Below are 144,179 nucleotides of genomic sequence, written 5' to 3'. Positions count from 1 at the left end.
CCTGCGCTCTGGTGATACAGAGAACGCAGGCGGAAAAGGCAGAGAGGCGGAACTGGTCCTCTGGGTTTTGTTTCGGGACAAGGCCAAGAATGACTCGGGTGGGCACATAAAGAAGGGAGGCTGCCTCAAGAGACGCGCTGTGCAGGCTGAGCTTTTGACGGGGCTGATGCGGAGGCGTTGGGAGTGGGGGAGATGGACAGCGGATTTGGAGATCAGCCGCAGTGATGTGGGAGATCCTGAGGACGGCTCAGTGAGGAAGAAGAGATTTTTAAGGTGATTTGTCGTGCATTAAGAACTACCTCCCTTCCCCACCTTTAGTGGTTTCTTGAGGAACTAAAGCTCAGAATGACTTTCGATTGCTTTTGTGCGGGGAGGAGAGACGAGAGAGACCGCTGTTTCCTTGAAATCAGCATCACGCACAGACTTGGCCACATGGGCCCCCAGTTATATGCTGATTACACATTCGATGCATGTATGTTCTGTCGATGCAAAATAACCAATAACCATTCTATAGGTAAGAGAAATAAGGTGAGTTACTTGAGCCAAGTGAGGATTATAACCTGGGAAGGGCTTTTCCAGAAAGGAAGAAAGTGTTCCGGAGAAGCATGGTTTTCAATAGTCATATCTTTTTAGAATAAAGAACATACATTAAACATGCCCAGGATACATATTCATCAAAGTTTCAAGGAGGTATTCAGTTGCAAATTAGCAGGTCAACATGACCCTGATGTCAGGAAGGGACTAATCCGGGTGTTACCAATAGGGCATTACCAATAGGGTGTAGGAGAGGAAGTGTGCATTCTTATCTTAAGAGAGTGTATTCTTTACTTCAATAGTTAAAACAGATGTACAATGTATGTTTGATAGGCCATAAGTCAGGCTTCTTTAGTTCAAGCCGAATCAATTTGAACCCCAGTAGTTACCACATATACCTCAATATGTGAGAATCTCTTGACAGTCTTCCACACTGAAGAGCAGTGGTGATAAAGACAGACAGGGAGCTATAGTCTCAGACCTTTTTTTTCCTGTACTATTTAGAGCAAACATCTCCAATGAAGCAAAGAAGAAAAACCAAATCTCTGTCAGTTTCTTTATCTGGACTATGTGTCTTTCCAAGACACCTGGAAATCTTTGGTCCAAGGTGCATGACTGTTGATGCGCCTGTGGGTGGGGGTGGGAGTTGGTTAGTCAGCCTGAGGCTGTGGGACATGTGCCAGTGCTCCCACCCGTCTCAGGCACTGGAGTGTAGTGGTTAGGAGCACAGGTTCTCCATCAAGACTCCCTGGGTCCCGGTTCCGGCGCGGCAACTGCTTTCCTAGACGACCTGGGCTGTTCACATCTCGTCTTTGTGCCTCCAGTTCTTTATCTGTCAGGTGGGGATAAAAATAGAACCATTCCCTTAGAGTCAGGAGTCGGTGTCAGGATTAAATGAGTGAAGAGGGGACGTCAGCCCAGTGACCGCCATATTGTAAATGCTCACTAAGTGTTAGTTAGAGCTGGGAAGGAGAACTATTTCCTGAAAGGGACAGGCTTGGGGCCTTAGTAAATATCTGTAGCTTGACCTTCCCGATCAACCCAGAGGCCACCTGCACCTGTCCCGTGGGCTGACTGCACCCCTCCGTCGGGGAGCTCCTCTGTTGGGTCCAATGCGTGTCTGAGTTGGGGGTTATGAGGGGCCTGGCTCCATGTCCCCAAGCTGACCCTGGTGCACTCTGACTCTTCTCCACCTCCTGGAGCAGCCCTCCACGTGCCCCTCATTTGGAGGTGGGGAAGAGAGGATGCTGGCAGACAGTTCCAGGCAGCGGTGGTCTTTGTCCCCTTCACAGAGCCTCTGGAAGCAATGGAGACACATCACCAATGTCCACTCAGACCCCGTGTAAGTGCTCCACCATGTGGGCCAGGGCGGCTGCGTCCTGCTCAGGCCCTGCAGTTGCCCACATGCCCTGCTCCGACCTGGCCAGCAGCTCCCCCCTCGTTCCTCAGGAGATTGGGCTCCAACTTCTGGCTGCTCTTTCCATGGGGCTCAAAAGCCCCAGTTACCTCCCTGTGGCTTCCCTGTTGCTTCTCACCACACCCAAAGCTCCACCGCCTTAGTGAGTCCTGCACCTACATTGTGTGATGTTGCTTTGGGACCAGGAAAATGACCCAATAATGAGCCCAATGATAGCTTACAAATGGGTACAGAACACAGCATTGTTGTAACATTTTAAAATATTTGGGATATTTCTGGACCTACTTCTTGGTCATGTCTTTTATAGCCATTTCCTCCCTTGAGTTCCTCCTGCCTCTTTCTAATGTGAAGGGTCAGTTCTCTGCCCAGCCCCAGGTTCTCACCGTCTAGACAGCACCCTGGCCAGTGGGGTGCGCTCACCCCGGGAGAGGCCGAGATGAGTCACTGCAGTGTGGTCAGAGATGCTCTAATTTGACTTCTACTTGTTTTTATCTCAGTTTTTAACTTCTGTTTTTGCGTGTGTTTTAGATTTTACATAACAGTGCAGTAATAACTGTTTACGTTTATAAATAAATGCACAGCTCTTGGGGTGCATGCTCGAACATGGAGGTGCACAATGTTAGAGGTTTGGTGACCTCGGTCCTGGCCCAGAGGTCCTGTCCGTCATTCTCCGATCTGCCTCCAGGTGGTTTTTCCTGCTTCGTCAGCCCCCAGAGCAGATCTCCTTCCAGCCAGAGTGGTTTCACCACCTCTAAGGGTGAGAAGGACCTGGCACCAACCCAGCATCAGAAAGGACCTGGAGGCTCAGGGCTGAGCTGGCATTAACCCTCTGGTTGCTGGAATGGGAAGGTCATCAGGTTCCCGTGGATGGAGGGGGCAGTCCAGTGTCAGTGTCAGGGATGCACTTGGGTGACTTGGGGCAGCTGCTGGTTACAACTAGTCGGGAACTATTTCAGAACGTTAGCAGCCAGCCGTACTGAGCATCAGCTTCCCCTGCAGGCACACCCTTCCTTCCAACAGGTGGTTCACTTTTCAATCAGCTGCACCTTCGCAAGACTCTCGGTCCTTGCTTATACTGTTCCCTGAGGGTGAAGTGCTCTTCCAACCTTTCTCTACCTATTAAAATTCCACTCATCCTTCAAGATCTAGTTCAGATTCTCCCTCCTCAGAGAAAACCCTCTGGCACTCCCAGTGAGAACTAAATACTCCTTCCTTTGCTCACACTGCAGTCTCTTACTTAACACTTACTGTGTCGCATCCGTATGATGGTTAGCTCTTGCCCTCTCTCTCTCTCCCCTCAACCCTGAAGAAACACTGTAAACTCCTTGAGAGGAGAAACTACTGTATTTCCACAAACCTAAGATGTAAACCAATGCCATGGATTAAAAAAATGTATTATTTCACATACCTCTAAGAAAGAAAAGAACCTGTCGGTAGACTCCAGATTGTAAGACAGGCTCTGATTTCACATATGCTGAAATTTAAAAAGAAATAAAGCGCTACTTAAAATTAATGAAATGTGGTGCCCAGTTTGTATATGCGTTATGGTGTCTAGAACAGTGTTTTGCATGCAGTACGTGTTCAGGAAACATTTTTGTGTGCTTTGTTGGAAGTAGGGGAGGAGAGCAGGGGCCAGAGGAAGGTGAAAGTGAGGATGGAGGGAGCAAAGACTCAGCTGAAATTTATGAAGCCCTCCTCAAGCGTCAGATGTGTCTGCTCCCTGTGGTTCAGGAGACGAGGTTGGGGCTAAGGGCCCAGTGATCCCCATCAGAGTTCCAGCTCTGAGATGGCCTGATGTCGCTAGAAAGTCACTTAATCCCTCTGAGACTCCCCATATTGAATGATGACAACAAGTTAGTAAAAACTAATATCTACCGAGTGCTAACTACATACCCGGACTTTTATTAACATATTTTCTTTTTTTTTGGTAAGGAAGATCAGCCCTGGGCTAACGTCTGATGCCAATCCTCCTCTTTTTGCTGAGGCAGATTAACCCTGGGCTAACATCCGTGCCCATCTTCCTCTACTTTATATGGGACGCCGCCACAGCATGGCTCGACCAGCCATGTGTCAGTGCGCGCCCGGGATCTGAATCGGTGAACCCCGGGCCACCGCAGCGGAGCGCGAGCACTTAACCGCTTGAGCCACCGGGCCGGCCCCAACATATTTTCTTAAAAAATGGAAAACCAGTGTCACTGGCCCTTTTTATTTTAAGAAGGATAATGGGAGGGGCAGCCACAGGTCACGTGACCTTGGACAGGCCACTTCCTCCATTTCATAGCTAAGGAAACAGGATCACAAAAGTTAATCACAGGTACCTGGTCTACATTACAGGTGTTTTATGAAGACAAAATACAAGACCAAATGTCAAAGAGCTTTGAAAACCGCAGAGCCAGACAAATGTGAGAGGTTATTATGGGCAAACAATGACATTACAGATTTTAAAGTGCTCAGTGCCCTCAAGAACAAGGATCCTCTTTCAATCCAATGTATCACCATAATAGAGACAGAGTCCCCGATCCCAAGACATAAATTTGCCCCAATGGAAGCCTTCAGAGAACATCAGAGTCATAACTCATTAATAGAAAAGCATCCTAAAAGTCTCTACAGCTTCCAGGAACCTAAAGGAACGGGTTTTAGGTCTTGGAGAATTGGAATCATTGAGAAATATAAAGAGCCAGTAGAGGTTCTGGTAGTCCTACAATTTTAGGTCTCTGCACAGCTAATAAACTGAAGAAGAGAGGGTTTTTTAACTGGTCCCATTTTCCCATTTCTCTTTATTCTAGTTAGAAAATTGTCCCTATCCTTCTCCAAATCAGAATAGCCCCGAGTTTACAGAATGGGCTTCCCTGTCTCCATTTGATGGCTCGAGAATACCACCATAATACTCTTCATTTCCCCTTTCAATAGTATCTTGTGACTCTGGAAAAATAATTTGCTTGCAATATCTAATATGTAAAAGTTAGGCAATCTGATGTCTTTAGAGCTTAATATCAGACAAATTATAGAAGTATGAGGAAGACTCAAGGAATTGGAGATTATGGTTTCATTAGTGGTTATTTAGAGCAGTGGGTCTCAAACTATAGGGAGCATCAGGATCACGGGACCACTTGTTAAAACACAGACCACTGGGCCCCATCCCCAGAGCAGTTGCTTCAGTAGGACTGGAGTGGATACCAGAATCTGCATTTCTGATAACTTCCCAAGTGCTGCTGGTGCTGCTGGTCCTGGGACCCCACTTTGAGAACCACTGACTTAAACAAAGGTTATTGGAAGAGCCAAGAAAGACAAACCACTGAAGCCTCCTCTTCTGTTTTTCTTGGGATGCCCGTTGTTATGATGGTGAAGGGACTGGGGTTAGGAAGAGACTGGGGAAGACACTGTAATACTGGACAGGGTGATGGGTCTCACTGTGAAATCTTTGCCAAAGTTTCTTTAAGTCAAGCTGTATACTTGCCCTGGCAGTCTCCTTCAGTGAGCTAGAAATCGTGAGATCTAAGGTCCTTCTCGTAAGACCAGGCTCTGTCTGTCTCCCTGGGGTCCCAAAGGGACTTTCCCTGACAGGACTCAACAGGGCCAAGGCTCCAGGGGGAATTCACCAGTACCAGTAACTATGACAGTGTCCACACAATCATGCAAATGCTAAGGGGTTCATGAAAAAGGAGATTATATTATCCCATCTGGTGGTACCCAGCCCCTTGTGCATATTGACTGCTGGATAAACATTTTATATATATATACATAAATTTTAAATAGCCCATAGAAGATCAATGAGACATTTTTATTAATGCAATATAGTTCAGATTTGGAAATACTGGTAACACCCTCTGCTTACCCATTCCTAAAGCAGCCATTGTCGTTCAAGCAAACCAGTCCTACTCCCATTACCAAACCTAACTGGACCAAAGGAAGGTGCCAGATTAGGAGCCACACGGAATCGAGAGGGAGATGAACCATCTACTCCCCCGCTTGGGGAGGCTGAAGGAGAGGAAAGAAAGTAAATGGACGGTGTGAGACCTCGAGTAGACGCCCTCTCCTCCCGGGGCTTCATTTCTTCCTCTGCAAAGCCAGGGTGCTAACTCTCGTTAGTTCAGGAGCCCTCTGGCTCTGACTGCCACAAACACAGTGACTTTCTGTTCTTGCACATGCCACTACGTGTCCCCTTTCCTCTGTGCTATGCTAGGAACCTGCCCGATCATCAGATTTGAGTTGGGGGGTGTTGGATGCTCAGAAGGACTGAGAACAGCCCCTAGGAAACCAAGGCCAACTTCAGACTGTACGGTCAGACTCAAATGGCAAGGAGCTGAAACAATGTGACATTGTGGAGTTTAAAAACACGCATTTTTAAGAGCCTGGGCTTACTGAGTCAGCGATCTGGAACATTCTCAAGAGACTAAAAATATCCCAAGACTGGACTGAATTTTAAACTATGCTTTAAAAAACTTTCTGTGTGAAAACAATTGGGCATTTCTTCTTTAAAACAGTTAGGCATTTTCTTCATTTAGATTTTCACTCCTGGAAATAATAAGAAATATAGAAAGGGTTCAAGCTTCAGACAGGGGGTTGAACGTCATGGCCCAAAGGGCCATCCAGTCCTAAGATTCTATCCAGAAGACTAAGATTCATGACTTGAAATCTCTCAAATAATTTACACTATCACAGCAAAGAGGTAAAATGCTCTCTCTGTTCCTCATGACTGATGGTCGGAGGATTCTCTTTCACAGCATCAATTAGCAGCACAAAGGGCTCTTTTCAACCAGGAGTTAGCATCTGCCAAAAGCTTCGTTCTTGGTGTTGCCTGTCTTCCCCCAGCGAGAGAGGAGCAGGAGATTTGTACACATCTGAAACAGGTCAGATGTACACGTGTATACCACCACCCCCTCCTCCCGCGCAGCCCTTCCCTAATTCACACTAAATACATTTGGGGACACAGGAAAGGCAGAAGTTGATGGTACTGGAAACTGAAACAGATAAATCTCTGCCTGAATCTCAGCATGAGACAGAGGAGCTGGAATGAGAAAGTGCTTCTGTGATTTTCTCAAGTGTGCTCTGAATCCAGGGGCAGAGAGTGAGGGAGACCCAGAGACCCAGGGTCTGTCACCAACCAGAAACCCGCAGTCGCTGCTCCCAGCCGAGAGAACTTTCCTCTCAGCACTCATGGGGGCAGCCCCTGACCGTGGGCTTAGTGCTTAGGAGCAGAGGTTGGACCCTAAAGGTGAATAGACCATCAATCACCGGCAAACACCGCCTTTAAAGCTAGGAGAATCTTCTCTCAGGTTGGAGTAGGTTGTTCATCCCTCCCATCTTCCAGTCAGCTGGGGCTGCCACAACAAAATACCACGGACTGGGTGGCTTAAACAATAGAAACTTATGTTCTCACAGTTCTGGAGACAGGAAGTCCAAGATCAAGGTGCCGGTAAAGTCAGTTTCCGGTGAGGGCTCTCTTCCTGGCTTGCAGATGGTTGTCTGCTTGCTGTGTCCTCATACAGTAGAGAGAGAGAGACAGGCAGACAGGCAGAGAAGATAAGCCCTCTGGTGTCTCTTCTTTGTAAGGGAACTAATCCCATCATGAGGGCCCTACTCTTAGAACCTCATATAAGCCTGATTTTCTCCCAAAAGCCCTATTTCCATATGATTTCACATTGGGGGTTAGGGCTTCACCATATGAATTTTGGGGGGACACAATTCAGTCCGTAGTACATCCATGTAACATCCATTTATGGAGCACCTGTTACATGCCAGACCTGGCTGGGTGCCGGGGCTATGGAAATTAATAAGACATAGATCCTGACCTGAAGGAGCTCCTAGTCAGTAGCAGCACGAGGGCAGACAGATGATTGCAATTCAGTGCAGGAGTTATGATAACAGAGGTACGCAGGGAGTGCTGTGGGAGCAAAGAGAGCCTGAGAGCATCAGAGAAGGCTTCTGAAAGATGTGCATCTAAGCTGAGTCTTTCTTTTTCTTCATTTTACTGGATTTTTTATTATAAAATTTATAATTGTGCCCAGTATAACAAGTAGAATAATATGAAAGTTTATTTTGAAAAAAAAGTATCAATCTTCCCCACTCTGCCCACAGCCCCACCCTGCTAATATAATCAAGGTTGACAATTTGTTCTGGGCCTTTGCTCACTTTTTTCTGTGCTCTTAACAAATAGATATGCACATGTATGGAACACACTGCCTATTTTTTTAATTTTGTAATAAAGATGCAATTATTCTGTGCACATCACTCTGTGCCTTGCCTTTCTCGGTTAACTCTGTGCCACAGCCTTCCCTCTACAGTGAAGCACCTCGGTCAGACTCGCTCTCTCTAATGAACTGCACCCAGAGTAGCCATGTGCCTTCTAGCAGATCTTCATAGCATTAAAGCATCAATGCATTTTCTTTATTTATTCATATTTCTCATTCAATTTTATTTCACTTAGTGATCTCACTCTTCTCAGATGAGTGATCAAAATCTTGACAGAATGACAGATAGCTATCCCTGACTGAATAGACTTTAGGAGACATAAGAAGAATGTTAGAAGTCTGGCTGCTTGACAGGCTCAGAAGTGCACACGATTCTGAATTCACACCTTTCATGGTCAACGCTGTCCATTAACAAGGTGATTTTCACACCCCAGCTGAAATCTGGGAAAACATACCTGAGCATTTGGTGTGGACAGGAGAAGATGGCAGGTTACCAACCAGAGGCTGCAAGCCCTCTCAGCCAGTCCCTTCCCCAAGCAGGTGGCTCACAGCAGGGCAGAGCAGGCTGGGCGCCCGGGGTCCAGGCATGTCTGCAGTGCTGTCTGTCTGGTGTGGCTAACCTGTCTGGATAGGGAGGTGAGGGGCACTCAGCGTGTGGGCTCTGCCCACAGCAGTCGATGTAACAGGCCAGTCCACGTGTTGAAGCTGCCACTGTCCACAGTGGTCTGTCCACAGTGGTCTGTCCGAGGCAGTTAGGGATAGACCTTACATTTTATTTCTCCTGGAGCTCATTACAGGCTTAGATAAAGTCTTCTGCTTTGGCTGGGTGTGGCTACCAGGCTCCCCTCGCTGTTGCTGGAACATGAATCCCATCCCCGCTGGCAGTGTTCCTCCAGCCTGGCCCGGGGCCACACATCCAGGAAGTGGTCAACTTGACCCAGGCTGCCTGTTCTTGGCAAGCTCGCTAGACTACCTCATCCCAGTCTTCACTGTGCCAGTATGACTGTCCGAGTGACGGCAGGGGCCGTGGAGGTTGGGAGACCCTTGGCCATAGGCATGGATGGCCTGAGGGTGTGAAAGTCTGGAGGAGTCCATGGAGGTTGATGAGGGTTATTAGGACACCATGACTACTACAGTTGTGCACTAGCCAAATAACAACAGTTTCGGTCAATGAGGGACCACATATATGATAGTGGTCCCATAAGATTAGTACCATATAGTCTAGGTGTGTGGTAGGCTATACCGCCTAGGTCTGTGTAAGTACACTCTATGATGTTTGCACAATGACAAAATCGCCTAACACCATATTTCTCAGAATGTATCCCCGTCATTAAGCAACATGTGACTGTACTGTTCTTGTTCACGTTTGTAATCATCAAACTGAGGCTTAGAGCCATTGAGTGACTTGTCCAAGATGGTGGACAGAGCCAGTAAACCTGGAGACAAGACTCAGCCCCAGATGGTCTGACTCCAAAACCTGTGCCTTTAACCACCATGCTCTCTATCCATAAAAAGGGCAGAGGTGTTTTTCTCCACATTTCAGCTGGGCGTGGTTTTCACAAGACAGAAATTCCATGTTCACAAGAAAACCATATCTGTGATGTACATGTCGACAAGGCCAGTGACAAGTAAGGAGGGACACTGTAAAATAACTGCATAGGTTTCTAAACATTGATTTACTTGATCTTGAAAAATGAATCTTAGGATTTCTGTAACATGTAACAGGAAACACATCACTTCTCGATTTAGTCCCGGATGTTACGATGTTTGTAAGATCTGTACAGGTGTCTGAGGATTTCTTTACTCCCTTAAAGAACTTTATGGACTCTCAAGCATTTATTACTTTTGAGAATGACAAAAAGGCCAAAATGTATGTAATGGAAGACAGAGAACATGAAGGAAAGAGGAAAAAATTGGAAATCAGGAGCACAAATTCCAGTCAATGGGGAAATAGACGAGCTGACATCAATACGGCAGAGGGTAACGCAGGCAATTTCAGGTAAAACCGAAAGAGTCCCACACTGTAAACTACTGGGGTCAAAGATGAAACACATGAAATAACACACGAAATGCCGTCGTGTTGGGAGGGGTTCACTCCACTCCGCATGTAAGACTTCTACTGGGTTACAAGGGCCGCTTCCTGGAAATACACCTGCAAGAAAAAGCTGCAGAGAACAAATACCAGAGCGCAACCAAGCCGTGGGAGCCCCGAAGGGAGCCGGGCTCTCGCATGGATCAGACAGCCTCTGCTGTCTCTACACACGGCCGCAGCGGACCCTGCTCGCGCCCCACTCCAGCCCCCGGCCCCCAATCCCCTCAGATACTTTTTACTGTGTAGGTGCATCCTGTCCTCCCGCTTCACTGGGCGTTTTCCTTCCAACAGCCCACAACTGCAGCTCTTTTTTGGAGGGCTGCGCTTGGGCTCCGGGATAAGCCAGAACAGCGGGAATCTCCATCCCCCACGGTGGGCGTTGCCCTTAGCCAATGATTGATGGCTGGGAGGGAAGAAAACTCAGCTCTCTTGCTCCCAAAGACAAACTCAAAACTTACAAAGGCCTAACTTACACTCCTCTTGCGGAATCAGGCTGAAGTTACCCCCATGGGACTTAGCCTCAAGTCACACCCTCTCCCGCCCTGCCTCTCCCGCCCCTCTACAGGTCTCCCCTGGAACCAGGAATGAGTCGCTTGCACAGAATCCTCATCTCAGCGTCTGCTCCTGGGGACCCGACCCATGACAAACACCCAGGTGAACGAAACACCGCGCCAGGCACTGTGGGGATTTGCCACCCAGAGTAACCTCCTCTCTACACTCAGGAAGCATATGAGGCTCCTTAGGAGGCGGAGACGTGAGCTGCATTAGACATGACTTTTACACTGAAATGTCGCCAAAGTCATTTGGATTCAGAGAAGCGCGAGAATGGAGTCTTTTTTAGATTGTTTTTCTTTGTGGAAAACCAGAATCTAGGAAGTCCAGGTAATAAAAGACAAGTCTCCGAACACCACACCAAGGAGTTGAGACCGTAATTATCCTAAAACCCAACTTTCATCACACACACACCCCTTGATATTGGGGTCTCTTATTGTCTCCAGGTGGATTGTGGACATGAGCTAGACGAATTACAGGCACAGTGAGGCTCAGGGCCGCCCACAGTAGGGCGCTGGTGCAGAGGTGACGGCAAGAACGGAGAAGAAATACTAGTGACCGATGTGAAGGAAACCCAAGGGGTTTAGTAACTGATGTGAGATGGGAGGTGGGGGAGATGCTCAGCGGACGAGTTTGCTTGGGCTTGCCATAAAACAGTACCAGGGACTGGGTGACTTTAACAAGAGAAATTTATTTCCCCACAGTCTGGAGGCTAGAAGTCCAAGATCAAGATGTCAGCAGTTGGTTTCTTCTAAGGCTTCTTTCCCTGGCTTGTAAACAGCCGCCTTCCATCTGTCTACACGGTCTTCCCTCTGAGCGTGTCTGTGTCCTAATCTCCTCATAAGGACACCAGGCATCGGATTAGGGCCCGCCCTAATGCCCTCATTTTACCATATCCACCTCTTTAAAGGGCCTATCTCCAAACACAGTCACATTCTGAGGTGCTGGGGGTTAAGACTGCAATATAGGAATTGGGGGGGCGGCGCACAATTTAGTCCCTAACAGTTAGCAATAGGACAATGAGTTTGGTTCCAGAAAGACTGAGCTTGAAGTGATGTTTACATATCCAGCAGGCTGTAGCAGGTCTGGACAAAAGTGCGGGAGCGCGGCCACGGTTGCACGCGACCGGGAGAGGCTCCCGGCCTGCCGGACTCGGGCGGGCGACTCGGCGCGGGTAGCGCAGCGCGCAGGCGCGGCCTCGCGCCCCAGTGCGCGGGCTCGGAACCTAGATTGCGTCCGCTCGCCGAGCGCTTGACCCAGCCTGGTGAGTCAGTTCACGCCCCGCAAACTCAAAGGAGGCCGCTCTGTAAATAGAGCGCTGCCTGTTTAATAATTTACCCGCGGAGATTCCTGGGAGCGTAATGAGTGCCCGTCATTACAGGACACGCCCTCCTGTGCACTATTGGGATTTCTCGCCCTTTGCCCATCGCTCTGCGCGGATCATAAGCTTTCTGTGGCCCCGGGACGGTGTCCTGCTCGATGTCACAGCCCCGTTCATTCATTCCTGAATGCATCTTACTGATGTTTGTGTCCTCCCAGCGTCTAACACAGTTTCTTGCAAAGAGCAGGCGGCCAAGAAGTATGTGTCGATGGTCATGCAGGGGAGACGGGCCCCTAAGAGGCGAGCGGTACAGCAGTGAAGAGCACGGGCTCTGGGTCAGACTTCCTGGGTCTGAATCCCGTCTCTACCAAGAACTGGCAGTGTGACCCTGAGTGGAATCAACTGCTCTGTGCCTCAGTTTCCTCATCTTGTCAAATGAGAGTGATATTTACAATACCTACCTCTTAGAGTTGTTATGAGCGTTAAATGAATTAGATATATTAATGTAATTAATTTTATAATTTAAAATTAATATGTGTAATATATAAATATATTAAATGAATATAATATATATGCCAGCGCCTGGCACATGGTAAGCATTATATAAGTGCTGGTGATTTTTAATATCCACTATGTGCTTGACACAATGCCTAGGTTGTCTCATTAAATCTCCCAACACGTATTTGAGGTGCATATTGCCATCCCTACTTGAAGAGGAGGAAGCCACAGGCCGGCTGCGGCTCAACTGGTAAGTGGCAGAGACAGACCGTGAGCCCAGAGCTGTCTCCTGCCCCTTCTCTTTCTACCACACCACAAATTAGGCTGAAGATAACCCTCAGCCAAGAAGAATGTCCCTGGCACTCACAGAGGGCCCCACAGGCGCTAGGAGTCAGAAGGTGGGGTTCTACCCAAAAACAAGAGGTTCAGAGATGTGATCATGTCCCAACTTCTGCCCTATATGGTTGTAGCCCTGTACACTGTATCAACATCACATTCAAGCTCAGAGGCTTTTTCATTTACATCATCCAGGAGGCATTCCTAGCATTCAGTGCCCCCAAAATGTCCCCCTTGGTGCTCAGCCAAACCGTCAGCGGGCCGGCAGTGCCCACCTAGCTCCTGCGTCTGGGCAGCAGATGACAGTGGGCTCCCCAGCAGCTGGTCCAAAACATAGATCTTGACCAGAATAGGTTGTTACTGCACCTTAGAGAATCCTAAGCATTCCTTCAGCCCCAGGAAGGCAGATGGTTAAACTGTCAGCACTAATTCTAATTAATTAGAAGCGATTGTCTAGAATCCGTGTTTCCCTCAGCATTTCATGGCTAAGACTGAGCTCAGTGGAGAAGAGCTCCATGGTTGGCTAGTGATGTCTGCCAGGGGTACAAGAGGGAGAGTAGCACAGGAGCCGCATGTTCGCCAACCCTTCTTCAGGCCAACCCACCACACATTCACTCAGGTGTTGGGGAAGCACCTGGGATCCCCATGATTTATTACAGGGGACGTGAAACCATGGGTATGACACAGTCCCTGCCTTCAAGAAAAGGCACACAGAGGTGAGAAATCAAATAAAAATATAAATACAAGTGATGTGTGGGGGAAATTGCTCTATTTAAAACCCTATGTGCTCTATCTTTTTTATGGGGTGGGGTCTTCAAGGACTCTTAGTTTTCTCAACCTGCTTTAAAAGCACAGTCAGATGGTGTCATCTGCCTCTTCTAGAGGCCAAGCTATGAAAACCAAGCCATAAAAACTTTGAGAATGGCCCGGATGGCGTTGAGCTAAGTCGCTGGCCCACTGCGGGAATACCTTTGGCCGTAACTCGGCATGCTGTTCAGTCCCTTCAGCAGCCCGCAGGGCACGGCGGCCACTCGCCTGATCAACCACAGTGGCTAGAAAGTGTTTCCTTGGGCTTAGCCAAAAGCCTCTTCCTCTCATCTCCATCCAACCATCCTAATTCTGTCTTTCCGGGCCATACAGAACATGACGGGCCCTGCTCAACATGACAGTCTCTCTAAGCTCTGAAGACAGTTTGCAGGGTCCCCCTGAGTCTTTTCTACTCCCAGTTAAATGGCCCCAGGTCTTCCACTGTTTTCCAGATGACCCAGTTTCAGATCACCTAACTTACCCTGGGCTGGCTTCTCGGGATCATCTTTGATCTCCTCAACTTAGGGAGGCTGCTAGACTCTCTTGATCCCATTGCCAGAAATTGCCTCCAGGCAGAAAGTCAGGGCGATTATAAGGCTCGCATCATTTATTTCCCTTTTCTCAGGCACCACAGTCATGCACAGCCTGTTGTCCAATGCCTGAAAAAAAGTTATTTTATGTATCTTGTCCAGCTTTCTAATTGTTTACTATGGGGGGTTAAATCCAGGCCTTGTTACCACATCATGAGTAGAAGTGGAAGTCCCCACAGCATATATTTTTTCCCTACACATTTATCATTTTGAAAGTTATTTCTTATCCTTTGTAGAGGCCTGTCCAATTTAGCATCTCACCAGCGATGCGTCAGAATGCCTGGTCCAGGAGTTCTGCAAAGACTCCTTTATGTCGGAATCTCTGTCTGTGTATTACCAGGCACTTGCACGTATATTATCATTTAATCCTCACAATTCTGTGAGGTAGGTATTACCATCCCCATTTTTCAGATGAGGAAAACAGGCTTAAAGAGATTCGCAAGGTTGAAAATGATCTGGCCCCACATCCAACAAGGTAGGCCTAAATACTTAGAGGGTGAGACCAAGTAAAGATGCAGAGCTCTTGCCTCCAAGTCTCAACCTCCTAAACACACACATAATATTACAGTTTAAATGGAAAAATGACTTCACCTGAGCAAAAGAGCTATCTAAAACTCCAGCCTGATCATGTTTCACTCCCATGTTTCATAACTGGGCAAAACGGACAACTCTCTTAAAAAAGTATAAAGAATCAAACAGACTCAAGAAAAATAGGCTGAACAGACTAACAACAATAAAAGTAATTAAATCAGGAATTTAAAACACACACACTCTCCCACACATCACCATGCCTAGAGTTTGACAAGTAGGGTCTACCAAACACTCAAGAAACAGATAATCCACATTTTGCACAAATTGTTCCAGAGGAAAGATAAAAGAAGAAATACGCCCAAACTGATGTTATGAGGCTAATATAACCTTGATACCTTCTCACAGAGAAAACACTAGGCTCAAGCAGTTGGTCCAGTGACATGACCAATCATTAATGAAACAGTATTTCCAATGTTACACAAAGACGTCTATAATATAGGGAAAGAGGGAATGCCTGCCAACTCACTTTACAAGACAATCATACCCTTGATTTCAAAACTCGACAGGACAGTTTGAAAAAGAAGAATTTCAGATCAATCTCACTCATAAACATAGATGAAAAAATTTCTTTAAAATATAAAAGCAGGGGCCGGCCCCACAGCATGGCGGTTAAGTGCACACGCTCCGCTACTGGCGGCCCGGGTTCGGATCCCAGGCGCACACTGAGGCACCGATTGTCAGGCCATGCTGTGGCGGCATCCCGTGTAAAGTGGAGGAAGATGGGCACAGATGATAGCCCAGGGCCAGTCTTCTTCAGCAAAAAGAGGAGGATTGGCAGATGTTAACTCAGGGCTGATCTTCCTCACAAAAATAAATAAATAAATAAAAAATAAAGTAAAATATATAGGCAAACCCAATCCAGCTATATATGAAAGTGGTAAAGCGTCATGAACACATTACATTTTTCCTGTAAATGTAAGGTTAGTTCAGCATTAGAAAATTACTTCATATAATTCACCACTATAAGAGAAAAACAAAATGACCTTCACAATAAATGCAGAAGAGATGTTTGATAACATTCATCACCCACTCCTGACACAATCTCTCAGCAAGCTAGGAATAGATAGGAACTTTCTTATCTCGATAAACAGTATCCACAAAAATCCTACAGCAAATATCATGTTTAATGGTAAAATGTTGAAAGCATTTCTTTTAATATTAGGAACAAACAGGGTGCTTGCTATCACCACATCTTTATAACATTATACTGGAGTTCCCAGCCAGTGTAGTAAGGCATAAATAAATAAATAAGATAAAAATTGGAAATGAAAAAACAAATTTGTCTTTATTTGCAGTTTGTATGATTGTCTACATAAAAATTCCAAAGTATCTACACAAAAACCCTACAGTATGTAAACTTAAAACAAACATTTAGAAAATGTGATTGTAAAGGATAACATTGATGATAGCAACAAAAATTTAAAAGTACCTAACAATAAAGCTATCAAACATATAAAAGTTCTCTATAGAGAACATTATACAAACTTTATTAAAAAATTCAAGGAATGAAGAGATACACAATGTTCATAGATCAGAAGATTCAATATTGCAAAGATGGGAATTCTCCAAATTGGTATGTAGTTTCAGTAAAGTTCTAATGAAAATCTCAAAAGGATTTTTGTACTAAACAAGTTGATTCTAAAATTTATCAGAAGAAGGCAAAAAAAAAAAAAAGCACATAGTACTCCTAAAGAATAAGGACCAGTTTGAGGGAATGTTCCTTACAAGATTAATAATTATTGTATATAAATTTATATTAACTAAGTTAGTGTGGTATTGGTACAGGGATATTTAAATGAAAAATGGACATGAAAACAGGGCCCAGAAACAGACACTCATACATACAGAAACTTAATTTATGACAGAGTTGGTATTGGAGATCAATGTGGAAAGGATGGACATTTCAATAATTGGTTATCTACATTGAAAATAAAAAGAAATTAAATCTTATGTTAGTCAGCCATGTTGCTGCGATGGTGCTATATAACAAACATCCCCCAAAACCTCAGTGGCTGACAACAAACAACATTTATTTCTTGCACACAGGTCTATAAGTCAGCTATGGCCTATATCAGTCAGACTCAGGTCTGCTCCACATGTCTCTCATTCTCTGAGCCAGGCTGAAGGAGCAGTGGCTACTTGGGACACGCACTTCTCACGTTGCAAGTAAGGAATCCAAGAGGATCCGCCAAGCCACACAGCACACTCGAAATCTCTTCTTGGATGGGGCATACCTTGTATCTGCTCACGTTCCATTCACAAAGCAAGTCACATGGCTAAGTTCAAAGACGGTGGGAAAGTGGAGGATATTCGGCTACAATGAGACAGGGTGAGGGCAGGAAGAATTATGAGCAAATAAGACAATTTACTACAGATCCCTACCTCACACCACACAAAAGAGTTCATCTTAAAGGCTTAAAGACATAAATGTAAAAGACAAAGTTGTGAAACTTTCAGAATATGTTTATAGCCTCAGGGTAGAAAGGGATTCCTAAATATGGCACATAAAAAAGAAACTATAAAAAAATTGACAATTCCAACATTAAAATTAAAAACTTCTGTTCATCAGAATTTCAAAGTGAGAAAAACATTTGCAACATACATCAATGGCAAAGGATTAGTATCCAGAATATATAAAGCACCCTTCCAAATAAATAAGAAAAATAGACCTGTGCATATGGCAAGCTTGGTATTTGACAGAAGTGGCATTACAAATCAGTGAGAAAAATCTGAATTATTTGGTACAAGGTGCTGAGACAATTAGCTGTCTATATGGGGAAAGATAAAACGAGATCCCTACCTCACACTATACCCCAAAATAAATTCTGGGTTATTTAAAAAGCTAAATATGAAAAGCAACAATTTATCACTTTAAAAGAAAATATGGGGTATCATTATGCACTACTTAAGGAAAGGAGTGTTTTAAACGAATACGGAAAAGTCAAGTCATAAAAGGAAAGGTTGGTAAATTTGACTACATTAAAAAAAAATTTGTGTAAGTCAAAAAACACCCTAAACAAAGTTATAGACTAGAAGAAGATATTTTCAACATATGTCACAGACAAAGGATAAATATCCAGAATATTTAAAAGATGGCCTATACGCACCACAAAACATTGCTGCAAACCTGACACATCTGGGGAACAACCAGATGTCTCCTGTGGTTGTAGCACAGAGTGGGGTGTGTGTGTATGTGTGTGTGTGCACGCACCTGCATGCTATTCTCCACACGTTTGCACAAGTAATTCCTGTGACTTAGAATGCCCTTTCCCTCTTCCTGGAGTTGGAAAAGACTTCATGAAAATTAGTATTGCCTACATTTATGCTTCTCTGGTTCATTTTACATCCTCTATTAGACAAGCTTTAAAATATTACAATTCATTGTGATTAGTATTATATTAGTCTGCTTGGGCTGCTTGGACTGGCTGACTTAAACCACAGAAATTTATTTACCACAGTTCTGGAGGCTGGAAGTCCAAGATCAAAGTGCCAGCCAATTCAGTTTCTGATGAGAGCTGTCTCCTTGGCTTGCAGTTGGCCATCTTCTCTCTGTGTCCTCACATGGCCTTTCCTGGGTGTGTGCATGTGCAGAGAAAGATCGCTCTCTTTCTGTTTTCACAAGGCCATCTAACCTAGCAGATTAGGACCCTTCCCTTATGACTTCATTTAACCTTAATTACCTCCTAAAAGCCCTTTCTCCAAATACAGTCCCATTGGTGGTGAGAGCTTCATCATGTGAATTTGGAGGGGGACCCCATTCAGTCCTGGCAAGTATTCTACCTCCCCCACTCCTGTTTTATTGAACATGTCTTTGAAATCTGTACAGTCTTTGAGCATCTGCCACAAATCCACCTTTGTCCTAGGGATTAGGGTGTCAGGATGAGTGTTGGGTTGTTGCCAGTCTATTTCCACAGGTAAATCTAAGGAAGGGGGTGAAAGACAGGATTCTAGGAGGCAGCATGATGTGATCCCAGAGAGAGGAGAGAAGAAAGGATGGGCAAGTGTTCCAAGATGTATTTAAACTCTCATCAAGTAGGCTAGGAGACCTTTCTCTTTGAGGTGGAGGGAGGTATGAAATCAGATGCTCAAGAAGTCTCCCCAAGGGAGTGCATTTTTAGCCTAATTTTTGGTAGATGCTTCCACCTTCTGGGTGGTGTCCAGCACCCTGCCTCTCTGTATTTTCTCAGAAGGGGCTGCTGGGCCTCAGAAGGATGCTCACAAGGCTAGTCTTTCAGTGGCCATAAGTGCCCATAGATCCTCAGTTATTCACTCCTACCTAACCTTGGCAGGGTTTTTGTTTTTTTTTCGCCTGAGGAAGATTGGCCCTGAGCTAACATCTGTGCCTATCTTCCTCTATTTTGTATGTGGGTCACTGCTACAGCATGGCTTGATGAGTAGTGCAGGTCTGCACCCGGGATCCAAACCTGTGAATCCTGGGCTGCCGAAGCGGAGCACACCAAACTTAACCACTACACCACCGGGCTGGCCCCACCTTGGCAGGTTTTGCTGCTTGAAAACCTTTGTGCCTTCGTCCCAAGAGACAGAGTTGGAAACAGCATCAGGAGCTGGCAACAGGTGCCCGCAGAAACCTAAAACAGAGACAGCATACGCACAGTGTCCTACAGGTACCCCCGCCCAGTCCTTGGTGGTGGCAGCCCTGCCCACCGCCCCAGCTGCCAATGACATCGGTTGCTTCACCTCCATCTCCTGCTGCTCCTTCCAAGGGCCCCAAAGAAAGTAATGTGTGATTCGAGAACACTGAGAGTCTGCAGCCAAGCCCAGGTCGACAGTTGAAAACAGGATGCGTATGTTCACATTCGCCTGGGTGTTAGAGGGTGGGAACACACTCAGTAAACGCTTACTGAGTGCCCCCGGGTGCCCGGCCCTGGGCTTCACTGGGAAGATAAAGCTCACCATGAAAGATGGGCTCCCTGCTGTCATAGCATTTACAGACAATAGGATGAGTGTGATGTCCTATTGTGTGATGTTCATGTGTCAACTTGGCTAGGCTGTAGTACTTATTTAACCAAACACTAACCTAGGTATTACTGTGAGGGTATTCTGTAGACATGGTTAACATCTTCAGTCTGTTGACTTTAAGTAAAAGAGATTAACCTCCGTAAGTCGAGTGAGTCTCGTCCAGCTAGTTAAAAGGCCTTAAGAGCAAAACTGCGAGTTCCCTGGAGAAGAAGAAAGTCAGCCTCGAGACCGCAGCATGAGCTCCTGCCCGAGAGTTCCAGCCGGCTGGCCTGCCCTACAGATTTTTGACTTGCCAGCTCCCACAATCGCATGAGCCAATTGCTTGAAGTAAATCTCTTTGTGTGTGTGTGTATATGCATACTAGATGTACATATATATATATATAAAGAGATTTATTTAAAGGAATATATCCTACTGATATATAAATATAGAGGTAGGGATAGAGACATATATTTCTCTCTCCTACTGGTTCTGTTTCTCTGGAGGACCCTAACTGATACAAGGAGACTCACGCATGCACAAGAAATTGCTAGGCAATGTCCTGGCACTATGACTGGGGAAGCCCCGAATGTGGTACTTCACACGCATGCACAAGGAATTGCTAGGCAGTGTCCTAGCACTATGACTCGGGAAGCCTCGCACGTGGTACTTCACAGTGTAAGCCCAAGTCAGACTCTTCAGGTCTGAATCTTGGATCCAGCATGTACTAGAGGCACCATGACCTTGGGTCAGTTGCTACATTCTCTAAGCCTCAGTTTCCTCATCTGTAAAATGGAGATAGTGTCTCGCTCATAGAGTTATTGCAAGGGGTCAAAGAGGTTAAGTATCTTGCCCAAAAACACACAGAGCTGGTAAGTATGTAGCCAGGATTTAAACTCAGGTCTGCCTACCTCCAGTGTGTGTACCCTTAACCCTCTGCCATGTCACCTCACTCCTTGGGAATTACACTTCACCTGTTTGTTCTTTAACAGACACTTTTGCCGTCGACAGACCATGTGGTGTTACAGCTTCAACTCTGCTCTGCAGAGATGCCTCTTACCTTTGTACCTGTGGCCCAATCCCAAGGCAGAATTCCAGGTTTCCATTGCATTATGGTACTTGGAGGTGACCGTTGGCTTCAAACCCAACATATCTTAAATTCAAGCTCATCATCTTCCCCTGCCATTGATAAGTCCTGGTTTCACTTTTCTCTAGTTGTATGACCCTGGGAGAGCCACTGACCCTCTAATCTTCAGAGTTCTCATTTGTTTAATGGTGGGAGGAGGGGTGGTGGTGTTTGACGATAAGAGGATGGCAGACCCATACCACGTATAGTTCCTATGTCTCTTTGTGTCTGCATACCCGTCTCCGTGTCTGGTACACTGTAGGCACTAAATATATTACTGTACTTATTCATTTAGCATCTATTCATTAATCAGCACTGATTTTAATTGCACAACAGGAAACATGGATTTACTCCTAACTCACTATTTGCAGGCTAATTTCCAGGAAAATCATCATTTCCCATTAAACCAAGGTAATAAGGAACTACAGTAGGGCTGTTTCATTTACATTTTATGGTGGTGTATTGCCATCTAGTGGACAATGCACAAGTTAAAAGCAAAAAGAGGAAACGCACAGGCAGAGAAAGGCAACATCCTAGGAGAAATGTTTACAGTATGAAGACTGATCCATAGCATTGCTGGATTTCAACAACTATCTGAAAAGCATAAATAACAGGACGTGTTTTAAATATAAAATAAGTTATAAATGAACACTATAGCAAATGCCCAGTTCATGATCTGTGATCTCTAACCCATTCTAAGCAAAATAAAAAATAAGAGAACCAGCATTCTTTCCTTTAACTGACTGCTTGGCTCCGTTGGATTCTTCCACATCATATATTGGATGGGGATCTGAATTAAAGAGAAGCCACTCAACCAGGGGTTATATTTCCTGACTGCTCTACCTTTAACTAGCTGAGCAACTCTGTTTTCGTTTCGGAATAAGTTACCATTCTTGAGTGCTTACCATGTGCCTGAGACTATGCTGAATATTTTACATGGATTATCTCATTTAATCCTTAGGAGTCCCTTTTCTCCCTAAAAGGGTAGGTAATCTTACTTATGACTCTCAGCTTAACTGCCTCATCTGTAAAAATGGGACAATTGGCTTCTTCAAAGTCAAAACCAGGACGTAGAACTGGATCCACAACCCAGGTCTGCCTGAATGGAACACAAGCTCTTCACGATTACATTTACATACAACACCTCCTGCATTCCAAGAATGTTGTGAGGATGAAACAAGTCATGGAAAACACTTTTTGGAGAAAGCACAATGTTTGAATGCTTATATAACAGAATGTTAACACCATGAATAGGTGTAAAATGTTTTCTATTCTATGGACAGCCATTCACTTTATGAAAGTATTCAGTAAGGATTACTTGTTCTCAGTAGTGATGTCCCCTTTTTCATTCCTAATTTTAGTAATTTTAATCTTCTTTTTTTCCTAGTCAGTTCCTTCCTTCCGTTTACTTTGGGTTTACTTTGGTCTTCTTTTTCTGGTTTCCTAAGGTGAAAGATTAGACTATTGATTTGAGATCTCTCTTGGTTTCTTTTTTAAGACTACTTTTTTAGAGTAGTTTTAGATTCACAGCAAAATTGAGAGGAAAGTACAAAGATTTCTCATATACTCCCTGCCCTACACGTGCATGGCCTTCCCCATCATCAACATTCCCCACCACAGTGGTACATTTGTTATAATTGTTGAACCTACACTGACACATCATAATCACCCAAAGTCTATAGTTTACCTTAGGGTTCACTCTTGGTGTTGTACATTCTGTGGGTTTGGACATGTATCCATCATTACAGTATCATACAGAATATTTTCACTGTCCTAAAAATCTTCTGTGATCTGCCTATTCATCCTTCCCCCCTACTCCAACACCTAGCAACCCCTGATCTTTTTACTGTCTCCATTGTTTTGCCTTTTCCCAAATGTCATATAGTTGGAATCATACAGTATATAGCTTTTTCAGATTGGCTTCTTTCACTGAATAATATGCATTTAAGTTTCCTCCATGTCTTTTCATGGCTTGATAGCTCATTTCTTTTTAGTGCTGAATAATATTCTATTGTCTGGATGTACCACAGTTTAATTATTCATTCACCTGCTAAAGGACATCTTGGTTGCTTCCAGTTTGGGGCAATTGTGAATAAAGCTGCTGTAAACATCCATGTGCAGGTTTTTGTGTGGAACTCAGTGGACCTCAGTTTCATTTCATTTGGATAATACAAAAGAGCGCAGTTGCTGGATCATATAGTAAGAGTATGTTCAGTTTTGTGAGAAACCACCAAACTGTCTTCCAAAGTGGCTGTACCATTCTGCATTCCCACCTGCAATGAATGAGAGTTTTGTTTTTTAATATAGGGGTTTGTAGTTATAAATTTCCCTCTAACCACTGTTATGGCTGCATCCCATAAGTTTTGGAATGTTTCATTTTCATTAATCTCAAAGTATTTTTTAATTTTCCTTGTGATTTCTTCTTTGACCCATTGGTTACTTTACAATGTGTTGTTTTATTTCCACGTAGTTGTGAATTTCCCAAATTTCCTTCTGTTGTTGATTTCTAATATAATTCTATTATGGTCAAAGAACATATTTTGTGTGCTTTTAATCCTTTTAGATTTATTGAGGATTGTTTTATGGCCTAACATATGGTCTTTCCTTGAGAATGTTCCGTGTGCACTTGAGTAGAATGTGTATTCTGCTGTTCTCGGGTGGAGTGGTTTCTAGATGTCTGTTACATCTAGCCAGTTTAGAGTGTTGTTGAATCCTCTATTTCCTTGCGGTTCTGCTTAGTTCGTCTATTCACTATTAAAAGTAGGATATTGAAGTCTCCAGCTACTATTGTTAGATTTCTTTACCACATCACCTTTCAGTAGCAAAGCAATTTAGTTTTTCATTCTAAATAACAGTTACTGTTATTGAGTGCTTACCATGTGCCTGGAACTATGCTGAATATTTTACATGGATTATCTCACTTAATCATAAAAAAATTATTAATAGTGAATCATTAGTAATAATAATTATTGAATTGTCTATTTTTCCCTTCAGTTCTCTCAGCTTTTGCTTCATGCATTTTGGGGCTCTGTTGTCGAGTGCATAAATGTTTATAACTGTTATGTATTCCTGATGGATTGACCCTTTTATCAATATGTAATGTCCTTCTTTGTCTCTTGTAAGAATTTTTTTTGTCTTAAAGTCTATTTTGAATATGTCATCTTACAGCTTTCTAATCTCATGGGGTTTTTTTTCTTTTTTGGTGAGGAAGATCAGCTCTGTGCTGACATCTGCCAATCCTCCTCTTTTTTTGGCTGAGGAAGACTGGCCCTGGGCTACCATCCGTGCCCATCTTCCTCCACTTCATATGGGATGCCGCCACAGCATGGCTTGCCAAGCGGTGCGTCGGTACGCGCCCGAGATCTGAACTGGTGAACCCCGGGCCGCTGCAGCAGACCACACACACTTAACCGCTTGCGCCACCGGGCCAGCCCCTAATCTCATGGTTTTTAACGAGAAGCAAGCTTTTAATCTTACTGAGCACCCTTTCTATGTGATGGGTTGTTTCCTCTTGCTATTTTCAATATTCTCTCTCTGTCATTGGCTTTTGACAGTTTGACTATGATGTGTTCAGATGTGGATCTCTTTGAGTTTATCCTACTTAGAATTTGTTGAGCTTCTTGGATGTATAGATCAATGATTTTTTTTGGTTTTTTTTTTCAAGTCTTTCATCACATTTGGGAAGTTTCCAGTCATTAATTTTTCAAATATTCTTTCTGCTCCTTTCTCTCATCTCCTTCTTCCTTCCTCCTTCTCCTTCTCCCATAATACGTATGTTAATATGTCTGATGATGTCCCACAGGTCGTTTAGGCTGTGTTCACTCTTCTTCATCCTTTTGTCTTCCTGCTCCTCCAACTAGTAACTACAATTGTCCCATTTTCAAGTTTTCTGCTTCTTTCATCTGACTGCTCCAATCTGTTGAACTCCTCTAGTGAATTTTTCATGTCAGCTATTGTACTTTTCAGTTCCAAAATTTCTATTTGGTTCTTTTTTATAATTTTTATCTCTTTACTGATATTCTCATTTTGTTCATAAATAATTTCCCTAATTTATTTTAGTTCTTTGTCCATGGTTTACTTTAGCTCTTTGAACATATTTAAGACAGCTGATTTAAAGTCTAGGCTTTAAATGTCTGGGCTTTCTCAGGGATGATTTCTGTTGATATTTTTTTTCCTCTGTAAGAGCCATATGTTCTTGTTTCTTTGCATGTCATAATTTTTTTGTTGAAAATTGGACAATTTAAATAATATAAGGTGGCAACTCTGGAAATCAGGCTTGTTGCCCTCTCCCTTTAAGTTTTGTCATTGTTGTTGTTGCAGGCTTTTTTAGTGACTTTCCTGAACTAATTGTGTGAAGTCTGTATTCTTTGTGATGTGTAGCCACTGAAATCTCTACTCAGTTATCCTAGTCTTCAGATCATAATAAAATAGGGATTTCCTTAAGTACCTGAAACAATAAGTCTCCCACCCTCTGCTGAGGAGCTCATGTGTATTGTGGCACATCTTCAACACTCCAGTGTTTTAAATTCTTCCTAAGCCTTTATTTCCTGTTTGTGCAGAGCCTCAGGATTATCCAGGGCTGAGCAATTAGGGCCTTTTCAGGTCTTTTCTGGGCATGCAACTCCTGCACATGCATGTGGCTTTCTACATGTTGGGGAATATGTTGGGGCTTTTCAAAGCCTCCTATGGACATCTCACTCCCCATATTTTTCTTTTAAGTTTGTTGACCAGTCTTGTTTGCCCCAACTGGTATCACCTCCTCAGACAACTGTGCTATTCAAACAATTGCCACTGACTATTCCCAACAAAGAACCTGGGGATAGGGCTTTTCTCATTGAGTCAGATTAAATAAAGATAAGCCCTGTGATTGGAACTTTTCTAGGGAGTTGCCAGACAGATCAACTAGTGACAATTCTCTGAGGATGGGGCTTCTTGAATACCTCCAAGCCTATTTGGGAGAAGTCCACACTATTCCAATGGCTGATAGACTGCTGGTTTTCACAGCTACTGTGGTTCAAGGTTGCTGTTTTTCAAGGCTACCACAGAATTGAGGGGGTGGGGTGGAATCAGAACAAGTTAAAACACCACAAAGCTTATCGTTCTCAAAGAGATCCAACTATTATTCTTGAATATATGTTCCTCAGACTGTTACAATCCTTTGGTTAATTTCTGGAGTTTGAAAAAGTTGATTTTGACAATTTCTGCCAGTCTTCTTATTGCTTTTATGGAGGATCAGATTTTTAGAGATCCTTACTCCACTGTTCTCAAAATGCTTCTCCAGGATTTCTTTTAATAGAAAGTGGGATACATAGGATTTCTCTTAAATTAATGCAAGCAGCATATATTGAATTCACTTAGGATATTAGACATTCCACCTATGGTATACCATCCAAATGAGAAAATCGTTTAGCTTCTCAAATTTCATAGTAGAATGTCAGCACTGGTTTCCAAAGTCTATGGCATCCCCCTTCAGTAAGCAACAGATGGACAGACAATATAACATCTCAGCCACATTTTTTTAAATCAATAGAATGTCTAACTGTAATATAAAGGAGAAATAAAAGGAAGTGACTTATGGTAATATGTAATTCAATATGAAATTAAATGACCACAACTACTGACGACACAATAAAGGAGTCAGAAGCTGGCATGTGTACGTGTAATCGCTGTGAATGTGGCCACTACAAATGCAGACTAACATAGCTGCAGCAATTTCGACTTGCAATTTGAATGCCAGGAGCAATGTTGTCACTGGTGACAGGAGTTTTCAAAATGATGAACAATCTTGGTAAAGTACTGAACAAAGATTACCACCTTCCCTCACTCGGGAGTTGCAATTTTAGATAAGTCAAGTATTGCAAATCTGCAACCAAAGAAATGTAAAATTCAGTTTTAAATGTAAAATGGACTTAAAGTCTAGGCTCAGATAATTATTGTCAATGTTCACCGGCTAGAGACCATGAGGAACCTACCTGTGCTTGAAGCAAGTTGGGTTTATCAGCATTTTTTGCACGAGAGGGACCACACACCATGAGCTGTCTCAGTGTGAGGGTGTTAGGTAGGGCTTATTATAGGATTTGGGCCTACGTTCGGTGATTTCAAGAAGGGTTCCATGAGCCATAGTTTTACTCTGGATTGGGTGCTTTCAGAAAGTAGAGCAATTTATGAGAGGATATCTTAGTAATTTTCATTTAGGAGGTAGGAAGTAGAATGGTCTAAAGCGGTACTTAGTAAAGCAGCAGTAGTCACTCATGTGAGCCAGGAGAGCGGGCTGTTCGGTCGTTTTTCGTGGTTTGCACAGCATTGTTTCTATGCTCCAACCTGAGAACAGAGTGTCCTTATTTTTGTCTTGCTCCCTGATGGTCACAGAGTAGCCTTGTCAGATGCTGGTGTTGTATAAAATTGTTTATGTCCAACAGGAGAACACCACAGCCTAGCTGTTAGGGCCAGGTCAGCTTCCAGCTGACAGCTGTCAGGGGTTGCTTTCCTTTCTCACTATAAACAGGATTTTCATGTATATGATTATTCGTGAGATATACGGAAATTACTTGAGATGCAGGACAATTTTCAGTTGTACAGAACTGTCCTACGCTCTACAAGCACCTGGCATCCCTAGGCTCTACCCACTAAAATAACCAATTGTTGTGTTAACCAACGCCTCCCTCCCCAAATTACAAAAACACCCTCCCTTGGGGGTGGCCCCAACCCCATGAGAACCATTGCTCTGAATGTTCTAAATCCACCACCTGAATCACATTAAAGTAAGGATACATACTTAAGAGTACATCAGCCTACGCCCTCACAGAACTATTTCACCAAGTTGTGCTTCAATGGTTTTCCATCAAAAGTTGGCAGAAAAAAACTGTCCAGATCAAAAGCTATTTATTTATTGTGAAAATGACGCTGAGCGTTACCCCCAGTGGCCAGTGTCCTCTACACAGAGCTCCACGTGGGAAGCGTGTGGTCGGCTGCTAGCTGCCTACCCAATATCTCCTTCCCCTTTTTTCCTCCACTAACAAAAATCTCACTTTTATTCAAGGCAGCAATGTGCCTACCTGCATACCTGCTTTCCCAGACTCCTTACACCTAGGGGACACCCTTTTGGCTAATGAGATATAAGTAAAAACAGAAGTCTCCTGTGATTTCTGAGAAAGCTTTTGCTTTTCTGATAAAAGGAAACAGATACAACTGGAGCCTCCATTCTTCCTTCCTTAAAAATAGATGAGTTGGGGCTGGCCCAGTGGTGTAGCACTTATGTTCGTGTGCTCCACTTCGGTGGCCCAGGGTTTGCGGGTTTGGATCCTGGGCATGGACCTACACACCACTCATCAAGCCATGCTGTGACGGCGTCCCACATACAAAACAGAGGCAGACTGGCATAGATGTTAGCTCAGAGACAATCTTCCTCAAGCAAAAAGAGGAAGATTGGCAACGGATGTTAGCTCAGGGCCAATCTTCCTCACCAAAAACAAAGATGAGTCATCTTCAGCTGAGACAGTCATCTTGTGACCCTGAGGCAACGAGCATGGAGACAAAAACCAGCTTTCTGAGGAATTGTTTAGCAGCTGCATCAATACCAGCAGCTGCCAACTTCTTTCAGACTTCCATTGTAGAAAAACACACAAACCCTTTTTTTGTAAGCCACTATTATTTGCAGGATTTTCTGTTACTTGCAGTTGGACAAATTACTACAGAGGAAATTAACAGAACAGATAAATGACGGAATAAAAATTGGAGGTTTATGTTAAGCCTTTAATATTACAACCAATTGGACAAAAACCAGTACTCAAACTACATGTGGAGGAGGGTTTCATAGCAGGAAGTCAACAGCTAATATATAAAGTTGATAAGCAAAGAAACACTGTAAGTACAGTAAGCATATTACTTAGAGGTATAGGGGTAAAAAAACCACAAGAGAAAAACTGAAACAGCTGAAGATACTTGCTTCTGGGGAGCAGAACTGAGAGTGGGATAAGACTTGCATTTCTCTGTAGCACTTCTGTACTACTTGATTTTCTGACCACGAGCGTTTTAATTATTTTTTATTAATTGTAATGGGGAAATGTTATATATGAAATTACTTTTTTTTCTTGGCACCAAATTATAACCTCTTCAGGAAATGATATGCTTCCTCCTTTCTTAACAACAATATAAAGGTTTTAAAGAGTGCTTCCTGCTTCTCACAAGAATTAGATATTATTTCAATTTTATTTTTAATTGAAATGTTTACTTAACGTACAATTTGAGAATGTGTTCTTCAAAACCAAGAATAGACTTTGGCTTCACTTTCCTGGCAGTGGTTTGCAAACAGTGGCTCAGGAGGCTCCTTGGAAATTGGTAGTTAGGGCTGAGTGGGTGATTCCAGAACCTTTTTGAAAATCATTTGCCCTACAGCAAGTTAGCACAGCTGAATTTGACCTGCAAACATATTTTGTTGGGCTTCGCATGTTTTTGTTTTTGTTTTTTCCCTTTTACATTTAATTTACAAGCACTAAAAGATCAAATTTTATATAAACATCCAGAGTCTTCCATTTCACTTGAAAAAATTGAAAATCCTAGCAACACAGGGACCACATTCCTGAGTAGCAACAAATAGCTGGAAATGAGAAGCTTCTGGTCCCTTTAATGGGGTGTGGCCTCTCCTAGTTGACAGTTTTCACCTGGTCAACTTCACCTGTCCAGTCCCACCACAATTGGCAACACTGCACTAGGGACAAGGAATCCAATTTCTTTCCTTGCAAAAGCAAAAACATGGAGCAGTGGAAAAGTTACTGAATTCGGACCTAAAAGCTTTCTGAGTGTTACTTATTGGTTGTGCCACTGTATTAGTCAGAATAGGCTATTAAGTCACATTATGGAAACAAATTAACCAGGAAATCAAGTAGCTTAACACACCAGAAATTTATTTCTCACTTAGGCTATATGTCCAACAGCAGGAGGTAGGGAGATCGTGCTCTAAGAAAGTAACCCAGGGACCCAGGCTGGCTGAGGCACCACCATTCTGAGGACGGCTGGTCGCCACAGAAGGGGAAGAAAGATTAGAGAATCTCACAGCAGTTTCACCTTCTTCCCTCAGAAATGACACTGGTCACTTTCACTCACATTCATTGGCCATAACTAATCACATGGCCTCAATTAATTAAGGGAGCTGGGAAATGCAGAACAAACGGAATATTTGGTTAGCATTACTGTTTCTACTACATGCAACCTTCAGTAAATTATTTTACTTATCTCATTCTTACTTAGGCATCTGTAACATGAGGCTATTAATGGTCTTTCCTCCCTCTCGAGGTTATGGGGAGAATCAAATGAGATAATAACATATATCAAAGAACTTCGATGAGCTCTCGAGTTATATACATTTGAAAAGATCATAGTACCTATGCTATGGTGGAATGAACATGCCATCACCTCTACACACACACACCCTTGCCAATTCACTTCAGAGGTGTGGGTGAAAGAACAGGTAGTACTCTGGGGGCTGTAGAATGGGACACTGCTTTCATTTTAAGTGCACCATTCAGTCAATTCACCTGTATTCAAAGCTGAACCCAGGGAAGATAAAAGGGAAAACAACACTTCCCACCCCCAGTCTCTTTCAAGTAATTGTTCAGTCTTGATGAAATGTTTAAAGTACGTGTGACAGATCTTATTTTCCAAAGATGGCTGCAACAGTATCTCCCATCCCACACAAGCTTTTTATAATGTAATCTTAATAGTCCTCTCATCAAGCAGTGGGATCTATGTACCCTCCCCTTGAACTCAGGGGGACTTTGGTGACTGCTTCAACCAACAGCAGAGGTGACATTATGTGAATTCCAAGACTAGTCATAAAAACACACTTTTCTTGCTCTCTAGGGAAGCCTGCTTAGAACCCAGCTGCCAGGTTGTAAAGCAGCCCAAATGAGCCTACACACAGACACTACGCAGAGGTCACAAATGCAGGTGTTCAACAACAACCTAGCCGAGGTCCCAGCTAACAGCCAACATCAATCTCCAGACCTATGGCTGAAGAAACCCCCAGATCTTTTCTGCCCCCAGCCAGCATGTGAAGTCTGGCCTTCAAATCTTCTCAGTTGAGCCCCAGACACTTAACAGAAAAAAGCTGTCCCTACTGGGCTCCACACAAATTCCTGTCCCACAGCATGTGCAAGCACAATAAAATGACTGTTTTACACTGCTAAGTTTTGGGGTGAATTTTTATGCAGCAATATCATCTGGAACAGCTGGACTCATTATCACCTATAATATTAGCTTAATTATTACATAAAAATGGCGAATATGTATTTACTGAATTATTACATCTCAAATACTATATTAATGGAAACAATTAATGGGGAATGTTACTGTATTATAACGTACTATATTGTTAAGAATTCAGTTAAGGCTAAAAGGAACAGAAAAGCCAAAACAATGACACTTAAACAAGACAGAAGCCTGCTTCTCACTTAAAAATTCGGCGGCCAGTTCAGGGCTGCTATCCCATCAGAGGGAACTCTACCTTAATTCTCTGCTATTCACAAAACAATGCTTCCACCCCGTAGTCCAAGACGGCTGTCCAAACTCCATCTCTACATTTCAGCTAGCAGGAGGAAAAAGGGCATGCAGGTAGAAAATCTGGGAAAAGCTTTGTCGCCATGTCCCAGCTAGTAAGTGGGAAACATGCAGAAGAGAAAAATGGATATCAGGAGATAAGTGGTAGATCCTGCCATATGCATATTCCAAAATTCCCAAATATGCCACATGCATATTTGGTTAGGATCGCAGGTTCAAATAACAACATAGTTACCTCAAGAACTACACCAGTGTTCCCTGTTAGACTTTCAACTCTAAACATGCAGGTTAGATCTTTCAGATTAAATAAAAACATGTTTTTATGCAGCATCGACTTTCCTCACCAGATGAGTATAAGTAAAATGGCAAAAAAGCACTTAATAAATTAATGACTTAATAAATTAATGATTCTTAGGAAAAGACATTTAGAGACAAAAACTTTCTCTAAAAACAGTAATGTACCCTGATGGGTCTTCCTCTAATCTGTTTCCTCGGGCAAGTCACTCAATAACCTGAAGCTCCATTTCATCATCTGTAAATGGGCATCACACATAACAGGTTTGTCGTGAGGATCAAACGAGATTACACGTGTCAAAGTGCTCGTAAACAGTAGAGTTTTATACAAAGATAGTTATGCACCTTCAAAACTATCACTCCAAGAAAGACATTTATTCCATTAAACATCTTTTTAAAAATTTTAACAATGTATAAATACATTCACAAAATAATCTGTTGATTCAAAGACTCCAACAAAGTTTACAGTATACAGTAGTTCCTCCTTATCCAAGGTTTCACTTTTCACAGTTTCAGTTACCCACAGTCAACTGCAGTCAGAAAATATTAAATGGAAAATTCCAGAAATAAACATTTCGTTAAGTTTTAAATTACGTGCCATTCTGAGTAGCATGATGGAATCTTGCACCATCCCGCTCCATATCGTCTGGGACGTGAATCATCCCTCTGTCCAGCGTATCCACACTGTATATACTACTCACCTGTTAGCCACTTAGGAGCCCTCTCAGTTATCAGGTCGACTATCACGGTATCACAGTGTTTGTATTCAAGTAACCCTTATTTTACTTAATGGCCCAAAAGCACAAGTGTAGTGATGCTGGCAATTCACATATGCCCAAGAGAAGCTGTAAAGTGTTTCCTTTAAATGAAAAGGTAAAAGTTCTCAACTTAATAAGGAAAGAAAAAAAATCGTATGCTGAGGTTGCTAAGACCTACAGTAAGAATGAATCTTCTATCCGTGAAATTGTGAAGAAGGAAAAAGAAATTCATTTTAGTTTTGCTGTCACACCTCAAATATGTATATGTAGGAAAAAACATAGTACATATAGGGTTCGGTACTATCTGTGATTTCAGGCATTCACTGGGGGTCTTGAAACATATCCCCCAAGGATAAGGGGGGACTACTGTACCTACAACAGAATTTACACGCCTACAATAGTTTGTAGATTGTTACATATATTGCTTTAGGAAATACCATTAATACAAATGCATGATTTACAATACCCCCATTATAGTAAGAAAAAATAGATTCATAAAATAAAATGTCTTTTAGGCACTTACCATAGTGAGAAATGATTATTCTCACTATGACATAAGAATCATACTCTTAGTGGTAAAAGATAGATTTCATTAAGCCAAGGACCACTGAAGAGCCTCCAGGAAGTGCCAAGGTAAAATCTGGCTATCTTTTCCACAAAATAAATAAAACAGCAGCAACCCCTAGGTATCCCTTAAACATAAACTATAAAAATTCCATTTATATTAACTGGGCCTTAAGTACATGATTTGTTACAAATAAAAATAAACAAAATTTTAGAAACTAGTTAATGCCACTGGCCCAGATTTGGTTTTTACCTGCCTGTGAATGCCTAGGATAACAAGTTTCATCATGAAGTATATATTACATTGTAAAATTAACAATTATTTCTAACTGATACATGAGTCAAAGTGCTCACTCTTAACATGGAAGCTAAACTTTCTTCGGAAAATAATCTACCAAGGGGCCGGCCCCGTGGCGTAGCAGTTAAGTGCACGCGCTCCGCTGCTGGCGGCCCGGGATTCGGATCCTGGGCGCGCACCGATGCACCACTTGTCAGGCCATGCTGTGGCAGAGTCCCACATAAAGTGGAGGAAGATGGGCCCGGATGTTAGCTCAAGGCCAGTCTTCCCCAGCAAAAAAGAGGAGGATGGGCATGGATGTTAGCTCAGGGCTGATCTTACACACACATACACACACAAAAATAATAATGAAAATAATCTACGGAAATAATATGTAAGTACATCGAGTTTTGACATAAACTAAGAACATCCTTCTGTGTTCTATGGATCAAAATGCAAAGGTCTCCATTACACAGGTACATGAACACAAATATTTTTTTTAATTTGGGATATGTGGATATTACACGACTATATGCATACATACAAGTATACCATGAACTAAATTCTGACAATGCTTCTAGCAACACCATACTTTCAAGCCCCAAATGCTAGAAAGAAAATAAAAACTTAATACGAAAACTACTTTTCCTTTTTTTAAGTAAATTTTAAAATGGAAAAACAAACCCAACACTCCTCTTTGCAACATGTACTGAGTTCTACAAGGTTCAGAATCAAGAATCTCTTCAGTTGTTCCCCAGTGGAACAGAACACATGAGCTTTCTCTCGTTCTCTTCAGGAAGTCTGATCATCTCCAGTGTTCTGCAAAAAAGAAAGAGCTCCTTAATATTAAAAGCTATGACTTCAAAGCACTAGGCCTAGAAAAACATTTTATATTTGTAAGCAGAGCCAACTACTACATTACCTTACATTCAATGGCCCAATTATGTTAAAAATGATAGACATGCTAGAGAAGCAAATCAATGGATCCCCTGAGATGTCCAGCAAGTCAGTCTCATTCTAGCAGCACATCACCAGGTGCCATGTAAGCCTACTAACCCCACCCACGTTATGTCAGGCTCCAGGTTCAATTTTACCTGTATTCATTGTCCCTCCCCACTTTTCAGAAACACTGAAAATCTTAAGGAAAAAAAACCTATTAAGCACACATTGGACAAGTACTATAAGGTGGACCATAGCAAAGCCATATTGGGACCATGCAAAAATCCCTCAGGAGAAGAATCACGTCCCTACAATATTTGTTTTCTCTACTTCTTATCTTTTATACAAGAGAAACTATAGTACAATGGAAAGAACAATGAATTTCAAGAGAGGAGAGCTGGGTTAAGCCTCAGCTTTATACCACTTACTAGCTGTATATTCTTGAGAAGTCACTTAACCCCGCAGGACTTTAGTTATCTAAATGTCATCCTTGGACCAGCAGCATCACTATCACTGGGGAACTTGTTAGACATGCAAATTATGAGACCCTGTCCTAGACCAAGTGAAAAAGGAACTCTGGGGGTGGAACTCAGCAACCTGTGTTTTAACCCTCTAGATGATTCTCATGCAGGTTCAAGTTTGAGAACCACTGTCCCAAATAACATTACTTGCCCAACCTACTGCACTAAACAAATGTGAGGTACCACTCATACAAAGAGCTACTCAATTTTCCCAAGAGACTTAACCAATACTATTTACCTATGAATACTACTTATCCCACTGAAAACCCTGATTTAAATCTTCATATTGGGGAACCCCAGTAAACTGTGTATGTTCTAACAACAAAAAAAAATCTGAGCACCATAAAATGATCTTTAATGATACAGTCTTATATTTCTACTTGTTATTACTATAAACCCTAAAACCATATAATATACGTTCTTCAAAACTGTTCATTTAGAGCCATCAGAATTAAGCAACTGAACTTAGGGTAATTTTTTTTTAAATAAGGTATTATCAATGATAGTTTATCCTGCCGGTTTTAAAATAATTTCAGGAGACTGACAATACATTTCTAGAATGTCCTAAAAGCCTCCAAAGAGTAATTAAAATAACTTTATCATCATGATCTCATACTTAAATAAGTGCCTTAAAAAACATTTTTTTAAATATTTCATAAAAATTAAACTCTATAAGAATTATAACTCATTACATTAGTCACTGACCACATCAAAATTACCCTCATATCCAGAAAACACTTACTTGTTTTAAAAACTGTTTTCCAAGATAAGATGTAGCCATGCTGGTTAAATTCTTTCTGCTGCCCACTTTGCACCTGATGTAGCCATACAGGTTGGCACCTTGTAGCACCACACCCATGATAACCACTGCCTGGGAAAGGGAAAAATAATCAATGCTTACTGGCCTAAAATTGACTGACTATTCTCTATGCCATAACTGAGATAAGGCAGACTGTCACGGGAAAGAGAAGAAAACGAAGCTCTGCAAAGCAGGGGCTGTGCCAATGAAACTCCTCAACTTGCCAGAACAGACCTATCCAATATCCATGCTCTGCACAAGGCACACTACGTCATCCACCCAACAAATATTTATTAAACACATATGCTATATGCCAGGCACCATGCCAGACCCTGTGGATGCAATGTGGGGACCATTCTCTCTCTAATATTTTCCATAGGTCTACGAGTAAAGATAAAAAAAGTAAATGAGACTCAGAAGAGACTCAAATGTTAATTATTCCTTTAAGAATTACAAAAAAGAATGGTCAAGAGATAAATCAAGTTCAATAAACTGAGAGCATGCAGAGGTGAATCTCTGTTCTATGCTAATATGTGTGTGACAACTGGCTTCTGGGAAAGAAAACCAGTGCCTCGAGGCAGGAATCAACAGGTTTTTGCCTTCTGTGATGAGGGGGATGGAGGAGAATGGAGAGGGATGGAAAGAGAGGGAGATGGAAGGAGATGGAGGGGGAGGAGGGGGATGGAGAGGGAAGGAGTACTGCGAGGAAATGCACTTTGGCAAAACTGTTTCTTCCTTGTGGCCCCATCAGGGATCCTATAGGTGACCCTACTAAGATCATTAAGGATTGAGAATAAGAAACTCAAGCTTATTCTTTAAATATTATGGAAGAAAAGTTAATTAGCACAACATGAGGAGATCCCATGGTTAAATATTCTAGAATAGGGGTTAGCAAAGTTTTTCTGTAAAGGGCCAGATAATAGTTTAGGTTTTGTAGGCCATACAGTTTCTGTTGCAAATATTCAATTCTGCCAGTCTAGCCCAAAAGCAGCCACAAACAATACGTAAATGAATAGGCAAGGCTGTGTTCCAATAAAAATTTACAAAAACAAGTGTTGGGCTGGATTTGGCATGCAGGCCACAGTGTGCTAACCCTCTGTTCTAGAACAAACAACTCATCAACCCATCTGCTATTAAAGGGATTACCCGGGAAACATCTTTACATCTGTAAAAAGCTAAACAGTATCTTTTCCCAATTCAGACTCACTCTCCTTAACCCTTAACAAGCTGTACAGCTGATTTTAAGCAAGTACAGGATTTAAATGCTTAATTAAGGAAAAAATTCAAATTCCTGGTAAAAGAAGTAGAGTTGTGCTTTCTGTTCCAAACTCATGCTTCACAGAAATAAACACATTAGAATTACATAAGGTTGCTAGTTACCTAAATAAACATGATCCTGTATTTTTATTTAAATAAATCTCCTTCAACTTCCCATCCTGCTCAAATTGGGGCCCTCTTGGTATGTATGCCCCAACATGCCAAGGGCACCTGAATTCATAGACTGAGCATGGATCCTGCTGAGGCATCACTGTTATTCAATGGTAACAAATTTTAAAATGTATTTATACGTTAAAACAAGCAGATTTCTGGTTTGAAGATGGTGTAGTGAAGCCAGACATCAAGATTTCCCTCAAGATATAAATAACAAATCGGTTTTTTTTTTTTTTTTGTGAGGAAGATCAGCGCTGAGCTAACATCCATGCTAATCCTCCTCTTTTTGCTGAGGAAGACTGGCTCTGAGCTAACATCTATTGCCAATCCTCCTCCTTTTTTTCCCCAAAGCCTCAGTAGATAGTTGTATATCATAGTTGCACATCCTTCTAGTTGCTGTATGTGGGACGTGGCCTCAGCATGGCCAGAGAAGCGGTGTGTCGGTGCACGCCCGGGATCCGAACCCGGGCGGCCAGCAGCGGAGCGCGCGCACTTAACGGCTAAGCCACGGGGCCGGCCCCCAAATCGTTTTTTTTTTAAAAAACAGGCAAATAAACTGAGACCGATCATAAAAAAGGGCTGATGGTCAGAGAAAGAGCCAGTTTGGTGCTGCTCTACACAGCTCCTAACTCTCCAACGAATCTCTAAGGGAAATGTCACTAATAATCACCACCCTCAACTTAAGATGCAGAAGGCCAGAGGATATAGACAGCTCTAAGAAAAAAATTCAGCAACAGACATGAGAGCAGAAGTGCCTCCCAACCAACAACGACCCAGAAGAGGCAGGAAAATCCCAGCAGCTTGCCAAGTTGACGCCTCCCTGGTGGGGAGAAGGAAGAGGGGAAGCACAGAAGGATGAGCATCAAGCCGATCACCTTAAGAGGAAGAGGCTCATGGAGAGCCAGGGAGATGCCCCGTACCCACCCTGTGTCTTAACATAGGAGCCCAAACTACCTTTCACATGACCTTTCCCTGCTCTGTTTTAGGGAAGTGGAAATACTGCTAGAGAAAGACTGGGCTGACTCTCCCAGATGGATGCTAAGGCTCCGGGGCCTCACAAACGTTCTAAAGGAGAAGGGCAGAACCAGAACAGAGCATACGCCTAACGCGGAAACAGGAATGCCAGGCAAAACCCAAGCAAGCCAGCCAAGGTGGCCTTCTCCTCCTCACACCTGGGCCTTCAGGCCAGCAAAGACAGCATTCAATCTAGCTCACTGCAGAGCCCAGATGTCCAGACAACATGGGAAAACAGTCCAGGAGAATTCACCCACACTAAACCAGCGTAACGAGAAGGCCTGGACAGAGCTGCCACTGTAAGCAGGAGCAATGGAGAGGGAAAAGAGGGAAAGCATCTATGCCAAACTACAGCAAAAAACAAAAACAAGGAAGGAACACGATGCAAAAGACAGGTGAAAAATCTATTCTGAAAGAAATATAGCTCACCAAAATAAAAGCATTCCTGGGAATACTTCACCATACGGAAGAACCTAAAGATAAGAATTCAAAGAGCATGAAGGTAAGATAAGACAACAGAAGGAGATGAAAATGGAGCAGGCAGAGCTAAAGAAGTACACAGAGAAGCCCTTGCTGACCATGCAGTCTAAAGAAACCCACTGCTCTCTCCCTTGCACTCGCCACTCTGTTACCTCATGTCATTATCTTTCTAACATCCCCCACCCTCTTATTTACTGTCTGTCTCCACTCTGCTCCACTGGAACGTGAGCTCTATCAGAGCAGTTACATTGTTTACCTGGCCCCAACTGGTCCTCAATGCCTAGAACAGCTCTGGAATGTGGCAAACTCTTAAAAACATTTGCTGAGTGAATAAGTAGAAAGGACAAAGATGAGAGATCAAAGCAATTAAAGATGGTAGATAAGAAAAGATAAAAATGATCCATCACAGAAATAACTGGTACCTCAGAATAAGAGAAGACAAAAAATAGAACATAAATCAATTTAAAGACTGAGAAGACCCCATTTTCCTGATTCAAAGCAAAACCTGTGCCTCCATATTAGAGGGGCACAGTTTCCAGAAAAGTCAATATAGAAAGATCAAAAAAAAAAAGACACTCTGGTTATGATATTTTAAAACTTCAAGAATAAAGAAAAAAATTCTTTGTCCAGGCAAAAAAATTATTCACTCACTCACATGGAAGTTAAGGAAGTCTGGCCTTAGATTTCTCCGAAATATTCAACATAAGAAAATGATGAAGCAGTATCTTCTAAATGCTGAGACAAAGAAGCTGTGACCCTAAAATGTTAACCCTGCCAAGTCACCATTCAAGAATAAAGCCAAGGAGCTTGGAATCAGTAATCAAAAAACTCGCAACAAACTAAATCCGGGACCAGACAGCTTCACTGGTGAATTCTATCAAATATTCAAAGAAAATTTAGTATCTCTTTCTCAAACCCTTCCAAAATATTGAAGAGCAGGGAATGATCTCAAACTCATTTTATGAGACCAGCATTACCCTGATCCCAAAACCAGACAAGGACACCACAACAAAAGAAAATTACAGGTCAATATCCCTGATGAACACAGATGCAAAATTCCTCAACAAAATATTAGCAGACCAAATTCAACAATACATTAAAAGGATCATACACCATGATTAAGTGGGATTTATTCCAGGGATGCAAGGACGTTTCAACATCTACAAATCCATCAGCATGATTCACCATATTAACAAAATGAAGGATAAAAATCATCTCAATAGATGCAGAAAAAGCATTTGACAAAATTCAACATCCATTTATGATAACAACTCTCAAGGAAGTGGGTAAAGACAGAACATACCTCAACATAATAAACACCATATATGACAAGCCCACAGCTAATATCATACTCAACGGCAAAAAGCTGCAAGTTTTTCCCTTAAGATCAGGAACAAGACCAGATGCCCACGCTTGCCACTTTTATTCAACATAGTATTGGAAGCCCTAGCCAGAGCAATTAGGCAGGAAAAAGAAATAAAAGGCATCCAAATTGGAAAGGAAGAAGTAAAACTGTCACTATTTGCAGACAACATGACTTTATATACAGAAAACCTTTTTTAAGGGTTTTTTAAGGTCTGACTCCAACAGGGCCAGCCCGGTGGCATAGCAGTTAAGTTTGCATGTTCCGCTTCAGCAGCCTGGGGTTTGCCGGTTCGGATCCTGGGTGCGGACCTACTCACTGCTCATCAAGCCATGCTGAGGCAGCATCCCATGTAGAAGAGCTACAACTCTACAACTATGATACACAACTATGTACTAGGGCTTTGGGGAGAAAAAAGAAAAAGAGGAAGATTGGCAACAATGTTAGCGTGGGGCCAATCTTCCTCAAAAAAAAAGAAAAAGATTCCAACAAAAAACCGTTAGAACTAATAAACGAATTCAGTAAAGTTGCAGGGTACAAAATCAACATACAAAAACCTGTTGTGCTTTTATATACTAACAATGAACTATTAGAAAGAGAAATTAAGAAAACAATCCCAATTGCATCAACAAGAATAAAATACCCAGGAATAAATTTAACCAAGGAGGTGAAAGACCTGTACACTGAAAACTAAGACAACAATGAAAGAAATTGAAGATGACACAAATAAATGGAAAGATATTCCGTGCTCATGGAATGGAAGAATACTGTAAAAACGTCCATTTTTACATTGTAAAAATGTCCATATTACCCAAAGCAAACTACAAATTCAATCAATTCCTATCAAAATTCCAATGACATTTTTCACAAAAATAGGACAAGCAATCCTAAAATTTGTATAGAAAACAAAAGATCCTGAAAAGCCAAAGCAATCTTGAGAAAGAAGAACAAAGCTAGAGGCATCACACTCCCAGATTTCAAACTACATTACAAAGCTTTACTAATCAAACAGTGTAGTATAAGCATAAAAATAGACACATAGATCAATGGAACAGAATAGAAAGCCCAGAAATAAACCCATATATATATGGCCAATTAATTTATGACAAAGGGGGAAAGAATATATAATGGGGAAAGGACAGTCTTTTCAATAAGTGGTACTGGGAAAACTGGACAGCCACATGCAAAACCATGAAATTGGACCTCTATCTTACACCAAACACAAAAGTTAACTCAAAATGGATTAAAGACTCGAATGTAAGACCTGAAACCATAAAACTCCTAGAAGAGAACATAAGCGGTAAGCTCATTGACATCGCACTTGGCGGTATTTTTTTGGATCTGACTCCAAAGGCAATGGCAACAAAAGCAAAAATAAACACCTAGAACTACATCAAACCAAAAAGCTTCTGCACAGCAATGGAAACCATCAACAAAATGAATAGCCAACCTACTGAATGGGAGAAGATATTTGAAAATCATATATCCGATAAGGGATTAATATCCAAAATATATAAAGAACTCATAAAACTCAATAGCAAAAAAACAAATGATCTGATTAAAAAATGGGCAGAGGATCTAAATAGACATTTTTCCAAAGAAGACATACAGACGGCCAACAGGCACATGAAAAGATGCTCAACATCACTAATCATCAGGGAAATGCAAATCAAAACCACAATGAGATATCACTTCACGCCCGTCAGAATGGCTATTACCAAAAGGACAAGAACTAAGTGTTGAGGATGTGGAGAAAAGGGAACTCTCATGCACTGTTGGGGATGTAAACTGGTACAGCCACTATGGAAAATAGTATGGAGGTTTCTCAAAAAAAATTAAAAATAGAACTACCATATTTTCCAGCAATTCCACTTCTGGGTATTTATCCAAAGAAAACAAAAACACTAATTTCAAAAGATATATGCACCCCTATGTTCATTGCAGCATTATTTACAAGAGCCAAGATATGAAAACAGCCTAAGTGTCCATCGCTGGATGAATGGACAAAGATGTGGTATATGTATGCACATACATTCATACATACACAATAGAATATTACTGAGCAATAAAAAAGAATGAAATCTTGCCATCTGCAACAACATGGATGGACTGTGAGGGTATTACGCTAAGCGAAATAAGTCAGACAGAGAGAGACAAATACTGTATGATTTCACTTATATGTAGAATCTAAAAAAACAAAACAAACGAACAAACAAAACAAAACTCACAGATACCGAAAACAGATTGGTGGTTGCTAGAAGGTAAAAGGACTGGGAGTTGGGGAAATGAGTGAAGAGGATCAAGAGGTACAAACTTCTAGTTATAAAATAAATAAGTCACATAAAAAGTCATGTAATATACAGCCCGGTGACTATAGTCAATAATATTGTATCGCAAATTTGACGGTTGCTAAGACAGTAAATCTTAAAAGTGCTCACTGCAAGAAAAAAAGAAATTGTATAACTTTGTATGGTGACAGACAGTAACTAGACTTATTGTGGTGATCATTTTGCAGTGTATACAAATATCAAATCATTATGTTGTACACCCGAAACTAACGTAATGTTGTATGTCAATTATACTTCAATTAAAAAAAAAAGAATAAAGTCAATAGGCTTGTATTCTTAAACATGACCGAGCCAAAGGAAAATAACACCAATAAGTTTTTTGAAAAAAATCAGCCAGCAATAAAATTTAGCCAACCAGGGGGCAAAAGGAGAAGTTGGAATAAAAGGAGTGATCAATGTATTTAAAAATAGATGAAAGACTGAAAACTAGTAAGAAATATCATTTCAAAAAGTAATTGTTATAAACCTTGACAACAAAAATAACACTGGAACAAACAAAATTAAGGCAATAGAAAGGGAAGAAACAAAGGAGGGAATATAAGAGTGTTTATTTCATTCCCTTTCTAAACAGAGTCTGTAAGTCAATCAAGAGGTTTAAGCACATTATTTAAAATAACTAAAATAAGACTATAACCAACAAAAATCCAAAGGTGGAAGCAGGGAGGAAAGGTGGGAGAGAGTATGAGTGTTAATTTTACCATCTTTCACAGCAGGAAATCAATAGATGTTAAATACATTTCCTAATTCATGAAAGAGGGTATGATACAAATGTAATAAAGGTAACTACTAGAAAAATTAAAAGTAGAAAATAAACCTTTCAAATCCCAAAAGGGAAAGTATTTATATGTGTGCACACACAAAGAAAAAGAGAACCTATACAGCAAAACAGAGACAAGGAAATACTAAAAGTAGGAAGAAAAACATAATTAAGGCCAAAATATATCTGATATCTATAAATATTAAGTGAGAAACTCAACTATTAAAAGAACAAGACTCACAGTTTGGGCCAAGTGACCCAAAGATGGTAGCAACAATATCTCCTGTTCCACATGCTCTTCTAGAACCTTCTTACCTCCTGATCAAGCTGTAGAGCCTAATTCTCACTCCCTTGAAAAATGTAGCAAAAGTGATGCTGTGATTTCTGAGGCTAAGTTGTTGCTATGGGCTGAACTGTGTCCCTCCTCAAAATTCATATGCTTAAGTTCTAACCCAAGTACCCCAGAACGTGACTGTATTTGGAGACAGGGTCTTTAAGAGGTAATTAAGGTAAAATGAGGTCACTGGGGTGGGCCCTAATCCAATGACTGGTGTCCTCATAAGGAGAGGAGATTAGGACACAGACATGTACAGAGGGAAGACCATGTGAAGACACAGGGAGAAGGCAGCCATCTACAAGCCAAGGAGAGAGGTCTCAGGAGAAATCAACCCTGCCAGGACCTTGATCTGAGACTTCCAAGTTCCAGAATTGTGAGAAAATAAATTTTTGTGGTTTAAGCCACCCAGGCTGTGACACTTTGTTATGGCAGCCCTAGCAAACTAATACAGTTATAAAAAGTTATTCAGCTTGTGAGCTGCAACACTCTCAGTTGGAGCTGTGACCCTCCAAGTAAGCAGTCTAACTGCCATGAGGCCACCAGGATGTGAGTAAGCCCATACCAGCAATGTGGAGAGACCACGTGGGAGGCCAGGGGACCTCATGCAGAGGAGATGCCTTCCCAGCCCCAGCCACTCCAGTTACTGTTTGACTGCAGCTACCTCCCAGACAAGTCCTTTCCAAGCTCATGAACCAGAGAAACGGTGAGAGATCATAAAATGACTGTCGATATTTTAAGGCACTAAGTTTTGGGAAGATTTACTATAAGAAAGATAAGCTGAACAGGTCATCAACCAATATTTTCAGAAAAGACCACTCTGTTAGTTCCAAACTAAGCTAAACATGTTTGTTTGGATAGTGAACATCTTTATCCAACAAAATAATAATATGATACATATGGTAATCTCTGTACAAGGTGGACTATATCAAAATTCTGCTAGGCACTTCGAGAACTGGTGAAATGAGGTCTTTAACAAAACTCTGCTCTCCAGTACTTAGAGAGAGGTAGAGATGGGGACCAGAACTTGAAATACACGATGAAGCTGTCTATTCAAGATAATGTTAATACAGATGGTAGTTTATTATGATTACCTATCAGCTATCCTAATGGATTATTCAATAGTTCTACGCTGATACTCACCAACCACTTCACCCTGAAGGAGAAGAGAGCACTAAAGGCAAATATCACCCACAGCACTGGACAGGCAATGAGTCCTAACCAAAAGATCCTTGATTCAGCCTCGGAAATAGCTTTACTCTCTTGAGGGGATGCCTACAAAAGAATATGAATTTAATAACCAATGTCTTGTGATATTTATCAGTAAAAAGTTTATCATTTTTAATGAAAAACACCTTACCTTCAAATTCAAATAAATTAATACAGACAACCCAAGTTCTAAGTTAGAACACCCCCTCCCCAAAAAATAGTTAGTAGATCTACTACTATTGTAATTTTAGAATACAGTTTTAATAAATTTTGTTTCAAATCAATAATTTTGCATTTTCAGGGCAAATGGACAGTTTGTCATGACCAAAGACAGTAAGGGTGGTCTTTGATAGGCTTCTATTCAATTCTTCTTGTGCTGATACTGCTTACTCATAAGGAAGCTTTGAATGATACCTTTTAGGTAAGAGTCAAGGAAATCAAAGCTATAGTCATCCTGGAAACTAAATGGTCAAGTCAAGGTCCGGAGGAAAAAATGGAATCAAGAGATTCTGGACAATGACCACAACATCTTAGCAATATCCAGGAATTTAAAAGGCTGGTGAGTTGTTTCCAAGGTAAATTTTATAATACAAAGGAATATGGGCTCACTGAGTACAATGCTGCTTTCTGAGAAGTACTTGCCAAGGCCCTTCCAAGCAGAAGGGAAGCAATTTAACTGGTACCGGCTCCAAGAATTTTGCCCTCTGGCTCCCAAACTGATTTCCACTGGGAAAGTGAATGTTCACTATAGAGAGAAGCAGGCTAACCCAAAACTGACCAGGACCCCCTAGGGCTCCTGAAGGCACAGTTTAAAGAATAGACTACTCTGATCAACACAGATTTTCTATCCAGCTGCAATCCTTCTCTTCCTTTTCCCTGCCCACGAATGGAAGAAGACCATGGGAGCAAGGACAGAGCAAGCTACTGGAGGCAGTTATATCAGGCAAGGCAACACAAAGCTGAGGCCATCAGAAAGAGATCCTTTATCAGCAGCCCCTGACAGGCCGCTTAGCATACTATATAAACTCCGAGCCAAAGCCCTCTCTCATTGGATTCTCTCCTATACACACCTTGTTTCTGGTCTGAACTAGACAGAAAAATGCAGTAAGTTTTAGAAGGCCATCTGGTTTACCGCTGACATACCAAGTGATTTGGGACAGTACTTTTGATCCTAAATACTTCATCCTTAAATACTCAAATGTAATCTACACATAATCTATTGAATGACACTCAAAAAAAGGGCAATTTACCTTCCTGGACTCAAAGACCCAGTGGCTTTTTCCATCTTCATCAATATGATTCCACCAACGCAGGCCAACCATTAGTCTACCTGTGACATTCTGGTAAATATTAATATAAACACACACATTTTAAAAACATTATTTAAAGATCTACCATAAGGTCATATCTTAGTGTAACATTTTACAAACAAAAAATCAATAGCTTTACCTCCATAATATCCAGTTAAAGACAACTATGTACCAGGCCTGGACAAAAGATTAAATAAAATGGCAATGGCAGGACAGCAGAGGTGGAGGTGACAGGGTAAGCATATCCATAACATTACCCTTCCCTCTTCCCTCATGAACTCTTGTCCTTTCTTCAACTCCCTAATGTGATCCTAAACTCCTTACTCTTTAGCTACCGGGACTCACTTTTTCCTATAAATCCTGACTAGAGCTACATATATTTTTAACTCTATATCTCTAAAAATGGTTGTTATGGACTGAATGTTTGTGTCCCCCGAAAATTCATATGTTGAAACTCTACCCCCCCACCACGTGATGGTATTAGGAGTTGGGGCCTTTGGTAGGTGATTAGGATTAGATGAGGTCATGATGGTAGAGCCCTCCTGAATGGGATTAGCGTCCTTATAAGAGTCAAGAGAGAGCTTTCAACCTCTCTCTGCTGTCTACTCTGTGAGGATACAAAAGAGGTTGGCAGTGGGGAACCCAGAAGAGGGCCCTCACCAGAAGCTGACAATGCTGGCACCCTGATCTTGGATTTCCAGCCTCCAGAACTTGGGAAATAAATTCCTACTGTTTATGGTATTCTGTTATAGCAGCCCAAAATGACTAAGACCACCGTTACAGGCGCTGGTCTTCATTCAGTACCTCAAATGAAACAGCTCTTTTCCTCTAACCAAGGTAACAAATTACTTTGATAGCTCTCCTAATGTTCATTTACTCAACAAATATTTATTGAGCACCTACTATGTGCTGGTAATAAAATGGTGACTAACATATCATCCTTGTCCTCATGGAGCTTCAAGTGTTGTGGGGAAGAGAGCTGGTCAACCAATGCACACATGCACCATCAGCAACCGTGGTAAGTGCTATGAGGGAGAAGCACGGGATGCCTTAGGAGTCTAACAGGGAAATATGATCTAGTCTGGGAGTGGGAAAACGTCTCCCTGAGGAATCAACACTTGGAATAAAACTGAAAGGATAAACAGGAGTCGATAATGCAGGGGGAGTTTTAATTAGCGGTGTCCACTAATATATTCAGGGGTTCCGTGAACCTGGATGGGAAAAAAATTATATCTTTATTGTCACTAACTTTTGGTTGAAAATTACGTTCTTTAAATTATGAATGCAGACAACACACCACAGTAGAATTAACAACACCTGTGACTTTGTCACAATAAAAACCACAAATATTTCTCATACTATACTATACTTGTTACAGAGATCACAAAATACTATTTATGCTCATCACTGCTTTCAAAGTAATTAGACCTGCTGTGATAATTTAATGCATTACTAAAGAAGTACATATTACTAAAATCAGAAATTTGTCTTTTTAATATGTTTTCATTATATTTCAATATAAGTGACCTCCCTTGTAATCTTATGTATTTTCTTTTATGTGTTTAAAAATATTATCCATAGCTTTACAAGACTGTGAAACGAGTCCACGGCACGAAAAAGATCAGGAATCCCTGGGTTAAGGTGATGTGGGAATGAGAAGAACATTCCAGGTGGAATAGTAGGCCCTAAGGAAGAATGTAAACTCTATAGATTTACGGGTGATTAACTGGATATGAGATAGGAAGAAAGCAACTCATATATTTCTTGTTTGCTCAAGTAAAAAAATATTGATTCCAGGCCCTGTGAAAGGGAACACTGATGATGGCAGAGCAGCATTTTGAGGCTGGAAGATGAAAAGTAGTATTTTACACATGTTGAATTTGAGGTGCCTCCAAGATAACCAAGTAAAAATGTCAAGAAGACAGATGGACAGGTCTGGAGCTATGCGAACAAACCTGGACTGGGGATATAGATCTGGGAGTCAGCCTGGCTTAGAGATGAGCAATTGAATAAGAAGCATAGACGACACTGCTCAGGAAAGGAATACAGAAGGAGAAGAAAAGGAGGAGCCTTGAAGACCAAAATTCATTTTACAGAAATGCTAACAGTTAAAGGCTAAGTAAAAGAGAAGAGCTGGCAATGAAGACTGAAAACAGCCAGAGGTCTATTTTATTGGCATTTTCAAATAACAATTTTTAGAATATTTTCAAACTCCTCCACTTTTCCATTCTTTACTTTCTGCTTTTATCATTATTAATTTTCCTAATTTCTCTCAAGCTTATTATTTTTTTTGAAACTTCTGGACCTCTAATAATAAAAGCCTTTAGTCTATTGTTTTTCCTCTGAATTCAGCTTTAGACACATTCTAAAAGTTTCAATGTAGATGATCACTATAATTAAGATGTAAATAATCTATATTCACAGTTTTTGTTTCCTTCTTAAGCCAACATATTTAGCCGGTTGCTTTTTTAAAAAATTCCAATTTTGACAATCATTCTTTATTAATTTCTAGTTTTGTTGCATTAAATATCTAGTGATATTTAATCAATTTTTGTAAATGTTCCACAGGAACTGAACAAGAAGGTATTATCCTTGTACATACAAAGTTTCAAACGCTGCTATTAAATTGACTTTGTTATTTCATTCAGATCCTTTAGACCTTATTTACTTTTGTCACTTTGATCTGTCAAAGACAGTGGTTTATTAGATTCGTATCACAGTAATGTTCCTTCCATCTTCTCCTAGTGTTTCTCATAGCTTTTCACTACACATAGTTTGATGTAATGTCACTCTGTGAATGATCCTCACTGTGATTCATAAAATGACCTTTTTGTTCCTTTGAATGCCATCTCACTCTCATCTCTATTTTGTCTGATAATATTATTATAATGCCAAGTTTCTTTTTCTTGGAATTGTATGATGTTATCTTTGCCTTCTTTTACTTTTCCCAATGTCATGATTTTAGTTAGATCTTTTTGGTTGGACTTTTGACTTTTGACCCAATTTTAGAATTCTTACCTTTAAAAGCAGAGTTTAATCAAATTACATTTACTGTTATAACTAATTTGCTACTACTTGCATCACCTTGCACTAGGCCTTGTGACACTTGCTTTCTTTTCCTCCTCTTGCTCTGTGAAGTATGTTTTAGTTGCTCTCATCTTCTCCAATGTTGTAGAAGACACACAACTTGTTTAAATTTTACTAATAGTTACCATTAAAATTTTAAAACCATTATTTAACCTTTTTTACTCTATTTGTCAGAGTAAAGAATAAAACAAAAAGCCTCACAGAGGCTATAACACTAAAAACTTTTTATTTTTTAAATAATTTTATCTCTTTTTTAAATTATATCTCTTCTTTTGACAACTAAAATGAGATTTATAATAATTATGACACATCTCTGTCCTAACTAGGTTCAGAACGCTGCCTACTCCCTTTCCCAAGTCCATTTAATAATTTCCCCATTCTTGACTTCTTAATTTTGCTTCATATCTCAATTGTTTGAATATCTATAAGTAATTTTGCCACAGATAAAAGGGTGACACTTTTTAAGCCCTTGTTTTAGGGAAAACTAAAAACAGCTTATCAGAAAATATACTTTTTGGCCACATGTTTTAAAACCCTTAACTCAGAAGGATTTAAGTATTGCACTTTAAGAGTTTGGAAATTACCAGGAAGAATTGACTGAAGGCTATGCTCTATTTGGCTAAAAAGAAATTATATGAACAAGAAGAAGAAACATTCCTCAAAACAAAATTGTGCTCAGGATACAGTAAACACTTTAGAGTACAAAGCAACAGAAGAAAATCAAAGAACTACAAGCCAAAGATGACTGTACAAAAGAAAAGCCTAAAGAAAACAGACCTTTGTAATCTTCATTCTCAGCATTTTGTGGCCTGTGGAAACCAGCCACCACCAAGCCAACCATTTCTGATATCTGTAAGAATTAAAAGATCTAAAAATGGCTGGGTTGGTGGGTATGAACAAACTTGTAACATCTTACTAGTTTTTGAATCAATATATACATCTCTGAAATTCCAAAATTAGCTTCTGCTTTTTTTTTTGCCTTTGATTATTCCCCCCACCATTTAACTGTGAAAATTTCTAAACACACAGGAAAATCAAGTTTACAACGAACACCCATATACCTACCACCTAGAGACTACATTTAATATTTTACTGTAGTTATTTTATCACATGCCCATCTATGTACCTATCTATCTATCCATCCATCTCTCTACTCATCACTACCTTTGAATTTAAAACCATATCTCAACACTCCTGTCTATCCCCTACAACAGGGTTTCTTAGCCTCGGTACGATTTACACTTTGAGCCTGATCATTCTTTGTTGTGGGGCTGTCTTGTGCATTGCAGGGTGTTTAGTAGCATTCCTGGCCTCCACCCACTAGATGCCCCCACCCCAGCTGTGACAACCAAAAATTGGTCCTGGTTGAGAAACACTGCCCTAGGGTACACATAGGAACCGTTGCAAATGGTGGGTATTCCTTAAGTATTTGTGCACAAACTATCCTAGGGTCTTATCTAGAAATCATACACGGCATAGCTGGAGGTGACCCCGAAGCAAAATCAGTGGTATGGATTAGAAGCAGCATGCAGGGTCTGCAGCTGCTAGTCACATTTTATTGGTTTGTTTGTCTGTTTAATTGTAAAGCTGATGTAGGTTGACATAAGGCACAGACAAGTCAGTAGTGTAGTAACCAGTAACATGTGATCTGATATACCTGGCACTTGAACACAGATGAGGCCTGAGGTAACTGAAAAGATAAACACCAATCCAAAATGCTAAGTGTCATTTTTTTTTTTTTTACTGTTTATATGTCATTCAATCTCATCATATTAAATATAATTTTAAAATAAAAACAGTCAAACCTACCTTGACTGCCCAAAAGTCACATGACAACAACAAGATAATTGTCACCATACAGGCAATAAAGCTGCTGCTGAACAATTCACAGAGAAGGTAGACTACAATTGCACTGACTCGAAAGAATAAATGGAAAAATGATGCCACCGGGTGTCTGAAAACCAAAACACAATAAAAGAAATGCAATTACACTCTACTACAGGTACTGCAGATGTAGATGAAAAATGTTTCAGCCACAACATAACCATGCAGAGTTTTGTCAAAATAAAAGAGATGACTTGAGGAAGAAGCAAAGCGCCAACCTCTCTTTTTCGTAAGTCCCATTATTTGACTAGGCCCTGTTGTCACAGAAAATACACTATGTAAACATGACTTTAGCACCTCATTGAAAATAAACTTTCACAGCATATATAACAAGAAACTTCATCTAACTTGGAGAAATAAGGAAACTATACTCTGAGGACTGAATCCTATTTTAAAATGTCCAAAAATCAGGCCAAAAGAATTTCTAGGCCCTCAGAAATCACTGCAGGCATTAAGACAAAGTAACCATCAGGTAGATTTGTTGGTTTTTTAACAGCTTTATTTAGCTATAATCCACATACCATACAATTCACCTATTTAAAGTGTATAATTCAATGGTTTTTGGTATATTCACAGAATTGTGCAACCATCAGCACAATCAATGTTAGAACTTTTTCATTACCCCCAAAAGAAACCCTGTACCCATCGGCTCCCCTGTACCCAGTCACTCCCCATTTACCCCCAACCCCACCCCTCTCCAGCCCTAGGCAACCACTAATGTACTTTTTGTCTCTATAGAATTGCCTATTCTGGACATTTCACATAAATGAAGTCATACAATATGTGGTCTTTTGTGACCAGCATCTCTCACTTAGTGTAATGTTTTCAAGGTTTAGGTAGAATTTGATTTCATTATGTGAATTTCTTTAGAGAGAACTAAATTTGGAATAGAAACACTGTTGGCTTGTATTTTCATATTAGTTTATACAAAAGATGCAACTCCAAAATTTGCACAATAAATCAAAATGTAATCTATCTACAGAAACTATCTAAAGAAATGGTGCATTCTTGGTAAACAGTAGTTAGAATTAAAAACACCAGTGTTCACATAATTGGATTTGTGTGCAGATTTGAAAACTCAGTGTTGAATAAAATTCCATAGGCTAGTTATTCCCAAAGAAAATCTGAAACGTCATCTTTGTCTCAGACTAAAGATCAGACTAGCAATACACAATATTCACAAGCACATCACAACCAGTCTGCCTGGAATCCCATCGCTAGCACCAGTCTATGGACAGAACACCACTGGACAAACACAACTCTTAAAACTTATTCTCATACCTGATTTTGGATTTTTTTGGTCTATTTGCTGTCTCCTCTTCTGCATCAAACAGTGAAACATCTTCAATGTCATCATTACTGTCCTAAAAAGAAAATTAAGTATCCATGAAGTAAAATGAAATTCAACATTTGCATTCCTACTACATGCAAGGCAACACACTAGTCAAAATGGAAGACAAAATTAAGATGTGGTCACAGCCATCTGGAATTCACAACCTAGGGAAAGGGCATGTGCAGTTCCTTCACCCCCACCCCAATCAGCTGGCAAAAACCCCAGGTGGTAATCCAAGCATCTGCTGTCTCCACCCCCACCCAAGCCGCTGAGCCTGCGAGAGACCACTGGTGTGCAGACAATGCTCCTGCCACTCACAGAGAACACAGAGGCTATGGAGGATAAACTCAATGTTTTTGGCCCCTTCACAAAATCACCTGACAGCATCCTTGTTTCCCTGATCCCTCCTCATAACTCTCTTTTTATCCAAGGCTAAACCAACTCTTTGTACTTGGAATTCCTTCTTTTTCTGCCTCCTTGGGGGCTCGTTCCATCAATTTTCCCTTTTATTTACACCTTCCTGTATCTTCAAATCTTTCTGTTGGATCTTTCTAATCAGCATATAAACTTCTTCAGGTGTCCTTTATGAGCACAAAAAAGATACTTTAAAACCTCTAATTCTGAATCTCCCCTTTCTATCTTCTACTTCCCTTCTCATAGCGTTCCTTCCTTTCACAACCTTAGGCTTCTAAGAGTGGTTCACACCTCAACTCACTGCACATCACCTTCAGCCTCAACCACAGCAAACAACGCATCTACTCTGGATAGCTTCACTAGCGCCAGCCACTCCCCACTCATCTGCCTTTACCTCCGGTCTCACTCCTGCTCTACTCCAGCCCCTCACTACCCACAGAGGAATCTTCCTAACATGCAAATCATACCATGTCACTCCTTGCCCAAATTTCAATGGTGCCCCTACATGTACAGGACAAAACTTAACTCCTTCTCACGAAGCATAGGAGACCTCGTGATCTGATCCCCCTACTTATCTTCTGACACTCCCTCCCACTGGGCACTGCAGCAATACTGTTACTACACATTCTCTGAAATCACTATGGTCTCTCCCCTCTTCCTGCCTTGCACATGTGTTCTCTACCCAGAAAGCTCTTTTCCCTTCCCCATTGCCTACACAGCTCACCATCAGGCAAACACCAAATCATCTTTAAAATTTCAGCTCAAATACTAAAATAGCTCAGAAACTTTCCCTGAAATCCCCAGGCACACCATTTCCCATGTTCCCACAGCACTTGGACAAATCTCCATTTGAACAATCATCTCAGGATATTCTTCCTGCAAGTCTACTCCTCCTCTCTCCATCTAGACTCTGGTGGAGAAGACTACTGGTGGACAAGGTCTGTCACTGCAGTGTCATAAGGCCTAGCATCTAGAGAGCGCCAGGTCAGGCAGTACAGTATTTGTGGAAGGCATGAGTGAACAAACAAAGGAGACAATCACCCATAAAACACAGCAGACTGTGATCAGTGCCAGGAGAAACATAAATGCAAATGGGAGCACAGGGAAGGAAGAGGCTCTGGAGAAGCTTCCTGAAGGAGCGTTTATCAGCTGGGCCTTGAGAGAGCAAGTAGGCCTCCTGCTCACTCTAGCCCCTTGACTAGGTATATTTTCAAAGACACAGACGTAGGAAGACACAAAGTATGTATAGGGAATGGCCAAGAAGCCCACATAGTAAGTGAAGGGTGAGAGAAGTGGGGTAGGAGCTAGCTAGAGAGGCAAAATGGATGCAGATCTACAAAGACCAGTGGTTCTCAATCTTGGCTATAGGCTGGATACTTTAAAAAAAAAAACTAGGGTACTTTAAAAAAAAACAAACCCGATACCTGGGTCCCACCTCGAAGTTCAGATGTAATTGGTCTGGGGTGTGGCCTGGGCATCTGGATTTTTTAAAACTCCCCAGATGATAATAACGTGCAGCCAAGACTGAGATCAACTGTATAATGCTACGGAATAAAAAGCTAAGACCTTCCACTCTTGATCTCAATAGTCCAATCTCTATCCAGCAGCCAGGGTGACCTTTTCACATCAGATATATCATTCCCTTACTTACAACAGCACTCTGACTGAAAAACAGGCTCCTAATCATGACAGATCACCATCTGGTCTTCAGGCCACTCCCCCTTCATTAACTGCGGTAGGCTGAATAATGCCTTCTCTCACTCTTGCCAAAGAAGTCCAGGTTCCAAGCCCTGGGAACCGTGAATATGTAAATTTACTTGGCAAAAAGAATTGTGCCGAAGTGATTAAATCAAGGATCCTGAGATGGGGAGACTATTCTGGATTATCCACGTGGCCCCAATGATGTAATCACAACAGTCCTTATAAGACGAACACAGGAGGGTCAGATCAGAGAAGGTGATGAGACAATGAAAGTAGGAATCAGAGAGAGAGAAATTAGAAGATGTTATGCTGCTGGCTTTGAAGATGAAGGCAGGTACTATGAACCAGGAATCCAGGCAGCCTTTGGAAGCTAGAAAAGGCAAGGACATAGATTCTCCCCTAGGGCCTCCAGAAGGTACACAGCTCAGCCAACACCTTGATTTTAGCCCCTTAAGACTCATTTTGTACTTCTGACCACCAGCACTTTTAGATAATAAATTTGTATTAAGCCACTAAATTTATCATAATTTGCTACAACAGCAATAGGAAACCTATACAGTAGCTAAGCCCCTGACAGACTGGCCTTCTTTTTAGTTCCTTAAATATGTCAAACTTGCGCCCCACTGCATCCTTCTGCACTTGTGGCTCATTCTATCTAGAACACTCTTTTCTCTTACCCTGCTCTTTGCCAGACCGGCTTCTTCTCATTCATTAATACTGAGTGCCTACTATGTGCCAGGTGCTGTTTTAAGTGCTACAGCCAGAAACAAGAAAAAAGACAAACAGCTCTGCACTCTTGGAGTTGCACTTACTAAAACGGAGAAGACTGTGGGCAAAAGAGATTTTGGGGTGAAATCAGGAGTTTGGCTTTAGACATACAAGTTCAAGATGCTAGTATTCAGAACTTTAAAAAAAAATGTGAGTGGGGGGAACCATTAGAGTGTTCTGAGCATAGGACTGACACATTCTGACTCATGTGTTAAAAGGAAAATTCTGGCGAATGTATTAAGAATCTGGGGGAAAGGGAGAAAGACAAAGGCACAAAGCTGGGAGACTGGTCAGGAGGCTAATGCAATAAAGGAGCCAAGAAATAACGGCTTGGTCTAAGGTGGATGCAGTGGAGGTGGTGAAAAGTAGCCAGATTCCAAACACATCTTAAGGTAGAACTGACAGGATTTGCTGACGGGTTGAGTGTGGGGGTAAGAGAAAAGGAGTCAAGGAAGATTCCAAAGTTTCTGTCCTGAGCAGCTAAAAGCATGAAGATGTCAAAGACAGACTCGAGGCACTCCAATATTTAGAGGGCAGGAAATTGAGACGGAATAAGCAGTGGGGGCTAAAAGAAGTGCTAAGGAGTCAGAGCCGAACCAGGAGAGGGCGCTGTCCTGGAAGCCAAGTGAGGACAGTGTTTCCAGGAGGAGGATCCGATCAACTGTGTCAAATGCTGCTCACAAGCAAGATGATAACCAAAAAGTGGCCACTGTATTTCTAACAAGTCATCAGTGACCTCAATATCAGCAGTTTCAGCATGGCAGGGGGAAGGAGGGAGACAGCCCGACTAGAACGGATACAGGTAGAAGAATTAAGAGACAAGCATAGACAAGCCTTTTAAGGAGCAAAGAATGGCATGATAGCTGAAAGGGCATGTGGAACGGAGTTTTTATTTAAGACAGGAGAAATTAAAGCACGCTGATATGCTGATGTGAACAACCTTTTAAAGAGAAAAATACACAGTGATGCAGAAGAGAGCAGGGAGAACTGCTGGACCAATGCCTTCCAGCAGGCAAGAGGGGATGGAAACCAGAGCGCAAGCAGAGGGCACAGCGTTAGAATGGGGCACAGACCGTCCGTCACAGTCAAAGAAAGGCAGAGCATACGGGAGACGACGGGCAAAGACGCAGCCGGGAGGGGGTGTGGAAATCCTCTTCTGGTGGCTTCCATTTTCTCAGTGAAACCAGAAGCAAGGAAGAGACGCTGAAGGTTTGAGAAGGGACTTCGCAGCGGCCTGGGAGGGGAGAGCGAGGGGACTGTGGCAATGCACGGACGACCGCCGCGCCGCAGCAGGCTCGCCTGAGGCTCACGGCCGCGCCTTCGAGCGGGACGTCAGCATGCGGGGCGTCCTTCTCCAGCCTGGGTGCGGGTCCCGAGGGCCGAACTGAACCATCCCCGGGTTTCCCGCTCCACGCATCTCAGAGCGGTCTTTTCTGACCATAAACCCTCAGCCTGTCCTGCTCTGAGCTACCCGCTATCTGGAAACGTCTTTAGTGATGTAACTCAGTCTCCCCGCCCGACCCCTCGACGAGCCCCCAGCCCCTAGCACCGTCCGGCTCAGCCGGCAGTCCAGGCAGGACACCTGTCTGGAGCGCTCACAGTGATCCCTCCATGAGAAAAAGCACCCACGACGATCTAAGCGCAAGGGCACTACAAACTAACAAGTCCGTGTAAATAGGAAGAGATTACTCTTCTCACGAATCCCGGGTCGTAAACTTGTGGACTGCCACTAACTCTAAGGGCGCAGATGTGACCATCGAAGCGGACCAGCCGTGACCCACCATCACTGTCTGACCCGGAACTGGAGCGCAAGGCCCCGGCGGCGTCTCCGATCAGCGCCCCAGGACTCAGGCTGCCCCCCGGCCTCGCCCGCCCGCCCGCGAGAGGCTGAGGGAGGCGACCGCCCGCCACTCCACACACCACGGCGTCTCCGCAGCCGCGCACGGCAGCCACCCAGCGCCCGCGCCGCTGACGACGCGCTCCTCACACCCCTGCTCCGCGCCGCCCGGACAACTGCCCGCGGCCCTCCGCCCCCACCCCGCTCCTCCTCGGGCTCGCGCGGCGGGCTGGGGCTCCAACACAACGACCCCCAGACGCTGAACTCGTGCCCTCGGACCGTGCAGACCGCACCAGCAGCCCCCGCCCCCCTCTCACCTGCTGCAACATGGCGGCCCTGCGCCGGCCCCACTTCCGGAGCCACGTCGGCTCGGCAGCGCCGGGCGGGGACTGGAACTGCCGCGGCACGGTTACCACAAGCCCGGAGGAGCCAACGTTCAAGCCGCACCCCGGCCCCACTTCCGCTTCCAGACCCTCGGGGGAGGAGCAACTGCAGGGACAGGGCGAGCTGTGGGCGGGGCGAGAAATAGGGACCGGGCGGGGGCGCGAGACTCGGGGCGGGGCGAGAAGTGCAGACCGGGCGGGGGCGAGGGCGGGGCGAGAGAGTGGGCGGGACGACCCGGGAGCTCCCGGGCGAGGAGCGCGGACTCGGGGCGCGCGGGGAGCGGGAGGTCCGGTCCAAGGAGAAGGGAAAAAACGAGCTGGGAATGGAAGTGTGTGCAGCAGTTGGCTTTAGGGAGAAACCTTCGTGGTTTGTCACGTGAAGATGTTGCTGTCTATGAGGTGTCATTCCCGTCATGTCCTGAGGGCGGGGAGGGGTCTTTATTGTTGCATAGTTTCATGTTGTTCGAATGTTCTACAAAGACATGTATTCCTGTACAGTATTACACTTTTGTACCTTAAATTTTAGAAGCAATTGAAAAAAATGCACTCCTGCGAAAGGGTAAAAAGTTACTAAGAATAACAAGGCAGGAGGACTCTACAGTAAACAATGGAGGGTTTTATTATGGGAGGAAAATAGACGCCAGGAAAACAGAAACAGGAGGGTTCGGAGCGCGGACCCTGGAGTTTGAGCGCCTGGGTTTGAGATCCGCTCTTCCGGTTACAATTTTCTGACTAACCTCTGTGTACGTCTTTCCTCAATCGTAAGGTGGGGATGATAGTGGTATCCGTGCAGGGTATCTCGTAAATAGGAGATGTTATTCTTATACTGTTTGAAGTTTAGCTGCTAATAGTGTGATCTTGCCCGGAATGAAGGACCTGCAATTCAGGGGCTTTATGTCATGTTTGAAACTGTGATTATAACAATATCCTCCAACCGACATCAAACTGCTGTTGCCCAGATAGGGCTGTTGGAAGATTCATGAAATAATATGTATTAGCACATTTCTTTGAGGGAATTCTTTCCATTAAAATCACAATTTTTACAAGGTTATTTGCTAGTGCTACTTTAAACCTAATATCCTAATAATGGGGAAAAACTTCTCAAAGGAGAGAAAGCTTGGCAAACAATTCTATTTCTGCACTTGGAGGTGAAAAGCAGAGGCTGTGAACAGGTGGCCTGTGCATCTAGTCTGCCCATGCCATGTTTTTCGTGGCCCACCCAGTGTGTACGTTGTGGGGTTTGTTTTTTTGTTGTTTTTGTTTTGCATTCTATTTGAATTCATTACCATCCTATGGCCGTGCTGAGCGACTGAGTAGGATCTCTTCTGTTTGGATGGGGCTTGAGCCCCCCAGTGGGCCATAGCTCCCATGGTGGGCTGCACTCTTCTAAATTACATGCCTGGTCGCTGACACCAGCCTCAGAAGGTTTAAGTGGAAACCTCAACACACTCAGTATTAGTGGCCTTCTTTGTAGAAAGGATGAATATGATTCTCTTCCGTAGAAGTTAGCCCTGAGAAGGAAAAGCACACATAACGTTCTCAAATGCAGTAGGTCTACCCCATTGAGGGCTTCTCCTTTTAGGTTCGTAATTGAACTCACTGAGCCTCATCAGGCTTCCATGTGACAATACCAGGGACCTTCAATGCATTCATTATTCTGATATAATCCCGTCAGTTCATCTGCTAAGAAGAAATGATGGCACTGAATTGGTAATGGTGAGTGGTATTTAATTTCCGGTGATCACTTTCCCATCCCCCATCAACGAAACTGGGCTTCCATATGCCTCATTGAATGGTTTTCAGTGGGAATACAGATGCCAATCTCTCCCAGCCTCCCTCTGTTTTCTTACTGTGATAAATATCGATTCTTTGGCTTATAGGAAGATAATTATGAGTCCTCACATTAAGTGCCTGGGGACAGTCAAAAATCAAAACCAAAAAAAAACAGAGGCCAAACACCAACATCCACTTGGTATTCTGTTTATCGTAAGACATTGTAATTTCCTAAGGCTGGTTCAGATAAATATGTTTTGTCCAAGTTCAGGGGCTGCTATTTTCCCTTGCTTCATGAAATTATCTATAGGCAGGCCTTTGATCTTCCTGATCCATGCAGCCTTGCTGGCTTTTTCTAGATTGACCACTCCAGTGGGCTTTCCGACCTGATACTCCTTCATCTTGGCTTCCCTGTGCTCTTTCTCCTCCCTCGCAGTCAACAACTTGAACTCAGTGTTCACTTTAAAGGGATTGAGGGTTGTGTGGAAGCGAAGCCGTCTTGACAGGCTGAGTTGTCACGCCCACTGGCGAAGCCAGCACGTGATTTGGTTTAATGACGTGCATACTAGTTAAGGGGCCAAAGCTGCGCGCTGTCCCATCAATTGAACTGGTCCCTTGGTCTTCACCCTTCAGGGTGCCAGAGAATCTGGAACGGATAATCGTGGGCTGGGGTATGGTGGACTGGACTCTGGGACTGTGCAAAGATTTCTTCAAATTGGGCTGCAGTTTCTGGATTTCAAGGGGAACATTAGTTCGTTTCACATCTATGGGAGGATTGCTGCATCTCAACCGATCAACTGCATGTTGGACTGATTTTCCTTTGAAACTCAGGACCTTCCTTGGGTGTGAAGTTGCAGGCCCCCAGGCATCCGTGACTGGGGTTTGGGGCCTGCGGGGATAGGCAAACTCCGCTGAATTATGGGCTTGCTGCAGGGCGTTAACGGTCAGGAGGAACAAGTCAGGCGACATAGGGATCTGCCAGGACATTTTCTTTGGGCAATTGGTCAAGTCTCCAGGAGTTTTCAGTTGTCCTCGTTTTTGTACTTCCTCCACATCATCTGGTTTTTCAAAAAGAGAAAACAAAAATGAATCAGTGTCCGGTGAAAATCATTAAGTACTTATGCATGAAAGTTAAATCCACTCTAACTGCTATGCAAACTAAGGTCTTTGTTTCACAGTGGGCATGGCACCATCATGTGAGTAAAAATCCTCTATGAGACCAGAAATTATGACATAGTTAACACAGCAAGTTTTTAACAAACATGATAGTACTTGTGTTTAAGTGTGTATTATCATTAACCTCTAGTTATGCATATTTTGGAAGAACATGTGTAATCCCTCTGCTCCACATGTTTTTGAAACTTCCCTGGGGGAGTGACCTTCACACCTCATTTATGATTCACACAAAATAGGCCTTATACATTTATACAATAATCGTATCACAAAGTTTGATCTCTACCTTATTAATCAAATTTGACTCCAAATGATCTTTGGATGTTTCCCAAAATCAAAACTGCTCTCAAAAAATATGTCACCCCTGGGAAATGGAAAATGGCACATGACCAAAAGGCAGTTCCTGAGCAGGAGTTCCCAAATGTTTGCAACATAGCAGCAGGTCCAAAAGCCACTGAGAAGGACCAGAGATTCATTCTGGCATACTACAGTATGGTCAAGACCTCCCAGGTGGTTAGCAACCTTGAGTTAACAAGGATGTCTTCATAGGCGAGCAAATCTATTATATCTCCCTCATCTGGGCTTTTCAATCCCTACAACACCTCACAGATACACTGAAACCATTATCCCCATTTTACAAAAAGAATAACTGAGTCATGAAAAGTAGAAGTCGTTTGTCTAGTCTGACCTAGTAAAAGTAAAAGTATGCACCCCAAACTACACTAATCTATAACCAGCAAAGAAAATGCAATGGTGGGTTAAGGATAAATTTTCTTTGACCAAATAGGTTTTATCCCAAGATATCTGTATATAGGCATACTAGGATGGAATGAAACTCCAAATTTCTGCCTGACCTTTACTTTGTTAATTAAAGAATGTTTGATTAAAGCATATAAAACTGAATGAAATTAAGATTTAAAAATCTTCCCCACTCTCCTTCCAATCCCAGAATAAACCACTCTACACATATGTGTGTGTGTAGGACAAAACAGTTTTTCTCCTTTTGTAGAAAGGAATTGTGATGAGCTCATTGTTCATTAACTTGTCTTTTTTCGTATAATAATATATTGTGGATCTCTTTCCAAGTTAATATATGTGGATCCTCATCATACAATTTTTAGCTGTTGTATAATATTACATAGTATAGGTTTTTCATTATCTACTTAGTCATTGCCCACTGATGGCCATTCAGTTTATTAGTGATCAACCTTGAAGAAATGCAAATACCATTTTTACTTATCATATGAGCAAGTGCAAAATGATGGCTAACACCCAGTGTTGGCGCTGGTGCAGTGGGAGCCCTCACGTATTGTTGGCGGGAGTGTAACTTGATAAATCATTTTTTAAGGACAACCATGCAACATCTTTCTAGTTTTTAAATAGTTATCCTTTGGCTCAGCAACACTAGTCCTAGGACTTGACCCTGCAGGTATGCCTATATGGGTACACAGACATAGATATATACAAGGATGCCCACTGTTAGGATAGCCCTCACAAAACTTAGTTGCTTTACCCTCACCTTGAAGCTGGTCTCTGCAGGCAGTTTAATTCATAAAAACACTATTTTATTAGCCAAAAATATTTGAAAGGCATTAGAGTATCTCAAAAACCACAAAGGGACATCTCATTCGTGATGTCCAGTAACTCTTCTTAAAAGCCCCTTCCCCCTGTCTCTCCCTGATCTCCTTATTTCCCATGCTTAGCACCTGCTCCCAAATCTACCTTCTCCCTCATGAAATCCCCTACACCGCCCTCTGAGACCAGCTCCGATAGCCTCTTCTCTCTTTTGCTGTGCCCGTTACCCAGGCTGATGACACAACAGTCCAAGAAGTGAGGAGGCTGAATGGCAGGGAAGGGAGGCAGGCTGTGAGCCCAAAACTGGACACTCAGCTCTGAGAAAGGTTCTTGCTCTGTGGCCTCAAGTTAGCAAGGGGACAATTAAGGAAAACCAATCACTCTTAGGAGAAGCTGCGCATTTTATCCATTCTGAATTCTCAAAGATAAGCAAAGTTATTGACTTTCTGAAAAACTAAACTGAGCAAAGAGAGAGATGGGAGGAGGGGGGTTGGATCTTGCCACTGACTCAGAATAAAGTATCACCGTTCATCTTACCTCCTGTGAGAGATTTTTCTTCCAAAGTCTCTTGCCCACTATCCATGCCATGTGCTTCCTTAGAAACAGGACTTGTTCTCTTCTTGCCCTCTCTTCTAGCTAGTTTTGGCTTTCCTTGACTTTGAGATGCCTCTGTTAACACTGCTGAATTAAGATTGAGGAGGAAACTGTAGTAATTATATAATTCAATTAGGTCTGCATAACAGGGGCATAACTGATAATTCAACCGATTTTCATGCAAACCATCACTTTATTGTTTGTTGTTGTGTGAAACTAGGTAGTCACCTGGAACCTAAGGTCCAGATCACTTCCTGACTCCTTCCCACTCACCTTTCCTACTGACTGTCAAGCTTTTACGCATTATCTAAAACTACGGTCCTCTCTCCTCAAGAGATAGCTGACCATTTGTAGTGTAACACACTTGGAGGTGATCCGTTGATGTTCTCTATAGATCTGTGGATCCAATTTCACATGCCAAATACAGAGCAAGTAAAAGCAAGGAGTCTGACTACTCTAGCCCACACATAATTTATTCTTTGTGTGTCGTAAATGGCATGAGCCATGCTACACACCCCCATCTACATGCACACACACACACACACGTATGTACCTGCTTTATAACTAATATTTTCCAGGTACACACATTATCAATCAGTGGTCTAGAGAGAATACATTCTGCATAGAACATTTTTACACAGTGTAATAAGATCTTGTCTCTGTCCTAAGGAAATAATTATGTACTTATATGTTTGGATTGGGGGTATGGGAGAAGGGTGTTGGTTGCTTGTTTTTTGTTTTAATGGCAAGTATTAAGGGCTAGTGTTATCTACTGTACAGAGATTCTGATACGTTTGAAAACTTAGGCCTTGAAAATCAGGAGATTCCCTTGAGCTGGCTAACAACTTGGTGAATTGAAAAGAATGGCTCCCCCCTTCTTTAAAAGTTGGGATTTATGTCATCAAGAAACCATTGGCCAAAATATCCCTCAAGGAAACTAGTCCTGGCACCCCCTCCCCTGCTCCGCTGGGTACCCCTGAGACTGCCTGGGATTCAGCTCTCCTACCTGTAGGGAACCTGGCTGCCCTCAGGAGAACGCGGGACCTGTGAGGTTTACTCATCGGGGACTCCTGGGCCACGATGTGTTTACTGGGCACGGAGTCCCTCCAGCCGTAAACCTGAGCGTTAGACCTGGAGAGGACGCCTGTGAGGCCACATTCTTCCCTGTCCTCCTCTTTATTCTTGGTCTTCTTTTGTTTGGCCTGTTCCAGGGAGTACTGCCACTTTATATTCTCAAACTGGAACAGGAGAACATTGCTCTCCATGTTGATCACCATCCTGCAACCGAAACAAGATTGCCCACAAGAGGAGCGCGGAGGCCATCACCACCCGCCTCCAAACATGCATTTCAACCACTGCCCTGTCCAATCCTGAGGCCAAGGGAACAGTGCCCGGGAAACGACTGTACAAACAAGGCAGCATAGGTTGTTGGAGGGTCTAGAGCAGCGAAAGGTGGCAGGCCATGCAGCAGGGGTCATCAGCTCTGTAGCTCTTTTCTATAAAAATTACATGTGAGCAGAGCACAAATGTTCTGATTACTTAGCTTCTCAGGTTAAAACATTTGTAAATGAATTTCCATTCCTGGAGTGCGTGCCAAGTACCTAGGGTGCCCAAGGCAGAAGGCTTAGGTACTCTGCACGTACATGTCTTGAAATTCCCTCTTTTTCTAAAGCACAGCATCCAAAGCCATGTTTCTGTTGCTGAGAGGGGGATGAGGAAAACTCTTTAATGAGGAGGACTTCCCTCCCTCGCTGACCGTCCTAGCTCCACCATTCCAGGGTCTCTGTGCATGCTCGACATTTAGACAGAACATTTGTACTTTATAAAGCAGGAGATTTCCATCTTCCCTCATCCCCACTTTAATGCCCTAGTAGAAAAAGAGTTCTGAACCTGGGGCCCCCCAACACTACCTCCCACTCATTGGTTTCTGTCATTCACAGTGTTCACAGAGCACGCTGCTTTCCCCCTCTGCTCCTAGATCTCCTATAACCATAGACAAGACATGGAAATACTATGCGTAGGTTCTTTTCTGCTCCAAAAGGCTGCAATTTTAAGGCCTTCACCGTCAGCGTGAACTCTGTAAAAAGGACTTGTTTTGGTTGAAAACACTGCAATGGAATTTGGGGAATCATTCCAATTAGAAATCTCTTTCAGGTTTATTTTTACTCAAGCCAAAAGGAAATCGTCTCTCTTTGGATGTCACGAATGAGAAAAGGTCAAAGGTGATTTTCTTTTTTACAGCAGTATTATTTAGTAACTGTAAAGTGTTAGTTTATTGAGACTTATTACCTACCTTCCCCCTTTAAGATGGTAAACAGTATTAAAGTTTCATTAAAAGGAAGACAATATGGTTCAGGGAGATTAACTGATGTCTCAAGGGAGCCTGTGGTCGAATTTAAAAGTTAATTCTATTTGGGTAATTTTACATACTGTGTCACCCTGAACCTAGCATATAACAAACACGGTACTATATACAATTAGTTTGGTCATGGTTCTGGCTTCTCTAAATGCACCTGCTCGGTGCTGTCCCACTGGACACTGGACCCCCTGCTGCTGCCATCCCCCACCCTCCTGTGAGTCTCTTTGCCTCAGAAGTGGGGCACCAGAGACAGCTGCTGGAGCTCTCACACAACAGCGTGTATGATCAGGGAGCAAGCGGGGACTGCACATTTGCAGAGCTGTAGTCCTGGCAGCAGAGCCAAATTGCACCCGTTGCATGATTTTCCCAGACGTCCAAAACAAGTGAGTAATGTGATGCCTGATTGCTAAGGTTTGTGCAAAGTCCAGTTAGCCCCCCTAAGACTATTACTCCACTATAGCCAAAATGGGAGAGCACTGTCTACTCTCTCCTACTGCCAGCAAATCCAGGGCTGGTGTCCCAGAGGAGAAAAAAATCATCCAAGCAGAATTGCTCACAGCTCTGACCTCCACACCTACCGCGCACCTGTTGCCCTTAATAAAGAAGGACAGCACAGGATCACCTCTGCCATTGGCCTTCATCACCTTCAGACAGGTCCCATTTAGGAAATTGTAAATGCGGATCTTGCCATCTGCACAGGCACTGATGACCCGGAGGAAGAGAAGGGCCACGTGGAGCACCTCCCTGGAAGGGAACAGAGCAATAGGCAGTACCCAACTTCTAGTAAACTGCTTGGGTTTGTTTGTAGTTTGAGATATTTTGTGTATGGTTGGGAGGCAGTGGTCACAACTGTCCTTGAAGTGATGTTTGCTATCATCTTATAATTCTGGATGTAAACCATTAACCCTCAAGATATGGCTGTACTCTCTCCTCCCATTCTCCAGTTATTTTTCCTGCAACTTGGTCACAGTGCCACCAGGTGGCAAAACACAAAGGCTTATGTCACAGATATTTTTTTGATCTGATATATAGATGATCATGCTCTTCTCTTACAATTTGATTCCTAGCTACTGATTTCTACAAAACTCATGCTGAGATTTATTTAATGTTTTGATTCCTTTCCAAATAGTATTATTATATAAAGAAAGAAAAAAAAACAGAAGGGGAAGGAATAAAAAAAACAGAAGGGAAAATTATCATCTTCATATGAAGCAAAAACCTGGTATTTGAGCAGTTTCTTTTAGATCTTAAATTAGTGGCTTTCATTCTTTCAGTGAAATATCCTGAAGGAAATTGTACCCAAGGATGAGATTTTTGAGTTCCCCTTCATGATGACCAACAGGAAAAGAGAGGGGATCAGGAGAAGACTCAGATAGATGCCCCCAACAAAATCCTTTCTACAATTGCTGGGTCCAAGTTGGACTCCAGATATGTGGAGTATTTGATTCTGAGAAGTGTAATGACTTCATTCTCATTAATGATACTGAAAAGTTGATTTGATGCCACCAATTTGTTAGATCTTATCTGCAAAGCAAGTCTGTTGATCCTTGCCATCTCTGCCCATCCAAGTCCATTCATGGCCTAGCTCATATGCTACCTTCTCCATAAAACCATCCCTGATCTCCACCTCCCCTCCCCCCACACACATGTACGCAAACTCCAGGTCTACTGTCAGATTCTCTTGGATACAACCCATGTCTTATTCATCTTTGCATGCCCAGCACCTTGCACAGGGTCTAGCCCATAGTAGGGCCTCAGTAAATATCTGTTGAAAAAGTGAGTGTCTGCTCATGTTGCGGAGTATGATCATTGCTGTAGTGTGTTAAAAAAATGACATCCACCCCATACCATTTAGCCTTAGCCTTGGTCAGATCCCAGGGCCAAATTAAGACTTTTCAAGGCCCCAACCACTAGCAAAACAGGAATAACAAAGACCTTAAAAGGCAGGAGCATCCTAACAAGTTCAAAGAACAGCAAAGAGGCCAATGTGGCTTGAATCCCTCCTCATGAGATAGATAGATAGAAAGATCAATCGATTGATTGCTCTATCTAAAGTGTAAAATAAGTATAAGAAAGTCCAAAAAAGTTCTAATTTTTTTCCAAGATGGAAATATGTAACTCCATTGGTTCCCTGAGAGCATCGTAGTCCACCTATAGGGGAATCCAGCACTGGGAGAGATGTCTTGTGATAGAAGTGTTTGTCTCTTTCTATGCCTCTTTTGATCTTGCTGGGCTGGGCCTGCATTCCTGTGACATTTGATAGTTCAGTCTATGCCATTACAGCCTAATGATTAAAAGCACAGGCTTTGGGATCAGAAAATCTGAGATCAAAACCTGATTCTACCACTTACTGGCTGTATAACCTTGAGAAAGTAACTTAACCTCTCAGCCTTCAGTTTTCTCTTTTATGAAAATGGGATAGTGATTTCTGCCTCAGAGGAGTGCTGTCAGGATTAAATAAATAAAGGTATTTTTTAAAAAACAGCCCAGTACTTGACACAATAGTGGTTATTATGATCCTGGCGTAGCCCAGTCTCCTTTTAGATGTTATCTCTGCTCTAGAAATAAATCATGTGTCTCCTTCTTTGTTCCTTCTTAATCAAAAGACACTGCAAAAAGTGATGTCAGTGATAACGGTGGAGGAAAGAACTCCAAAATTCTGCCCTTCCATAAAAGTAATGAAAAAACTGGCCAAAACTGTCAGAATCAACTTTTTTGGAACTCTGGAAAATAATCAAAGGCTTGTAGCAACCCAGGGAGCACTTAGACAAGAAAAAATGGCTTAGCCTCAGTGAGAACAGTGAACTTTGTGGCATTTTAACTTGCCTTAGTCCAATTCCTAACTCCCCAGCCCAGTGGTAGCCATGAAAACAACAGCCCACATTCCTGGTACATGAGGAAACAGAACAGACCTCATTCAAAATGAATTATTTGACCTGTCTGGTGGCTTCCTGGAGTACTGGCTCAAAAAACTGGTCTGTATTTCATCCTACTAGGAACTCACCTAGTGCTACAGCGGCTACCTGGGGGGCATTTGTTGTAAATATTTATAAGCAAATGTTTTAGTCACTGCTGCCTAAGGCAATAGATATCTGTTGGGGCAAACAATACATTAACCGAAAAGCTTTGGAGGAAAAGCTAGGAAATTAAATGTCCATAAGGACTTTGAAAAGCTCAGACATATTCCTGCAACTCTGTATGGCCACATACAGGGCTGTGCACATGCCTGGGAAAGACCTGAAAAAGTCCTAAGTTCTCACTCTTGGCTGACTTTGATGTTCTGCACAAGCATAAAGTGAAAGCCAAGGCAGAGTTGTAAACTGCCTGGCTGAGCATTTAAGGCTTCCCTCAACAGGCACACAGAGTGTGTTGGCAAAGAATCAGAGATATTTTATTTCCAGGTGTTCAAGTAAATCTCTTTCCTGTCATTAGCACACCACCAAGGCAATAGAACAGAGATTTCAGTGGCCAGACAAGACAAAGAATACAGACTTACTAAACAAACAAACAATAAAAACTACCACAAGCAACTACAAAACAAACTCTTGGTGGGGGGGGAGAACTTGATTTCCAGAGTTGTCATATTAAAATATATTCAAAATGTCCACTTTTCAATAAAAAATTATAAAGCATAAAAAGATACTAGAGAGTATGGCCCATATACAGGGAAAAAGGTAATCAATAGAAACTGTCCCCAAGGAAGCCCAATGGTTGGACTTTCTAGACAAAGACTTTAACTCATCTATTTTAAATATGTTCAAATAACTAAGGGAAACAATGCCTACAAAATTAAAGGAAAATATGAAGACAGTGACTCACCAAATAGAGAATATCAATAAAGAGTTAGAAATTATAAAAAGATCCAAATAGAAACTCTGGAGTTGACAACTACGATAACTGAAATGAAAATTCACTAGAGGGGCTCAACAGCAGATTCAAGCAGGCAGAAGACGCAAAGTACTTGAAGAGAGGTCAATTGAGATTATCCAGTCTGAAGAACAGAAAGGAAAAAGAATGAAGAAAAATAAACAGAGCCTTGGAAATCTGTTTGACATTATCAAACATCAACATATGAATAATAGGAGTCCCAGAAAGAGAGAAGAGAAAGGGGCAGAAAGAATATTTGAATAAATAATGGCCAAAAGCTTTCCTAATATGATGAAAAAAATTAATCAACACTTCCAAGAAATTCAGTAAACTCAAAGAGAAACTCAAAGAGATCCATACTTAGACATCTCATGATCTAAATGTAAAAAGACAAAGAGAATATTGAAAGCAGCAAGAGAGAAGCAGCTCATCACATAAAAAGGATCCTTAATAGGATTAATAACTGATTTCTCATCAAAAACTATGGAGGCCAGAAGGCAACTGAATGACATATTCAAAGTGCTGAAAAGAAAAAAATACCTATAAACCAAGTTATTAATCAAAACCATCTTCAAAAATGGAGAAATTAAGATATTCCCAAATAAACAAAAACTGAGAGTTCATCACTGGCCGACTTACCTTACAAGAAATGCTGTATAGAGTCCTTCGGGTTGAAATGAAAGGACACTAGACAGTAATTCAAATCCACATGAAGAAATAAAGAGGATCAGTAAAGGTAACTACCTAGGTAAATATAAAAGACAGTATAAATGTATTTTTTGTTTATAACTCTTTTTTTCTATCTCATTTAAAAGGAAACTGCATAAAGCAATAATTACAAGTATACGATGATGGATATACAGGATATAAAGATTTAATTTGTGACAATAAGAGTATAAAGGAGGGGGAGAAGGAGTTGTATAGGAGGAAAGTTTGTATACTATTGAAATTAAGTTGATATTAATGTGAACTAGAATTTTATAAATTAAGATGTTAATTGTAATCCCCAGGGCAACCACTAAGAAAATAACTCAAAAAAATATAGTAAAAAAAAAAGCAGGACGAAGGAAATAAAATGGCACACTAGAAAATATTCATTTAACACAGAAGAAGGCCATAATAGAATCATTTAGAAACCAAAAAAAAAACCATAAATCTATAGAAAACAAATAGCAAAATAGTAGAGTACATCCTTTTTACATTAAATGTAAATGGATTAAACTCTTCAATTAAAAAAGCAAAGATTGGAAGAAAAGATAAAAGCAGCATGATCCAACTATATACTATCTACAAGAGACTCACTTTAGATTCAAAAAAACCAATAGGCTGGAAGTAAAAGATACTCCATACCAAAGGAGAGCTGGAGTAGCTATGCTAATAACACGCAAAATAGACTTTTAGACAAAATTGTTAATAGGAACAAAAAAGAACATTATATAATGATAAAAGGGTGAATTCATCAAGAAGATATAACAGTTATGAATGCATATGCACCTAACAACAGAGCCCTAAAATACATGAGGCAAAACTCACAGAATTAAAGAAATAAATAGATAACTCAACAATCGTAGATGGAGACTTCAATACCACACTTTAAGTAACAGATAGAACACTAGACAGAATATCAGCAAGGAAATAGAAGACATGAACAACATTATAAACTAATTAGACCTAGTGACAAATACAGAACATTCCACCAAATAGCAAGAGAGTACACATTAATCTCAAGAGTTTAAGGAACACTCTCCAGGACAGACCTTATGTTAGGCCACAAAACAAGTCTCAGTAAATTTTGAAAGACTGAAATCATACAAAAATATGTCCTACAACCACAATGGAATTAAATTAGAAATGAATAATAGAAGGAAATTTGGAAAACTCATAAATATGTGGAAATTAAACAACATGCTCTTAAATAACCACTGGGTCAAGGAAGAATTCAGAAGGGAAATTTGAAAATACTTTGAGATGAATGAAAATAAAAGCACAACATATCAAAACTTTTGGGATGCAACTAAAGCACTGCTCAGAGGGAAATTTATAGCAATAGATGCCTACATTTCTCCAATCAATAACCTAACCTTTCACCTTAAGAAACTAGAAAAGAGGGGCCGGCCCGGTGGCGCAAGCGGTTAAGTGCACACCCTCTGCTGCGGTGGCCCAGGGTTCACTGGTTCAGATCCCGGGTGTGCACCAATGCACCACTTGTCAGGCCATGCTGTGGCGGCGTCCCATATAAAGTGGAAGAAGATGGGCATGGATGTTAGCCCAGGGCCAGTCTTCCTCAGCAAAAAGAGGAGGATTGGCAGATGTTAGCTCAGGGCTGATCTTCCTCACACACACACACAAAAAAGAAACTGGAAAAGAAAGATCAAACTAAACTCAAACCAAGGAGAAGGAAGTAAAATAAAGCTTGGAACAGAAATCAAGGAAATAGAGAACTGAAAAACAATAAAGAAAAATCAATGAAACCAAAAGTTGGTTCTTCGAAAAGATCAGCAAACCTTTAGCTAGATAACCAACAAATATTTACTTAGACTGACCAAGAAAATAAGAGAGAAAACTGAAATTACTAAAATCAGAAATAAAACAGAGGACATTACTATTGACTGATGGAAATGTTCTGTAATTAGATAGTGGTGATAGTTGCACAACATTATGAATATAATAAAAACCATTGAATTGTACACTATAAAATGGTACATTTTATGTTATGTAAATTATATCTTAATTTAAAAATTGCAAAAAATATTATTATAATACTAGCTGTGAAAGAGACAGTAAAGATTTTAAAAAGAAAAAGAGACTATAGAGTACAGAAGCTTTTCTAAGGATCATCATTCCTGTCAGCCCTACTTTGCATCCTCTAATTTCATCCTTCATATCCATTCTCTCTCACACTAGATACAGAATCTTAATTTTGGATGAAAAAATGTTGGATCAAGAGAACAAACAGGAGACCTCTTTCTTCAGTCCTTTTTCCACTGAAGGACAGATAGCAACTATATCTGTTTTTTCACCTATGTCATATTCAAAAGATGGGTATCAGTCCAATCATTAGACTCTCCAGAAAGACAATCTGTCAAATTAGTCCTCATCCATCAATTAATTAGAAATATTTATTGAGCACTTACATATACACAGCACTACACGTGAGTGGGAAGAGGACCCCTACAAACAAGAACATTGACCATGTGTTCCATATGTCTGTGGATTTGCTGTAACTGTGCAAGGTATCAAGAACCAATATGAATGGTACATTGTGGCTGTCATTCAATGGGACTGAGAATGGTCTGAGAAGGTCTCATAGCTAAGGTGGAATGGGAGGCTCGTGGATTGATGGAATGGTTACCGAACTGCTGTGTTTGCTGGGAACAAACTATTTTCCAACATCTAAACCGAATCCTACTGAATCATGCTTGGAAGTTTTTGAAAACATAGAGTTACAGGGGCCAGCCCGGTGGCATTGTGGTTAGTTTGTGCACTTCACTTTGGTGGCCCGGGGTTCGCGGGTTCTGGTCCCAGGCGCGGACTTACACACTGCTCATCAAGCCATGCTGTGGTGGTGTCCCATAGACAAAATAAAGTAAGATTGGCACAGATGTTAGCTCGGGGACAATCTTCCTCAAGCACAAAGAGGAAGATTGGCAACAGATGTTAGCTCAGGGCCAATCTTCCTCACACACACACACAAAAACATATAGTTATACAATTTTCAGGTGACATCATAAAGTTTGACTCCCTCCTTGAGGTCAAGGTTTGATAATCCAGATGACAAGGTAAGAGGCTTACTGATAATCATCTAAGGGTTGGATAAATCACTTGAACACAGGCCCTTCCCAGCACCCACTGGTCAATAATGCAGTCATACACCACAGAGAACATACACATATATACCCAAATCCCCTTCCACCTCCCACAGAGCCAGTGTGCCTGCTCAAGAGGTTCCTATGAGAGTAGAAGGAAATCTAGGACCATATTTTACTAAACAACTATCCCCTGATGGATTCCTTGAAAGATCTATTTACTCTTTTAATCAATTAAGATAGCACTTAGTTTCCTGGAATTTTTTGTAAATGCACTCAGGGGAAGAATCATTATTCATGTAGTACAGGAATGGCATAGAGCAGCCTGTAAAGCCCACGGTGATGGCAGAACCATTAACTAGCCACAATACTCTTTCCAAATAAGCCCAGTTGAGACCTTAGACTACTTCTCTATTGGCTCCAAACAGCCACCACCACTCAATTGGGATTGGAATTGTAAAATGAAATTCCAGTATTTGCTGTCCTGGAATAGAATCCAGCCCTACAGACTTGTAAGTAAGCTCCCTATTTAAGCCCTTAGTTATTTTTAAACCTTTGGCACTTAGATAATTTTAAGCTTTTGTGAACATAAGCTTCTTAGGGTAAAGAACAATTCCAAGAATTTAAGTTTACTGGAATTGGCATCATTTGGGACAGTTCTGCCAATATTCATAAGGTTGGTAGGTAACAGATATAAATGTATACATGTGTCATAAGTATAACACTTCAATAACTTCTCAAAATCCACACCTAGTATTGTTATTTATTGAGAGGAACAAGTGAGGGTGAGAGAGGGAATGGCAAAGCGGGAGGGGTGGGAAGCAGGTGGAAGTGGAGGAAAGCAGAAATGGGGGAGGAGCAGAGGGGACAAAATATCAGCAGAGAGCGGAAGGGACCGATCTGCCAAAAATCAGTCTAGGCTCTGACAGGAAAAGGAGATTGGTCAGTCAGGGCTTTCCTGGCACCTACTTTGGATGCTTGAAGGCCATGAGGCATCGCTCGTACTTTCCCACCATACTCCAGGCCATGACCAGGCCGTCAGTACTTCCCGAGAGGAGGTGCCACTGGTCAAAGCACAGACACTTCACGGCTCCCTCATGGCCACTGAGAGTCTGTGAGAAAAGATGCCTCTGATTTCAGCCTGTCTTCAACTCAGATTGTGACTCCTCCAAGGGTCCGTGCTGGAGGCTTCTTTAGATGAATCCCAAAGCCACACTCCACCAATCCATCCATGACTACACTCACTCGGTATTTACCTGAGCTGACTGTACTTTTGCTCTAAAAAGGCCAGTGGAGTCCATGCCTCCCTCTCTCCAGAACTCTCTCCCCAGTTAAGGAGAATGTGATCAGGGAGAGACTTTGCTCCTGGTGGGTCTGTGGCAGGGGCAGGCCCATCTTCCTGGAGTACCAGAGGGGACAGAATTCACCATCCTCTGCTGCCACAAGGTGAAGGGTCAGGTATTCCATCCCCAGCTCCTTCCTCAGACCCAGAGGGCACCTGGGACATCCCTGTGCCTGCAACTGCTGGTTAAACCACAGTGACAACAAGATCAGTAGGAAAAAATCCACCAGCCAGGCCAAGAGCTTCTCACTGTGATCCTATGTTCCTGGTACAAATGATATGTCACCACCACCCACTAGGACCAGGGAGTTTCAAATCCAGTAAGAATATTTTGTGTGTGTGAACATTCAATCACTTTCAAGACAGCCAATGTTCTCTTCTTATCAGAGAGTAAAAAGAAAAACAACTGTGGCTTTGTTCATTCCCTTACCCCAGGTCAGAATCAGCGTAGAATGTTCTGGAAGAGGAAAAGGTACTTTGCCTATGCTGCTGTTGAAAGACCCTGAGCCTACATATCGTGTGGAGTCAGAATGCAGCCTTCTGCCACCACCCCCATGACAGTGTGGCTCACATGGGCCCTGACCCTCCACTGACTCAGAATGGCCCCTTTTTGAGGAGGCCTTCCCCTTCAAGTCTTCAGGACCACTCTTTTGGTGACTGTAACTCGATTGCTCCAGGGTGGTCTGGGTAGCTACATGGGGTGAGACCATCAGTCTCCTCCAATTCGTCACCACCAGTGCCCCATTCCCCCCACGGCCCACAGCCCTCTCACCTTTACCAGCTGGGCCATGACAATGTGCCACACTTTGACTATCCCTCGCTCACAGCTGCTCACGATGTAGGTGTCGTTGATCCTGATGGCCAAGATGGGGTCTTTGTGTTTAAATGTCTTCAGGCATTTCCCTGTCTCTACATCCCACTCTGCAAGGGAGAGGGAGAGAGAGGAAGAGGACAGGGATGAAGGAGGGTGACACTGGTGTTCCCCATCCCATCACAGGATCTAAGACTAGCCAAGCACATCAAGTCAGACCCTAAAAGGCCTTTGCCTGGCCCAGCACCCCCACAGGCTCACCAACAGCTCCATGTACCTGCAACACAGAACTCCCTGATCACAGGCCTTTGCGAGGGCCAGCAATGCGTAGACCTTGGCTCTGACTCTGGTACTTAGCCTTGGGGTCCGAGTGCTGGACAATTCATCTCCAATAAGCCTCCTCCTCAAGCCTGAAAAATGCTTGCTATTGAGTAGATTTCAGGAAAAACGTGGCATATGTTTAATGCCGTCATTTCTCCCAGATGCTGTTTTCCTGACCCACACCTTCTATCCCCCAAAGAAAAGAAAGCTGCCTATCGTCATTTACATTTTAAATATTTCTGAATCTGACTTTGGGATTTTACTAGTTGAGAGGTTGTCACAGCTGGGGGCAGGCTTAATGCTGTTTCTACGTAGACGGCGCTAGAGCAACTGCCTAGCGTACTGTGAGTGTTGAGATATGATAGTAGATGGGTGGGTGGGAGAACAGAGCTTAAAGGAGGAAACTGAAAGTGAGCGTGGCGTATTCAGGGATGAGAACGTTCAAGTTGGCTTCATCAGCCCTCAAAGTACCTTCTTCCTCGGGCAACAGAAGGTGAAACCTAAGACAAAACAATAACCACAGCTGATTCCTACATTAACTCACTAACACTTACAGTGAGCCAGCCACCATTCAAAGCGCTTGACATGTATTAACTCATCTTCACAAGAGAGGTGCTATTATTATTCCCCACTACACAGATGAGGAAACTGAGGCATAGGGAGGTTTGGTAACCTGCTCAAGATCACACAGGCGGTGAGAGGAGTGAGCTGGGATTTGAAAACAGAGAGTCTGGATCCAGAGGCCATGCTCTTAACCATTTACACTAGGTTAACCCTAATATGTAAGTATGCTTTTCTTCACTTTTTTTTTACACATATATATTGGTCCTTTTATTAAATTAGAAATGGGAAAATTGCAAGGTGAATTAAAAGACTCATTGGTAAGGTTCCCTGGTTTAAAGAATTTAAAAAGTTGGGGGTTACCTTTCAGGTCTCTAATTGTCTCCTTTTTTCATTCTGTGTTGGTAACCCAGGCTGGTGGCTGCAGCCAGGATTAGGGTAAAATGAGAGATCTTTTTTTCATTGTATATTTTGTGCATTAATTTTGACTTTCTAAATATTGCGTTAAAAGGTCTATATTTTGAGCTTTTTGGTGCCCCCTGAAATTTTACACTGGAGGTGAGGGCCTAACTCCCCTCGCCCTAGTTCCAGCACTGCCAGTGGCCCACAAGACTCTCTCAGCTGGGTTGGAGGCATTGTCTGCCCTTCCATCTTCAAAGCCTCATCTTTTCATCCTTTCTGCTCCACTCCTCAAAGGAATCATGGCAATGAGACTTTCAGTCAGGTGGAGGAGGGCAAAGAGGGAGGGAGTAAGATTTCTTAAGCAGGTCTGAGTGTTTGCGTTGGACCACTCCATTGTCCCTGTCCCACATTTTCCTCCACCTGCCCCTAACATGCTGTGGTTCCCCGGGTCCCTTGCTTCTCTTTTCTTTTCACTCTTCCCCCTGCTTTGCAGGGGAAATCTCATCCACACCTGGGGCTTCTACCTTTCATTACAATTGATAACCACCAAATCAACATATCGGGAGCCCCAGACCGGTATAGCCACACCTCCCTCCGCCTCCTGCAGTCCTCACCTGGACGTCCTCAGGAATCCCAGACTCAGTGTACTAGCTTTCTATTGCGCTGTAACAAATTACCACAAGCTTAGTGGCTGAAACCAACACAAATGCATTGTCTTACAGAAGTTCAACATGACCCCACAAGGCTAAAATCAAGAGTCAGCAGGGCTGTGTTCATTTATGGAGGCTCTGGGAGGAATCCATTTCTTTGCCTTTTCTACCTTCTAGGAGTCACCCACATTCCTTGGCTCACGACCCCCTTCCTCTATCTCCAAAGCCAGCAACGTTACATCTCTCTGACCATTCTTCCATAATCACGTCTCCCTTTGATCACAGAGAAGAAAATTTTTCTGTGTTTAAGGATCCATGTAATTACCCATGGGCCCACACTGATAACCCAGAATAATCTTCCCATTTTAAGGTCCTTAACTTAATCACATCTGCAAAGTCCCTTTGTCACACAAGATAAAATAGTCACAGGTTCCAGGGATTATTACATGAACATCTTTGGTGGGCCATTATTCTGCCCACCACACTCACCGGGTCCAAAATTAAAGGCATCATCTCCTCCTCCATTCCCCACCCTACCCTCCTCTTCCCCGTAATCCCTATTTCCATTAATGGCACTTCCGTATACCCATTGGCCTGAGTTAAAAAGTCTGGCCACATCATCTGCCCTTCAACCTTTCTCACTTTTCATGTCCAATTGGTGGTGAAGCCCTGCCACTTCTGCCTCTAGAAATCTCCCTTCAGTCTGGGCCAGCTCATGTAAACTCACATCCATTTGAGTTTCTTCATACTTGCCTATTCTCAGATATTCTGAAGACACCACAGCAATTCTCCAGTGTCTTAACTTGTCCCCTGTCTCCACACAATCACTCCTCCCCAAATCCTTCTTCCACACTGTCACTAGAGTTATCTTTCTCAAATACACATTTGATCATGTGAATCTTCAGTTTAAAATGCATTTATAGCCTCCCATATCCTATAGGATAAAGTTCAATTTTCTACCGTGATGCAGAGGCCCTTGATAATCTGGCCCCAAACAAATTTACCAGCCTTATCTTCAACACCACATGCTGCAGTCCAGCCACACCTAGCAATGGGAAATTCCCTGAATACACCATTTTCTTGGACTGTCTGTGAATTTGCCTGTGCTGTTCCATCTGCTTAGAATGCCCTACACTCTCCCTCTGCCGGTAGAACTACTCATCCTCAAGAGCACACTCAAATAGCATTCTATCTGCAGTGCTTTCCTTCTTACTCTTATTTCTATGGTCCCTTAGAACTCCACATGTTGGTTAGGAGCACAAGATTTAGAGCCAGACAGCCCTGGATTCAAATTCCCACTCCACCCCTTAGCAGCTTTGATTTGGGACAAGCTGTTTTTCTCTCTGAGTTTTGTATTCCTCATCTGCGTCCAACTCATAGAGTTCTTGTGAGGGTTAAATAAGATAATATATGCAAAGCACCATCACAGTGCCTGTCACCAAGTTAGTACTCAACAAATGGCAGCTGTTCTCATTCACATATTTATTATATCCCCCATCATATGTTTGTATATCTATCTCCATTAGGAGACTACGAGCCTCTTGAAAAAATAAAAAGGCATATCGAAAGGGCCAAGTCATATTCAGTTTTTTCCTTAGCATCTAGCACAGTGTCTAGTTTATTGTAGGTTTTCAACAAATTGTTGTTGAATGGATGGGTCAATAGATATACGGATGGAAGGATGAATAAAAGAATAAATGACTGCCTATAGAAATAAGTAAAACAAGAATTGTGGCAACCTATGGATTTGGGGAAACTTCTTAGAAAATTTAAGGCACTTCTTTCTCACCTTTCACCTGGCAATCTCTTGCTCCAGATACCAGCATCTTCTTATGTAAATCCATGCAAGTGATTGTCCCCTGGTGGCCACTGAAGATTCGTATGCAAGCCCCACTTTTCAGATCCCAGTATCTGCAGGAATCAAGCCAAAAAAGATTTTTTGAAATTTTCTGAGGGCCCAAGGGATCATACTGCATAGAGTTCCTTTAGGTCAACAGGTAGTTGGAAGGCAGAAGACTTTCATGGTTAAGCTTAGTCAGAGGCCTGGAATTGAACCGCAGTTGCAGCACCAATTAGGTGTAACTTTGAGAAAGTTACTTAATTTCTGTGTAAATTTCATTTTCTCATTGATAAAATGGAAATCATAAAAATGGTAGTTACTTCATAGAGTTTTTGTGAAGAACTAAATACCATAAGCAGCAACTGTCAACCAGGGGTGACTTCCAGCCCCCGGGGGACATTTGACAATGTCTGGAGACACTTTTGGTTATCACAAGTCGGGAGGGAGGTGCTACTGGTATCCAGTCCATACAGTCTGAGTTTACTGCTAAACGTCCTACAATGCACAGCCCCCACATGAAGAATTTTCTAGCCCCAAATGTCAATAGTGCTGAGGTTGAGAAACTCTGCACAAAGGCATGTAACATTAGAACAGTGACCAACATGTAGAAAATACTTGATAAATGTTAGTTGGTGGAAGGGTCCCTGAAATTATCCCCAGGCTCAGAATCCATGGCACTAATTCAATGGTAGAGCTGATCTTCAAACAAGAACAACAGAATAATTTACCACAGCCACTTAGATCCCAAATATTTTATGTAGATTCCTAAAGCATAGCTAAGAGATATATGGGAACATATATGAGTCACACTGTTTATTAATAAGCCAACTTGCCTGAGGTCTCTCAATTCTCATTGATACCGACTTCCACTTCAGCCAGATTGCTTTCGTGACAGTGCAAAGTGTGATGTTAAGATGGTGGGCTCTGGAGCCAGGCTGCTTGAGGTCTGATCCCAAGTCCATCACTTACTAGCTGTGTGATCTTGGATAAGTTGCTGAACCACTCTGTCCCTCAGATTCCTCATCTATAAATTGGGGATAATAATGGTACTTTCCTCATAGAGTTATTATGAGACTTGATACATAATAAACAATTAATAAATGTTTCTTTTGTTTTTCTTTGGATGTGTTAAGCTTTTTCTTCTAATATTCCCAAAGGTCCTATAGCCTTATCTGTTTGTTAGAGCCTACTATGCATCCACAGTGCATTTAATGATGTCCCAGTGGTCTGAAAAAAGCATGGTTTGAATTTCTGTTTCTAGAAACATGGCCGACTATGTGTCTAGGTTGTTTTTCTTAATTTATGCAGAAAAGTTATTTGATAAACACTTTCAGAAAAATAAGAATAGAAAGAACTTCCTTGATTTAGTAAACTTATAAACTTATAAACTTATTAAGCATTATGCTTAATGGAGAATCTATAGATGTACTTCCTTCAAAAAGGGGAACAAGGTAAAGATGCCTACTCTCACTGCTACTGCTTAGCTGGAAGGCCTAGGCAAAGTTAGAATGGAAGAAAAAGAAAAAAGTAGGATAAGTATTAGAAAAGAAGATGATATGTTGTCATTATTTCCATTTGTTAAGATCATCTACACAGAAAAACCAAATCAACACACATACAGTTAGAACTAATAAGAGAGGTTAGCAAGGTTGCTAGATACGAGATCAACCTACAAAAATCAATACCATTTCTCTATACCAGCAACAACCAATTGGAAAATATAGACGAAAATAAGATACCATTTACAATAGCAATAAAATTATAAAGTTTATAGGTATTAAATAAGAATAGACAAGACTTTTATAAAGAAAATTTTAAAGCTCTAAGAAAGAACAAAGAAATGAATTGTTGCCCAAATTATTCTGTGAATTCAATGCAACCCCAATCAAAAGTCTAGTTAGATTTTTTTAAAGCTGATAAACTTACTCTAAAAACTCAAAAAATATATACCATAGCTGTTACATAAAAAGGAAAATGAAGAGTAGAACTTGCCCCACCATCATATATTAAAACATTCTCCAAATGCATAACTAAAAATAAGACAAATCAATAATTTTAAAAACAGGGTGGTTCCAATCAAAATCCCAGCAAGTTATTTTGTAGATGTTGACAAACTTATTTTCTAGTTTATATGGAGAGTCATAAGACCCAGAATCACCAACACAATATTGCAGGAGGGGAACAAAGTTGGAGGAGTGACACTACCCAACTTCAAGACTTACTATAAGGCTACTGTAATTAAGATAGTGTGGTATTTGTGAAAAAACAGACAAATAGATGAATGGAACAGAATAGAGAGCCCAGAAATAGACCCACATAAATATAGTCAACTGATTGCAAAGGGAATACAATGGAGCAAAGCTAGTCTTTTCAACAAATGGTGCTGGAATAACCGAACATCCACATGCAAAAAAATGAATTTAGACACAGACCTTACACCCTTCATAAAAATTAACTCAAAATGGATCATAGACTTAAATATAAAACACAAAACTATAATACTCCTAGAAGATAACATAGGAGAAAACTAGATGACCTTGGGTATGGCATGAGCCATGAAAGAAATAATTGATAGGCTGGACTTCATTAAAATTAAAAATGTCTGCTCTGCAAAAGACAATGTCAAGAAAACGAGAAGACAAGGCACAGACTGGAAGAAAATATTTGCAAAATGCACATCTTATAAAGGACTGTAACCCAAATTATACAAAGAACATACAAAACTCAACAATAAGAAAACAAACAACCCAATTAAAAAATGGACCAAAGATCTTAACAGACACCTCATCAAAGAAGATATGCAGATGGAAAATAAGCATATGAAAAAATGTTCCACATCATAGGTCATCAGGGAAATGCAAATTTAAAACAATAATGAGATACCACTACACACCTATTAGAAGAGCCAAAATCCAAAATACTGACAACACCAAATGCTGGTGAGGATGTGGAGCGACAGGTACATTCATTCATGGTGGGAATGCAAAATGGTACAGCCATGCTGGAAGACAGTTGGTGGTTTCTTACAAAACTAAACATACTTTTACCATAAGATCCAGCAATCGTGCTCCTTGGTATTTACCCAAAGGAGCTGAAAACTTACGTCCACACAAAAACCTGCAAACAGATGTTTATAGTAGTTTTATTCATAATCACCAAAACTTAGAAGCAATCAAGATGTCCTTCAGTAGATGAATGAATAAACAAACTGTGTACCTCCAGACAATGGAATATTATTCAGGATGAAAAAGAAATACGATATCAAGCCATGAAGAGACATGGAGGAACCTTGAATGCATGTTACTCAGTGAAAGAAGCCAATCTGAAAAGGCTATATACTGTATGATTCCAACTATATCACATTCAGGAAAAGGCAAAACTGTGGAAACAGTAAAAAGATTAGTGGTTGCTAGATGTTGGGGTAGGGAGGAAGGATGAATAGACAGAGCACAGAGAATTTTTTAGGACTGTGAAAATACATCGTATGATACTGTAATGATAGATATGTGTCATTATATATTTATCCAAATTCATAGAATGTACAACACCAAGAGTGAACCCTAAGGTAAACTATGGACTTTGGGTGATTATGCTGTGTCCATGTAGGTTCATCAGTGGTAATAAATGTCCCACTCTGGTGGGGGATGTCGATACTGGGGGAAGCTGTGGGGGGGGGGCAGGGAATATGTGGGAAATCTCAGTACTTTCCTTTCAATTCTGCTGTGAACCGAAAACTCCTCAATAAAAATTGTCTTTTTCTTTAAAAAAAAGAAAAAAGTGGTTTTGATGCAAGAACAGAAGAACAAGCCAATGGTCTAGAATAGACAGCTCACAGAGACATTCTCACATATATATGGGAAATTACCATGTGATAAAGAAGACACTACAAATCATTGGGGGAAATGGCAGGTTATTTAATAGTTGCCATGGGGGAAACTGCTCACTTTATTTAAAAATAAATAGATAAAATGGAAACTCTACCTAATACCACATACAAAGTTGGACTGCAAGTAGATTAAAGAACTGAATGCAAAAGGTAAAACTATAACAGAAGAAAATATTTAAAAATACCTTTGTGGGGCCGGCCTGGTGGCGCAAGCGGTTAAGTGCGTGCGCTCCGCTGCGGTGGCCGAGGGTTCGCTGGTTCGGATCCCGGGTGCGCACCAATGCACTGCTTGTCGAGCCATGCTGTGGCGGCGTCCCACATAAAGTAGGGGAAGATGAGCATGGATGTCAGCTCAGGGCCAGTCTTCCTCAGGAAAAAGAGGAGGATTGGCATTGGATGTTAACTCTGGGCTGATCTTCCTCACAAAAAAAAAAAAAAATACCTTTGTGACCTAGAGGGGGGAAGAATCACAGACACGAAGCCCCCCTAAAAATTGATTAATGGATACATTTTATTCATCAATATTAAGAATTTTTATTCAACAAAGGACACTATGAACAAAGTTAATAGATTGATGAAAGCATAGGAGATGACATTTGCAATTTTAAAACTGACAAGGGACTAATATGTAGAAGAAAACATATGGAAGTGCAAATTAATAAGAAAATTAGAGTAGCCCCAATAGAAAAATGAGCAAAGAGTATAATCAGGCAATTTACAAAAGAGGAAGCCCCAAAAGTTAATAAACAAATGTATTAGTAACCAGAGTAATATAAATGGAAATGATTGTACGTACAAGTATCCATCTGGCAAAAATTTGAAAGCTGGATGACGCCCAATATTGGTAGGGAAATAGAGATACAGGAGCCCTGCTGGTGAGAGTGTAGACCCATATGGTCATTCTGGACTTCAATCTGGTACTTCTTAGTCAAATTAGGGACTGCCTACCCTATGTCTTGGCAAGTCCACTCCTGGGTACATATCCCTGAGAAATCTCACAATGTCCATGAAGGGACAAAGATACTCAGTGCAGCATTATTTGGAGGCAAGGTAGTGTCCATCACTGGGACAGCAAGCAGGTAAAATGTATATGCAGAACTCAGAGTAAAACTACACAACAGTTAAAAACAACTGATTAGATGATAACATGGATGAATCTTTGAAACATAGGGTGAGGTGCAAAAGTCAGATACCAAGAGAGGTTTAAAATAATACCACGGGTGAGAATTATAAATACATGTACAAAATATATCAATACACGTTTTAAGAGAACACACATAAAAAAAGATACACATTAAGAAAGATTTGGGGGCTGGCCTGGTGGCGTAGCAGTTAAGTGCGTGCGCTCCACTGCAGCAGCCCAGCATTCACAGGTTCGGATCCCGGCGCGCACCAACTCACCACTTGTCAAGCCATGCTGTGGCGGCATCCCATATAAAGTAGAGGAAGATGGGCACGGATGTTAGCCCAGGGCCAATCTTCCTCCGCAAAAAGAGGAGGATTGACAACAGATGTTAGATCAGGGCTAATCTTCCTCACAAAAAAAAAAAAAAGAAAGAAAGAAAGAAAGATTTGATGGTAGGCCGTGGGGGAAGAGAATAGGAGTGAAGAATGGAGATAAAAAAGAATTAACAAATAAATAAATAAAACAAGAATGGAGCCTTGTACGAACCAATAATAATAACATGACGTGAACAGAGAAGTATAATTAACTCAATCCTCTGCACCTGAGGTCTGAAAAAGAATTTAAACAAATCTCCTCACCCACCCCCTGAAAAAGAGATTTAGATGGAAGTGTGAAAGTCCAAGAATAGCCAAAACATCTGAAGAAGAACAAAATGGGGGGACTTGCACTACCAGATACAGAGACTTTAAATACCAAAAAAAGTAATTAAGACAGTGTGGTATTGACCAACAGTAGTCAAACAGACAAACGACATAGAATAGAGAGTCCAGAGATAGAAATATATGGATTCTCGTCTTATGACAAAGCAAGTAGTGCAGAGCGGTGGAGAAAGGACAGTCTCTTCCATAAATGGTACTTAGATAATTGGATATCCAAATGCAGAGAGAAAAAAAAGGAATTGGACTCTCACCTCATATGATAACAAAAATCAGTTTCAGGTAGATTTAAGACCTAAAGATGAAAGGCAAGGCTATTATTAAAAAAAAAAAACCTTTAAAAAAGACACTATAGGAGAATGTCTTTATGACTTTAAGGTAGGGAAGGATTTCTTAAACATGTCAAATCAACAAAGTTGACTACATTAATGTTAAAATTATCTGTTCACCAAAGGACACCACAGACAGTGAAAACATGAGTCTTAAAATCTAAGAAGAGGGCCGGCCCTGTGGCTTAGTGGTTGAGTGCGCGCACTCCGCTGCTGGCGGCCCGGGTTCGGATCCCGGGCGCGCACCGACGCACCGCTTCTCCGGCCATGCTGAGGCCGCGTCCCACATACAGCAACTAGAAGGATGTGCAGCTATGACATACAACTATCTACTGGGGCTTTGGGGGGAAAATAAATAAATAAATAAAAGACCCAATTTTAAAAAATAAATAAATAAATAAAAATAAAATCTAAGAAGAAATTTGCAGCACAAAAATAAACAGAGAATCAGAATCCAGAAAATATAAAGAACTCCTATGAATCAATAAGAAAAGGATAAGTAAACCAACAGAAAAATAAGCCAAATAAACAGAAACTGAACACGAATTTCAGAGAAGAGGAAGCACAAATGGCTCCAAAACATACTGTGATGGCTAATTTTATGTGTCAACTTGGAGGGTGTTTTTGGACGAGGTTAAACTTTAAATCGGTGAACTGTGAGTAAGGCAGGTTGCCCTCCATAATGTGGATGGGCCTCACCCAATCAGCTGAAGGCCTGAATAGAACAGAAAGACCAGCTTCCCCTAGCAAGAGGGAATTCTCCAGCAGACTGCCTGCAGACTTCGTCTCCTGGATCTCCAGCCTGCTGGCCCAGGCTGCAGATTTTAAACTTTCGGGGTTCCATAATCACATGAGTCAATTCCTTCTAATAAATCTCTTTATATACATGTATATAAGAAGGGATCTTCTCAGACCCTGCCAGTGGGAGTGTAACTTAATACAACCACCTTGAAAAACAATTTAGTACTCCTAACTAGAAATTCCACTACTAAGAATATACCTTAAAAAAAAACTCAGGCCCTATAGTCAACAATACTGTGCCATATATTTGAAAGTTGCTAAGAGAGTAGATCTTAAAAGTTCTCATCACAAGAAAAAAAAATTTTGTAACTATGTGTGGTGATGGACATAACTAAACTTATTGTGGTAATCATTTTGCAATATATACATATATCAAATCATTATGTTGTACACCTAAAACTAATAGATTATATGTTGATTATATCTTGATAAAATTTTTTTTTAAAAAACTCATGCACATGGGCACCAGGAAACACATCTAAGAACATCTATGGCAGCACTTTTGAAAGAATAAAAGACTACAAACAATGCAAATATCCATCTACAGAAGAATAAATGAATGAGTTATGATATAGTCATCCAATAAAATACAATATCTCAGTGAAAATAAATTAATTATTGCTATCTACATCATATGTGTGAATCTCAAAATCATAGTTCAGTGCAAGAATCAAGTACAGATGAATTTTTAAAATATAATTCCATTTATGTTAAGTTCAAAAATGGACAAAAGTAATCAATATATTTGGAGATATATAAATAGGTATCAAAATTATAAAGAAATCTATGAAGAAATACAAGGGAATAATTAGTATAAAATTTAGGATAAGATTACCTCTGGTTGGTAGGAAGGAAGAAGCAAAAAGGAAAGGCACGCAGTGGGATTTGGGGAATGGTCATGTTCTATTTCTCTGCCACAGTAATGAGCACATGGGTGTTTATTATATTGTTTACAAATATACGTATACATACATTGTCAAACACTATTTTGCTTCTACATCGGATTTCGCACCCACAAAAAACTACTATCCCATGAAGGAATCTATAAAAAGAAATATAAATTACGCCTTCACCTAAGAACTCTAAGAAAGATACTTTCTGATTCACAGTCTTCAACTAGAAAACAGATCTGAGAATTGTTATAAATCTATGTCATTCAGAGTTTAAACAATATACAAATTCTTGGTTTTTACCTTGCCAAAAAGAAGAAAATGTTGTGGGTTATTCTAGAAGTCAGTATCATTTAGGGTAACTTTTCAATAAACACAAAAAGGAAAAAGCGTGTGTGCTTCTTCCACAAGCTGACTTTAGGCCCTGGGTGGGGACTACAACTTCCTTGGACCACTCACCTGATGCTCAGGTCATAACTCCCGCTCAGAAGAAAGTTTTCCTCCTCACACAAGAAGAGGGCTCGGACACTGCCAGCATGGCCTCGGAATTCAACAGGCATCTCCTTCATTTGTCTGAGGTCCAGAAGCCGGATCTTCCGATTGAATGACACAGCTACCAAATCTCCCCCTGAATAGTGAATCACTCTGTTTCTGTCCCACCTGAGTTGCAGGGGGAAAAGGATGATCCATGAAAGGAGAGTTAGTGTCCTTCCTGAAACTCACTGAGCACAGTGGCTCTCACCTGCAGCAATGGTATAATGGAAAATTCAGGGCCTTCCAACAAGGGATGTAGCAGAAGGCAAGGTCTAGTACTAATGGGCCCTGATGAATCCCTACCTCATACCATAACAAAAATCCATTTCAGGTAGATTTAAAACCTAAAGATAAAAGGCAAAATTATAAAGAAAAAAATCTGCTAATGTATGATAAATCCCCAAGAGAGAATAGAGTATGCAGGATTTCCCAAACTTATTTGACGGTGGAAATCTTTTTTCATGGAAAACCTCAGAGGAACACAGTTGGGATGCCCTATACCCACTGCATATCCCTCTTTTCTTCTTTTTTTCTTAACCAATATCCTATGAGCGTATATTAGATTAAGTCCTGGGCTAATAGGTTCCACGGCATATACAAAGATGAATAAGATATGGGACAAGCCCTCAATGAGCTTGTAGTCCAAGAGAACAGGGTGAGTTGAATTAATTTTCCAATCATAAGATTATTAGCAAGTAGATAAAATATGAGCAGGATGACCAAACAATTTATTGTCCAAACTGAGACATTTTTTATTGTGAAAGGGGACACTGTAATTCATTACTTGAGGACCACAGAGGAAAGCAGGATTGTTTCAGTCAACAGTCACTCTAACTAGGAATAGCAACTCTTGGTCTTTTTGTGCTCGTTCCATTTTCGTCATATCTAGAGTTCAACCAGTCATCTTCTCTTTTAAAGAGCACTTATCACCAGACTATCCATAAAAACTCGACTTTGCCTTTCCCCTTTCTGCTCTGTCTTCCCCCTACTGACTGGTTAAGATGCAATTTGATAGTAAGATTCACGGCCAAAAATAAAATAGAGAAGACCTTCACAAACCCCTGTGAGTAAAGAGTGAAGTCCCAAAGTTTGGCAGGAAATTGATTATTAAAGGATCTTCTTACGGCATATCCAAATGATGTCACACTATGCAGTTATCATGAATACCCTTTTCATATTTAACATGGAAAGATATCCACAGAACTTTGCTGGAGTGGGTTACAGAAATATGTGTAGATTGACCCCATTCCTACTTCAAATATGTATTTATACATGCAAAGGAAAAAATTCTAGGACAGACATCAATATTAACAGCAGTTATATCTAGGTGACAAGATTATAGGAGATCTTTGCTTTTCTCTATACATTTTCTGGCATTTGGTAGATTTTTTCCCAATAAGCATACATTACTTCTAAAATTAGAATAAAACAATAAAGATATTTCAAAACATCAACAATAGGCTGTTGGTCAGTGTACCCAAAATTTATAAGGGGAATGTGTCCTCCACCCACTGCTGAGAACTCTGCAAAAATCAAGCACCTATTCTCCAAATGGGATATCGTGTTAGTTTGGGGCTGGAGTTTGAGGTGAGGAAGAATTGCCTTGCCAACTGAACATGAGTCTTGGGAATCCTAAGACACCAGTGCGGGCAATTCAAGAGCCCCTGAAGACCTGGATTCTCACCCCGGTACCTACGTGTCAGAGAGAATGCGGATATTGTAAGTCCCACAGAAGACATTTCTCTCCTCCATCAGGACCTGCTGGGTCTCCTGGTTCTGGTATGCGGCCCACAGGTTGTAGTCACTCTAACAAAGGAACACATGGAGTCAAAGTACAGTGGCAACTTTACCCAGGGTCCCAGACAGGCATCCTCTAGAGTCTCCCCTGGCAAGGGCGCGAGGGCCCGTGGATTCCTTTTCAGGCTGTGGCTGCTGCTACGTGGTGATGGGGAGAGGCAAACGAGCAGGCACTAAACTAATCCATGAGTTAGAAAATATTGAGTCAAGGGTCCTAATTCTTCTTCTACCTCTTTTTATTTTCTACGTGTTCTGATTCCATGAACTTTCGAAGTTGCTGATAGCACAACTTTCCCAAAAATGAGTTCACAAAGGGTATGCTCACAAAATAAAGTCACAGGTGCCCGTTGACCGACCATTTCATGGAAGCCAGGGTTTCACATTTATACTGCGTATTCTTGACAGTACAAAGCATGCTCATGGGAACTCAAGCCATGTGTGAAATTACTGTTATACACTCTATCATTTATGCTTCAAAGTTTTCATACATCTGCAACCTTAATTTGTTCTTACAGCTGCCTCACAAAGTACATCATTTGCCCCACAAAGTATTCTCATCATTTTACAGATGAGGTATCTGAGCCTCAGAGAGGGGGCATCAGTTTCATCCAGTTCCAGCAGGGGTGCTTCTCTTTCTTTTCCAATTGTTCCTTTCCTCATTCCTTCTTTCTTTTCTTCCTTCCTTCCTCCGTCCCTCCCTCCCTCCTTCCCCACCTCTCTCCCTTCATCCCCCACTTTCTGAACAGCCATGGCTGTTAGCATGCCAGGCATGCTAAATTCAGGCATAGATGACTCAACTTGACACCCAGTTCCACTCTTCCTCCTAGCCATACTCTCCACCCTCAAATAGCAGGAATACCAATGACCCTAGCAGGAAACCAGAAAACAGGGTGGGTTTATCATGAAAGCAAAGAAGACCATAGCATTATGTTTGCATCTGGGAGTCCTCTGTGGGACATCGCTTCTTAAGTCTCCTTCCAAACCTTAGCCTTCTCTTCCACGCCTGTAGACTCTTCCTCAGGATGCCTGCTTTCCTCAGCTCACTCTCCTTCTTAATCTTTAAGCAAGTAGTGATATCCATCTAGAAGTCTCTCCCCAGAAAAATCTGTCAACCTGCTTCCCTTCCAGTGTCCAAGCAGCTTTGATATCCTGCCTTGAATTAAATGAGGCCTTCTTGGCTTCTCACGGCCCAGGATGGAATTCCTTGGCTCTTGCTCATCAACTAAGTTTTGAAAGCCTAGAAGCCACATGGCGGAGTCAGTGGGAGGACAAAGACCTGGGTTCAAATCCCAGCTCTGCCACTGACCAGCTGTCAGACCTTGGGCAAGTTTCTAACTTCATAGTCTTCATTTCCATACCCATAAACTGGGAGCAATGACATCTACCCAACTATAGTGCAGATCAGGTAAATGACGTAGACAAAGCTCTTGGCACAGTGGCCGGCACATTGTTGAGCTGATTGGAGAGTACCCATTGAGATCACCACCCCTCAGACGCACTCACCTCCACGTTTTCCTAGCAGACCCCTTGACTGCTCAGTCTCGCTGCTTCACTTGTTCTCTTCTGGTCTCCATACTGCTTTACCTGTTTCTCTCTTGTCTTAACTTACACATTTCTAAAATATGAAACACTGTCCGGGTAGCCCTTTTTTGTCAGGCGATTACTAGCTACATCACCTAAGGAAGAAGCGTGTTGGTCTTGTTATACTTAACAGAGTGACAGGCTTTGAAAAAGCGGGTCAGCGTTCAACTTGTATCTCTGTCACTCCACTGGCTGGGAGACCTGAAACTCTCTGTGCCTCAGTTTCTTCCTCTATAACATGAGTGAATGGGCCAACTCAAAAATTAAAATGGGCAGGTCAAATGAGGTCCACAAATGTGATTTCTTTGGCCCACATAGTTTCTAAAAATTCTTTTAATTTAAGAAAAGCATTTAAGAAAAGCAAGAGATGTCGCATGGTAATTCAGATTTCTATCTTCTCTTGAAAGCTCAGATGGTCTGGGAAGTTGAGGTCCACAGTCTCCCATGGCAATAATTAGCTGCAGCTGAGTAGCAACTGGCCCCTTCAGATGGGGAGTGAACTCTCGTACTCATCACGGTCCATTGTCCTTTACTGCTCACACCTCCTGCCTCCCTCATTTGTGTGACCTGTCTGACCTCTACAGACACATAAACTAGATGGTTTCTCTGGACGCTTCTGTTTCTCAGATTCTAATTTATACTGCACAGTTTCCTTTGGGGAAGCTTCAGTCTGACCGCCCCTTGTTAAGTATCCTTTTTGGGCCCATTGACTAGATTTCAAAATAGAAGGCCCTTGAACAGAGAGGCGGGGGCAGGAATCTAATGGTTTTAGGAATTACCACCATTCCTAGACAGGCAGAACATAGAGCTCAGAGTCTTCCATCTGCTCTTCTCTTTTATTGCCCAAGATTTGGTAGGGACGTCTAAGGTTAAGTGACTCTCCCCTTCCATCCTAGAACCAGAATGAATCTGGAAGTGAGAGATGAGACAGTTCAATTCATTCTGGACTCTGGAAATTCTGGACCAGCCCTGGCTCTCCCCTCATGTCCTTCCTCTTCCTGAGCTGCAGACACTCACAGCCCCTAGATGCATGGATTGACAGGTGTCAAGGAAAATCCCAGCTATCACTGACATTGCTCCTGGCTCTGAGCTCTCCACTAGATGACTTGGTGCCATAGATATAGGACATGGCCATGGGATTTGAAGCAAGGAAGAACCCTGAGAGGACAACCAAATCAATCTACTCAATGAGGAATTTAAGGCTTAAAGAAAGGAAGTGACTTGCTTTGACTTGCTTAAGGACACCCAGCTCAGAACTCTGGTCTCCCTTAGGGGATGTCGGCTCCCATATCCTATATCCATATGCTATATCCTATATCCTCTTGTTTTCTATATCCTCATGTGAGGGCTGAGTCTAGACCTCAGCCTTCAATAGCCAATAAGAATGTGACACTGACAGTTACTTGCCCCGATGCCATCAGAACCCACCTTCGTTATCAGTTTCCATTTCTGATTTTTCATACGCATGTGCTTTCCATCATCTGCCACTTTAGGAACCGGGACAAAAAGCTTGTTGGCGTAATTAGGATCTATTCCCCTTGTGTAGGACCCCTGGGGAAAAAAATAACAGAAAATGGCTACTCTTGGTTCCTACTCTCCCAGAGGAGGGGAAAATCTAGTGCTTGGCAAGATCTGAAAGATGGGTGAGCTCTGGCTAAGGAAGGCCTAGGCCTGGCCAGTTAGGCCGGTAGTGTGTGCCGACTGGTTCAAGGAGGATACGGAATACCAGACCCCTGGAGCAAGACCAGCGAGAGATGGTTAGCAGCTGCCAGCTTTCCAGAGTATGGCCTCCTTCACAATGCCTGCTGCTTCTCATCTGTGTCACCTGTCTGCTGGGAAAAGCCAAGCCACCAAGAACCCATAATTTAGGGTTAGGGTGTAGGCAAGAAACAGAAGTAGAAATGCCAGAGATGGTTACTATTGGGGGGAAATTACATTTTAACCTAAAAACATACTTTGTGGCCTTGTAAACATCTGTGTACCATACGAGACTGAGCCAGAAACATACTCATGGCTTTCTTATTGCAGAGGCTACAGTACAGCTCTCTGGGAAAAAATTCCCTGCTTGGTGAGATTTCGGAAAGGCTCTGCCTCCCTCTTCCTGAGAGGTTTCTATACATGTTGTCCCTGCTGGATGCACTGACAAGGGAGAGTAAGTGACAGTGGGTGATTAACGAGGAGTTCAGACAAAAAGGAAATGACTGCTGAAGCCTACACAGCAGCAAATGTGGAGCAGGAGGCCAGCTAAGGGTCTGCCGAGCAGACGGAAAGGCTCATGGTGAGGCCTCAACACGGAAGTGAGGCTGGTCTCCAGGTGGTCCCCTCCCAGACAGGAAATACCTGCAAGATGGCAATCTGGTTCTGAATGAATGTGTGCGTCGACAGGTCCATCTTGACCTGCTGTACCAGTGCGGCCCAGTGCTGGCTCACAGAGGCACACCTGTTCAGGGTGTTTTTATCCAGCATACCTGAAAAAAGGAGATGGACTTGGAAACCTCCAAACAGGGCCACAACGGGAGGTCTCTTAAGAAATCCCCCAGTCCAGCCCAGCATACTTAGAGTATACTTGGAGAGGTGGATGGGCAGGAGACGGATGAAGTCCCGGTATTTGCTGACCCCAGAAGACAGGCATCTGACAGCATCCAGGTCAACCAACAGATCGGAGGGGGCGCACCCTGCGTTGGGCATGTCTGCTTTTCTAGAAAACAGCCTATTCATCTCGGAAATACACTGGAGCGAACTATTCCATTCTCCTTCTAGAGCAAAGCCAGAAAAAGTTTCATGGTCGGGTTGTCTCTGTGCTAAGTCCAGACCAGGAGAAAGTCCTCACCAAAAGCTCTCCCCAAAAATAGAGCTCATCAGAGTCTACCCTTAGGCCACGTGGTTTTTGTCATTTCTTCTGCCAAAATGAAAGTAGAACCTCCCAAACCAAACATACAAGTACTTTTCAGCCTTCCCAGCTCAAAGAGATGTCTATAGTATCAAAGCCTGCCCTGCTTGGGGGAAATGGCATTGTGTCTGGAACTTCTTTTAAATACTACAACAAGAAAAACTTTTACACAATTTTTTGAAGGGGGAATGAATGAAATAGATTGGTAAATGTTGATAATTATTGAAGTTGGGTGATATTTATGTGGGTGGTTATTATAATGTTCTATCTTTTGAAATATAGAAATTTTTGAAATTTGAAATTTTCCATATAAAAAATGTTTTAGAATCTATCCTTTGTGTTTCCTGTAATTATTTCACATTTATGTCTTGCTTCAAAAACCAACTTAAGAAGGCCTTGAGTTCAGGCCCAAATTTCCCACTGCTTTTGTTTCCTTCTAAAGACTGACTCCAATGCTGCAAAAGTAGCCGCTGTTAAGTCAAATCCTAGAGGTGCCCACCGTGCCAGAGGTCAGGGCCCAGACCAGGGATTGTGGCCTGGGGCAGAGGGGGATTTCAAAGGGCACTGTTGATAGTTTCCTCCCTGATCTCTATTTTCAGGTGTCTCTCAGAGGCACCACGGTGGAGAGGTGGAAACACGGACTTTAGGGTCATACTGACTGATTTTAATCCTTGCTTCTTCCCCACCAGATGTGGGATTAAATGGGAGAATAAATTTCAGAGAACCCAACACACACTGTAGGTGCCAAATGAATGTTAGTTCCCCAGATCCGCCATCCTCGGAGGCTGTTGCCCTGCCAGCCCCTCCAACTCCATTTCCAATCTCTTACCTTTTGGCTTTCTTGCTACGAGCTGACTTACCAGTATTAGATGTGTCCCGCACCATATTTTCAGGCAAGTTTTCTTTTCCTGAAGCTTTGGACAAAGGGAAGGATATGTGCCTGGCTCTGATTCCCCGGTAGACACGCGAGGTCTTAGATCGGGGGTTGGAGTCTTTCTCAGGGAACAAAAATACATTGTTGGAGTCTTGATTGAGCCCTGGAAAACAAAAGACCAAGACAAGATTGCTCTGTAAGCAGGTGGGTGGAGGAGAAAGAGGTAGAGAGAAACGGTTTCATTTCTACTTGCTTCTTTAAATCTACACAAAATGGACCAGGCCGGTTATGTCTGTTTTTGTTTGGGGACTCCGAGTTTCTACACAAAGATCGCAGACAGCCCCCTGTTAGGTTTTGCCAGCCCACTTACAATGCAAAATTTATCAGAGCTTTATATACAAGGAGAGAGAGAGCGCAATGGGCAGGAGCCGGAAGAGAGACTGCTTCTCTGAAGCCCTTGCTTAATTGTCTTCAGCGATATGAATAACTGCCCTGAGTCAAATTAGAAAATTTAACTTTTTAAGAAAGAAGCTCCCCTAGGAAGAGGGGGAGGTCGCCACAAGCTGTACCTGGACTTACACATCTCCAGTATAGTTGGCTGATTCCTAGAGTGGGTGATGGAAGCCTGAGAAAAAGACTACAGAACACTGCGTGTGCACGTACATGCCGCGCCCACCGTAGTCTCCCGCCCCTGTTGAGGGGGTAGCACTACACAGTGGGAGATGCTCAGGGGGAGGCCTGCTCAGGAGAGGTCACATTGCTGGGTGACCTAGGCCAAGTCACTCCAATTCCCTGAATTGTGGCTGCCTTACTATAAAATTAAAGAGTTGGACTGGTTGCTCTCTGATCTAATTTACAGGATTCTCTGATTTTTTCCACCACTTCTTCATTCCAGAATATCGTTCTTTTACTTTCCTGACCCACCAAAGAAATCAAGTGGCATATATCAGGATCTACTGCCCCTAGGTCATCTAGCTTTAAAATTCTTTTGGATTCTATTAGCCTAAAATAGGACCACAAATCAAGTCTCAGGGACATTAGGAATTCCCCACCTTCAAGAGCTCCAACTCAAACTCATCCACCTGCCCGCTCCCTCCCAGCCCTCTCCCACCCCTCACTAACACTGTGCTTCCCCACACTGGACCTTCCACACCAGGACCCCTCTGTCATCTCCAGTCTCTTGCCACCCTTCTGGTTTCTTTTGCTTCTCTGATCCAGCTGGCAAAACACTTCCAAGATCTTCTCACCGACATCCTAGACCCATGGCTCTCAAAGTGAGGTCCCCAGACCAGCAACATCAGCATCAGCTGGGAACCTGTTAGAAATGCAGAATCTCAAGCCCACCTCAGACCTGCTGAGTCAGGAGCTCAGGAGGAGGACCCCAGCCCTCTGGGTTTTAATAAGCCCTCCTGGTGGTTCAGATACAATTGAAGTTTCAGAACTACCGCCCTAGCCCTATTCAACCCTTTCACTGTCTCCAGCCTTGGATAAACTCCAGTTCAAGGTTGGATTTTATGTACAAGCAAGGAATATGATGGAATGAGTGAAAAAAAAAGCCCTAAGTTCCAACCTCTTGGCATGGTTTCTGTGCAGTGCAAGCTGAAAGGTAAAACAATTCCATGGCTTCCCCTTACATCCCTCCCAAACCCAGTCCAATCTGCAACCCACGAATGTAGGAACCACACTAGCATTAAGATGCCCGGATCATTTCTGGGCCTAAGGGATGCAGAAATCCATTTTAAATGCCTGACAGTTAAAAGTTTTGCGCTACTTCTTTCTGCATTTGTGGTTTTATAATTTTCTAGAAGGAAGTCACATTCAGCAATTTCTCCTTTGGTAAACGGGATGAGGTGTCAGGACAAAGAACACTATCCTGCATTCTGGAAAATCCCCCTCTACTTAAGCTTGTCCATACCACTGGTTCCTTTACAGGCCCCTGAAGTCTGGCTTCCTGATCTTGGGGGGCCCTCTGCTCTCTACCTGTAGCCTTGTTTACCTGAGATGTTGCTCTGCTTTCTCAGAACCAGGGCCCTGAGGACATCAGCCGCGGTGAGCAGTAACTTGGGGTTACACATCTGAAGCAGCAAAAGTGTGTAATTTGCCTTAGTCCGGTGGGTGCTGTTCCTAAACCAGTACAAAATCTCCCTCATCTTCTGTTCTGCTGTTCTATCCAACATTTGTTTCAAGGAGGACTTCACGATTTTTCCCTCCTCCTTGCTGAGGTTGATCCGGCACCTGTTATAGATGAAATCCTTCCCCTGTGTGGCCTGAAGGATATTTTGAAAATAGTGTAACAAATATAAGCTATCCAACTGATCAAGGGTGCTAACTAGAAACCTCCGCTGGGATATCTCGCCGACCCTTTGGAACCACTCTTTGGTAGAGAGGATTTTCCAAGCCAAGATACACGTTTCACACTTCTGGCACATGGGGACAAAATCACTTCCCCTCTCACAACGAAAATAGGGGGCGTTCTTGAGCCTGATTCCAGGTTTTCCATGATCCTGAGACGCCCAGCTCATTTTATCCTTGTCTGTCGTCAACTCCACCAAACTCCAGAGGAGCAAAAACTGATGAATATCCCAACTGAGCCTTTTCTATTAGAAACATCTCCCGAGGAAAAAGTAAACCGTCGCAATGAATAGAAAGCTTATCTCTCCCAGAAACTGCCGGTAGAAGTCTGACTTTTTGAACTGACCTTCTAGGAAACATGGCTTTACCGTAAATCTCCTAAACCTAGCACTGCTAACGTGGAGGCGGTTGCTGTATATTCTGAAAGAGCTGGTCATCTCATTTGTAGAACAACAAGAATAGTGTTAGGTAAATTTAAGTAATATATGGGCCCCTTCTAAAGGAAAAAAAAATGTTGTGAAGCCTGATGTTGAGCTTCAATTGTTGTCGTCATTAACGACTTTCAGTTTTCACGAACATATAATTAGATGTAAACTTCTCATGCTTATAGCTTTTTGGTTATAAGGTGGCTATCCCAATGATCCTGAATATGTTTATATTGGTTTTCTTAACTCATCATAAAAGTAAAGACACAAATGTTTAATATAAATTTATTTAACTGCTTCAGAATGCTAACCAGAAACCTCTGCAGGAAACTACTCCTTAGTGGAAAAAATTTCACTAGGCCTGAGAATATATTTGGGGACTTCCAACCTCCATCACATGCCCACCCATGTGTGGGAGGCAGTACGCTTAGCAGTGAAGAGTGTGGGGTCGGGGTCAGACTCCTGGGTTTGGACCCCGGCCCAGCTGCTTACTAGCTCTGTGGACACAGGCACATTGCTTAGTCCTCTACGCTTCAGTGTCCTCATCTGTAAAATGGAGACATAGTTCCTATTTCATAGAGTCGTTGTGGGGATTAAATGAGATATTTTATGCAAAACACTTAGAAGATTGCCTGGCACATATTTAGCCCTGAATAAATGCTAACCGTTGCCCTATTGTTGTCATCATCACAATTGTCATTAGGATCATTGTTCTGGGTGGCCAAACAACGTCCACTACAATGTTTATATGTGTATACTTACATACACCGAGATGCATATAAAAAAATAATGAAGGGTGTATGCGCATAGTTTTTAAAAGAAAAATGACATGAAAATGACTTACCTATTTCACGAGGTCTTTACCAGTTAGCCCTGGCTTATGGCCCATTCAGGAGTAATGACTTGGGCCATGAGAGCCAAGCCTGTGAGTGCATAAGGCCCCTAGGGGTCCCAACCAGAAGCCTTCTGCTGCCGGTTATGGCCAGAAAGAGACAGGGGCTCACTGGGCTTCTCCAACAGTTTTAATGGCGAAATCCTGTTTGCAAATCACATCTTCTGTAAAATCTCGTTATGTAACATAGACAAAAGTGATATTATATTAATACAAATTTTTAAGTTCAAAACTTTGCTTGCTAGCAAGGCAATTATTGAGAACAATGGGGCTATTCTGATGAAGACAAAACCTTTAAACCTGAAGTTAAAGATGACATATATTGTCTTATATCAGCTTCAAAATCCACAAAATTTAAATTAGCAGCTGCTCCAGGAACCTAGAGTGCACAAAAAACAGTTTGAAAAATCACTATTATGTGCTGACATATTCAGGATGATCGTCTGCAAATAATTCTCAAAAGGCTCCACCAAAAAAATACACACACACACACAAAACACACATATACTGTGTGTCTGTATATATATACAGACAGAGAGAGAAAGAGCAAATGTAACAAAAAGTTAATCATCGGTGAATGTGGGTAAAGAGTATCTGAGTGTTCATTGTTCTATTCTTTCAGCTTTTCATAGGTTTGAAATTTTTCAAAATAACTCATAAGGATATACCGCTAAGTTGGAAAAAATTATTGTAAAAGACTACTTCCTAACAATAGCCACCCAGCTTGCCACTGCAGCCAAAATGCCCTTGGAAATGTCGGGTAGCCCCAAAAAGAGTTTCGAAGGCACGCTGAGACAATTCTACATCAGACAAGATGAGGTTCAAACATTGATTCTGGTACTTAGGAGCTGTATGATCTTGAGTAAGCTCCCCGGCCTCTGAGCCTCGGTGTCTCCACCTCACGGAGGAGGATTGTTGAGATGAAGGCAGGTAATAAAAATTATAGCTACCTTCTAGGATTAGACCACACGTGTGAGACCAGTTGTCACTGCTATTGTTGTTGTTGTTGCCCTAGATTAAACCAAAAGGTTTGTAGTACCGTGAACGCTTCTAGTGCCCACGTCTGGAGACCTAGCACAGTTAGAGAAAGGAGCTAGAAACCGTCGCTGGGGTTGGTCAGCAATGGCAGTCTCCCACAAGGGTCAGGTGGGGACGGGAATCAGGCTGGGAAGGAGAGCAGTTGTAACAGCTTGGCCTCCTCTATCTGAAGAGCTTTCTAGAGTAGCATCTAATCAGGAAGGCCAGACAAAGGCTGGTGGTCAGGAGGAGGGAGGCCCAAAGTGCTTGCGTATCTAAGTGGGGACACATTACCCCCAGAAGTGCTACCAACTAAAAGTAGCTTGTTTTTAAAGGTCCAAATAAATTAGGATTTTAATCTGTGAGACTGACACCCATCAAGGAAGCAGTTTTACTCACCCAACTCAGCCTTTATTCCCCACTTGAGGGCGGACTGTGGCCCAGTGGAGGGGCACAGACTTGGGAGTCAGAGACTAGCTGGAATCCCATCGCTGTTTCTAACTAGCAATGTGGCCTTGGACAAGCTACTCAAGCCTCTCTGAACCCCCATTTCCTTATCTACAGAAGACACATGATAATCCCTACCCTGCAGGGTGTCATAGTGTGATGATTATGTTAATTAACGTGGGTGAGTATGGTAGTTAATTCTGCGGCCTCTCCATTCCATTCACCACTACTGCATGCAAATGCGTGTGCGCACACACACAGCATCTCACTCGGCTCAGGCAGGGAAGTTGGAGCCATTTGGGATCTGGTGTCGGAGTTCAGAAAGTGGCCTTGGAGGAGGGCAGGACGAGATGACCAGATGGGATAAGCCAGTGGTGGGGAAGTGGCGCTGGTGGTAGCCGAAGAGGAGGGAGGGCAAATGGGTCCCATGAGAGCAAGACCCAGGAGAGGAAAACATTTCTCCAAGGAAGGCTCTGGGGCTGAGGAGTACATCTGGAGCTTCTCAGATATCCAGGCCACCAGCAGCCTGAAGGCTTCACGCCGCTCCCCGAGCTTTCCTTTCTGCCCTGTATTATCCTGTTTCGTTCATGATTCTGATTCAACCCTCTTCCCATACCGCCCCCAATCTCCACGTCCTTTTCCCGCCCTCCCACACGGTACAGAGAACCCCAGAAGGGGCGGCTGCTGCTTCACCCCCACCCGGCCCTGCTGTCCCGCCTGACGTGGCACCTGAGGTTTGGCTGGTTCCCACCATAGCCACCTGCCCTGGCTCAGCCAGCAGGAGGTCAGGAAAGGGCTCAGCTTCTGGAGCAGGAGGGTGTGGAAAGAAGCGGGCTCTGCTGCAGAGCAGGCACCTGCCCCTGGATAAGGCACCTGCCGCTCTCGGTCTGCTCCCCTTCTGTAAAATGACGATCATAATTCCACCTAGCTCACAGGTGGCTGTTGGGGCCAAATGAATGGATGTATTTGAAAAGGCATTTTATAACGTGTGAAGAGCTGTACAAGTATTGCTATCATTAGGGAAAGTGGGAAAACTGTCATGTTTTATCCATCACCTTCCCATCATGTGGAATTACACTTGTTGGCAAAGTTAAATGAGAAAAGTCTTTGTTCACGAGAAATCCATGAGTTTCCAGGTTGCCAGTTTGCTCTTTGGCTTTAAAAGTAGCAGATGGGGAAGCAAGGGCATTGGCTAGAAATGCTTTATTCTCCAGAAGGGGGAGAACCAGGAGAGCACAGAAAAATTCTAAACCTAGCTGAAACAGCTGAATCCCCAAGGAGACAGAATACTCCTGTGGTGGCCAAAACATCTTCCTGCTTGTACTAACACTCGCAGGCACTTGCTATTGGTAGTTGAAGAACAGATCAGGTTAAAGAGAACAGATAGGTGTCAACCAGCCATTCTCAAACCTCAGTGTGCGTCAGAATCCCCTGGAGGCCTTGTTAAGGCAGGTCATTGGGCCTGCCCCCAGAGTTTCTGATTCAAGAGGCCTAGGCTTAGGCCTGGGAATCTGCATTACTGATGAGCGGCGCTGTTGCTGCTGCTCAGGAAAGCACACTTCCAGAACGCCGACGACGTAAGCCGTGCTCTTGTCTCACCATCTGTGAACATAACTCCATTTTAGAAATAAACACGAATATTTAACTCTTTCAAAACTTATTATTTAGTGTCCTTGACCAAGTAACTTAACCCCTCTGAGCCGCCAGTTTTTCATCTTTGTTCCATGAACTAGGGAAACTACTGTCCATCCCACAGGACTGCAAAGATGAAATGAGACAAGAAATGGTACTCAAAATGCTAAAGCCCTTTCTACTTCTCATCAATCTTAAAAAATGTAAGCTTTAGAGAGGAACCCGAGGACCTCAGCTAATTTGGCAGCCAGAGGGGGATTTGAAGACAGAGAGAGGACCCAGAACCGCCAATACGTCTGACCAGCTGAATGCTAGTCTACGTTCTTATTCGTGCTCAGGGAGTTACCAGAGATAGTGAAGACTTCTGTGTGACTGTTGTCTGGTTTATTTTTAGATAGGTCCTAAAAATTCTGCTACAGTAGCTCTAGTAGCTTTTTGTAGTCTCTAACTATGCATTTATCATTGATGAACACATGATGTGTTAAGGGTGCAAAAAGTGATCACCGATGTTCTGTGAATAAGAAGAGGCCCAGGTTTCAGGGCTGGATGCACTCGGAGAGACACATGGGGAGTGTCGTGCGCCCCACTTTATGGATGGGGAAAATGAGGCCCAGAATCATCAAGTGAGATAGCCACATACCACTGGTAGAATGCCCACATTGAAGGCTGCAGTGATGGAAAGCAGAGTGACAAACAGTACGTTCCAGGGACGCGGGACTCGGTGGTCTGGGGTGAAGCTGGATATTCACTTCCCTGAGGTGGGGAGCAAGAAGCCCTGAGTCCTAGAGGCCAGCTTGAGAAGCAGGTTAAGAACAGCATAAGTCGAAGAAATGAGAAAGGAAAGAGAAAAGAGAGAGAGAGAGGGTGGTAGAAGAGAAGGTGGAGACAAAATGAGAAAAAAGAAGAAGAGAAATGTCCTCCCCGCAGCTGTGTCCCCATCCCTCCAAATGCGACACAGAATGGGATCCCGGCCCTGACCCGTTTAGCCGTGGCTACCGAGGTAAGCACAGAATTTATTTGACAATAAGAAAAAGGAAAACTAAATTGAAGGAAAGATGAGAATGATGAAATGCACAAAATTGCTGAATGGAAACACCAGTCGCTCAAGAGTAAGCAAAATTACTAATAAGCAGACCTCATACTTTTTGGGTTATTGTTCCACTCTAAATTTATTTAACCAACTAATATAACAAATAAGCTGGTTGCACAGAACCAGGCATCCTAGTCTTCCCCCAGAGAAAGCTGGGTAAAACAGACCAGGAGCCCGCCTCCGCGTGGACTGCTGCACCCAGGACTGCTACGGCAATCCCCACCTCCCACCACACCTGCCACCCTACCTGGGCTCCTCTGGGGCCTGCCTGTACTTCCAGCAGGGAAGGCCCATATGCCAGGGCAGGCTTAGCAACCTGATACACAAGTCCAGCACACTGCCTTAGTATCACAGCACAAAGCCTGTAGCATCCCGGGGGAAATAAAATTTCATTTCAAAGTGAAGCTTTAAACTGACTGAACTGAAGACGGAGAAGAAGGAGGAGTGGGAGGAAGAGGGGAGGGGCTGAGAGGCATGGCTGGGACAGAAGAAAGGATGACAAGAGTTTTTATGTGAGCTTCTGGAGAGCACATTATAATTTGAAAAGGCTGAGAACACTGAATTGCTATTAGCTCCAAGCGGCTGAGATAGTATAAGGGGTTAATTACAGTTGGACTGCACAGCTTGGTAGGGTTCTTGAAGATTATATTTTTTGTATGAGAGACACACGCATATATATACACACATACCTCTTTTCAGGTAATCATCAGGGTTGCCACATAAGTTATTAATTTGGAGGAAAAGATTTTAACCTCAAATGACCGAGCACTGCTATGCCGACCCTCAGTCTTTGTTAGATGAGCTGTTCCACCTCTTCTATTCCACTACCTGGCCTCCTTCCCTTGGGGGAAGGAGGATGGAATTTTCTCAACAAGACTACAGAGCAAACCAGAAATAGTGATAAAGACTGAGCATATCCCAGCAAAGCCTGGTTGTCCAGTCACTCCACCTGAGCCATACACAGTGTATGTCCTGCATGTGGACATCAGATACGGTACAGGGAGCCTCCCTGCAAGGGCCTCCTGCCCCCCTACGATGTCTCATCACGGGTGTGGAGGGAGCTAGAAGAACCTGGAAATGTGCACACTACCTTTCCTTCCAGCTTCTGTCTGAGGCTAATGGGGCTGGTGTGGGAGCCCCTGGAGTGAGGGCAACGGGTAGTAGAGATGAGGAGCAATGGGGAGGAGGTCAGTCAATGACACATACAGAACTGTCACTGAAGGTGGCCCGAGAAAATGTTCAATTAGAAGCAGGGCACCAAGACGTGGAAAAGATGAATGCATTCCATATATGGCCTTGTGGGGAGAGAGGGAGAATCCCCCTCTGCCCTTTTCCTTAAGGTTCTTATGGCTGGCCAAATAATCAATAAGACAGGTTAGCAGGAGAAAATAATACTAAGTTTAATAACATGTATACATGGGAGAAACTCAGAAATGAGCAACTCGTCCCTCTGTCTAAGCTGCTTGCTTAAGTATTGCAGCTAAAGACGAGGAAGGTGTTGGGGGTGGGTAGTGGTCTGGGACTTCAGAGGGCAAGAAGACAATTCTTTTCAGGGTCATCTATAGATAATGTGGTTGGGGAGAGACAGAGTTTTTTGATAAAAGGGGCTTGGTGCCCCTCCCATTGTAACATCTATTTTACATTATCATTACAGCCATCATGATAGAAGATCTGTTCCAGGAAGGAGCCACCATGTCAAATTCTTTAGGCAGTTAGTGGGTGAGGTCAAGTGTCCCTCAGAGAAAACAATCAAGGTAAAGAGATATATTTCAGGGTGGCCAAATCTTCATCTCCCACAGCCTCATCTATTATTGTCTTGAATAGTAGATTCATATTTAGCTCTTCACATATGAACACTTTTCACTTCAATTTACATCAACTTCTTGTGATCAAGAGACACAGCTAGTTATCTCCTGGGTTACTCTGTCTTAGTACCTAGCACACTGGCTTGCATGTTATAAATGCCACACACGTTGAATCAATTTGATTTGAGGACAGTCATTCCAAAAACAGGATGAACCACACTGAAGAGATGAGGGCTCCATGATTGGGCCGGTATTCACGTCTCCTCATTTCATCACAAATCTTGGGAGAATGTGGGAATTTACTCAGAATTCATAGGATTCCTAGAAGAGAATGTCATATGCCCTGGGATTTCAAAAAGTTGAGACAAGAATAAATTATGTCATGGCTAAAATTACACTCTGACTCTACATTTACAAGTGGTCTAGTAATGGAACAAAAGAGTCTGGCACCAAAAGGAGCTCTTGATGAGTTCAGACTTTATTTTTGTTTTTCAAAATGAGTCTACACGATGGAAGAGGAAGTAAAGGTGGGTAAACACAGAAGAGTGACACGCACAGCTTAGGGGAAGTGACAGAGAACAGAAAATAGGCCTTTATTTATTTATTTTTAATTTATCTATTTGTTTGTTTTAGGCAATTTTCAGTTTGGGAACCAAGAAAAAGAAAAAAAGATGTGCCTATCGCTTGAGGCAATGACAGAAAGAAAGCAAACATCCCTAACTCTCAATTTTGCTTTGCTCTTTTATATCCAGAAGGAAGGTCTTGAAACTGAAAACAAATGGACAAGAAGAGCTGACACGGAAATGAAGTTCAAGACAGGTAAGGAGACACCCAAAGGGCTCCTTTTACATGAGTTAAGTATTCTGGCCTAAACAAGTTACATCTCACAACGCCAACACAATTCACCAATGAGACTGAAGTCCAGGTAGTAATCTTTGAGAAATTAGGGAGAACGGCAGAGACTGAGGACAGGCACAATTGTCTCGATTTTTAAAAGAAAAATAAGGTAGCTTCTGGAAACAATAGACTAGTCAACTCACTGTGTACCCACAGCAGAATTCTAAAATGATTTATCAAATATTTTGTGAGCATTTAGAAAAGAAAGTAGCAAGCATGAACGACCCACAGGGGTTCAATAAAAACAAGGCAGGCCAAACTGACCTCAGTTTCTCTTTTGAGAGCATTGTTAGGAAGAGGAAGGAAAAGCAGACATAGCGTACTTGATCTCTGCCACCGAAAAGTCCTTTGTCACATCCAGTGGATAAAGTGGAAGACGTGGGCTACATCATTGTACAGTTCTACCGATGCATAACTTAGTAACTAAACCCAAAGGGTATGGACTGAGAGCTGCAAGAGTCTGTATTTGGCCCTACGCTAATCAATATACGTATCACCAAGGTTAAGACTTAAGAAGAAAAGGTTACCAATTCTGTAGGTGACACTAGGCTGGGAAGGAGAGCTAATACACTGGACATAGAATCATGAGTCAAAACAATCTCAGCAAGCAGCAATGATGTGATGAAATTAAAAATTCAAATAAAAAATACATTCAATAAAATTCAAATTATAAAATTAAAAAAATTTTTAATTAAAAAATGCAAATCCTACACTGCATAAGTCCTCAGATACAAATACAGGACATGGGCTCTGGAAACAAGTGGAGTGACGCTGAAGTAATGTACTCCTGAGACAGGCCCATCAGACTGGTCCAAGAGGAAGAGACTAGCCTTGACACAGGTCACAGGAAAAGACCCTGAGTTACATTTCTGGTGAAGCCCGACTTCAGGTTATGTCCTCAGAGACAGTTTGTCATTTGCCTAAAGGCTTGATGAATAGTGACCGATAATCTTAGGGAGCGCATCTGCTGAGAGGAGGTTGAAATGATGAGAGGACTGAAAGGTCTGGAAACCATGAAGGAAAGTGGGAGATGGAGTGTGAAAACAAGAATACCTCCCGGGAGGACATGCGCGAGAATGCCTTTAAATATCTGAAGAACTGTCCTTTGAATGAGAAATTGGACAAGTCCACATAGTCCAGGTGACTTCGGTAGAGAGGAATGAGACCCTCCCCAGAGGTCACAGGGACTAAGACTTGGACTCCACTAAGACATTTTTTATAATCCTCTCTGTCCAAACACAGGATGAGGTGCTGTGTGAGGTAGTGAGCTCTCTGCACTGCACGGCTGCATGGCCCAGTCAGACGTGGGGCATGCAAAGAGATTGAGCGTTTAAGACACTCAGTTTCCATACCATGTAGTTCATCATGTAGTTTATTCCCTTACACACAACACCCATGGTCTAATGAGGAAGGCAGCATGGAGTGTGGTTAAAAGCCCGGTGTCCGCCTGCTCACGTTTGAATCCCAGCTCTGCCACTCACTCACCGTGTGACCACAATGACTTTGAGCAAGTTAACTAACCCCGCTGGAACACCATTTCCCCATCTGCAAAATGGGGATGATATGAGCATCTACTCCACGGGGCTGCTGTGAGGGTTGAGTCAATGCACAGGAAGCACTCAGATCAGTATCTGGGACGTAGGAAATGCACAATCAAGTTAGCAATTTACTATGACTACTCGGCAATCTTTCTGATCGCTCCAAAGATTCCTGGTGCCAATTCTGGGCACAGTGTGATGTTCACCTGAGCAGACAGGAGACTATCACTCGACGATGATGAAGGGGACTCAGGCACCTGAGGATTACCACAGACATATGGAGAACAGCGCAGCATGGAGCAAAAGGGAGAAGGCTCATGCAGGGACCACATGATTTCTAAAGCCAGCCACCACTGGCAGAGATCTCTGCCTCCAAGTCACCCTTAAAATCCAGGCTGCTGCCCCATCTTCGTGGTTGGCAAAAGTCTAGGATATAGAGCCTGGGGTCTAGGCAGCAGCCTCCACTGAAGTCAGCGCTGGCTTCTCAGGTTCCTCTCCCAGATCCACAATCCAGATGGAGTTTTCCTTCTTGGAAAGCCAGAAGGCAGGGTAGACCGGCTCTGAAAACTTGCACTCAAACTTGTGAACCAGAGTCATGGCGTCAGGCTCTACGCCATAGAAGGAAAGGACCCCTCCCGGGAAGTCAACATAGATCCCCAGCCTCCGGAAAGGGCTGGCTTTGAGCGGGGTCTCCGTGTCGCTGTGCCAGGCCGTGAACTCCTTCCCATTCCAATGGAGGCTCCAGGAGAAGTTGTTTCCAGAAATGCAACTGTTACGCTCCTCCCCTTTCCGGTCGATGCCCTTGCAGGTCAGGCCAACGTAGGTGCCGGCCCCGGAGATCTCTACCTCAAAATAGTACCTGTGCAGGTACAGGCTCTGCTGGGACAGCACCTGCCGCCAGTGCACGAACCTGCTCGGGAGGTCCGGGTACGGGTGCTCCCAGGGTGTGGTGTTGGTGACCTTGCGATTGTCCTCCTGCAGCCGGAGATACCTGTGTGCCGTGTCGGGGTCCAAGGTGAGGTCACACGCATCTGAGGAGATACAGAAGGCAAGGAGAGTAGGTCAGGAACGAACACCTGATTCAGACAGGATGCTTCAAACCTGGCCAGCCTCCAAAGTAGGAGAAAACATCCATCTCCTGTTCTCTGTGTACCCAGGCTACTGTTCCCCTGGGAAAGACGTGGGTGAAAACCAGAAGTCAGAGAAAACAAGTGTGATATTGTGATTTATGATAAGAAATATATATTGGTCTCTGCCCCCGGTTCCCGGCGCCGAGCTCCTAAAACTCTGGTAATTTCTTAAGTGATAAGAGTACTAGGAACATCTTTTGTTCCAATATTTGGTCTCTGCCCCCCAGTTCCTGACACAGAGCTCCTAAAACTCTTGTAATTTCCTAAGTGATAAGAGTACTAGGAACATCTTTTGTTTCAATATTTGGTCTCTACCCCCCAGTTCCTGACACAGAGCTCCTGAAACACTTGTAATTTCCCAGGTGATAGGAGTGTCTTTTGTTCTAATGAGGTGACTCCTAGATGGCTCCTGAATGGGTGCTGGTCACCAGAAAGACCAAGCCATGATTGGAAGCTTGGAATTGTCGGCCCCACCACCCATCCTCCAGAGAGGGGAGGGGGGCTAGAAATGGAGTTAATGACCGATCATGCCCACGTGAGGAGGCAGGAGTTTCAGAGAGGAATTTCAGCGAGATTCCAGGTGGGCCAACACATCCACACGAGGAGGGTGACACACCCCAAACTCCGCAGGGACAGAAGCTCCTGTGCTCGGGACCCTCCCAGACCTCGCCTTGTGTATCTCTTCATCTGGCTGTTCATCTGTATCCTTTATTGTCTCCTTTAATGAACTAGTAAACACAAATATTTCTATGAGTTCTGGGAGCTGCTCTAGAAAATTAATTGAACCTGAGGAGGGGGTCGTGGGAACCTCCAATTTGTAACCAAATTGTACAGAAGTTGTGGGGGACCTGGGGACCTACTACTTGCAAAAGGTATCTGAAGTGGGGGCAGTCTTGTGGGGCTGAGCCCTTAACCTGTGGGGTCTGACCTATCCCCAGGTAGATAGTGTCAGATTGAGTTAAATTGTAGAACACCTGGCTGGGGTCACAGAGAATTGCTTGGTGGGGGAAACCCACACACACAAGTTGTAAGTGGTCTCAGACTCATTTTAACAAGTCACTCCACTTCCTTCCTTTCTGAAGATCAAATTACTTGGCATTTGTTGAACTGAATCAAGAAATAAAATCCACTGATTCACTCATTCATTCATACAACAAATATGTACTGGAAGCCAGGCACTACTCTACCCCGTGTTGGCAAGGGTCTGGGGAAATAGGCAGTCATATACCCACATTTGATTCATTCATTGTTTTTTTTTTTTTTTTTTTTAATATTTGACCAATATTTAGCATGTTGAACTCTCAAACTGTCCCCTACACATATTCTCTCCCCAGGCCCAGAGATTAATAGCACCTCCACGCACCCAGTTGCTTAAGGCACACTAAAGTTATTTTTGACATTTCTTTGCCCTCATCCTCACCCCCTGACTTGTCCTTCCCCCCTACACACAGACAGCAACAAGCCCTGGAGATCCACCCACTTCTCTCCAGCCCACTGCTTCATCTACACCACCACAAAATCTCGCCGAATAGTGCAATAGGCTCCTTGCAGGTCGTGTTGCCCCTCTCGCCCCGCTTCCATACCTTCTCCATGACAGAGCCATGGTGCTTATTTCAAGGTGTGGGCTAAGGTGAATCATGTCACCCCAGCTTAAAGCCCTTCGATGGTGCCCCTTGCTCGCAGGATAAAGCAGTGACCCCTCACCCCGGCCTGCATGACTGGCCCTTCCCTGTGTCTCCAGCCTCATCTCCTGCCCTCTCTCCCTTGATCGCCACACTCCAGCCACTCTGACCTCAGACCACTTCAGGGCTTTAGCACAGACACACTCCACGACGTGATCATGACCCTAACCTGATTCTGGGGGATTCCTACTGATCTTTCAGCCTGCGGCTGGGAGCTCATGTCCTCAGAGAGGCCCTCCATGACTCCCTGATCTGAATCAGACACCTGCCCATCACTGCCTCTCAGAGCACCCGGCTCTGTAACCTTCCTGGTACTCATCACCATGGTAACAATCTATGTAGTTGTGTGTTTGTGTCATGCCTGTCCTCCTTCTGTTCTATAAGCTCCACATTTTATGTGGGACTCTATCCTGGGGTTCTAGCTCAGAGAAGATGAGCAGTATACACTTGCCAAATTAATTAGCATATTAAAGGCTATTTAAAAATCCATTAATTTAAACAAGTATCTTATTTTAACCCAGAGTTTTCCAAACTCCTTTGGTAAGAGAACTTCTTAGTAGTTGATGAGGCCACATCCTGGAAGAAAAGAAGGACACAATAATCCAAGAAGTTTAAAGGAAAAATGAGGGTGAACTGAGGGCCATCAAGGGCAGATAGTCTGCAGCTCCGTTACCAAGTGGCCCCAACAGCAGCAGAGGCGCTTCAGCCACCCCCGCCGCCTTGGGCCATCCTCAGCATGCAGATATCGAGCAGTAACATTCTTCTCATCTAAGGGGACCCAGGACACCTAGGAAGATAGGTGATTCTATGTCTTGGGACAAGAAAACTAGAATGAGTCTGGAACATTCTGTTAGTGCCAGAAAGCAATGATACTTTTAAGGATGTCAAGGGCAGAATGTCAATGCTTAAAGGAGAAAGAGGCCAGCTTACAAGTGGCTCCCACTGGTCAAGCTGGCAATTTGACCCGCAGAACTTTGACCAGTGAAACAATCTGAGTCTAGAAAAGGCTGAAAGTTTATAACAATATTCAAAGAGAAAAAGTTAATATAGTGTGTGAAAAAACACATTTGTAACGCAAAAGAAGATAGCTTATCATGGATAGAGTTTTGGGACCCCTCTCCCTGGTCTAACAGGCGAATCTAACAAGCAAACTGCAAAGGCTTTAAGTCAGCACAATAAAATCCATGCTGTACTGTGAAGCAGCCGTACGTCCAAATGACCTTGCAACCCCACACCTGAAGCCAGCTGGACAGATCCACAACAGAAAGAGATCAAGGATACCTTGCTCTCACGTTTCCCAGCTGCATTTCTTAGAGATTGAAGGAATAATTAATGACCCTGGTCCTTGCCTCCCTCCATACCTAGCTAACATCAGCATCTCTGAACTTGTTTGATGTATAACCAAGGAATTCTTGTTTATGTTACCTTCAGTGTATAGAGAAAAGCCCCGATGTACTCTATCCCTCTTTTTTTTGACATATATGAAATCTTGCTGTAAGTTTTTTTTCTCTTCCTCTTCCCTGCACATGCACTGTTTTGTGAAAGAGACATAAGCTGCACTTAAACTCACACCCCTCGGAGCAGTTCCATCAGAGCGCTCTGCTGAACTGTTTTCCCGGGGTTTGAACTCCTCATGCTGATGACTGAATAAACTCCTTTCACTAATATCACCTAGATTCTATTTCAGTTGACATTATAATAGGATCTGTTTCATTTTTATTTTAATGTTAAGAATAAAGGGTGTTTGACTTCTTGTATTAATTATATCTGTTTGTAAAATAGAAATGTACTTCTGTCAGGAAGCAGGAAAGAATAAATAAAAGAAACTGTGTGGAAGCCAAGAGGTCCTGGGAAGAAGTAGGAGCCGTGGCAAGAACAGGAGACAGTCCTCGGAACCTGAGGCTCCACGTAACAACCAGAGAAAAAGGGGTCCAGGAGTTAGTCAGCCAGTGGCCACTCCAGAAAACAAGCAGAAGCAGGGTTTGATGGCATGTTCCAAAAATGTCATAAAAATGAGCCTTGACTACACAGATGCAGTCCTTCCTCTGCTAGGAGTTGAAACTGCACCAGCTTGTTAACCACATGAAGTGCTGCTTGGAAATACTAACAGACCAGAATGCTAACAGACCAGAACAATTCCACATAAGGACAGGACAATGGGTTATGCAATTCTAGCCAAGTCAGACTTAAAAGGGAACCATTTGGTAACTAGCCAGGATCTTCAAAAGTCATGAAGGTCATGAAGGACAAGGAAAGACGAAGGGACTGGACCCAGGTTGGAGGAGACCAAGGAGACATGGAAACATCTGTGATCCTGGCTCGGACTTTGGGACATTGGTTGGAACACTTGGTGACACTTGAATAAATTCTGTAGATTAGTTCATAGCATTGTAACAATGTTCATTTCCTGGTTTTGATCAACGTACTGTAGTTATGTAACATGTTAATGTTTGGAGAAGCTGGATGAAAGGTATACGGGAATTCTCCTGTTTTTGCAACGTTTTTGTAAGTTTGAAATGGTTTCAAAATGAAAAGTTAAAAAAACAAAAAAATTAAATTCTAAAAAATGTACCATTTAGCGATAGACCCGAGGTTGCAAGAACTTGAAACCCATGGGAGAGATGGCGTTCTTGCTTCAGCAAAACATTCCACTGACTGCAGTAACTGGGGAAGGGGGAGCGGTTCACAACTTACATTGGAGGAACTGTTGCCTGGTGCTGGGATCAGGTTTTGAGAGCCGATATTTGCGCTCAACAACAGCAGACACTTGAGTTCTGATGTCATACTCCTCTAGAAAATCAAAGAGTTGTGAATGCACACCTGTCCAGGAGGTCAGGAGAACCTAAGAGGCAGGACTTCCCAGCTACTCTTCCTTGGGTTTGGAGAAAGCAGGGGCTGAAGCCTAGCCACATCTCAGAGAACCACACTCAATGGACCACATTGCTCTCCTGGATGAAGCAAAATATGCTGGAAAGAGATCCCAGACTGACTTGGATTTCACTCAAAAGTACAGGCATTAGCAACCTCAGAAACTAGTCATAGAAAGGCCAGCCAACTGCATGATGTGACTAACTCACCTTCTGTGAGTAAAATAAAGTCATCAAGACAAGTGTCCATCAGTAACACGGTCTAGCCAAAGGATGCCCTTGAAAATGAGATACTCCCCCTGATTTGGTCCTCCCTCCCCTGGCGCTCTCTCGCCTTCCCCATCACCCACTGAGATACCACATACCAGAGCCTACAGCCCAGAAAGATCCTCACCTTCCTTGGCGAACTCCTGGAGCTTTTCCTTGTAGTTCTGCAGCAACTGGATTAAGTGCACGGTGGAGTCCGTGATGACCTTGCGGATGCCTGAGAGCTTATCCTTGAGTCCTATGTAAACACTAGGGAAGGCACTGTCCTCAGTGTTCCTGAACTTGCAGTACTCCTGCAGGAAAGGCACATGGCAAAACTTGCCTTGGCTTCTGTGTTTCTTACCTAGGCTGCCCTCCTCATTATGTCACATTCTGCACCTGTACAAGGGGTTGAGGGTAATGTGCACTTCACAGAGAAAGATGGTAATGTGAGCATCCAGCTCAGGGTCTAACAACATAGAAAGTATTTATTTTTTAAACTGGGAAAGTGGGCTTTTGAAAATCAAAAGATACTAGGGGCCGGCCTGGTGGAGTAGTGGTTAAGTTCACACACTCCACTTCGGCGAACCAGGGTTCACAGGTTCGGATCCCGGGTGCAGACCTACACACTGCTTATCAAGCCATGCTGTGGCAGGTGTCCCACATATAAAGTAGAGGAAGATGGGCACAGATGTTAGCCCATGGCCAATCTTCCTCAGCAAAAAGAGGAGGATTGGCAACAGATGTTAGCTCAGGGCTAATATTCCTCACCAAAGAAAAAAATCAAGAGATACTAGATGCCTATGTTCCAATACACAGCCCAGACTGGGAACCAAAGAATGAACACACATTTTATGCCAACAGCCCAAATGGAGGTAACATTCCTGCTACGTTCATTCCCTTGGGAATTTTCTTTTTATAATTTAAACACAAGCCACCATAGGGAATGGAGGACCCGGTGCAGCACTTGGAAGAGCTACAAACAAGTCCTCAGACAGGAATGCTGCCTTTTCCTGTCAGTTCAATCCAGTACACACTTTTCTCTAATTCTTGTAGTGTGCTTAAGAGTTTGAAAAGTGTTTTCACATAGGTAACCACATTCAGGGCCTTACACTTCAAAACCATGTGGCGATCAGGAAAGGCTATTTTCAGATGTAACACATTATCAAAATCCAAATGCAACTGAAACATTGGAGAGCAGATTGGATACAGCAGAAATCTTAATGATGAAAACAGTTGTACCAAAACAGATAGATTAACGCAAGAGAAGAAAAGTCTAAACCAGAGAGTTGATAGAAAGAAAGATAGATAAACATTTTAATACCGTATGTAGATTTAGTACCATACAGGATAGAAGCAGCATTTTAAACCAGTGGGGGGAAAAAGGATGGGTGAGTCATACACGTTGTCATTTCAGCAGGCTAACAATTTGGGGGAAAAGAAGATATCTTTCACCAAAATAAATAAGTTATCTTATACTAAAATATATTTTATACATATTAAAGTTTTAATTTTAACGTTATAAAAGGAGAAACAAAAATAAAGAGAAATTATTTATATACTCTTTGGGGAAACTCATGACATGGAAAGCCAAATATTTATTCATGTTTTCTTCATGTTTTTGTAACCGCAGGCCCTCCAGGACCAGTTCCACTGACCTCATCTCTTATCAACAGAGTGATTAAGAATTGCCTTTCAGAAAAACTGTAAAGTCACGTAGCCAGGGCATGCGCAAGAGAAGACATCGTGACCTGAAAGGAACTTGGAACCAAAGGTCCTCCTCCCCACGGAACCCAAGGACCAGGACACGACCAGAACTTGAAAGTCGGACTCTTATCAGAAGCGAGGGGTCCCTCATTTAGGGATATCCAGTGTTAAAATTCCATCTCATCATAAACCTTTAGAACCCTATCATAAAAGTTTAGAACCTCATCATAAATGTTTAGAACCCTGTCATAAATGTTTAAAACCTTACCATAAATGCTTGAAGCCCATCAATCAAAACCTGTCCCACCAGTGTTTCTGCATGCCAGCCTGTTCTCCTTAACCTCTTAAATTTCACCCCAAATGCTGAATCAGGGAGACAGATCTGAGGGCACATGCCCCCTGTCTCCCTGCAGATCAATCTCACAGAATAAAAGCTGATTTCTCCTCCCAAAGGCTGATGCCATAATTAATTGGCTTGTTTATGCGCATCGGGCAGAGAACCCCAATTTTGTGCAATAACATTTTGATTTTGAAAAGCAAAGGACCTGGAGGAGAGAGAGACGTCCTGTCAGCATTTTTGTCTTCCTGTCTTCCCTTTCTCTGTCTGCTCCTCTTTCCCTCACTCCTCACAAGGTTAACTAGGGTTGTCTTTGGGTGGTGGCAGTAGGGGTGATTGTTTTCCTTCCTATTTTTCTGTATTCTACGAGGTTTTTTTCCACAATAAACATTTATGTTTGTTGTAACTAGAAGAGAATTTTTTTCAAAAATGCAATCAAGAAAAATTTTTGTATTCAAGAATATTAGATCTAATCGAGCCTTGAAATTACCTGCTCTGACATGATTGTTTGATAAATGAGGAATTTGAGACCCAGAGAGGTTATGTGACTTGCTAAAAACTACCCAGCCATTTAGTGACAGATCCAGGATGACAGAATTTATGGCCAAGCTAGTGTGCCTTCCCTGCAAGATTACATGTTCTCAGGTCTAGCTTTAATGGCCTGTGGCTTAACGTGTAAGGGTACATCGTAATGAAAAGTCCAATCTCCCCTGCTGGGCCTTCCTCAATCACCCCTGCACACGCAGCCCTCTCTGAAAGGCAGCATGTCTCCACTCTCACCCCTGCCAGGCAAGCCTCCCTACAGCTGTTGGAGTGGTGTGTAAGCACACTGATCTGACCTCATCACTCTCCATCTGAAGTCCTCCACTGGCTTCTGTGACTTCATGATGAAGAACAAACTTCTCTCACAGCCAGGCGCCCGCCTCATCTCTCATCACTATGCACCCAGCATCCCACACCCCATCCTTGTGAAAGCGCCTTAGTTCCCCAAATTGGTTGTGTTTTCTCAAACCTCTCTGCCTGTGCACACGCTGTTCCCTCTCCTAGAACAGACTTCTCCTTGAACATTACTCATCTTCCAGGACCTGGTTCCCACCTCCCCTTTCTGGGAGGTCTTCCCTACCCCTCCTGTACTCCTGTGCTCTGCTGAATCAAGACCTGCTTGTCTCTGTCCCCACAGCTCCCTGTGTACCCCGTTTATCAAAGAACAGTTCCATTCCCACATCTGCCACAGGCCTAGCAGAGTGAGGGTGCTCCCTGGCATTAGACATGTGGATGCCTCTGCCTCCAACCCCTAAGCCCCACACCCCCACCCCCTCACACCCTCCCCCTGCCCCCCCTCCTCCCGTACCTCCAGGAACAGGACAGTGTTACTGATGGCCGCAATCCTCTCCAGCTCCTCCTTGCTCTTCTCCATCTCTGCACTCCTGTACTCCAGGTGGGTCTTGATGCCATTGGCCTGGTTCAGAGCAGCTTGCTCCTTCTCCTCCAAGAAGAGCATCACGTCGGCCTGGGCCTTCCTCATGGCAGCAAGGAGTTCCCCAAACTGTTCTTCGACCACCACCTTCACCTCTGACACTGATACCTGGGGCGGGGGTGGGGGTGGGGTAGTGAAGAACCTTTTAGCAAGGTGTCCAACTTTATCAAAGCTCAACACACAAAAATGTAAACCTGAGAAACCTGTAAATTAGGGAGCATTTTTCTATTTTAAAAGCTTTTATTCTCATATGAATCCTGGGTTCCCCAGAAAAAGGATTTGCTCTCCAGGGTGTAAGTATTTATTTACCGATCATTAACTTAGTTTCCTTGTCCATTTGAGGAGAGAGTGAATTTTATGATCTCTGAGACCCCTTCCAGCTCTGACAGTCTGGGGCTGCTATTCAAGTTTCTGAAATTGATTTTCCTACCAGGACAACACATCTATGAATTGTAGCATGAATTAGCTTTCTTAGCCTTTCATTATGTCTAGTTAAACTGCCCACTGAGTCCATCAGAGCCGAAAGTACATCTGAGCTTATGGCGTCTCTACCAGGCATCAAATGTTTCGGGTGCTGTAGGTGAGCTTGGTACCCAAGCAGGGCAGGATGGGCTTACCTGTGCAGAATGGAATACAATGTTCAAATAAAACATAAAACAAAATCCATGCGATCCATATTAAGGATTTGCCTGAAAGCACTTGTATATGTGGACTCTATCCTTTCACAGGGTGAACATCCTTTATAAATGCCTTCAGTCGAGATCATATCTTCAACATCAATCCAAGTTTTAGATGGTTTCTTCTTCTCTTTGGTGGTTCGTAAGTATTGGTGCCGACAGCTCCCTCCGACAGTGTCCAGTTTCATCTCATTGCACAGACACTCATTATGGTGTTAAACTTTATATCGAGGTCTTGGATACAATTTCCTTTGTTCATCCTCCCTTCACCCCCACTGCACAGCCCAGAGCCCACTCTCTGCCTGCCTCACTCCCCCTTGTCTCCCACCCACGCCCATCCCATTGGAGAGCTCTCTGAGCAGCCCCTCCAGGAGCTGTTTTCTGTTCCTCCTGGGTCCTGTTTTCTGTCTGGTCACATTTTTAATTTCATAAAATAGTAATATAGTAACAATCAACATTTAGTAAGTGCTTATTATGTGCCAGGCACTGTTTGGAGCACTTTACACATATTATCTCATAGAAACCCTTAAAAGGTAGCTACTATTATGGGCCCCACTTCTTAGATAAGAAACTGAGGCACTGCTAAATTAAGTGATTTGCCCAAGATCACACAGCAAAGGTTTGAACCCAGACAGTCTGCCTCCAGAGCCCATTCCTTTAACCACCATTCTACAGGGCTGCTCAGCAGGGCTGGGGCAGGGATCCCCGTGGCTGCAGCACAGCAGCCTAGCAGGCACAGGGTGACCTCTCCCTGTGGACACCGGCACACTCATTAGGACAAGCAGGGGAGGCGACTGGGTGGTTCAGTTGAGCTTTCAGCCCACAGGCTGTGGCCCTATGGGAGTTGCAGGGAAGAACCTTTGAGCTCAGCCCTTATACTGAAGCCCTTCCAGGAGCAGAGAAAGGACAGTTAGGCCCTGGTCACCATGGACACTGGTCAAGGGGCACCACCCACACCCATGATGGACTAGATACACGTGCTGCTGAGTACGTGACCAAAAGAGAAAGATGGCAGGTCTTCCCAGCAACTCCCGAGTCAACTGTTGACAAGTATTGCCTCCTTGTCATTGTAATTGCTGTGAATTCTGAGAACATTAATCATAGCTGTATTTAAATCTAAATGTCAAATTACATGTCAATATTGCGAGGCAGTAAAGATTGAGAAATCTCTCAGGAGACAGGTCAGTTTTGCTTATAACTGATTTTGGGGGGAAGTTGTGCTGTTGGTGTTTTAGCCACGTTCTGAGTTAAGTAATATGTTCTAGCTCCCTCACTAACTCACCCTTCCTGCCCACTCCGGCTCCGGGTGGCCAGGCTCCATGAGTCATAGGGGCCACAGGGGGCTCCCTGCCCACTCCTGATCATCTCCAGAAAGCAGGAGCAGGACAAGGCCAGGGAACTAATGTGAGGGTGTCGTGGGAAAGGAGAGGAATCCACTTACTCTCTATAATTATGACATGTAGGTTCCTCACGGAAGCATAATACCATGAGGCTGAGAGGCAAGAGTCTACAGACAAACTGCAGGATCCAAATCCCCCTCCTCCACTGAGGCCTCCTGAGGAAGGCTGGTGGAAAGCAGGCTTCAGATGATGTTGCTGGATTGACTCTTCTGCTTTCATAGGGGGCCTCTCATTCCCAAACCTTCCCATGGAAAAACACTTCTTCGTTGCATGTAAATGAAATGTGTGAAGGATATCCTTTACTGCCCAAATGATGACAAATAAAGACTTCAGAGAGGACAGGCCACAAAGACATCAGTCGCCAAAGTTAATGGTTTAAAGAGGTGGAGGATGGTGCACATGCCTGTCAATGCAACAATCCCAGGTTCTCCTGTTCCATCAAAGTGGGTGCCCCAGACAAGTCTTGTCATCTCTCTGTGTCTTCATGTCCCTTGTATATGGTGGCTATTGTGATGACTACCTTCCCAGTTACCACACAGTTATGAGAAGAACTGAGTAGGGATCAGTGTCTGAAAATTAAAGATCTGGAAAAAGACAAGATGCTCCGTGTGCTTCTCCAGGTTATCTTGAGCCTGGAAATCAACACTCTCTGAAGGTTTATAAGGCTTTCAAGGGACAATTATTTTTCTTCTTTTCATAAGATTATGTGGATACAAAAGAGGTGTGCATCCTTCAGCAGCAAGTTAGTTGTAAATAACAAGGAGGAGGAAATTAAGTTGAAATGGATACAGGTACTAGATATGGATGGATGAGTGGGTAGATGGATGGATGGAATCATTCTTGGTACGTAAAGATGATGCTGCTGACTCACTGCCATAGGGTAGGTGTTTTGCATTGTCTTCTGAGTGGTGGTTTGGCTTGCCACTAATGAGAAGCATTTGTGAAACTGTTTGGGTCTACTTAGAGTTTATGTGGAGAGTGGCCATATACCAGACAGACTAAAACTAAGTAGCTTGGCATACCACTGGTCTTATCAAGTACCATCCACTAATCTCAGCTCTCTTCTCTGGCTGCCAGGACACGGGAATGGTGGGACTCACAAGCAGAACACCCTCTCGGGATGGAAGAAGCCAAGATTATGCATAATTGCTGGAGCTCTAGCTAAACACTCCCTCTACTCCCACACACACCCTTTTCTCCAGGTCAAAGGAGCACATGCAAATGTGAAGATAAGAATGCTGTTATTGCAGGACAAGACTTGCTTCTACTCTGTATTATTAAAAAGTAAATCACTTGCCAGTTTTGAACCTTAAACTAACTTCACCACAAATCTCGACAGCAAGGTGAGGCTACCCCGTGGTGTATCAACCATATGTGTACCTACAATTCTCATTTGCTGAGAAACCCCAAGGAGCCCCTGGACACGGAGGCCAGGCCTGCAGCCCCGTGTCCCACAACCCTGGCTGGGCTCTGGCTGAGCCTGCAGCAGCCAGCTATGCTGAAGCCTCACAGTGACCCAGACCAGCCTTACCAAAACGGATTTATGGTTGGCTTGGAGCCTGGCGATGGCGTTTTCATTCAACTCGAGTTTCCGCTCCAGGTCCAACCGGGTGCCCCGAAGCTCAGCCTAAGAGGAAAGGACAGCGTTAAGGGGGAAGGAGCCCAGTGCACACAGGAGGTCCCCACAATCAACGGCACTATCCGCCCTTCTTCCATGGAAAGGAAGTGTGACCTCAGAAGCTTCTCTCAGAAGCCAACCTAGAGCACCCTAAATGGAGGCGCAAAGGGTCAGCTGTGTGCCAGCCTCCTCCTGGGGCTGAACTCAGCATGAATCAGCTAAAATGTGGTGAGCACATACATGTGCTGTGCTGGTCACCATTTCAAGCATTTACATGGATTACCTCATTTCATCTTGATCACACCCATATTAGGAAAATATCATTCTCTCCATTTTACAGATGATAAAATGGAGCCGCTATCCATGGTCACACAGTTCAATAGATTTGAGCCTACCCCATCCAACCCCAGAATAGACTAACAAGGAGTGCAGGCTTGGCGCTGGTAGTGGGGATCCCAGGTTGTCTACTTAGCAGCTGAGACTTCAGAAAAATCTACTTAACGTCTCCAGACTTCCATTTCTTCACCTGTGAAATGGGGATAACTGAAGTGCCTAATTCATAGGGTTATTGTGAGGGTTGAATGAGACGGCATGTGTTAACAAGAACTTTGTACAGTAGCTGGCACGTTGTGAGTGCTCCATCAGTGTCAGCAATGCCATCATTGTTATTCTTATTATTATTATTGCTACCATGGCTGCTTTCCATCACCTACTCTCACTCTCCTGGAGGCAGGCAGAGTGAACCTACCAGCTGAGGCAAGTGTCGGCCTAAGAACCTCAGGTTTGCCTGGTTTTTTGGTTTTTTTGTGTGTGAGGAAGTCTAGCCCTGAGCTAACATCCATTGCCAATCCTCCTCTTTTTGCTGAGGAAGATTGGCCCTGGGCTAACATCTGTGCCCATCTTCCTCTACTTTGTAGGGTCGCCGCCACAGCATGGCTTGACAAGCGGAGTGTCAGTCCACGCCCAGGATCTGAACCTGTGGACCCCGGGCCGCCGAAGTGGAGTGCGCAAACTTAACCACTACGCCACCAGGCAGGCCCCAGGTTTGCCTGTTTTGACCCCACTGGGCCGCTTCACTCTCACTCCTGGGGCTCCCTAAGCACTTTCTGCCAAGAAGCATGTCAAGGTATAAAACACAAGCCTCAGCAAACTTCAAAGGTCCTGTCACTTTCATGCTTTCACAAGGGCATGAGACAGAAAAAAAAATAGCTTTCACTGCTTTTAATAGGTTATGTCTCTATTTGAAGCTGTGAGTCATTATGCCCTACTAGAACTCAGAGGGCACAAATGCAGTGTCTCTCCTTTGTCCCACGGAAGCTGGGGGGAATGCCGGGCCCCCCAGTGAGGGAAGCCGAGGCAGGCAGGGGACTTGCCTCCATCTGCAGAAGGCAGGTAATGTTTGCTCAGGCTCTGGGGTGCTGACTTGGAGCTGAGGAAGCCCAGGAACCTCCCACTACTGAGACCTGAGACCTGATGCCCAGAAGTGGGGAGGGGGGAGTGGCCGAGGAGTGAGGGTCTGGCCTATTTGGGGGCAATTATGGAATCCAGATCTATCTAAAAGGCTTATACAGTGACCCATTCCAGGGGAGTGAGGGAAACATGAACCACTTGTTTAAAGGTGGTGGAAGACACAACAGAACACACCCTAGCAACGGGCATGGACACGAGAGAGAATGTGTTAAAGCAGTTGATCCCAGCATGATCCAGAGCCACAGGGAGACGTCCAGTGAGGAGGCTTCTCTCCAAAATCTGCAGATTGCCATAAAAGGAGCAAAGGACTCCTAAGTACCTAATGGGGACCTCTCTGAGTAAGTCACCCCAAGGGAAGACACTCCCGATTACCACAAAAGGTGGGGCCACTTTAGGAGACCAGTATCTCTAGTTATTCCTATTACTAGAAAATGACAGGGTGCCTCAGACTCTGGCTTCAGGATTCCCAAGATGTCATCCATACACACGTCTCAGGCCAGGGTGGGCCCCACACAAAAGCAGGACAGCGGTGTCAACGAGCGCAGACACCCTACGTTGAAGGGCACAGAGAGTCTGGCCTACTTCAGCAGGGTAACGACGAATGTTATGCAATGGGCACAATATTTGGGGTCCGAAGACCTGCCACTTGCTGGCTATGTAATCTTAGCCAAATCATTTAGCGTCTCCTCTGGTGCACGGCCACAAGAGTATGTTAACACAATTGTTCTTTCTTCTATCTACAGGGGAAAGGTGGCACCAGAGCTTGGCGGCCAGGGGTCAGGTTAGAGGTGCAAATAGGAACAGCAGAGGAGTGAGAAGAGAGAAGAAAATTCCAGATGGTGTCAGTTCCTTTGTATTTTCAACCACACAGTGTTGGCCCTTCTAGAGTGTTTGCATGTGGTAGCACCAGGGTTCCACCTGGACTCTGATTTCATTCCTCAGTCAGCTGGTCAGAATCTACTGCACACCAGTCCTGTCAAATAAGATACCCTCCCTGCTGCTGAAAGACGTACAGCCTGGTAGAATGTTTAAGAAAAACAAGCTACATAATACTGAGTCCAAGGCATTCCTCAGAATTTCTAGAAGAAATTCTTTTCCTGAGTGGCCTTGAATCATCTGCCTTTTGGCTGCCAGCAAACGGGCTGTGAACAATGCTGTGAACTGCTCCCCAGAGAAGCAGGAATCCTTGTGGCTCTCAGAAACTAGGATCCTGCTCTACATGGAGATTGTGTCCAGGGGCAGCATCCAGTCCTATACCTTCTGGAACCAATGCTGAGGTTGAGTGCAACGACCTTTCACTAATGGACTTCAAGATCTAAGACAGGGCCCAGCTCAGGTCTTCCCTCCTCCAAGCACTCCGCCCTGACCCTCCCTCCCGGTGACCACTCCCTCCTTGGACCACGGCCGCAATTGCATTTCCCGGGCCCTTCGGCACTCCAGGGAGCCACGGAACGTGCCTGGGCTTCCTGATTCGAGTCCACGCTCCCCGAGGATAGACAGTGTAGCCTCACATTTAGCCCACAGCAAGCACTCAATAATGTTTGATAAACTGAGGAAGAACAGGAAAGAACCAGGTACACTTTGTGGGTCAGAGCAAACAGGGAAGCAGTCACAGGAGTGCAAATTTTACAACATGCACATGCATGCACTCACGCACACAGTCTCATTTCCCCGACAGCAAGCCTGAGATTCAGAGAAGGCGAGAGGAGTTAAGACCAGCTGCCCTTCTGCTCTTAAAAGTGAAGGGGCCTCAGGAGGCCGGCCTGGGGCAAAGGGAAGTGCCGAGGTCCTGGCTCTGGAAGCCCAGCAGAGTAGAACAAATAATCAAAGAACACCAGGAACTCCCCAAATCTAAACCGAGTTTTTGCCCACTGGCACAACTAGAGACCCTGAGTGCTTCAGAGAGGGCTCACTTGGTTAACTGAGAAATAAGCCGCTCTGTGGACCAGATGCAGGATCTTGGCTGCTTTGTGTCCTCATGACTGACCCCCATTTGCAGTTTCCTACGCACAACACGCCTGTCTGAGTAATTAGCCCTTAACATGACCCAAAGTGACCTTCAGCAAGTAACTCCAGCAGGCCTGGGCTAGCTGAAGGGAATAGTGGGCTTCTGGAGCCTTAATTATGTCTAATAAAACTCTCAAAATAATCCTAGTGGCCTTTGCAGCTTCTTCAAGGTACCGTGTCTTCTGGACTGGTCTCTTTGGGCTCCTTGCCAGGAATCTTTTTGGCTCCTAAGGTTTGGTGGAGCCACCTGGAGTGTGGCTGGGCTTACAGAGTGAACTTGCTCCCTGAGCTGAAAACAAGGGCACAGGATGGAAAGGACAAAAGCTCTCTTATGCTGACCAGAAAGCAGAGGTTGTGAATTGGGGCCATCACTAAAAATCTGGGGTATGGGGCTGTTACATTATACCTGTAGCCACGATTGCTTTCCAGCACCACAGCCTGCCTGAGAGCCCCGGTCCAGCTGTCCTTATGTCACCTGACACAGCCCCCTCCCAGGATGTCTGACCATGGGCGTCTGCACATGCTCTACACAGCTTTTCTTGCCAGAAATACAATGACCCTAAGTCTCTGCAATGCATCAGTTTACACTACGTTTAAAAAATCGTATCATATCTATGCTGCTACAGGCATAGAACGGTTCTGAAAGGAAATGAAGTAAGTGTAGATGGTGGTGTTTGCCTCTCAGGAGGGAGATGGAGGGATCCAGGATGGGAGGGAGAACTCTTCCTGGTATAATCCATTGTGATATTTGGTGGAGATTGTTTTTCAATATGGCCATGCATGACTTTTCCAGTCAATTATAATAAAATTCAGATATTATTCCCAAAAGGAAAAGCAGTACATTTTGTCAATATCTCTATAATATGTGGCAGGGTTTTGGTGCAAAAAAAAAGTAAGGTTATAATATTGTGATCTTGGGGTCCTTCCCTTGTGTTCCTTCAGTAGAGTAGCTTTCCAGAAGTTTCCATTCCTCACTCCATGACTTAGTCATCTGTATGAGTTTGGACAAATGTGGTGGAGATAAAAAGAGTAGCCACTTTGTAGAGTTATTTGAGGACTAGATGAGAAAATCCACGGCAAGCATTTAGCACATGGCAATGCTCAAGGAAGACTAATGTCCTCAACTGCATGGAGCTTTTTCCTTTGCTCTGTCTATCTGTTGATACAGAGTCTCTTTGTGGTTATGAAAGTAGGGACTTGAGCAGCAGTGGCCTGCTCTCCTGACATTCCCAGGACATTCCCTGATACTGGAAATGCTGCAAACAGTTGGTGAGTGGCTTCTAGAGCTGGAAACGGTGACTCATTGACATCTGGAATACAGAGCTTTCCAGAACAATTCCCACTAACACTGAATAAAATCTATGCCTTAAAAAGGGGGTGGAGGAAGGTCCCCGGCGAGTAAACTGCCCTTCCCAGATACCTCTTTCCTTTGCCGCCCAGGAGCACTGGGCCAAGAATTTGCCGAGGGCCTGCGGCCACGTACAGTGCAAACAAGGAGCTGCCAGGAGGACAAATATCAGGAATGTGGGACAGAAGTAAACTGCACTTCTCTACTGAGAAACAAACAGTGCTCAGGGAAAGTCAAAGTATGAGAAACAAAGCATATAAAGCTGCTAAATCCACTCCCAAGAACTTCTCTAGGCTCTCAGCTTTAGGGCAAAGAAAAGCTGGTTGCTCTAGAAATAGTTTCCCGGGGCCGGCCCCGTGGCTTAGCAGTTAAGTGCGCGCGCTCCACTGCTGGCGGCCTGGGTTCGGATCCTGGGCACGCACCGACGCACCGCTTCTCTGGCCATGCTGAGACCGCGTCCCACATACAGCAACTAGAAGGATGTGCAACTATGACATACAACTACCTACTGGGGCTTTGGGGGAAAAAAAAGGAGGAGGATTGGCAACAGATGTTAGCTCAGAGCCAGTCTTCCTCAGCAAAAAGAGGAGGATTAGCATGGATGTTAGCTCAGGGCTGATCTTCCTCACAAAAAAATAAAAACAAAAACAATAGAAATAATTTCCCTTATCTGATGGAAATAAAATTACAGGCTATGAGCATAGTGTTTCTCAGTCTCTCCTAATACCTCTATCTGATGAGGAACTTTTATTTTCCCTAAGTTAAGCCATCCTTGAGGTCATACCTGTGTGTAAGTTTCCAATTCTACGCTATCTGAGCACTTTCCAAGCTCTTAGATTTCACACTGGGCATCTCTAGAGGAGCACTTTCTACTGATCTTTTGTTTGGGGTAAAGAGAAAAAGAGAAATCAGGGGAAAGGTTTGATTCTTGCCTCTTGCGTTTCTGCTAAGGTTTACATTTCATTAATTGCCACCCAGATCCAGCTAGAGGGAAAAACCACCGCCCTAAGCCCTGCAACTTCTGCCCTCCACAACCAAACTTGTATCAATGCCCGAAAGCTGAGTGAGAAATAGTAGGAAACTAGCAGGCATGAGGAGAGCCAGACACAGGTAGAGGGAGTACAGGGACAGTGGGACCGAGATGGGGACAGAGTGTTCTACTTCAGTGTCCAAAACCAAGTGCAATAGATATTTACGCTGGACCAACAGCCAGGTACTAAGGTTAAACTCTTTTTCAGGTGAACCCAGAGCACTGAAGAGAAGGAGGCAGCCCCAGGAGCAGCGGTGGTGGCCTGGTCTCTCCCTGGGCACGGCATCTCCCCACCTCCCTCTCCCGGATGGACCCCAGCACTCACCTCCTTGTCCCTGCGGGCAGCATCCAGGGAAACCGAGGCATGGCCCCTGTGCTCGCTCTGGCGACACTCCTGGCAGATGCACTGCTGATCACGGTGGCAGAAGGCGACCAGGGGGCTGTGGTGGGCAGGGCAGGTGCGCAGGTCCCGGTCCTTCACCGGCTCAGTCAGCTGGTGGCTGTGCAGTTTGCTGTTCTCCTGGTGCGGCCGCAGGTGCTCCTCGCAGTAATTCACCATGCAGGTCAGGCAAGACTTCACTGCCCTCACCCTGCTGGCCCCGAGGCAGAAGTCACACAGGATCTCCCCCTCCTCCTCACCAGCAGGACCCCTCTGCGATATGGAGCTGCTGCCCTGACCCTCAGTCTCCCCCTGGGGACTCCCCAGGGAGCCCATGTCCTCTTCTTCTGCCGGGCTGGCCGACCCAGAGTCTGGGCTGAGAGTGGCTGGAGAATGAGCGGTGACCTCGGGTAGCGGCCCTGGAGCCACCAGATCCAACTCAGCCATCTGGAAGTCTCTGCCCCTTGGCCCAGGATCTGTGTAGCCTGAGTCAGACAGGAGAACCACGCCTCGATGATTACAGCTGCTGTAAGACTTTAACTGTTTCCTCCCTCCCGGAGGAAGCTCAGTTAGTCATTACTCCGCTCCGGGACTGGTCAGCGGCCAGCTGCTGTGACAAGGCAGCTAGATCACTCAGGCCCTGGACAGCCACTCAGGATGTCTCCTCGTGGGTTCAGGCCCCTCCTTGAGTCCAGCCCCGAAACTTCTACTCTCATGTAAATCATTCATCCCCCATAGGCTCAGCCGGAGACCACGTGTGGCTGTGGCTGCTCTGAAAAGGACTCGAGATTCCTGAGCTCTGTTGTAAAAAGCCTGTGTTGCTTTCCATGGTTTGGCGGGCTAAAACCTTTGTTTACATTTTTGAAGGGATCCAAAATGTAAGGACTTCAGCCATAGGGCAGCCATTCACCCCTTCCCCTCTCATAGAACTGGACAGGAGGCAGCTAGGAACAGGATACATGTCTCTGACTCTGACCTTTTCCATATCACCTTCTTGCACATTCCAGGAGACAGGCTTCAGAGGGGCATTCAGTGTGGATCAGGAGGGTCGGGGAAGAACTTGTCTCCTTCTACATAGAGCTCCATTCAGACAGCCCTCCTGAGCTACACATCCAGCCCTGTGGTTCCTAGAGAGGGGTGTGTGCCGAGCGATAGCCCCTTTGCCCACTGAATAAGGTGTTCCTAGACATGGTGTGTGAGTCTGCTCGGGCTACTGTAACAAAATACCACTGACTGGTTGGTTTAAACAACAGAAATTTATCTTCTCACAATTCTGGAGCCTGGAAGTCCAAGATCAAGGTGTCAGCAGGGTTGGTTTCTTCTGAGGCTTCTCTCCTTGTAGATGGCCACCTTCTCCTTGTGTCTTCACACGGTCTTCCCTCTGTGCATGTCTGTGTCCTCAGTTCTTCTTATAAGGACACCAGTCATATAGGATTAGGGCCCAACCTAGGGACCTCATCTTAACTTAATTACCTCTTTTATTAAAGGCCCTCTCTCCAAATAGAGTCATATTCTGAGGTACTGGGGTTAGGACTTCAGCTATGAATTGAGGTGGGGGGAGGCAGAACTCAACCCATAACACATGGCCAGGGGTCAAGACAGGAAGCATGTAGCTCCTGGGAAGGAAGGAGCTCCTAGGCCTCACCCCTGGATGGGGACACACAGTGTACTTAGTATTTGCCATGTGGGCACCAAAGAACCCAGGATACCTGAAGCCCAGCTTCTGTATCCTGGAGAGGCTCACAGCTTTCCCCCAGGACTTCTTCAGATATACACAAAAGGACTTGGAAAACTAATGGAACAGAGAGAGAATGGGAGCCCAGCTCACCCCTAGGATCGGGGGTTGGGGTGTCTCCAAGACGATGTACTCCCCATGGCTCTCCACCCCTGAGGTGAGTTCTGCAGGATCTGGATTAAACCAGATAAACCAAAGGACGTTTCTTGTTAGTGACCAGGACGTTTCAGAAATCCAAGAAATCCAGAGGCTGCTCAGAGTTGGAGGGCATAGAAGACTATAAAACCTATCTCCGATGCAGCCCTCTTTAGTTTCAACCACGCATGGAATATGCATATCACGATTGCCTAAAAGCAGCTCTTTCTAGCAATATAAATTTTCCTAAGCATCCCTGTCCCGACTGCCCTCTTCCACTGCTGAAGACCCTCCAGAAGAGGTTTCCTTATAGTTCACTTCATGGTTTTTTGATCTCCAGCCAGGAGGGAAAGGAGCTGGCTTCTGCCAGCCCAGACCATTCTCAGGCTTTCTCCGATATTAGCGGACAGGGTTGTTTTCCTTTCTGCCCCTTTTGCAGAATGACCTTGTGCTTGAAGCTGAACTAGTCCACCCACATGTTACAGAGCCTTTGTTCTTTCTGGGGAGGGGGAAGGGAAGGTAGTTGCCTGCCTGACTTGTTCCTCAGCCTCAAGTGCCAATTAGAGGGCACAGAGCCAGCCTGGGTTTCCCTGCGACCTCTCATTTATCTCCCTTCTTTCCCTCCGCATCTTTCTCCTTTCATGAATTGTCTCCCTGCCTGCTTCTCTACTGCTAATCCTGTAGAGCGGCTCATGGGCATGCTCAGCCCGTCTCCAGCACCCCTGTTGGAGCCCTGAGCTAGCAGATGGTCCACAGTGACATGGAAAACAGGAAATCTGAATTTTGGTCCCAGCCTGTACTGGGAAAATCATTTGTCCTCTCTTAACCTCAGCTTCCTCATCCATAAAATGAGCAGGTCAGCCTACATGAGGGCTGGCAAATAGATTCCCGGTTTGGCTCTCTGGGGAACTGTGTTGTGTCTAAATTCATGTCTGAGCTTATTGGGAAAGGGTGCCACAGTCAAGCCACGACGTCTGGCATGGGCCTGGGACTGGAGAGTGGAGGCCCACCTCTAGCCTTCTGGGACCACAGAATTCACCAGAACTTCTATATCCCCTCTACTGCCAGGCCTCGAAGCAGAGCCTTCCAGACAACACCGCTAGCCCCGAGCTCCTATCCTACTGCCAGGGACTGCAACCCCTCTCATCACGCCTCAAATCCCCTGGGTCAACGCTTCAGCACGAGAAGATTGGGGCTAATGTCCTGCGTGCCTCGAAACTCAAACTTGCTGTTGAACCAAGTGCTCCACAACCACCACTGCCCCTTTCCTCCCACTGCGCCGTGGGGCATCCCAATACTCTCAGTCTCTTCTTAAACAGCTCCCTCTGCCTCCTGGCCTTAACTGAAACTTGGCTTTCCCCAAACACACTGTTTTTCCCGCGCCTCTCAACTGGTGCTGTTCCTTCTCTCACCCTCTACGTATCTCAGAGCAGAGGTGCGGGGGGAGTCCTCCTCGCCCCCCATCGCAACATCCAGACCGCCACTTGTCAAACCCAGCCCTCTTGTCAAACCTGCTCCCCTGATGCTCATACTGCCCCACACCACCACCCTCTCCTCTCCTCCCGGCTGTCTTCTACCAGCCTCCTGGTCGTGCCTCTTACTCATGGAAGACTGAAGCCCCTGGATCACAGCCTCTCTCTCCATCCCAGCTCTGTCATCATTCTCAGAACCTCCACCTCTGAATGCTTCCTTCACCACCTCATTGCTGAAGACCTTTTCCTCAGCCACCCACCCCATGGTCATATATGAAGTTTTTTTTAATTTGGTAAAATGCACATAACACAAAATTTACCATCTTAACCATTTCTAAGTGTACAATTCAGTGGCACAAGGTACATTCACATTGTTGTGCAACCATCACCACCATCCATCTCTAGAACTCTTTCCATCTTCCCCAACTGAAATTCTGTCCCCATTAAACACCAGTTCCCCTTTCCCCCTCCTCCTAGACCATGGCAACCACCCTTCTACTTTCTGTCTGTATGATTTTGACTATACTAAGTACCTCATTTGAATGGAATCATACAGTATGTATTCGTTTGTGTCTGGCTTATTTCATTCAACATAATGTCCTCAAGTTCCATCCATGTTGTAGTATGTGTCAGAATTCCCTTCTTCACACATGGATTTTCCATTCACCAGAAATCTGTATCTCCTAAATTGTGAATTGATAATCCTATTCTTTATCTATACCTACAGCTCACTTGCTTAAATGCCTTATGGAAAAAAGCACCTCAGGTTCATTAGGCCTCCAATCCACTGCTCCCCACCAGTTCCTCTTTGTCATCTTTCCCCTCCTTCTTCATGTTCTTCTTAGCTTCTTCTAGACTCCATGGTCCCACAACCATTGTTCTCTTGCAGCTGCCCTCAGCTCCCTTGTCTTTTCTACCCTCCATCACACTCTCCTGGCAACCCCAGAACCCTAAATGGCCCCCACTACCCACCTTCCCTAAGCCTGTACCTAAAAGCAAGAACTATTGGAGCAAAATCATCAACCACACAGAGAGGTATGACTATAAATTCAAGATCATTACCATCCACCAGGCCCCCGACATTGCACAGCCATCATACTGGTTTCTCCAGGAAACCCTCTCCTCCCTCCCCAAGGACTGGGTTCCTCACTCCTCAACCCTCTTACTTCTCATCTCCACTCTGTGCAGAGGATCTTGACTCATGCTTTACTGTGAAAAAGAAGTCACCAATTAGGAACTCCCTAATGTTTCCATGACCAGATCTACAAAGGTGCCTGCACCTGTAGCCTCTTCTCCTTCCTTCCTATTTCAATAAAAGCAGTATCCCTAGATCTATTAAAGTCTAGTCTTTCCTCACGTGCACTGGGCTCCCTCCCCACTCTTACCTTATCAGGGGCGCTGCCTCTTCAAGTATACTCCTTCCTGAACCTTTACTCTGTCCCTCTCCACTACATAGCTTCCATCAACATGCAAACACACTTTAGTATCTTCCATCTTTAGAAGAAAGAAAAAGTCTCCTGACCCCACATGCCTGTCCAACTCAGATCTACAAGTCTCAGCTTCAATGTCCCTCCCCAAGGACCACTCACCTTCTCATTCGCCTTGTCATTCCACTTCCCACTGTTTATCCAGCACCTAGCATTTGAGAAATACATATGCTGAGTGAATGACCATGTATGGCTCACCTGCTCCTATAGGCTCCTCTGATATGTATAAGGCCCCTTCTAACTATAAGGTTGTCTTGACATGAGTACAGCCATGTTTGGCCATTCCATTGACCTATAGCCACCAGCACACAAAGAAACATAAAGCTGCTTTCTGTATGGTGGGAACTGGCCTTTCTCCCGGGAACTGGCCCTTCTCCCACGGAGAGAGTTGCAAGTTGTAACATTTCAAGGCTCTTTGGGCATCATAGCATGGGACGAACTGGCCATCTGTGCCAGGCTGGGATGATAACCGGAGAGAACAATGCACGTACACAACTGCTGGGCTGGGATGATAGCCAGGGGGCTCAGTGCACATATGCCACTGATAACCATTTGTGCATGGGAACACTAAATGCTTGCTCTGCAAACTCTGTAACTGCTTACTCTGGAAATTACTGATGCTATAAAAACTGCTGGACACTGAGGCCTGGTGAGAGTCTCACCTGTGGAGGGGACGCCTTGCCCAGGACCTCTGATGATCGGATTCCCCCCCCAAGCCGTGTCAATTGAAGGGACTCTCCCCGGCAGTGGGGTGTGGATGTTGTGAGTAACTGATCTGATGTGTTCTCTTTTTGGTCAACCTGGTGTTTCTCTTTCCGGTTGATTCGTGTCATTTCCCTTCAGTCGATGTGGATCTTTTCCCTTTCCAATCGATCTGATGTTTTTCCCTCTCATTATATGATCCATTCAAATCTGCTGCTATCTCAGTCGATGCGGATGTTTTCCCTTTCCAATCAAGCTGATGTTTTTCCCTCTTATTATTTGACCTATTCGGATCTGTTTGCAGACTATCGCCTTTACTATCCTCTATATATTAAAATATACCTTCAGTCCATTTGTTTGGAGTGGAAAGTGTCTTCTACATCTCCGATCAAATCCCCCAAACCTCTCAAAACAAAAGTCAACTATTTCTGACTCTTGTCCATTTCCTGTTCCATGTTCCTGTGCCACCATGAAGAGCTGGGGCTCTGACTGAAGCCACCTGCCTTCCACAGTCACTTAGGGAGAGACTTACTCAGCCACTCCAGCAGCAAGAAGTGACACTGAAGGTCTGGCTGCCATTTTCCTCCCACTCCCGGCCCTGGTCAGTTCAGCTCTGACCTCCAAGTCCTGTGGGGCATTCTGCTGTCTGGTGGTTGGTCTCCATAGCAGCAACTTATTATATGCAAACAATTCACTGAGATGAATTCAGGCAAAGGGATGGTCCTGTCTGAGTGAAGTCTTAGCCAATGGTGTTAATCAGACACTACTGACTTCACCGTAACCAACCCTAAACACTCAGCCTTGTATAAAACGAAGTGTCTCTCTTCTACACAAAACAAACATAATTTCACTTAGGTATCCTTTCCTGAATCAAATCTGCCACAAGGAATGTTAGGGCCAGGTTATGGTTTTCTATTACTTTCCAGAATTGAGGGAGGTTTCCCTAACCAGATTTTTGAAAACTCCAACTCTACCAACCCATGTGGTAAGTAATTGGTAGGTGGGAAGGTAATTATTAATCTTCCATCCAGTTGACTTTGTGATGAATAGCCCCACAAACTGACAAACTCCCTAAGAGGTACATAAACAATGAACACCAACAGATCGCCTCATGGTTTATGGGTTTAAGGCCATGACCTTGGGGTATTGGGAAGAATTCAAGAAGAGCTTTCTTTTTTCTTTTTTGGGGAAGATTGGCCATAAGCTAACATCTATTGCCAATCTTCCTCTTTTTCTTTTTTCTCCCCAAAGCCCCAGTATATAGTGGTATATCCTAGTTGTAGGTTCTTCTAGCTCTTCTATGTGGGATGCTGGCTCAGCAAGGCTTGATGAGCGGTGAGTAGGTCTGTGCCCATGATCCAAACTGGCGAATCCCGGGCCGCCAAAGCAGCACGCGCAAACTTAACTGCTACACCACTGGGCCAGCCTCAAGAAGAACTTTCTTAACTCAAAGACTCTATCTGGCAGTTTCTGGCTAAAGAAGCTTCTCAAGCTTTTTTCCTAAGCAAACAGCTTTCAGTTTGTCAACTCAAAAATCTCACTGGATTTTTTTCATTTGTGTCTCTGCCGAGCCATGCAGAGCTCTGATTCACAAACATAGGTATTATTTGTCCATCAGCCTGCAGAAATTAAGAAAAAACAGTCCATCAGATTGAGAAAAATAATATAATAAACTAGTCATAAATCTAAATTCGACCAACTTTAAGGGATTGTACTTTATTGAGACTGTGTCCTTCCCCCTTTTTTGGAATTAAAAGTCTTATCTTTTATAAAACTATGGTGATAATATTGGGGGGTGGAGTTATCCGAAAGAGTTACATCTAAGTCAGTCCTCCAAACTCATTTTGCAGTTTTTCTGGTAAAATCCCAAAGTCTGAGAACCCCAGAGCTGGATTCCAGAAACCAGCCCAGAATTTTCCTGATTCACCTGGGGGTATGGGCTCAGTGGACTTTCTGGCCTGGGATTGCTATCAGCAAACTGGTCCCGGCCCTGCTTTTCTCCTAAAATAAAAAGATGGCCTCTTGAATGGTTTTAGTAATTAATTATTGCTAGCAAAACAAGAGAACACACTGAAGGAGAGGAGAACAGAGCGCTACAGACTCAAATGGTCATTGCTCCTAGTCTCAGAACAGGATGGTTGTAAAGACCCCCACTCCCAGCCCCGCCCCCAAGCCTCCTATCTCTCTGTGGAGTAGTTACTGGCCTCCTCAGGAAGGAGGGGCCATCCTAGGGTGTTGCACATGCCTTCTCTTCACAAAGACAGGGGAGCACACACACTGGTTCTGAAAACAAGACTGTGAGCTCTGACAGGTCCGTCTCGCCCAGCACCTACCACAATGCCTGAAGGACTCCTGCCGGTGATTGGAGGAAACTGGCCGAAATCAGCTTCAGTGTGCCTTTAGCAATGGACATCCTCCAACTAAGGAAGTACATGGGGTCATTTCTGTTAGGAGTCCCAAAGCCAGGGTGCTTGGTACACCACGTCCCTCCAATTGTACTGAAATAGTTCATCCGCTTTTTTTTTTCCACTCAGAGCCCTTTTTCTGCCTAAAACTCCATGATTCCACATAGGCTGGCTCCAGGGCAGATCCTAGTGTTATATTCTGTCCTACTCAGGACCACTTTCCCACTCTAACCTTGAGATGGTGACACGTAGCCAAGCTCATCGTAGTTAACTCCTTCTCTCAGGACGAGTGTTCTGATAGGGGGCTCCTTGTGGGTTGCCCCACGAGTTCGCTAGAGAGGCCCAGACTCTTCTGAACCCCACATTCAAGCTTCACTCTAAATCACCTAATGGCAGAACATAGCTTTTTTTTTCTTCCACAGGTGGGAAAACATGACTCCCCAACAGCCAGTCCACACCAGCTCTAGGGACAGGCTCTGTTCATCTACGCCAGACTTGGTCTCCAGCCAGTTGGCCGGTGGTGACTGCTCCAGGGATAGGGAAGTCTGTGCAAATTTAGCCCAATGATGTTTGAGAAGAAGTTTACCGGGGTTTTCCTGGCTTTGAAGAGACATTCTTGGGAAAGCAGGCTCTTTCCCTCTGGAGATGGACAAAGAAGCATTGCTGCTGGCAACTATCCTGTGATATGAAGGGACCAGCCTTAGGACGACACCCTCAGAGTGGACAGCAAAGCACAAAGACTAAGAGGATCTGGTCCTTCCTGGCATCATTGAGCTGCAGAATCAACTCGATCCACTTTCTATACATTTCGTTATGGTTTAAAAGTGTTTGGGTTGGTCTGCAAATAACCTGCAATGTCCTAACTGACAAAGGAATCCTTTCAAAAAGCCCATGTTCTAAACTTGGCCTGAATTCTTTTGCCATAGGAAACCCAGGTCAAGCTGCAATTGGCCTTTTTTCAGGAAGGAGTGAAAATTGCCAAGAAACCTGGATCACAAAGCACATCATAAACACCCTTGGATTTATGCCCCGTCTTTTCCTCAGTACTCAGAAGCCCTTTCACTCACAGGCATAATTTCTGCTAGTCACCATCACTGGACCTTCCTCTCTGATCAAACACTCTACCCTGCTTGGCCTCTTGTCCCAGGCTGGCTTTCAAAGTTTTCTACCTTCCTTTCCCATCCTTAACTCTTATTACTCCTTTTGGGGAAGATGGTGGGTTCAGGCTTCCTGCATCTGTGGGGGTTCCAGCTGTGGAGACATAGCCCACTCCACGTTTGCATCCTATACCGTACTCTTCTCAATGACGAGTCTGGCGATTTCTGCAGCTACACAGTGCATGCTCTGGAATATGAACATCTGGGTTCAAGCCTTCAGTGGTAACCTTGGACAAGTTCCTTACTTTCTCTAAGTTGCCCCAAATGGAGATAATAATAGCACTCACCTCCCAGGATTGCTGAGAGGATTAAATTATATCAGACGTGTCCATATATGGCCTTCGTCTTCAACAGGCTAACTGTCGTCATGAGTTAACATTAACTTGAGGATTTAGAAGAATGCAAACAGTGGCTAAGCAGGCTACCACCAGCACTCCAAGTGGTTTACAGGCCACATCTTCCTCCTTCAGACCTGTCCTTCTATCTCACTCCTGCCCTTTCTCCTCCAGCTCCTCTAACAGACTCTTAAAGAAACTTAGTATCCTCAATTTGAAGCTTAAGCTAAGGGATCATTTCTGCCTCAATTTCCCACTCTCTTCCCTCCAAACATCACCCCTTCATGTGCCAGCTCAAGTTCTGTTCCCTCTTCTTCCCCAATCACTTCATAATTACTGTTTTTTCCCCTTTCCTTACTGCCCCTAGAATTTATCACCTATTCCAATAATATGGTATTTGGTAAGTTATGTAAAGCATACAGTAGGTGCCTAATAAGTATTTGTTTAAAGGAATCCTACTGAGACCTGGTTGTGAGGGGCCAGGCCCAAAGTCAACTGTGAGGTCAGATATGGCTGCCTCAAAAACAAGTCTTCCTTTGTACTGATTCTCGCCCAATTTTCACACGACTTCCAGATTCCTTAATATGACCTTGTTGGGATTTCTTTGAATTTCTAAGTTCATACTCACCTCTGTCTCTTCTACTATTTATATACATTGCATACATTCTGTTTTGAATTCTTCAGTTTGTGGTTCTCAAATTTCATCTTTCCCCTAGTTGGGTCGTCAGAACACTTCAGCCTGACCTCCCAATCACAGAGCATTTCTAACAGAAAGCTGTGATTTTCCTTCATGTGTCCTCCTGAGCTGAAGAGCAGAACTATCTTTGAAACCTGCCACGGCTGCCGCCACCACCACCACCACCATCAGCACAGCTAACTATTCCTTCTGAGCCAGGGACTTCGCTAAGCAGTGGATACATGTTATCTCTATGGGATTGGGTTTTACAAGTGAGAAAATTGTGATTTAATGAGATTGGGTAACTTGCCCAAAGCCATAAATTTGATATATGGTGGAGTAGAAATTTAAATGCACATTCATGACTCCAAAGCCAGGAGAGGTCCCAGGTCAACTGTGTGGTGACCTTCTTGCTGATCCTGGGGAAGGACAGGGCTACTCCTAGATACTTTTCATCTCAGCGGGGAGGGAAGGAAGGAGGTGGTGACTCACTGGCATATTTGTGGAAGTTTCTTTTGACTTGGCTACAGTGGAGAAGCGGGGCTGGCCATCCCTCAGGTCCTGTCTGCTCCTCAGCTGAATCTTCTCAAGAGAGGAGAAAATGGGCACAACACTCCCCAGCAAGCTGGCATTTCCTCTCTCTCTTGAAACATCTTTACCTCATTTTAATCCTTTCCCAAACATCTAAGTGCCCTCCAGTGAAAACTCTCCATTTGTCTGCCCCAGAGTCGGGCCTGGCCTGATAGATGACTCAGAAAATATCTCCAAGTGCACGTCTCCTCCCCTCCCAGGATTGGTTCATTGATTCATCAGGTATTCATTCTGCATCCACTACGTGCTTAACGTGAGATAAGGCAGAGGTCACAAAATACGGTATGACATAGGCCCTGCCCACAAAAAGAACAGGTGCCACTCCTATATTTGCAATAATTCTGGAATTCTGCCTTGACTTGTTTGATATCTCTGCCTTTCAGATGCGGCCGCCATCTTGTAGTCATGAGGACCAACGCGAGGAGCAAGTCAGCAAGCTGAGGAAGATGGAGCAGAAAAATGGAAAGAGCCTCAAGGACGTTGTTGAGCTGCTGAAGCTGCTTGTTTTCAGGCTTCAAGTCATATAAGACAATAAACGTCCTTATCAGAGAAAACTGGACTGTGGTTACCAGGGCAGTGGGGGTGGGGGTGGGCACAAGGGGTGAAGGGAGTCATATATGTGGTGATGGACAAACAAAAATGTACAACCCAAAATTTCACAATGTTAGAAACCATTAAAACATCAATAAAAAAATAAATAAATAAATAAACGTCCTTATGCTCCAGCTCAGCATTAGAAGTGGTACACTCTCTCCATATGGCAGGAAAGACACCCAATAGCATGCCCACGCTATACAAGCTCGAGATCCAACAAGGGAAGAGACCTCCCCCTACCAGTCCCCATACAGCGAATATCATGGAAGGGCTCTAATCGAACCTGTTTACTCTGCTTACCCACCCCTGGTCAGTCACCACGCCTGGTGAAATACAGCACTATGATGTACTGTGAGTCATATATTTTGTGAATCACTGAATTGTCAGTCCCCCTGTGGCACAAAGGAGGGACACAGCATTTGACTAAAAACCACACCTAGGGGTTCTCCCATGCTGAATATAGGCCAATCAAAGCAACACATCCATAAAAATGGGATTTAAGAACGAAGTTGAATACCCAGTTCTGAATCATCCATGAAAGCAAAAATGGGCTTATATATGGTGGCAGCTGTAATTCAGAGAGGGAGGTACAGGTGGATTTCATACATTGTTAGGATGATATACCCGTTGCCGTGTTGAAGAGGCAGCACAGGTGACTCCACCTTCTCTCCACTCGTGGCAGAGAGGCGGGGCAGGTGAAGCCCATAAAGGATCACATGCCCAGGGTTCGGCGTGGATGAAGGGAACCTAGGCTTGGATGAAGTTGAAAAAGTAAATTCAGCATCAGGTTTGGCGACAACTGGCTGGAGAATTCATAATGCACAGAAGATGGTAAACTTGGGAGTTGGAGGAGAGCAAAAGTAATGAAAAGCCTGGATAAATATAAAATGTGAGCAAAGACAAAGCTGGGAAACATCCACCCCGAAGAAATCTAAATAGAGATAGAGGTGGATCTGCTATGACTTCTGACCACACACTCTTTGTTCTGTTTAGACTTATGTGCTATCGCCCCAACATGACCTATCAGCTCTAGCATCTCAAAGCTAGACAGACTACATCCTAAGAAAACGTGCATCAGGGAAGCTTCCTGAGTGAGGCAGGTTACTGTCACAGCAGCAAAGTAATGATGTGCCTTATATCTGCTGCCCTGACCAAGAACCAGGAAGCATTGCTTCCATTGACCTCTAGAGCATATGTTCCCCCTCCCACTCCAAACTTTTGTAGGTGGCTTCTGGGTCTGTGTCAGGTTTGAAACTTTATCCTGCCTGGTACCTATCCTGACACCCATATTAACCTATTGATTTTGTTTCCCTCAGTTGAAAGTTGGGGCTTTTGTAGCTTCATCTTTGAAATATGGTGTGGCTCCATCTTGGGGACCTGGGGAAGACAGCGTTCATTCTGTCCCTGTAGATTAGAAGCCCATGCCTGTGAGGTGGACCCACAGGCCCAGGTAACATTACATCAGGCTGAAGCATACAACACACACCCTCCAGGGGTACGTGAGAGCAGTGTGGATTACAAACCTGTGTCATGGAGACTTGAGTTCCTGCACCACTATTCATTCCAAAAAGTGAATGCATATGTTTTGGCTTCAATAAAAGTATATTGAAAAGCATAGGCAGTTGGGTAGTATTGTAAGTCATCTACCCAGCATGACTTGTTTGTTTCTGGCAAGTTGTTCTATTTGCTTTTCTAAGATTTTGCCAAACAACTCATTCAAAACCAGTTTTTCATTATTTAATGGCATAAGGAAAGGATCACAATATATTAAGTTTCTAAAAGAAGGTTATAAAATGGATTGTACACTATGAGAGTAATTAATTCAAAAAGAATAGCTTTAAGTGTATGTATGTATACATGTATATAGCAGGAAGAGATCTGCATGAAATTATTGCAGGTAGTTACTTTTTTGTACTTTCCCATATTTTCCAATTTTTAAAATAACAACTCATAATTTACATAATCATAAAATAGTAACTTTAAAAAAAGGAATGTTTGTTGACAAGTCTCCTATGGCAGTTGAAGATGTTCAAAAGCAGAGAGGCCCAGGATTTAGGAGTCAGAAGACTTGGGTTTGCATTGCAGCTCAGCCATTTATTAGCCTCTTACAGATGTCATTTGTCTTCTGAGCCTAAAGTTTCTTCACCCATAAAATTAAAGTAGTACTTGCTTTGTCTAACTCTCAGGGTTATTGTAAGATTCTAAATTTTAAAACAAGATAATGTTTTGGAAAGCTGGATAATGAATTGATAACATTCGAGTGAAACCACATCCTGGATGGATAATGAATTGATAACATTCAAGTGAAACCACATCCTCCTGGTTGCCCTCAATCTGCGGCCATTACTTTTCAGTCTGCTTTTCTTGCTCCTCTCCTTCTCCCTGGCTGGTAAAGGTGTGAAGCTCAACCCAAGACCATTTCCTCTTCCCAACCTATTTTTTCTCCCTAGATGAGTTCATCCATTCCTAAGACTTCAGTTACCATTGGTACAAATGACATACAAATTGGTATCTCCAGCTCAGACTTTCAGATCTGTATATCCAACTACATTCGAAATATAAAATCTTGACTTTCTCAGAGTCATCTCAAACTTAACACATCCAAAATTAAACTTATAGCCTTTCCAGATCTCACCACAACAAAGCTGGTCCTCTTCACGGTTCTTTTCTCTGAGATTGCTGCCAGCACCCAACCAGATGTACAAACCAGAAACCCAGGGAACATCCCTAACTCCTCCCTCTCCCTTATACCTATATCCATTCCATCACCATTTTATATCCCAAGTATCTCCAGAACCTTTCCCCTTTGTATTTCCATTACTGTAGTCCAAGCACTATTGTCTCTCACCTGCATTATGTCAATAGCCTCCAAACTAGAAGCCCCACATCCACTCATTGGTCCCTCTAATCCATTCTCCATGTTGCATCAGAGAAAGCTCTTTTAAAAATCAATTTTACTGAAGTGTGATGTACGTGCAAGAAAATTCAGACATTTTAAGCGTACAGGTCAGTGAGTTTTGACAAACGTATAATTCATGTAACCACTACCCAATCAAGATATAGAATATATCCAGCACCTCAGAAAGTTCCTTCAAATCCTTTTACAGTTACTCTCTCTGCCACCCCTGGTCCCAGGCAACTGTGGATCCAACTTTTTTATCTGATTTTTTATCACTATAGATGAGTTTTGCTTGTTTTAGTACTTCAAATAAACGGAAACACACAGTAGGTACTCCTTTGTGTCTAGCTTAATATTCATTCAGGGAAACAATGAGATTCAGCCACGTATGTGTGTCAATAGCTTGTTCATTTTTATTGCTGAGTAGTATTTCATTCTATGACTATACCGCAATGTGCTTCTCCATTCATCTGTTGATGAGCATTGTTGGGTTGTTTCCAGTTTTGGGCTACTTGGTATCATCTTTTTCCCATTCTTTTACCAACCTACATGGGGTCTTGATATTTTAAATGCATCTCTTATAGGTATCATATAAGTGAGTCTTGTTTTTTATCCAGTGCAATGATCTCTGCCTTTGGCAGGGGGTGGGGAGAGGCTAATGGATTTTATTAATGGAATAAGTATAACGAGCATAAAGTATTTATAGGAGCTGGCCTTCATCATCTGAAAACTCTGGATACCTGCCATTAACCCAATGGTTCTAAAAGTGTGGTCTGGACTCCAGGGGCTCCCTGAGACCCTTTCAGGGGGTATGTGAGGTCAGCACTGTTTCCATGCTAATACAAGGGTATTATGTGCCTTGTTCACTGTCTTGATACTTGCCCTGCTGGCAGAGTGCAACTCCTGGGGTCTCAGCACAAGTCAGAGCAGCACCAAATGTACTAGCAACACTTGTACTCTTCCCATCCACGACCCACAGATAAAAAAAAAAAAAAGCCACTTTCACTTAAGAGTATACTTGATGAAGCACTGAAAACTATTAATCTCACTAAAATCTCAACCCTTGAGTACATGACTTTAATATTCTCTAAGTGACAAAATGGGAACTACGCATAAGGCACTTCGGATGGTTTTCTAGAGAAACTGTACTTGTGCAACTATATGAGATGCAAGTAGAAGTGGCTTTTTTCCAGAAAGAATAATATTTTTATTAATTGACTTCCTGATACACTTCTTTGATACCTTCTTCTCCGTATATTTTTTAGCTGCCTTCTCTTTGTGTCTTTCTTCACAGGAGAATTTTATAATTTCTAAGGAAAGAATTAAATTTCTCTACCATGGTGGATCAAACTCTTTTTTAGAATTCCTATATATACCACATCTAACTTCCTCTGCTGTTAACATCTTATGTTATTATGATAATTCATCACAATTAATGAACTGATATTGATACATTATTAGCTAAAGTCCATACTTATTCATATTTCCTTAGTTTTTAGCCAGTGTCCTTTTTCTGTCCCGGGATCCCATCCAGGATACCACATCATACTTAGTTGTCATGTCTCCTTAGACTTCCCTTGTTTTTGATGACCTTGACAGTTTTGAGGAGTACTGGTCAGGGATTTTGTGTAATGTCTCTTAATTGAGATTTGTCTAATGTTTTTCTCGTGATTAGACTGGGTTATAGGTTTTTTGGAGAAGACCACAGAGGTAAAATGCCATTCTCACTGCTTCATATCAAGAGGACATACAATCAACAGGACTTGATCACCTGGCTGGGGTAGTGTCTGTCAGCTTTCTCTACTGTAAAGTTACTCTCTTTTCCTCCTTTCCATACTGTCTTCTCTGGAAGGAAGTCACTATGTGCAGCCTACTCTTAAGGAGTGGGGAGTTATGCTCCACCTCCTTGAGAGAGGAGTAGATATCTACAGAACTTATTTGGAATTCTTCAATATGAGAGATTTGTCTATTCTCCCTAATTTATTTATTTACTCCATCATTTATCTATATCAGTGTAGACTCATGAATATTTATTTTACACACTGGGTTGTAATACAACACTACTTTATTTTGTTGCTCAAATGTGCCCTTTTTGCCCATTGGGAACTCTTCCAGTTGGCTCCTGTGTCCCTTTGACATTGCCCATTGTTAGGGCTTGGCTGGAAACAGAAGTCCAGAGGAAGCTTCATAAAATATAAATCTGATCACGTTATTCCTCTGGTTAAAATCCTCCCATGCCTCCAAGGATAAAGATCCAAATTTTAAAATGGCCCCATCTAACTCCAGTGTCATTTCCCTTCTCCTCTTGCCCTCATTCTTTCTTCAGCCTCTGGCCTTCTTCCCACCCTGCCATGTTTTCTTCTACCACTAGGCTGTTGTACATCAGTACACTGCCTAACATTCTTCCCATCCTTCTCCACCAGCTATAAAGCTACAATGAATAAAACACTGTGAAACTGGCACAAGATTAGATAGAACAGTCCAAAAACAGACCCACGTACATATGCATTTCATTACAACAAGAAAGGAAAAAATTATTTAATAAAAGCTGTTAGTTCAATTGGCTAGCTTGAGAAAATATTAAGTCTTATCCCTAACTCACCGCTTATTCAAAAACAAACTTAAGACATAGCATTAATAAGCGAAATGTACAAAGAGCTACTTCGAATTGATAAAAAGAAAACCCAATATAAAAACAGTAAAAGGAAATGAATAGGCAATTCATGAAAGAAGAACAAATGACTGATAAACATAGGAAAAGATATTCAACCTCATTAAGAATGAAATACAACATGAATTTTAAAATAGTAAAATATCGATGGTATCCAACGTAGGCGAGAGTGTGGGGAAACAGGTCCTCTCCCACACTGTTGAGTAGAAATCAGTACAGCCAACGCATCAAGATGTTAAATGTACATCACTCTGACCCAGCTCTAACATTTCCAGGAATCTATTCTACAGAAATAACCACATGCCTACAGAATTGCTTGAATGAGCAAAAAATTGGAAATAACACAAATGCCCATCAATAAGAATACATAAATAAATTATAGTACATCTATACAACAGAACATTATGTATTCATTTAAAAAATGAAGTAGTTCAAAATTACTTGATGTCTTAGTATAATGTTGAGAGTTAGAAGCGAGTTGCAAACAAAAGAACAGTACGATATTAGTTATGTGTGTGTATGTCCACACACACATGTATACATGTATATGCACATACAAATACACACACATATAGGAAAAGAATCTGGACAGATATACATCAAATTTAATTCTAAAGGGTAGGATTTGAAGAGGGAACAGAGAAACTCTTATTTTTTACTTTATATACTTCTATATTATTTGAATATTTTGCAAAGAACATTTCACTTTTGTAATTTAAAAACAATTTAAGTGTGTGTGTGTGTGTGTGTATTTTAAGAGAACAGAGTGATTGTTACAACCAACTATGCTCCTGGTGAACTCCTTTGATCTTAACATCTCAGCATGACTGCCACCTGGTGGTCACAAACTACCGTGGTAAATTGCCCATCTAAGGGTTTCTCAACCTCAGCACTCTTGCCATTTGGGACAAGATAATTCTTTGTTGTGGGGGTTGTCCTGTGCATTGTTGGAAGTCTAGCAGCATCCCCTGCCTCTATTCTTACATGCCAGTGACACCCTCTCCCCAAGTTGTGACAACCAAAAATGTCTCCAGACATCAGCAATTGTCCCCTGGGGGCAAAATGCCCACAGTTGAGAACCAGTGATTTAAGAAAATGAAAGTCTTGTGAGCACAAAGGAAATACACAAAATGTGTTCATTCATTCACTCACAAAAATATCACACTAGGCAAAGTCTTTATAAGTTTCTAATCCAGCTGGAATGAGTGATCTCCAACCTGTGGTTACTCACACTAAATTCTTTTCACAGCTTTGGGATATTCTGAGGTTTAAATTCAGTAATAACAAAATCCATTCTCTTCCAGTGAATCCCCAGTTGCCTCAGCAGAAACAACAAGGATGGTCAGTCCTGGCACACGGGCCCCACACTCCGCTCCTGCGGCAGGAATTCACAGCGCTCTGCTGTGGTCTCGTCACAGCGCTCCAGTCAGTAACTGCCACTAAAGAGGGAGCCAGTCCCCTCCCGTCCTTCACCCAGCCTGCTGCTTCCCCCATTTGGAAGCACTCCTATGTCCACCGCACTCCCAATATTACTCCTCTATAGTCTACATGTTGCTGAGGGGTATTTTGGGGAAGAAAGTCCATGGAAATTCAACTCTGCTATTGACTACCAAAACATAATATCTTTTAATGGCTTGGGCATATCATTTAACCTCTCCAGACCTCCATCTCCTTGTTTGTAAAATAAAAGGCCTATACTAGATATTTGAAGTTTCCTTTCAGTTCTAAAATCGATGATTAGAGATGATTAGATATGATCCACTTTAGGCTTTGCCATACCTATTAAAATATAAGTATTTTCTCCCGTAAGGATTATCCTGTATATCATTAGGTTGGTGTTACTGGAGTATTTTTATTTATATATTTACTAAAATTCCAAGATTTGGGGTCCTATAACAATGGTGATGCTGAATAAGCACAGAATTCTAAGCCATGGCTTCACAATACATTTATTGTATTTCTAGGATTTTGTGTTGTTT

The 144,179-nt window shown here is 43.3% G+C and overlaps 3 protein-coding genes across 5 annotated transcripts; all 3 read right to left on the bottom strand.

The window, feature by feature from the left end:
- Positions 1-32,216: 32,216 nt before the first annotated feature.
- On the bottom strand, positions 32,217-57,319 carry TVP23C (trans-golgi network vesicle protein 23 homolog C). Of its 3 annotated transcripts, none has more exons than XM_087440160.1 (7): positions 56,260-56,544; positions 52,219-52,301; positions 50,863-51,007; positions 45,907-45,996; positions 44,591-44,722; positions 35,664-35,792; positions 32,217-34,280 (listed from the first exon to the last, which is right to left on the bottom strand). In XM_087440160.1, exons 3-7 carry the CDS (start codon positions 50,908-50,910, stop codon positions 34,254-34,256), a joined length of 426 nt encoding a protein of 141 aa, XP_087296286.1. In that variant the 5' UTR covers positions 50,911-51,007; positions 52,219-52,301; positions 56,260-56,544; the 3' UTR covers positions 32,217-34,253. The 3 variants fall into 3 exon arrangements, with proteins under 3 accessions (XP_087296286.1, XP_087296285.1, NP_001268876.1); XM_087440159.1 differs by having other exon boundaries at positions 54,109-56,385; NM_001281947.1 differs by lacking the exon at positions 56,260-56,544 and adding an exon at positions 57,308-57,319 and having other exon boundaries at positions 34,254-34,280.
- A 2,024-nt stretch (positions 57,320-59,343) lies between these two features.
- FBXW10B (F-box and WD repeat domain containing 10B) lies at positions 59,344-96,371 on the bottom strand. The gene is given in 16 exon segments (XM_087440163.1): positions 59,344-59,644; positions 59,646-60,204; positions 62,420-62,575; positions 63,495-63,766; positions 65,433-65,591; positions 73,490-73,632; positions 74,635-74,783; positions 78,397-78,518; positions 86,655-86,855; positions 88,426-88,535; positions 91,536-91,658; positions 92,448-92,575; positions 92,663-92,863; positions 93,858-94,034; positions 95,868-96,356; positions 96,359-96,371. Coding segments are annotated over 16 exon segments (3,258 nt in total). The 3' UTR covers positions 59,344-59,388.
- Positions 96,372-105,089: 8,718 nt separating this feature from the next.
- On the bottom strand, positions 105,090-126,420 carry TRIM16 (tripartite motif containing 16). The gene is made up of 6 exons (XM_004433038.3): positions 125,288-126,420; positions 119,021-119,116; positions 115,287-115,520; positions 112,040-112,205; positions 111,473-111,568; positions 105,090-106,997 (listed from the first exon to the last, which is right to left on the bottom strand). The coding sequence occupies exons 1-6, from the start codon at positions 125,786-125,788 to the stop codon at positions 106,414-106,416; spliced, it is 1,677 nt and encodes a 558-aa protein (XP_004433095.1). The 5' UTR covers positions 125,789-126,420; the 3' UTR covers positions 105,090-106,413.
- Positions 126,421-144,179: the final 17,759 nt, after the last annotated feature.

The sequence above is a fragment of the Ceratotherium simum genome, chromosome 16 (assembly GCF_057802395.1).
Source record: "Ceratotherium simum simum isolate JZ-2026a chromosome 16, ASM5780239v1, whole genome shotgun sequence".
In the NCBI taxonomy this organism is placed as follows: domain Eukaryota; kingdom Metazoa; phylum Chordata; class Mammalia; order Perissodactyla; family Rhinocerotidae; genus Ceratotherium; species Ceratotherium simum.
Note: the sequence above shows the minus strand (reverse complement) of the source record. Positions and strands in the feature narration are given on the sequence as shown.

Bases quoted from the DNA above. Each gene is read 5' to 3' on its own strand.
- TVP23C (XM_087440159.1), bottom strand. From the start codon at position 54,162: ATGCCCAGGCCACACCCCAGACCAATTACATCTGAACTTCGAGGTGGG. The intron at 52,302-54,108 runs GTATCGGGTTTG...TTTTCTTTTTAG, and splicing joins AACTTCGAGGTGGGACCCAG to GACAGTAATGATGACATTGA. The intron at 51,008-52,218 runs GTATGAGAATAA...TTTGGTTTTCAG, and splicing joins CCAAAAAAATCCAAAATCAG to ACACCCGGTGGCATCATTTT.
- TRIM16 (XM_004433038.3), bottom strand. From the start codon at position 125,788: ATGGCTGAGTTGGATCTGGTGGCTCCAGGGCCGCTACCCGAGGTCACC. The intron at 119,117-125,287 runs GTGAGTGCTGGG...CTTTCCTCTTAG, and splicing joins CTGCCCGCAGGGACAAGGAG to GCTGAGCTTCGGGGCACCCG. The intron at 111,569-112,039 runs GTGAGGATCTTT...TTGATTTTCTAG, and splicing joins CCAGGAGTTCGCCAAGGAAG to AGGAGTATGACATCAGAACT.